At 37.3% G+C, this 120,200-nt stretch overlaps 2 protein-coding genes across 3 annotated transcripts; one reads left to right on the top strand and one right to left on the bottom strand.

The window, feature by feature from the left end:
• Positions 1-6,184: 6,184 nt before the first annotated feature.
• On the bottom strand, positions 6,185-8,131 carry LOC144436558 (uncharacterized). Its single transcript, XM_078125376.1, has one exon. It carries the CDS (start codon positions 7,996-7,998, stop codon positions 6,301-6,303), a length of 1,698 nt encoding a protein of 565 aa, XP_077981502.1. The 5' UTR covers positions 7,999-8,131; the 3' UTR covers positions 6,185-6,300.
• A 27,766-nt stretch (positions 8,132-35,897) lies between these two features.
• On the top strand, positions 35,898-109,943 carry LOC144436373 (cilia- and flagella-associated protein 337-like). Of its 2 annotated transcripts, XM_078125160.1 has the most exons (29): positions 35,898-36,031; positions 37,233-37,335; positions 40,360-40,455; positions 41,731-41,784; positions 46,911-46,976; positions 48,534-48,568; positions 50,504-50,627; positions 53,026-53,128; positions 56,886-56,973; positions 57,400-57,530; positions 58,823-58,921; positions 61,057-61,159; positions 62,766-62,830; positions 63,469-63,533; positions 63,865-63,948; positions 67,633-67,866; positions 69,622-69,786; positions 70,930-71,045; positions 73,958-74,030; positions 74,450-74,626; positions 74,865-75,092; positions 79,304-79,601; positions 80,170-80,321; positions 81,153-81,215; positions 83,290-83,355; positions 91,811-91,928; positions 94,593-94,711; positions 98,436-98,568; positions 109,118-109,943. In XM_078125160.1, exons 1-29 carry the CDS (start codon positions 35,919-35,921, stop codon positions 109,378-109,380), a joined length of 3,534 nt encoding a protein of 1,177 aa, XP_077981286.1. In that variant the 5' UTR covers positions 35,898-35,918; the 3' UTR covers positions 109,381-109,943. The 2 variants fall into 2 exon arrangements, with proteins under 2 accessions (XP_077981286.1, XP_077981287.1); XM_078125161.1 differs by lacking the exon at positions 83,290-83,355.
• The last annotated feature ends 10,257 nt before the right edge of the window (positions 109,944-120,200 follow it).

Genomic DNA, 120,200 nt, shown 5'->3' with positions numbered 1-120,200 from the left:
TACTGGTAATATCGTACACAGTGAACAGTATTGCATCACCTGTGTTAGGTACAATAACTTACTGGTAATATCGTACACAGTGAGGAGTATTGCATCACCTATGTTAGGTACAATAACATACTGGTAATATCGTACACAGTGAACAGTATTGCATAACCTGTGTTAGGTACAATAACTTACTGGTAATATCGTACACTGTGAGGAGTATTGCATCACCTTTGTTAGGTACAATAACTTACTGGTAATATCGTACACAGTGAACAGTATTGCATCACCTATGTTAGGTACAATAACTTACTGGTAAGTTCTCGTACACAGTGAACAGTATTGCATCACCTATGTTAGGTACAATAACTTACTGGTAATATCGTACACAGTGAACAGTATTGCATCACCTATGTTAGGTACAATAACTTACTGGTAATATCGTACACAGTGAACAGTATTGCATCACCTATGTTAGGTACAATAACTTACTGGTAATATCGTACACAGTGAACAGTATTGCATCACCTATGTTAGGTACAATAACTTACTGGTAATATCGTACACAGTGAACAGTATTGCATCACCTATGTTAGGTACAATAACTTACTGGTAATATCGTACACAGTGAACAGTATTGCATCACCTATGTTAGGTACAGTAACTTACTGGTAATATCGTACACAGTGAACAGTATTGCATCACCTATGTTAGGTACAGTAACTTACTGGTAATATCGTACACAGTGAACAGTATTGCATCACCTATGTTAGGTACAGTAACTTACTGGTAATATCGTACACAGTGAACAGTATTGCATCACCTATGTTAGGTACAGTAACTTACTGGTAATATCGTACACAGTGAACAGTATTGCATCACCTATGTTAGGTACAGTAACTTACTGGTAATATCGTACACAGTGAACAGTATTGCATCACCTATGTTAGGTACAGTAACTTACTGGTAATATCGTACACAGTGAACAGTATTGCATCACCTATGTTAGGTACAGTAACTTACTGGTAATATCGTACACAGTGAACAGTATTGCATCACCTATGTTAGGTACAGTAACTTACTGGTAATATCGTACACAGTGAACAGTATTGCATCACCTATGTTAGGTACAGTAACTTACTGGTAATATCGTACACAGTGAACAGTATTGCATCACCTATGTTAGGTACAGTAACTTACTGGTAATATCGTACACAGTGAACAGTATTGCATCACCTATGTTAGGTACAGTAACTTACTGGTAATATCGTACACAGTGAACAGTATTGCATCACCTATGTTAGGTACAGTAACTTACTGGTAATATCGTACACAGTGAACAGTATTGCATCACCTATGTTAGGTACAGTAACTTACTGGTAATATCGTACACAGTGAACAGTATTGCATCACCTATGTTAGGTACAGTAACTTACTGGTAATATCGTACACAGTGAACAGTATTGCATCACCTATGTTAGGTACAGTAACTTACTGGTAATATCGTACACAGTGAACAGTATTGCATCACCTATGTTAGGTACAGTAACTTACTGGTAATATCGTACACAGTGAACAGTATTGCATCACCTATGTTAGGTACAGTAACTTACTGGTAATATCGTACACAGTGAACAGTATTACATCACCTGTGAGTAAATGTATTTTTTGTAGCTGTATACACGATAAATAAAATCAAATTTGATTTGGGTCCGCACCCAAAAATCAGTCTCTTAGATGACGATTTACTGGATACTGGTAATTATTCGTGCTGGCAGTATTCCGACCATTCATCCCTAGGCCTCGCTTAGACTTTTTCTGTCGCAATTTCTGGTTGGTAAAGTTGGAATACCCAATCTAAAATAAGGTGTATTTTTTCTCGGCTAAATGTTTTGATATTATGTTTGCTTCTACAAGGACGAAATTGGGTTACATCATTATTTTGTATTGTTAGAACCTCTGACATGTTTGCGTTCGTCAACTGTTTGTACACTGAGACTGGTACCAACTACATAGAGTTGTATTGTTATCCAAATAAAGCAATATGTATAATCCCCTGATAGATAACGTTCAATTAGTTTACACTACTAAATAGACAACCAAGTCATTGTAAACATTCAGTGGGATGTAAACAACAGACTGGATCTCTTCCTTGTTTGTTTGTACACCTAGAGGGGAGGGACATACCTAGATCTAATTGGAGAGGAAGGGCATACCGATATCTGGTTAGAGAGGAGGGGAATACCCACACATGGGTAAAGAGGAGGGGAATACTGACATCTGGGTAGAGAGGAGGGGAATACTGACATCTGGTTAGAGAGGAGGGGAATACTGACATCTGGTTAGAGAGGAGGGGAATACTGACATTTGGGTAGAGAGGAGGGGAATACTGACATCTGGGTAGAGAGGAGGGGAATACTGACATCTGGGTAGAGAGGAGGGGAATACTGACATCTGGGTAGAGAGGAGAGGAATACTGACATCTGGGTAGAGAGGAGGGGAATACTGACATCTGGTTAGAGAGGAGGGGAATAATGACATCTGGTTAGAGAGGAGGGGAATACTGACATTTGGGTAGAGAGGAGGGGAATACTGACATCTGGGTAGAGAGGAGGGGAATACTGACATCTGGGTAGAGAGGAGGGGAATACTGACATCTGGGTAGAGAGGGGGGAATACTGACATCTGGTTAGAGAGGAGGGGAATACTGACATCTGGTTAGAGAGGAGGGGAATACTGACATCTGGTTAGAGAGGGGGGGAATACTGACATCTGGGTAGAGAGGGGGGGAATACTGACATCTGGTTAGAGAGGAGGGGAATAATGACATCTGGTTAGAGAGGAGGGGAATACTGACATCTGGTTAGAGAGGAGGGGAATACTGACATCTGGTTAGAGAGGAGGGGAATAATGACATCTGGTTAGAGAGGAGGGGAATACTGACATCTGGGTAGAGAGGAGGGGAATAATGACATCTGGGTAGAGAGGAGGGGAATACTGACATCTGGGTAGAGAGGAGGGGAATACTGACATCTGGGTAGAGAGGAGGGGAATAATGACATCTGGGTAGAGAGGAGGGGAATAATGACATCTGGGTAGAGAGGAGGGGAATACTGACATCTGGGTAGAGAGGAGGGGAATACTGACATCTGGGTAGAGAGGAGGGGAAAACTGACATCTGGGTAGAGAGGGGGGGAATAATGACATCTGGTTAGAGAGGAGGGGAATAATGACATCTGGGTAGAGAGGAGAGGAATACTGACATCTGGGTAGAGAGGAGGGGAATACTGACATCTGGTTAGAGAGGGGGGGAATACTGACATCTGGGTAGAGAGGAGAGGAATACTGACATCTGGGTAGAGAGGAGGGGAATACTGACATCTGGTTAGAGAGGGGGGGAATACTGACATCTGGTTAGAGAGGAGGGGAATACTGACATCTGGTTAGAGAGGAGGGGAATACTGACATCTGGTTAGAGAGGAGGGGAATACTGACATCTGGTTAGAGAGGAGGGGAATACTGACATCTGGTTAGAGAGGAGGGGAAAACTGACATCTGGTTAGAGAGGAGGGGAATACTGACATCTGGTTAGAGAGGGGGGGAATAATGACATCTGGTTAGAGAGGGGGGGAATACTGACATCTGGTTAGAGAGGAGGGGAATACTGACATCTGGTTAGAGAGGAGGGGAATACTGACATCTGGTTAGAGAGGAGGGGAATACTGACATCTGGTTAGAGAGGAGGGGAATACTGACATCTGGTTAGAGAGGGGGGGAATAATGACATCTGGTTAGAGAGGGGGGGAATACTGACATCTGGTTAGAGAGGAGGGGAATACTGACATCTGGTTAGAGAGGAGGGGAATAATGACATCTGGTTAGAGAGGAGGGGAATACTGACATCTGGTTAGAGAGGAGGGGAATACTGACATCTGGGTAGAGAGGAGGGGAATAATGACATCTGGTTAGAGAGGAGGGGAATACTGACATCTGGTTAGAGAGGAGGGGAATACTGACATCTGGGTAGAGAGGAGGGGAATACTGACATCTGGTTAGAGAGGAGGGGAATACTGACATCTGGTTAGAGAGGAGGGGAATACTGACATCTGGTTAGAGAGGAGGGGAATACTGACATCTGGTTAGAGAGGGGGGAATAATGACATCTGGTTAGAGAGGAGGGGAATACTGACATCTGGTTAGAGAGGAGGGGAATACTGACATCTGGGTAGAGAGGAGGGGAATACTGACATCTGGGTAGAGAGGAGGGGAATACTGACATCTGGGTAGAGAGGAGGGGAATAATGACATCTGGGTAGAGAGGAGGGGAATAATGACATCTGGTTAGAGAGGAGGGGAATACTGACATCTGGTTAGAGAGGAGGGGAATACTGACATCTGGTTAGAGAGGGGGGAATAATGACATCTGGTTAGAGAGGAGGGGAATACTGACATCTGGGTAGAGAGGAGGGGAATACCACCATATGGGTAGAGAGGAGGGGAATACTGACATCTGGTTAGAGAGGAGGGGAATACTGACATCTGGTTAGAGAGGAGGGGAATACTGACATCTGGGTAGAGAGGAGGGGAATACTGACATCTGGGTAGAGAGGAGGGGAATACTGACATCTGGTTAGAGAGGAGGGGAATACTGACATCTGGTTAGAGAGGAGGGGAATACTGACATCTGGGTAGAGAGGAGGGGAATACCACCATATGGGTAGAGAGGAGGGGAATACTGACATCTGGTTAGAGAGGAGGGGAATACTGACATCTGGGTAGAGAGGAGGGGAATACTGACATCTGGGTAGAGAGGAGGGGAATACTGACATCTGGGTAGAGAGGAGGGGAATACTGACATCTGGGTAGAGAGGAGGGGAATACTGACATCTGGGTAGAGAGGGGGGGAATACTGACATCTGGTTAGAGAGGAGGGGAATACTGACATCTGGTTAGAGAGGGGGGGGAATAATGACATCTGGTTAGAGAGGAGGGGAATACTGACATCTGGTTAGAGAGGAGGGGAATACTGACATCTGGTTAGAGAGGGGGGAATAATGACATCTGGGTAGAGAGGAGGGGAATACTGACATCTGGGTAGAGAGGAGGGGAATACCACCATATGGGTAGAGAGGAGGGGAATAATGACATCTGGGTAGAGAGGAGGGGAATACTGACATCTGGTTTGAGAGGAAAGGCGTATCTCCATCTGCTTAGAGATGAGGGATATGCCTAGAGAGTAGGGGCGTACCTACATCTAATCGGAGAGGTAGGGCATATATTTACATATGATTTGGTTGGAGAGGAACAACATGGGATTCCATATATGGTATATTGATATAAAGGTTTTAATATTAAAGAATATGACAAACAAAAACATTTTGTGGAAATCAACTGAAAATGACAAAATCATACTATTCAATAAATACACACATCTGTGGAAAATTGCTTCAGTGTCCGAAGTGAACCGTAACAATATAAATAACTAAGGCATTGGATTAACCGTACACAGACCGCGTCATCTCTATATGTCTGTTGGTCTGCCTATCCATCCATTTGTCTGTCTGTCTGTCTGTCTGTCTGTCTGTGTCTGGCTGGCTGGCTGTCTGTCTGTATGCATGCATGCATGCATGCATGTATGTATGTATGTATGTATGTATGTATGTGTATATGCATGCATGCATGTATGTATGTATGTATGTATGTATGTATGTATGTATGTATGTGTGTGTATGTATGTATGTATGTATGTATGTATGTATGTATGTATGTATGTGTGTATGTAGGTATGTATGTGTATGTAGGTATGTATGTGTCTGTCTGTCTGTTTATATATATTTATATGTGTCTGTTGTTTGTATATCTATCTATCTATCTATCTATCTATCTATCTATCTATCTATCTATCTATCTATCTATCTATCTATCCATCTATATATATAATACTCTGTCAGTAGTCGAGTTAATTATATAACTCGTAGTACGGGTATACGTAGTGATATTTATAATAAAGTTAATATATGCACGGTCACGTTACTAAATTAAGTGGTCATTTAAAAAATCATTTTCCCCCCAAATTAGTTTGCTCATTTCATCAAAAATTACTTCGTTTCGTGTGTCATACACACTCACACAAACACACACACACACACACATACGCACGCACGCACGCACGCACGCACGCACGCACACTCGTTCGTTCGTTCACTTTACTATCCCCTCTATTACTGTTAAATTGGGTTGAACAAAATAATACTATCAAAATAATTCATGTTCATTGCTTTGTTGGACTTTGTCTACTTGATCGACAATCTATATCTATACACGGTTCGTTGATAGTTTTTCGTACTTTGGATTCGTTGATTTTGGCTTGGCCTGAATCTTCACGTCGCCGTGCATTGGGGAGTAAGTCACCGAAGTCGACCTAACATCACCCTTTGCCGTATTCCGTTCCTTTCGTCGATTTCGACATATGAAATAAATGACCAGAATTACTATTACAACAACAACAACAAATACAAAACTGCATGTGATAACAATGACAGTTCCAATGCTATGTTTCTCGGCAAAATTTAATTCGTTAGTGGTGTTCAAGTGATTACCAGTTGTGACATTGTATGTCACTGTTACCATGACAGCAGCTTCTGAAGTTTCCGAAGAGTCGGGTTCATTAAACTGTGTTGTTATGAGAGGTGGTGCACTGGTTGTTGTCTTCAAAGGCAAAGAAACTGTTATATGTGCCTCATCGTACAGGTCAGTCCCCAAGGCAACACAGGTATAGATTCCGGCATCTTCTTTACTTTTCATTTCAATGTGCAAACACTCGTCGTCGGTAGACATGTCATTGGTACCCGGATCGAACCACATTATATGGATATCATCTCTATCGCTATGGCAGCAAATTGTGAAATTAGAGCCTACATCGATAATAACGTCATCTGTCGGTTGGATAAGGTCAGCGTGGCACCGCAAATCAGATGACGTCACTTCCTGCAATGATGTATCGGTCAGGAGCGTTGGCGTGAGACAATTTCCTACCACGTCAACATATGTTGTATTGACCCATTGAATAAAACCTGACATCTCACAGTCGCACACGAGTGGGTTGCCTGTTATCACCAATTTCGAAGATGCCTCGCCACTTAGTGACCGAAAAACATCATGGAAAATTTGCTCAGCGATGTGATCTAAATTGTTGTGGGCAATATTAAGCAGAGTGAGAGACAATCCGGTGAAGGCGTCTTCGCTAATTGTGTTAATTCTGTTGTTATCCAAACGGAGGGTGCTAAGATTTCTCAAAGGAATTATGTTGAGATCGTGGCCATTAAGTCGTGTTATCTTATTGCCATTTAACCGGAGAGTCTGCAGTGTATGACCAGGTAGTGAGTTCAATGCCCCATTTGGGACTTCCTCCAGGGTGTTATCGTTAATCATTAAACTAGTTATACTGAATAGTCCATCAAATACTCCACTGTCAACAACTGATAATTTGTTTCCACTCAAACGCAAGTCTTGAAGTCTCTCCAAATCGCTAAATATTCCTTGTGGTAGATGTTGGATGACGTTGTTGTCAAGTTCTAATGAAACCAAATGTCTCAGTCCGTCAAAAACGCCCTTCTCAATTACAGATATTTCGTTGTTGGTAAGGTCCAATTCTCGCAGAGACGTCAGTCCGTTGAAAGCTCCGATTTCAATTGTCGTTAACTTTACTTCACGTATTTCTAAAAGAGTCAAATTTGTCAGTTCAAAAAACGAATGTTCTTTTAAACTTGTGATGTTATCCAGGTCTATGTAAATGTTTGCCGTGTTGGAAGGGATGTCGTCTGGTATTTTCCCTAGATCGGCATTGTGACATTGGATATACAGGTTATGTTCATAGTTCCTACACATACACATACTAAGTGAGTGCAAAGTGCAAACCTCTTGTGTACTGTCGGAGGCCTGTACTAAAATGGCGCAACAATTGAGACAAAATAATACGTACAATGAAAGCAGAAGTTGACGATAACTAGCCATGTTGTACTCAATCCAGCACTGAAGTATTATAAAAGGAAGACGGTCATACGTGTCAGACCATTGAATACGTTGTCGGCAACTATCTAAGACATACACGTATGTTCTGTGAACGGATCCTGTATGCCGCACCTACAGCCCATTTATAGATTTGAATACATAATACTCTGTTAAGGGGTCATAATTGTACATATGTACATGTAAGGCCCCACATGCACCCCCAGATTACCCACATATTTGTATCTTATCGCATGATCTGCCGAAGTATGTGACATTTAACCAAATAAAGACTGTAAAAACCACAAACACGTCGATCCAGAGATCCAGATCTGCGTCTATCGGTCGTAATTTTGTTTACCTATGTGAAGGTGAAGTTGCAATATATGTTATAACTAAAGGTCTTCTTGAGATTGTAGCTAAACTACATACGTTTATAAAATAACCAGATTTAAACTGGATGCCTTCCGTAAGGGCAAAGTCTTTTAGATTTTCGGTCCTACACAATATAATATTATTGCTGGAATGCAACAGAACACATGCTATTAGTTATGTTTAATGTTTGTAATGAATTGAATTGAGTTGAATTTGAAGAGTATATAGCATAATTCTGAAAATCGATAATTATGCAAATGACTCACTAAAACTAAAAGCTACATCAACAAGTTTATCAGAACATGTGCGATAAGTTATGTTTGATGTATATACCAAATTACAACCAATAACACTGAAGTAAATCACTTTCTCTATGTGCTACACTCATTTATAACAATCACATCTAGTGTAAAAGTGTACTGTTTCAAATGGCTTATTTACAAGCTCAGTATATGGCCTTTCAAAGACTAGTGTGGTCAATTAGCAAATGAAAAAGTGTACTTTAGGATATGGATGCTATAAACGATTGTGGTATATAAGAAAATGCTTTACTTTGGTGTTATGGGTTGTATATTGAATTTGAAGTATGTATTTTGAATATATAGCCTAATTACTGAAAATCATTAATTTTGCAAATGAGTCCATAAAACTATTACATCACAAAGCTTTTTTTAGAAGCTGTACAATTCGCTTTGGTTGAAATATGTAGTAAATTATAATTTGTTGAATTTGAAACATGCATTCTTAAGATTTAGCCTAATTACTGAAAATCATTAATTATACATATAATTCATTAACATTAAATGTTACATCAACGGTATTATGAATTATATAGAACTTGAAGCTTGCACCCTTCACATATAGCCCACTTACTAAAAAACAATAATTATGCAAATTACTCATTAAAACTAAAAGCTACATCAGTACATATGCCTTTTGTTTTGTTTGAAGTATGTACCAAATTATATTCAATTTGAAATGTGCGTTCTTAACATATAGCCTAATTACTGAAAATCATAAATTATTCAAATGAGTCATTAAAACTACAAGCTATATTATTAAACTTTCTATGGCATATGCACTTTGTTCTCAATGTATGTACCAAATTATAATTAAATTTTAGTGTGCATTCTTAAGATGTTGCCTTATTATTGAAAATGATTAATTATGCAAAGGACTCATTAATATCCATGGTGCTTTTCAAATCCTAATTAGTTCTAGCCCATGTACCTAAAGAACATGTGCACCAAATTTCGTTTGAATTGAGCCAGCTGTTTTTGAGAAAACGATGACACAGACAGACAGACAGACAGACAGACAGACAGACAGACAGACAGACAGACAGACAGACAATAACATAGACAGCCAGACACATATGCAGAAAGACACATACATACATACATACATACATACATACATACATACATACATACATACATACATACATACATACATACACACACACACACACACACACACACACACACACACACACACTCGTTTCATCCCTATATATAGCCTTCCCTGACGGAAGGTAAAAATGACAAATAACGTTGTTGTATACCTCATACTTGAAATAGTCACGATGCATAGTTGTACATCATCATAACTTCTACATTCTGTAATGTACATTACTAAGATGTTAACTTTGGTTAAATCCCGAACCACATTCCAAGTACAACTGCGACTAGACCGTAACTTTGACAACAGACGTTGATGGAGTGACTTTCCTGTGAAGTATGCCGTTACCACGGAGACGTTAATGTTAAAAGTACATAATTAAACAAGGACTTGTTTTATCATACAGTCATTCACAACACAACAAATATTTACAGACTGACTCGGAGTAGATGATATTTATAACAAAAAAAAAATCTTTGTATTAGTCAATTACAAATAACTTCGGCAACATTTCCTGTAAAGAGGAACTGTGTTTAGACCTACGGCTTTCTCAGTCGAATCACAGTCCCTCTATCACACTGTGATCGAATATAGAGCCCCTGAGGGGGAGGGGTGTGAGGGTTACGAATTTGTGCTTAAGTTTTACGATAAAACATATAGTCTATCGTACCTGGACTATTCACATTGAGTGTTAGCACTGAAAGCTATCACCATATGACAGCTATAGTCTATCGTACCTGGACTATTCACATTGAGTGTTAGCACTGAAAGCTATCACCATATGACAGATATAGTCTATCGTACCTGGACTATTCACATTGAGTGTTAGTACTGAAAGCTATCACCATATGACAGCTATAGTCTATCGTACCTAGACTATTCACATTGAGTGTTAGCACTGAAAGCTATCACCATATGACAGCTATAGTCTATCGTACCTGGACTATTCACATTGAGTGTTAGTACTGAAAGCTATCACCATATGACAGCTATAGTCTATCGTACCTGGACTATTCACATTGAGTGTTAGTACTGAAAGCTATCACCATATGACAGCTATAGTCTATCGTACCTGGACTATTCACATTGAGTGTTAGTACTGAAAGCTATCACCATATGACAGCTATAGTCTATCGTACCTGGACTATTCACATTGAGTGTTAGCACTGAAAGCTATCACCATATGACAGTCGTTAGTCGTATGATGTATTTCCACAAGTTAATGCTTTCATTGATAATTTATATTATTTTGTTCATTTAATAGTGTACTACAAGGGTCTGTATTACTAGTAAGGCTGGGGTCAGAATTTACGGCGGGGTTGGGGAAAAGAAATTATCTTGGTCAAACAAAAATTCGTAGCCTACCCCTCCCTGCTACACGTATTTTAAAAATGTGTAATTATACAGTACCCCCCCCCTCCCTGTACTTTAAGATACTTAGCCAGCAGGGTTTTATCTTTCAATCTTGATTCTGGGTAGAAACAGCACCCCCTCCCCCCATGATAGCTAGTGGGGAGAATAAAGTATAAAATAGAGGTATTCGTGTTGCTGTACACATAATATGGTACACAAACCCAATCAAACTGATTTTTGGGTCCGCACCCTAAATCAGCGACCGCAACGAGATGATCACAATTTCATCTGTAAGTTATGGCTGTACTACGTATGGATAAAAATCAACCTCTATTATTCGATACAGAATATCTAGTTATTGGTATGTTTACAATTTTCATTGAGTTGTCTGATCAAAAAAAATAACACTCCAGTTGCAAGTCGTGTAACTGTCAGCGTCAGAAGAGTAGTATTCATAGAAATGTAATACAAATTTGACTTTATTCAAGTGACTTTATTATATAATTATTCCAAGTGCTGCAGATATCAAATAAATAGATCGGTAAAAATTGAACTCACTGTTCTTTGCACAACTTATACATGGAGACTTGTTATTATTCATTCGTTAGTTACAAGTAAGATGCATGGCTAGGTTGGTATTTACAAACCATCCTTTCGAGTTCAGTGATCGTCATACACCACAGCCTCTTTTACGGCACCGTTGTGGAAGAAATAACAGCTCTGGTTTGCGACAATGAGTTCAGTTGAAATACTTCAAACAGCTGATGTTTGTGAACTAGATGTGTCTTTTGTAGCGAGACATCGGTGAATCTCAGCGGTATCATTTGTCATTTCAAGTGAATCCTCATTAACGAGAGGTGCTGCCATCGACTCCGTTATGAGTCTTTGACTAATAACATCTCGCCCCCTCCCCCTCGCCCTCCCCCTCTGACTTTGACGACGACATAGAAGTAAATATATTATGGCTAACGCTATTAATGCGACAGATCCCGTCGACAATATGATGGCAATGATGATAAGCATATTACGATGACGACGAACATTCCAATACCCAATTGTTCTATTTGTTGCCATGGCACCCAATGGCGTTTGGTCCGAGGTTGTACTAGCAGTGGGCATGGGTTTGTTATTGTTAGGTTGAACAACAATCACGATTGCCACCTCGTCAAATTCAAATTGAGTCGTAGCTACACACGTATAAACACCTGCATCGTCAAGTGATATATGAGTCTTCGTCAAGCAGTTCGTTCTTTCGCGCTTCAGACGACCGCCGCCAACATACCATGACATCGTGACGTCGTCGCCGTAACTTTCTGTATTACAACACAGTGTGGCCCTGTTACCCACTCGAAATGTTATGTTACCGGAATGGTGTTGTTTTATTAAGGGATGTTTACATCGAAAATCTGACAGTCGTAGATTCATCATCACATGGCTCCTCAGATAAACTGGTTCATCACAGAGACCAGAAACGCCAAACAAGTCAATTTCGGCATATGTAGCAAACTCCAATAGGTGACAGTCACAGACAAGGGGATTGTCATCGAGTGCAAGAAAATGTAAGTTTTTCAATGACATAAACTGCTGACTACGTGGTGAATGTAGGTTATTATGTCGAAGGTACAATGATGATAGATTGAACAATCCGACGAATGCTTTCGTGTCAATATCGTCAGGTAAGAGCGCCAAATCATTTAAATACAGCCTACCTGTCAGCCTACCACTCCCTTCGTTATCGAAACTATAAGCCTCTAGTCTCTTAATTGGGTTGCTACTTAGATCAAGTGAATAGAAGTCAGTAGATTGTATGAATTGTATTGCATTGGAAGGAACTGATGTGAAATTATTCCCATTCAAATTCAAAACATGTAGGTTGGGCAAACCTTTGAATACAAAGTCATCAATTTGGCGGAGTTTATTTCGGGTCAATGAAATCACCCTCAAGTTTTTCATTTGTTGAAATATACCGAAGGTTAAAGAGTATATATCGTTGTTGTCAAGGACGAGATGTTGCAACATAGGTAGATCGAGCCACACGTCTGGCAATCCTATGTCTGTCAGCTTATTACTGTTCATGTCTAACACTAGGAGTTGCGATAGGCCGAGAAAATCACCATTGTGTAGGCCGTCTATACAATTGGCACTAAGGTTCAGTGTCTTTAATTGTCGCAATCCGTCAAAGGCCCCTCGCTGAATTTCCTCTATGCCAATGTTGTCAATTTCCATAATCTCCAATGGCGGCCCATCAAGAAATGTATCTGATATCAGCCTAGGAATCATCGACGATTTCACCGTCAGATTCGATGTAATATTTGGCAAATGGTGCATAATGTTCACCAAATTATTGACGTTTTCACAGTATGCGTTGACGCCTTTATCATTCGATGTTTCACATATACATTTTGACGTACAGGTAACACGTTCAGTGTGCACAACTGTTCGGCAAATGGCAACTGCCCACACGAATATCTTCACTAATTCCATATTTTGAAACCTGAAAATTATATCGTAATGTAACCAACTAATTGTACATTAACATTTCAAAGGCATAATTCAGTATTCACAGTTTTAGTACAAAAATAATCACCATGGTTATGATCTAACGACAATGTACCTGTCACAAGCTTAGAAGAAAGTGTTCTTCGACGACGCGACGCTAGCAGTCTTGAACGCCGATCCCTGTTCTAATTAAAACACAGGTCGAGTGTACATTTAGTTGACATCTCTATAGCATAAACGTTGCAAGTGTTGATGAAACCATTAAAATAGTTCCTGTCTTTCAGACCTGTGTACGAGCATAGACATGTAGAGTATCCATACAGTAACGCTCCCACGTAATAGTCTCATTTCCAATGCAAATGACACTATTCATAATTATAATACCAAACTATCAAAGCAGTATCACTTTATACTTGGTGTATTCTTCTGCTTTTGTCAATTATCGTTGTTATTGTATGTACATGTAGCACAGTTTTTCTGTAAAAACGATCCCCATTCCATGACTATGTATTGGTTAATTAGTCTGCCGTTGATGAGATGTATACCTCACGTTTACATCGATCACTTCCATGATATCCCGATGATTTGATTTTCACAAAAAGAAACACAGATCGGCTAACAATTGTGACAGCGATAGCATGCAGCGTACATTGAATTATGGACGAGAGTTAACAACACTCCTTGCTTGTGTCAAGGTCGTTTGCATGTAATGATTCAACGAGTCAATTCCTCACGGAGATCGCTGTGGGTAGAACGTAGAATTGTATTTTCATATATTAGCGACAATTGAAGACATTCGGTGAACACGTAAAAACGTAAAAATTGGTAAAAACAAAAACAAAAAACCGCTACGAGTGACAGCACACTTGAATATATAATCATAGCCTGCCTTATTACCTTGTAGTCGCTGCATATAGATGACATTGCCCTGGGGCATATTATAAATTGTTCAAGACTATACGAAAATTTCTCGTATTATGCGAGAAAAATTTCTTTTTCGCATATGTACAGTTTTCGTAAAGACTGTGATTTTTATTCAAAACATGATTTCTATAAATTCCTTTGAAACACTTTGGTCTGTTTGGTTTAAGATAATATTAATAACAATACACGTAGTTATCACAGTCATTATGGATATTGGGTCACGTGACAAACGTGAACATTTTATCAATGTGATGTGCTAACATAATTTATCATAGAATTACAATTTAGAACGGAAAAAATGAAACTCTGATGTAGATGTGTGATTTTCTTTATTTTAGGGTATCACGTTGTCTCTGTAGACAATGTCGTTTTGTTTGAATGAGGACGTTCACTGCAGTATTAAATTCTACGATTAGAAAAAGAGCAGTTAGAGAAAGGTGTGTGTTATCTGTCAGTGGGAATGCCACATCGTATGTATTCAAATCAAATGTGCACGTGAGCAAGTAGATTTTATTTTCGACAATTTTCTTGAAACAATATATTGCTTTCGTCGAAAAGTACCGGTTGGAAGAAAAAATCTGGTAAATCACCAAAACTTTCAACAATAATGAAAACTTATCTGAATAAAATAATGTTAACATGAAATAGAAAATGGTATTGATACATAAATACTCGTATTGACATAAATTATTTTCTAAAATATGTTCTCCCTCAATCTAGACCCGAGTCGTAAAACTGACACCCCCCCCCCATCCCCCGGTCCTAGTTGCAATTAGTAAAGACTCCCTAACCTATATGATGGGTCGACAAGCCCATACTTCTTAACACCCCTGTGAACAAAATCTTGATATATGTCCTTCAAAAGACAATTTATGTTGAAAAATTAGTGAAAAAACTTATAATATTAAAACGAGAGACTTGACTTCCAGCACATACAAAATAGGGTCCAAGGATTAATTGGTTATTAAAAATACAAACAAACACATATGACAACAAACAAACAAATATAAAACAAAAAGGAAACTGTATATCAACACAGACAAATATGGCAGAAATAAAAAATAATTTGACAGTAATTATAAAGTAGATATATCCACATTAACTTGTGACGTAACTTTGCAATAAAAATTAACATAAAGACAGTCACATCCACAATAAGCTACTTTGTTGCCAGTGTCTGTTAATTTTACCAGTAACGATCTTTGTCTTTGTTGTTAGCTTGTTTGTTTGTTTGTTTGTTTGTTTGTTTGTTTGTTTGTTTTTCATGAACATTTTTAATTAAGTCAGCGCCCCTATGGATTCTTGAAAAACGACATGTAAAGTCATCCTAATACTACATTATATTCAAAGGTGTGGAATTTGTCAATTGTGACCTATAGTCCAACACTTTACATCCAGAGTACGACTCGGAATCTCAGAACTGTTAAATCAAATGTATCCATTTATTGATACATGTCCGTCAATCAAAAAATATGAATAATTATGCCACTCTAGATTTTTAAAACCATGACGACGTTTTATAGATAACCTAGCTAGTTTAAAGGTATCATACAACTCAAAGGTCGCCGCTGTTAGTAGATTTATTTGTGTTATATTACGATTATATATGTTCAAATATTTTAACAGTTTATGGGTTTAAGATACTGTCAGAAATGAAAAAGGACATATAATAGGTATGCGACAAAATGGTAATGACTATCCCACCGCTGCCACCACTTCGGTAGTTTTAACGGCGTTGGATGTTTCCAAATTTCTACCATAATAGTTAACATGTGTGAAATCCCTTTGCTTGGATCTAATTGAATTAATTTACAGAGCTGCAGACTAGATTCCCAAAACCAGCACAGGTGCTCTACCAATGTAGGCTGGATCCAAGCTCCAAGCATGTCTTAGTACATTGCACTGTTCCATCTTAATTCTCTTCTGTGAGATCCAACCCTCTCCTTACATCACAACTAACAATTGCAGTGGTGGCAGTGGTGGATGCTAAAAAAAATCATAAAAGAAATGCAAAGAATAGATAATAGAAGATTGGTCATAGCAAATTTGACCCTCTCCTAAATCGATTTCACAAAACAATATACCCCCAACCAAATCTCCCCCCCCCCTTCCCCTGCCGGCCAAAACCCCACAAGTGTTACTGAAAAGAATACTATTTTTGACCTGTACGGCTTGGCACGGAGGAGTGGCTTGCAATTTTAGTGATAGAGATTTAAATGAAAGACAACAGACATCACAAATATCTGAATTGATAAATCTAACTTCACAATTCGTTGCGTTTGTATTTTCACAAGAATTTACATGTAATCTTTATCGACGAGTGTGGGCGCTGTTCAATGTATGTTGAACGCTCATAACCTGTGCACCGGGCCCGCATGGGAGACGTACGATTAGTGATTTCCTAAATGACACGAATCCTGCTACTAGTACTACAGATGTATATATATACGCTCTATACTAGAAGACAATTATAAAGGTAGGGGAAATATATTCAAAACAAAAAGTTGTAATATTGAGCCTGTAGTCAAGGAAAACAACAATTACGAAAGTATACTACGCGGACATGAGCACACCGTGACGACTGCCCGATCGCCGAACACATTTTATTAGTGTTCAAAGATCTTTTGAAATAGACAAATGCCATGCCTGGACTGGACTGGCGTACTCTTTTCGAAGATGCCAGGCTGTTTCTTCAGGGTGAGACCCCGGGACTGCAATCCATGGATACATATTCTTCCATATCCAATGAAAAATGTAGCACAGTCACTTGTGAACTAATATTCCATTCCAGGATGGTGATATTCTATAGTCCAGGATTATCACATAATACAAAATAATGCTGTTATTATTTACGATATTCAAGGAAAGGCCGTTACCCGTGCCCGGGTACGTACCGGTGACTGTTCCGGAGACTGTTCCGGAGAAGAGACTTCCGAAACAGTCACCGTAACAGCATTCTAGACTAGAATATCACCATCCTGGAATGGAATATTAGTTCACAACAAGTGACTGTGAAATGTAGCTATAAACTCCAGATAACAGTACCTCGTCAGGCAGCAATGGATACAATTCTTTGAAAATATATACTTATCTATGTTTGATTCTCGCCTCTTTACAGGAGACCAGGTGACATTGAACATTCCGTTCAGTCAACTGAAATGCACGATTGACTACGTAAGAGACCCAGGTCTATTTTATTTGAAGATGTCGTCTGCGAAACCAGAAGTTGAAATTGATTATTGTGGCAACAGCAATGTATAGTTCCATAGAAATGGATACAGAAACATTTTTTAATGTGTCTATGAGATTAAAGCTACCATTTGTGGCTATTTATACAGTAACACGACAAGTTTTTGAAAGAAAAAGTAAGTAGTAAGTAAGCAAGCAAGTAAATGAACTATAGATACACACACACACATCCATCCATCCATCCATCCATCCATCCATACACACACACACACACACACACACACACACACACATACACACACATACATACATACATACATACATATACATACACATACACAGACATACATACACAGACATACATACATATACATACATACTTCACCCCAATTTCAACTCACCCCAACCCTTTACAATATAATTTACCTGTGCATATATGAATTCTAAGCTGTAGTAGTACTCAGTTTGGAGGGTCTGTGGTATCTCGTATTCCACTAATGATCGAAGTACCACTTGCGATGTAAACACATACTGCAATACTTAGTTGCGTTGACTAGGGAGAGGAGACACATCTCCAAAACCCATACGTGCGGAAGTCGTAAGCGTGTCAGTCACTGATATTCTCCCTGGTTGTTGTTATTATTATTATTATTTCTTATTTGGGTTGTAAATATTAAGTCCTAATGTGAAAAGTGATATTCCATGACTGAGGAAAGTTGTGCTAGCATAAGTTCTAGATCTAGCAAACACTTAGCCAAAACCCACCCCACTCTCTGCTACAAAATGTTACATTTGCTATGCTTCAACTGGCCATGTAGGTAAAATCATGTAAATTTTTCTGTCCCCGTACTTCGAGTCCATGTATTGTTTAGATTTACAAATATTTACTAGTGTTGTTGGGGAGAGTTGAAAATGGGACAAGTTGAAATTGGGACAAAGTGAATCGCAATCCATACATACATACATACATACATACATACATACATACATACATACATACATACATTATGACATACATACATACACACACACACACACACACACACACACATACATACATACATACATACACACACACACACACACACACACACACATACATACATACATAAACAAATGAACAAACAAACAGACAAACAATGCATGGGGAAATGATATATTTTAAACTCATGGATAACTATAAATGTATATATGTGTATGCAGGCCTGTATATTATGCTATTGAAATAATATACTATGTTTCTATATACTTTCTGTACAAACACCATTATAGATGGTATATTATGTCAATGACGAAACCACTTAGAACCAGTTTTTGGATTTCAATGAATAAAAAGAAGTAAAAAAGAAGCTTTTACAAGTGACCATAATTCATCATTCTCAGTAGGTCAAAGGTCAACTGAATTACAAAGGTTAACATTTTAGCATTGAACTTTTCATCTCTCCTGGTTGTCGTTGGTGATCCTCATCTGAATGACTATTTCCACAGTTGTAGTTGACCTCTAGGTGGCAGTATGATCACTGCAGCCAATTTCGACCAAGTCCACTCCTTCCAAACCAACTCCTTCCAGTTTCGACTTTTCGCAGATGGCACTAACTAATATTCAAATCTATCGAAGGAAACAATATTAATCATACCCACATAAATGTAGATTTTCAGGTTTGTGATTGGTGTCGAGCAAACAAACTATATTAAACAGTCAATGTTGAAAAAGTTAATTACATGGTCATTAAAACACCCTGTAATCCTGTGAACATAGAGGGCAGTCTGGGAATCAATGGAAGTGAATTGAACAACGTCTCCTTGACAACGTATCATGGAGTTTTTCTTGACATCAATTTTAACTGAAGTCCCACATCCAAAAAGTTGTCAAATCTGTTGCCCCAAAGGTCAGACTTACAGGGGTGAACAAATCCACTGGTCCTGGGTCCGGGACTAGTGATTTTATGGGTGGACCGCTCAAATTTTACCTTGTCTGGGCCGTCGTACCAGTACCTTATTGTTAATAACTACGTTAAAAAGTCATCTGAATATACAGATTCATAGGTAAGATTTAATGTTTCACATTAGTGGGGCCTGGGACCACTAATTCTTTCAGCAGGACCACTGGATTTTTTAAGGCACTGGTCCGATGACCCCCAGTTCACAAAATGATTTGTTCACCCCTGACTTATATCACTACTCTGACACTTTATTCCAAAATCTATTCTTCTGTATATTTATTTGTCCATGTCAGGGTCACAGACTAGACTAGTTCAGATCAAACTATTTCTGTGGCCCTCACCAGATATATTATCCCATCAACCTCCTTTTTGAAATATACATAAAAATGTTCTTCCGTTTTTGTATCTGGTGAATAAACAATTCAATTCAATTATAGCTTGAATTGAAACACCCTTCTTTTGTTACTGTGTGCCAATATCTCTGTTTGATCTTGATTTGGGATTACAGTGTCAGATGTTGACATCCTCTGTTACCTTTCTTATACATGCCAGAATGTGTCAATGAATGGAAACTGAGTCCCAGTCAATGTTATGCTTGTATAGTATTGAGTGTTTAGCTAAAGGAATATCACATACACTATGTGAGTGTAACATGATTATTAAAGTGGCACAGGCTGAGTATCATACATGTCTGTAAACATGAAAATACTTACAAAACCTTCAATTTACTTATTCTAGTATAATGTTAATGTTGATGTATATCTTCTATGACATCACAATTTGTGTTCTGGCATTCTTAGAACTGTTGATTACATATAATATGGAGTTCCTGTACATAATAAATTATGTCATTGGATCATTTATAAGTAATTGGCAGGTTTAAGTTCAGGCAATTACAAGTAATTGCTATATAAAATGCTGGGAAAAAATAAATCCCAAAAACATAAATTCAGCTTGTGCCCCTTTAATGATTCAGGATTCTGGGGTTTCGTCGTCGTCGTCGTCGTCGTCGTCGTCGTCGTTGTTGTTGTTGTGTTTCTTTTTTTCTGTGGTTTCCATGTTACCAATTTCCAATTTTCTTTTTTACATATATATGTATGTATATGTGTGTGTCTCTGTGTATGTCTCTCTGTGTATATGTATGTACGTGTTTTATATAAAAGCATAAACAAAGAAGATAATTCTTAGTCATAATTTGGCTGTACTTTCATCTTTCAACAAAACTTTGTCCTAACTTTATTTAAATTACAGCCCAGTTGTTGAAAAGCTAACATTTTAAAGGCTGCACTGGCTGTAGTTGGAACGTTTTTAAAAAAATGTTATTTTAGGTACAATAACTTACATTTATTTATACTAACATAATATTGTATGCTGTGAACAGTATCACATCACTTGTGGATCAATGTATTTTGTAGCTATATAAACAATAAATCAAATTAAATTGATTTCTGGGTATATCCAATAAGATATAATAAATCTGGAATCCTCAAAATTTAAAAATACATACAATACACAACAACAACAACAACAACAACAACAACAATAATAACAACAACAAATAAGTAAATACATCCGATTTAAACTACCAAATTAACTGACTGTAGATAAAAAAAAATAGTTTGGTTCCAGTTACCCGACCCCCACCTAGCTTTCCATATGAAAAAAAAAATCACAAAAATTGTGAAGTCTTATGAGAAATAGTGGATGAAGAAACTGTAATTTGTTCTTCCAATCTGTAACGGCTGTACATCTGATGGGAAGAAATAAACAATATTTACCCCAGCTCAAATTATAAATCTTTGTTTGAGTCAAAGCAACTTGTGCCTTTGTGGCGGGAATATTTTACATAGATTCATCACTTTACAAAGTACCATTTCTGATGTTTGTTGAATCAGGAGATAAATTAATGACAGAGAGCTACTTTTTACTGTTTGGGATCAAATGACAGAATAAAATGGTATTTTAAAATTCCATCATTCACAATGAAGTGTGGTAACCACAATACCGGGTGCTAGTATTCAATTCCCACATTTCTTGCAGTAGTACTATTACCGGGTGCTAGTATTCAATTCCCACATTTCTTGCAGTAGTGCTATTACCAGGTGCGAGTATTCAATTCCTACATTTACCGGGTGCTAGTATTCAATTCCCACATTTCTTGTAGTAGTGCTTAGTTATCGGGTACGAGTATTCAATTCCCACATTTACCGGGTGCTAGTATTCAATTCCCACATTTCTTGCAGTAGTGCTATTACTGGGTGCTTGTATTCAATTCCCACATTTCTTGTAGTAGTGCTATTACCGGGTGCGAGTATTCAATTCCTACATTTACCGAGTGCTAGTATTCAATTCCCACATTTCTTGTAGTAGTGCTATTATCGAGTGCTAGTATTCAATTCCTACATTTACCAGGTGCTAGTATTCAATTCCCACATTTCTTGTAGTAGTGCTTAGTTATCGGGTACGAGTATTCAATTCCCACATTTACTGGGTGCTAGTATTCAATTCCTACATTTACCAGGTGCTAGTATTCAATTCCCACATTTCTTGTAGTAGTGCTATTATCGAGTGCTAGTATTCAATTCCTACATTTACCGGGTGCTAGTATTCAATTCCCACATTTCTTGTAGTAGTGCTATTATCGAGTGCTAGTATTCAATTCCCACATTTACTGAGTGCTAGTATTCAATTCCCACATTTCTTGCAGTAGTGCTATTACCGGATGCGAGTATTCAATTCCCACATTTACCAGGTGCTAGTATTCAATTCCCACATTTCTTGTAGTAGTGCTTAGTTATCGGGTACGAGTATTCAATTCCCACATTTACTGGGTGCTAGTATTCAATTCCTACATTTACCAGGTGCTAGTATTCAATTCCCACATTTCTTGTAGTAGTGCTATTATCGAGTGCTAGTATTCAATTCCTACATTTACCGGGTGCTAGTATTCAATTCCCACATTTCTTGTAGTAGTGCTATTATCGAGTGCTAGTATTCAATTCCCACATTTACCGGGTGCTAGTATTCAATTCCCACATTTCTTGTAGTAGTGCTATTATCGAGTGCTAGTATTCAATTCCCACATTTACTGAGTGCTAGTATTCAATTCCCACATTTCTTGCAGTAGTGCTATTACCGGATGCGAGTATTCAATTCCCACATTTACCAGGTGCTAGTATTCAATTCCCACATTTCTTGCAATAGTGCTATTACTGGGTGCTAGTCAATAGGACTAGATTGTCTAGGGGGTCACTCTGTTTTTGAAATTGGCAGTGGGGGGGGGGTCATGCTGTTTTGAAAAATGTGGATGGGGGGGGGGGGGTCTTTGTGGTTTGGATTGTGATGGAAGAAAATTTCTACAATGGCATATAGCCTTGTCTGAAATGTGGTACGTGTAAAATATTTGTTCTTGTCCCTGTTTCTTACACCAATTCTTTAATATTACTTCACGTAACTATATATATTATTGGTTCAAGAAATAAACTCAATTCTACCTCACATTATTTATATGCATATACATGTATAGCTATCACACCAGTTACAGGACATGTCATGTAAATGCTTGGCTGTTTCATAATCAATGCTTCACATATAATACACTTTGGGGCAAAAGTGAACATGAAGGTTTCTTAATGGTTATCTTCAATCTAAATTGTTCTACTCATCAGTATGAACTTGTCAGAAGGGATTAGTACTTTCTATTTTTGACACTACGTGTTATCGACACGACAAATCACCACATCCCCATCAGATTCCTGATGTAAAATTCCACCGACTCCCAGGCTAGAGAAAATAACCGATCCCTTATTCTGTTGATGCGATACATAAGCATGAGGGATGTTTCCTATGTTATCGACCCATGATTAGGGAAATTTTAGAGAAAAAGTTGACCCATGTTTTTGGAATTTTGTTCATGAAAAAAAAGTGACCCATTTGGAGGGCACATACCCATACCATGGCGGATCTTTTTGCATTAGCGGTTCAAGTGCAACTTTCCCGACTTGGTGAGCCAGCAAGTCGGGTGTCATAAAAATTGTTTGCATCTCTAAAGCTATTTGCAATGTCACTGATAATGGGTCTGTACAACTGATAACAGCTGATATGACATTAGGGGCTTCACAAGAAAGATAAGAAACCCCACTTCCTTAGTTAATGGCTTGATTCTGTAATGCACCTTTCTATGCCCCCCCCCCCCCCCCCCCATTCTGTGCACTAACTCAGACTGTACTGGTAGCACATAGAAATCTAAATTAAGTGACTTAACCCATGTTTAAATACTTATAATGAGGTCTTGAAACCTTGACATTGCTTTTTTGTTGGTGACCTTTGCAATAATGATAAAATATTGATCATATTTGTCATAAAAATTCAGCATATTAATTAGCTAGTATTAGTTGAAATACTGGAGACTGTCTTTGATGAAGACTTATGAGAATTTGTCAGTTTATCAATAACTTTCAGATGAATATTTGAGGTTCATCATTTTTCATCTGCGTTATTGACATTACAAATGAACAACAAAAAGTTAGTAAAGAATTTATAGATGACACTTACCTTTCATAGCTGTTAGGTGTAGGTGATGTATATTTGATATTCTGCAGACATACTGTGTAATCAATATTGCCTTGAAATATACAGCCAGATGCGACAATACTTTCTCTTGGTTATTATGCCAACAATTATTTAGACTGAGAATGTAGTCATACTTGTATGGTAATTCTGGCAGTATGGTCCCCTGGATTTGAGAGTGTAATTTTTAATTAAATTAATTTTTTGCACATTTTGACCTCTGATGATAAACTTCGATCCTCTTGGAAAATTTCTTGTCGATGTAAAAAGTATTGAAATCACTTTATTTCTGTATGTTATTTTGGTATGCTTTACCATGCTTGCTATGGAATGTTGTCATGCGATAAAGATTGATTGATTGATATGATCGATAATTTTTTAACGTTTGTAGTGAAATTGATGAAGTGATTGATAGCTCTATGAGCTCGGTTGAATTTGGGCGGCATTCAAAATTGATTACTCTAAAATCCATATTATCTAGTCGATGCTAGGGGTATCATTGCAGCCACGCAATTCATTGTCTCCAATTCGACTTGCCATACAAGAGGACATCTGATTCAATGTTTTTCTTTATTTTCATGGGGAGGGGTAACACACATGCACATAATGCTTGAATGCAAATTATGAATAGAGTTATAATGGAATGTGCCATTATAACTCTAAACCATACAAACATACAGAAAGTTAAAAGGGATGGGGACTTGATTGTATTGGTGTAATGTAACTGTTGAATGTGTACGCGCAACGAATATCAGAGACACGGCGGAAATTGAGACGGCGGCAAAACTGGAAGTTTGTGAGGTGTATGTGTGCGTTTGTTATGAGAGAAAGACAAGTGAAAAATATAACCAACAAAAGGACTAACCAACAAAACCATTGCCAACCAAACAACCAACAAACCATTGCCAACCAAACAACCAACCAACAAACCATTGCCAACCAAACAACCAACAAAACCATTGCCAACCAAACAACCAACAAACCATTGCCAACCAAACAACCAACCAACAAACCATTGCAAACCAACCAACCAACCAATGAACCATTGCCAACCAACCAACCGACCAACCAACCAACCAACCAACCAACCAACCGACAAACTAATCAACCATAGAGACCCATATCTAGTCAGAGAAAACCAAAAACCACAGTAACAAACCAGACATACTTAAATGGGATAAAAGAAAATCAATGGGGTGCTGTATGCGTATGTCAATATGTAATATGTGATCACGCGCAGCGACAGCGACAACGGACCGAGATGCGAGGTAGATGATGACGTGAATATGATGATTGGCGCCGGAGATGCAAAAAGTAGTGTTTTTAATGTATGTATGTTGGTGGGGTGGGTGGGGTGGGGGTGAGTTAAAAGAGCAATCATTCATGCAGGCATACATACTTAAAAAAACTAAACTTACTTGGTGCTGATGTCTGAAACAGTTTTTCTGTTCTTCTAAACTCCTCCAACCTCCAGTTCTACTAATAAAATAACTTGAAAATACAATTTGATATATAAATTACATTTCAATAGATAACATAACTGTAAAATACACCTCAGTATCGTAATAATCAAATACATCAATCAGTCTTGGGTCTTCTTATCAACACAGGCTGAAAGAAAGAAATTTAAGAAATAGTATAAGACTTTAAGTATTCACTCACAGTGCAATAATATCTTTTGAACTTATTTTATGTTGCAGACATGACAATCAAAATAGAAATAAAGTTTCTAACTTTCAATGTATACATATATTAAATATTAGAAAGAAAGTTTTTGACTTACATTTTCTATTTTTGTTCAAAATTTCAATTGATAAATATTGAATCAAACTTTTATGATAGCAATACTTTTCCAGTTACCTTTCTAATTACCTTTGTTATAATGGAATAATTTGCTAAATTCAGTTTTAATTTAGCAAATCCAATTGCAACCTACAGGAGCATTTTGGTTTACACCAGTTGTATTTTTACAGCTTTTATTTTTATTTATTTTTTTATGGAGCTTAATGAGGGAGACAGGAGTAGTTTTCTGATTGTTTTAAAACTACTCCCATGGTAAAAAAACTACTAATGGTCCTTGTTCAGTGTTCAGGGATCATCGTGTTATAGACCTTTTGTAATTAAACTTTTAGTTTTAAATAGTCTTTTTAGCCCTAATTTGCATATCACTGATGAGATCATCATATCAAGAATACATCTTAATCTAATGATAGACTTTTGATGAAAAACAGACATTATTAGGCCCTAATTTGCATATCACTGATGGGATCATCGTGTTGTAGACTTTTTGTAATTATCGACTTTTAGTTTTAGTCTTTTTAGCCCTAATTTGCATTTCACTGATGAGATCATATCAAGAATATATCTTAATCTAATTATAGACAGTTGACCAAAAAGACACATTTTTAGATTGTAATTTGCATAACACTGATGGGATCATCATATTATAGAACTTTTGTAATTAGACTTTCAGTTTTAGTCTTTTCAGCCCTAATTTGCATATCACTGATGAGATCATCATATCAAGAATACACTTAATCTAATGATAGACTTTTGATGAAAAACAGACATTATAATGCCCTAATTTGCATATCACTGTCGGGATCATCGTGTTATAGACTTTTTGGAATTATAGACTTTTAGTTTTAGTCTTTTTAGCCCTAATTTGCATATCACTGGTGGGATCATCATGTTATGAACAATTCGTAAACTAAACACCCCTAAAATGGTCCAACCAAATTTCAGTCAAATCTGCTCTGTAGTTTTGGAATTAAAGATTTTTGACCAAATGAGGTGGGCAACTCTTTGTGAAATGACATAGGGAGGCTATGTTGAAACCCCCAAAACCCAAACTGTTGTCATACTACACACCCTAAAAAAGGGTCTGACCCTTTCTTATACCAACTGTATCACACAAAATAGATACTATACAGGTCTATAATACATGCAGGCAGTAATTCATATGATGTAATACCTAAAAACTGATCAAAAGAATTATTTTTTGGAGAAATGAAATCTTACTTTTAGCAATTGTAAGAATTATTTTGAAAATTATATAATCATTTTGAGCTACAATTAAAATAAAATCTACCAGTTTAGATGGGTAGGGTTTTCCAAAATCTTCTGGCTCAGAAAAGTATATACCCTATGTCATACCTTATGACATACAGACTTTCCAGCAGACCCTCCCCATATGGTTCATGGGAGTTGCCCCAGCTATGTATTCAGGAATGGTAATATTTGTAATTGCTCAAGGTCAGGTTTCAAAAGAAAGCTAGTTTTTTAATTAATTGTGCAGTAAATATTGATTTTTGATTACAAATATGGCCACCATTTTCCATATGACATGTCACCTTTGTGCCAGTTTTGAAAGAAATCAGATATTACAAGTCTGAGAAATGACATATTACAGACAGATGGAAGTCCATTGTAATAGTCACATACACTTTTGGGGACTAAAAGTGCTTTTGCTGGATGAATTCTATTCCCTTTGCTTGAGAGAGAAACACAAGGTAAACCATAATATTTTTGTTCAAAATTTCAATTGATAAATATTGAATCAAACTTTTATGATAGCAATACTTTTCCAGTTACCTTTCTAATTACCTTTGTTATAATGGAATAATTTGCTAAATTCAGTTTTAATTTAGCAAATCCAATTGCAACCTACAGGAGCATTTTGGTTTACACCAGTTGTATTTTTACAGCTTTTATTTTTATTCATTTTTTTATGGAGCTTAATGAGGGAGACAGGAGTAGTTTTCTGATTGTTTTAAAACTACTCCCATGGTAAAAAACTACTAATGGTCCTTGTTCAGTGTTCAGGGATCATCGTGTTATAGACCTTTTGTAATTAAACTTTTAGTTTTAAATAGTCTTTTTAGCCCTAATTTGCATATCACTGATGAGATCATATCAAGAATATATCTTAATCTAATTATAGACAGTTGACCAAAAAGACACATTTTTAGATTGTAATTTGCATAACACTGATGGGATCATCATATTATAGAACTTTTGTAATTAGACTTTCAGTTTTAGTCTTTTCAGCCCTAATTTGCATATCACTGATGAGATCATCATATCAAGAATACACTTAATCTAATGATAGACTTTTGATGAAAAACATACATTATAATGCCCTAATTTGCATATCACTGTCGGGATCATGGTGTTATAGACTTTTTGGAATTATAGACTTTTAGTTTTAATCTTTTTAGCCCTAATTTGCATTTCACTGATGAGATCATCATGTTATGAACAATTCGTAAACTAAACACCCCTAAAATGGTCCAACCAAATTTCAGTCAAATCTGCTCTGTAGTTTTGGAATTAAAGATTTTTGACCAAAAAGACACTTTTTTAGCCCTAATTTGCATATTACTGATGGAATCATCGTGTTATAGAAACCTTTTGTAATTAGACTTAGTTTTAGTCTTTTTAGCCCTAATTTGCATATCACTGATGAGATCATATCAAGAATATATCTTAATCTAATTATAGACTGTTGACCAAAAAAGACACATTTTTAGATTGTAATTTGCATATCACTGATGGGATCATCATATTATAGAACTTTTGTAATTAGACTTTTAGTTTTAGTCTTTTTTGGCCCTAATTTGCATATTAATGATGGGATAATCATGTTATAGTCTTTTTGGAATTATAGACTTTTAATTTTAGTCTTTTTAGCCCTAATTTGCATATTATCCCATGGTAGGAAAAAATACTCCTCCTTAATCTAATGATAGACTTTTGACGAAAAACAGACATTATTAGGCCCTAATTTGCATATCACTTGGGATCATCGTGTTATAGACTTTTTGTAATGATAGATTTTTAGTTTTAGTCTTTTTAGCCCTAATTTGCATATCACTGGTGGGATCATCGTGTCATGAACAATTTGTAAGCTAAACACCCCTACAAATGTTTCAACCAAATTTCAGTCGAATCTGTTCTGTAGTTTTGGAATTACAGATTTTTGACCAAAAAGACACAATTTTTAGCCTTAATTTGCATATTAATGATGGGATCATCATGTTATAGACTTTTTGGAATTACATGTATAGACTTTTAATTTTAGTCTTTTTAACCCTAATTTGCATATTATCCCATGGTAGGAAAAAATACTCCTAATTCTTAATCTAATGATAGACTTTTGATGAAAAACAGACATTATTAGGCCCTAATTTGCATATCACTGTCGGGATCATGGGGATAAAAAACTACTATTGTAAACAAAAAACAATTCCTATAGTAAAAAAAAATATTCCCATGAAATAAAAACTACTCCCATGGTAAAAGAAACTACTCCCATGGTTAAATAAGTACTCATATGGTAAAAAACATTCCCATGAGACAAAAATTATTCCCATGGTAAAAAAAGAAATTGTGTGCTATTTTTATAGTTTGTTTTTCGTGTGGGTATTTTGTAAGTTTTTGGGTTTTATTTTTGTTTCTATTTTCTTCAGTTCAGGAATTTGTGTTTGGATTTTCATAACAATGATACTTTTGTAGATGAAAGACCCCTTCCCCCAAAAAAAGCAACAACAAAAAACAAACAACAACATTTTAATCCCAATTTTTCATCTGCCCACCCAATGCTATACTTGTGTCTACTTCTTAACAATGGAAATGGCCAAACTGTCTTCCACTGTTCCCTAAACCAAACCCATATAAAGTATCCACATACAAAAGAAAAAAACAACACGTCACTTATCCCAACACAACAACAGGTAGACATCACTTCAAGCATTCAAGTCCATCTTCGCAAGTCATCCATGGCAGTCCTTATATTCATCTTCCATTCGTGTAGTAAACGTATAAAGCGGCAGACAATGACATGTAGTACAGACAGCAAATACACCCAGAAATACATAACCATCTTCTCTTCTAGCTTTCTTCCGACCAAACCTCTCAAACTGCAACAAACCACTTCGACCAAACCAAGTATACTCCCAGAAAACCGTCCATCCGTTCTTCTTTCTCTCACCAGGTCACGTACGTAGCATAGAACTAAGTAATACAGTGTCAGCAGGCAAAGGCATCGGGCATCCATCTTTTTTGTAGCATTAGCTGCGGTCAAAGACGGCTTTCACAACGGGATAACTCTCTATATATACACAACTCCAGGTGTTAAATTTGAATTGACAATGAGAGCCAATCAAAATAAGGACATCCCAAACCACCAGCTTTGAATTGACATTTTGGCGGGAAACCATTGTCTATTATATCCACTAATAGTGACCCGAAGGTATTGCACCTGTTATATTGAGAGACAGCCAATCAGAGTGCACAGTACTAATACTTTTCTTTTCTGTGAATTTACAAGTGTTTCAAAAACATCCTTGCATAACATACACGGGTGGTTCACACTATACACTAAGAACTTGTATGTGTCGAAATGCAGATAGGAAAATTTGGCAATGCTTGTGCTGGTGCTCAGAATGCAGAAGTCAGGATGTGTTTTCCCCTTTTGAATTACATACCTTAGGTATAACGGGGAATGTCATAGCCAACAAATGTAAATAAGATCAGTACGATTTCACCGGTACCTGCAGCATCGAACGTGCATTTATTGGCGATACAATTCAGTATCACCGGTACCTCCGTTGACCTGCAATGAAAGGATTTTTAAAATCAGTTATAATCTATATTCTGTTTTCTTTTACTACTTTTACTACTTTTACAAAATGTACTGATAAACTATTGTATTATATTAGTTTCGGTCTTTTCAGTTTATTTATAAATGAGCTCACTTCTTACATGAACAAGAGTAATAGTGGATGATTTTTTGTCAATAATGATTTCAATAATCTAGGCATTATTATGTATGCTGATGACGTCACTGATGTTGCAGACTTGCCTATACATTTGCAAAGGAAAATGAATCAACTTGAATTGTTCTGTAATCATTGGGGTATGTCAGTAAATTTAGACGAGTCAAAATTATGTTTTTTAGAAATGGGGGTATTCTTAAAAAGTATGAAAAGTGGTTTTATAGGGGATCGCCGGTAAATGTTGTCTAATTATCTTGGAATACTCTTTTCTTCAAGGCTTCCTTGGTCACCTGCCAAGGAGAACATGTCTTCTAAAGGAAATAAGGCTTTTATCAAATTCAAGTTGTTATAAAAAAAAAAAATAGGTGGTCTTTCCCTAATCCAGGCGTTTAAGCTTTTTGACATGTGTGTTGTACCAGTGTTCTGCTATGGAGCTGAAATTTGGGGATATGAATATGCCCCGGTCACTGAACGTGTACAATTGAAATTGTAGATTTCTTCTAGGTGTGAACTCTACTGTCAACTCAGAAGTACTTCTGGGTGAGTGTGGTAGATTGCCACTATCTTGTGTATATATGAAGCGGTGTATCTCTTACTGGCTGAAACTTGTACAAATGGACAATTCTCGATACCCAAAGGCGTGTTACGAAATGTTAAAATATCTAGACTCTGCTGGTAGGATCACATGGGCAACAAAGATAAGAGAATTACTATTCAGATATGTTTTCGGGGTTGTTTGGATTGAACATCAGGTGGGGGACTCAAAAACCTTTTAAAAATGTATTTTGTGAAAGACTACAGGATTGTTACAGACAAGAATGGCCAGCCTCACCAAGGACAACTAACTAGTTAGTTGTCTGTTGCCTCACTAAATGACTCGACGCATGCGTAGTTATGTAAATTCTAAGTCAATGCTTGAACCTGAATTGTACCTCTCATGTGTTAAAATCATAAAATTTAAATTTAATCTTGCTAAGCTCAGATGTTCTAGTCACAATTTAGCAATTGAAGTGGGACGTCATTGTAGTCCACCTATTCCTGTTGTACTTAGAGTGTGTCCATATTGTAAAAGACGAGGTTTTACAGTTGTTGAGGACGAGTGTCATTTTATATTGTTTTGCCCTTTATATAACGACCGTAGACTAGATTTCATTCCTCAAAGATTTAGAGTTCACCCCACGAAAGAAAAATGTTTTTCCTTACTGGCATGTAAGAATGAAGTAGTTCAGTACAAATTATCAGTTTTTGTTCATAAAGCTTTCAACACTCATACTAGTTTTGTTCAGCAAACATAGATGTACAGTAGATGTTATCCCCTGTTTTACTTTTTCATTTCAATTATTTTTTCCGTAAATTATTAGTAGAATGATATTCATTTCCTTGTTCTTTTTCTTCTCTACTGTATAAAATGTTTTGTGCGATGGGCTGAGGCCTTAGCATCTGAAATAAATAACACTGTTTATAAATTGGCAAGATGTCATCTAATTGTTTATGCATCATAACCAAATATTGGGCTTGCGTTATGAATACCAAGAAATGGTTAAGTTTCCTTGGTAGTATATATAATACTGTAAGTACCATTTACATGTAATATGCAAGGAAACGTCTAAAAACGCAGATAGTGATCGTTTAAAAGAGTTATACCTTATAATATAATAATAATGTCACTATTTATTTCGCGATTGAGTGCACAATTTAACGCTTTGATTGATAATTCACGTTTATCAACTAAGGGAAAAGTCACTCTTTAGTATAGTTTGGTTTTCTTTGAATAAAGTTCAAATGTCTTATTTATTTTTCATTGAGCGATCTAAGATTGAAAATCGCCCAAGTTGCTATTGAACCGTAAGCAATTGTTATCACATCGCCACCTAGCGGCAGCCTCAAACACAAAATTAGCTATTCCGAATATATCACTTTTTTGTGGTCCTATAGACACTCAACACATTCCTTCTTATTTCGGCTTGATTTGATAACACTTTATTTTTTTATTTATATACAATTTTGACCTTTACCAACTGTCAAGGTAAAGTCTAAGTGAAAAATGTAACAAGTCGTCATACATTGCCAGTGTTTTCTCAGAACCAAAGTGGGAAAATTATCTTTCGGCTAGTTTTTCTTAGCGCGAAAATGTATATGTCTGTGTTCACACATTAGTATATATCTGTGTAAGCTACACAGACTTAGGAGACGGGGCAGGTCACCGACACCTTGGGCACTAATTGGGGTCAAAACAAATGTTATAATAAATTAGAATAGACTCTGAATATATGAAATATATGAAATGACAGTGTATTCTCACTTGTCAACATATTATAAACTGTTGATACAAAACAACCATTCAATACAAAAGCAAACATGAATTGACTTTCAAAAACACCACCGGATCAATTTCAAATAATTTAAATGAATACAGTACGTTATTCTAAAATGAAATTACGTCTCTTATTATCAAATACAAAATATGAACAGGCGATTTAAATCGACGGATACAAAATGGGACGACTTTGTCTCAGCGATAAATATTATTGGCAAGTTTAGATAGAGTATAACATATGTTAAGACTAAAATGCTAACTATAATAAAACTGCCGTACACTAGAGAAAAGAAAGTTCACATAGACAGAATAAACCGGATAGCTCCAGACAAAAATACCACAATTCACAAATACTTGTTCAAATAAAAGTCACTATAACTAAACAAATAGTTGAACTTGATAATTCCCGGAAAGTACCGTGTAATCTCGTCCGTATTCAGCAATGAATTCACAATTGAACTTAGAAATCCGTCGAAGGAGAGTATTGTCTCTCGACGGACAAAGCTGTGTCACTCCTCACAATTCCGGCATACAAAAACACGAAGTTCGAGAGCAACGAATCGAAAGTTTTCAATGTAAATAGAACGTGGAAATGTTGGCTGTTTTAGCAGTGATAGCAAACTTATGGGTCGTATATTATCCACTTATATTACTTTGAAAATTATTTCTCAAGACAAGCTTCTTTGTCAATGTTAACAACATGTACTCAAGGCAAGATGGAAATTCTTTTCTTGTCAAATAAGATATCCAAAGGTATATGTTTTCAATACTTAATTCGCTGTTTTTATTATTGATATATTACAATATTGAGGTGAATGCAAAGATTGTCTTCAAATGTCAAGAACTAGAAAGCTAAATTGAAACATGTCATAATAAAGATTTTCAGTTTCCACTTATTCTCCCAAAACTCTCAAATAGAAAATATGAAAATGTCTATACTGTAGCCTAGAATTGAACCAATACATACATACATACATACATACATACATACATACATACATACATGCATACATATCAAATTCTTTTATTTCCAACTTACATGAAAATAGCATGTACAGGTAAAGTATTTACATAATTCCTTTACAGAATACACACACAATACCTTGCAGGAAATCATACTGACTAGTGAACGAGTTTCTCTTGGTCATACATACATACATACATACATACATACATACATACATACATACATACATACATACATACATACATACATACATACATACATAGAAATGCATATGGAACTTGTGAGACAGTCCGAATAAATAAATGTAAAATCCGACGTTTCGAATAAAAATTCTTTATCAAGGTATTTATAGGCAAACTTTAGACATATTAGGTAAACACCTGAATATATCTGAATGTCATGGAACAGCACGACAACCGCGCGTGATTAACGGTTATACGTGTGAAAAGTTCTAATATTTGCACGAACCAAATAGAACCCAATATTCAGTACAGATGTACATGGTCTAGACTTTCTCGCTGGATAGGAACTTCTTATTATGTACGCTTATCAGGTAGTGGTCTGGATCACGGACATTATCATTGTGCTAAAGGGGTATCGAAGTCCAGTCACGGTTCAATCCAATCTTACAATCGAAGGAATTGATAATTAAGTGTACACAAAAATTGTTACAGCAATGTGGAATTCATTTATTCACCCATGCAATTATTTGATTATATCAATTATGTTGTTTCTTGAAAATATGGTATTCTTGAAAATTTAAAACATTTGAGCTATTGTCACCGTTGTGTGTTGTAATTGTCGGCATTTCTGTTTTTTTTTTATTAATTATTTTTGTAAGACTTTGAGTTCTATAAAATCGGTTTAGTCCACCTATAATTGCACATTTGTACGTGCAATCAGACTAACGTGGGTGCAAAGCCTGTGTAAATCCTATACCCGGTATACCCTATCACGAATAAAAGTACGCTGTCCCTTGTCGCTTAGCAACACTGCATACTCATTTGCATATGTAGTGTTAGGAAATGGCCGCCACAGATTGAAAACTGATATATTATTTATATCGTAATAAGTAGGCAATTTCTTGCTTCAATTGGCAGCTGTAAGACCTCTGCCTAAGGGAAAGGCTTGCAGAGATTGAATATTGGTGTTAAACGGATGTCTTTTGGAGTTTTGAATACATTCAACAGTGGATCTCAGATCTGTCTCTCAACCACTGAACCAGTGTGCAAAACTTGTGCTATATACTACAGGAGTCGGACTACTGCTTGTGCTTGTGAAAAATAGCCCCACACTTGGGTGTTTATGGTCGTAAAGTAAGTAGCCACACTGGTCGAGTTGCCATGCACACCTAGTATTTGACCAGTACAGTCTCTTGTACATTCGTTGACATTTTACACTCAAATTGTACCTTGCATTGGTAACGTCGTCAAAGCATTCGTTGCAAGACATTGGAGAACAGTCGACGATAAAATACACACTGTACAGTGTACGCACGTATGTCAATTGTCATGTGGGAAGTTCAGGCAAAACACCGTTGTTGAGGTGACAGTGTGGAGGGGTGACCACAGATCGTAACGACAAATAGACCCATTTCACAGCAGATAAACATGACGTCATCAGCAACCAGTATGAAAGCGAGTCATTCCAGGGCTAGCATACTTGCCAAAGACAGGGAATCAAGAAATGAAGAAAAAGAGAAGAAACAAGCCGATGGCATGAAGTAAGTGGTGCTGGTATAAATAACAGTACAAGTGTAGTTGTAATTTAAAATATATATGGCAAACACAGACCCTCCACCAACGTACCTATTTCAGTAGAACTACATACTAGTATATGAACAGGTAGAAAGAAAGACAGTGGTGAGGAACACAGTAAGGGTCACACATTGTAATCGTTCAGCTAGTTAATGTATGTATACTATTTCTGTGATTAAGAGTACATGTATTAGTAAATGGACAGTTATAATAAAGTATTCCCTCCCCCACCTGGAATTAAGTTTGATAGAGGAGGATGTTTCATGAAATTCACAATTGTTTTTAAAAATGTGAACAAAATTAGTGGGAAAAACAAAAGAAATAAAAATCAGAGTGAAAATGAACCATAATAAATAAACAAGTAGGTAATGTGTGGTCTATGGTGATATTTAGTGCTATATTTGATTTAAGTACATCCATAATGACAAATCAAAATTATGTATTGTTAAAAAACAAAGAAAAACTACTGCAATCACCAATTTCTTAGAATCTACTAGCAGTACAACTGTCAACCAACCAACCAACCAGTCAATCAATCAATCAATCAATCAATCAATCAATCAATCAATCAATCAATCAATCAATCAATCAATCAATCAACCAACCAACCAACCAGCCAGCCAACCAACCAGCCAACCAGCCAACCAACCAACAATTAATTTGAAAACATGACAAATATTAGATATGTTTGTAAAAAGATTGCAACATTCTCTAATGACTTTTTAACAATGTAACATTACCCAACTATAATAAGTTAGTCAATTACAATGTAACATTACCCAACTACAAGTTAGTCAATTACAATGTCATACCTTGATGTACATACATTGTTTTACTCCCCTCTAGTGAATTATATTACATGTATTACTGTAGCCAGTGTAGGCCAAATTAATGCTTCACTAGCAAATTATTACTTCTAATGATAATAACATTTTTTTATGCCAAGAAATATTTTAAGACTGGTGTTTTTCACAATCACAGCAAAGAAAGTGAAAGGAATTTAACAGTAATGTACATCAATTTGTAATAGACCCACATCATGTCATTTCAATAACAGAATAGAAATCAATCAAAAATACCACACTGATACAGTAAGGTAGTTTTTCAGTACATCATATGTACTGTTAGTAAAATAAATAGTTGTTTTTTCCTTGTATTAATTCACAGAAAAGGTGGTAATACTGGTACAGGGTCTGTCATGACCTTTAACCTGAAGCTAGAAAATCGACTAAATATGAAAGACTTGCAGGAATTACACAATGCCTTTATGGTAAGTGTTTATCATTGTTTATAGTGTACATATATCCACTCATAGAACCATAGACCCTACACCAAGGGTCTATGATAGAACCCAGCAATGTGCCCATTAAGCCAATTTCACGTGCCACTGATGCACAAAATAGCTAGTGACACACCAAAATTTCTAGTGTTGAAGTTCCCCTATCTCTTACTATGTAATGACTCACAAGAAATCCCTGTTTTTATCATTTTGACTAATAACAACAAAATTTGGCTATCATTAGAGGGAACTCAGTATGAACTGTAATCTACTGTGTGTAGTTTGTAAGATACATTTAATGCCATGTTGGGGTGCCCTCATGAATTGTACATTTGTAAACTCAAAACTTGATGGTGGAGCAACACAACATATCATACAGAGTACCATTATTAAAATTTTCAGTCGTGTAGCATTGAGCAGATGTCTGTAACATCATGAAAATAAGAAATGGATAAAATGTCATTTCTAGTCTATATTAACACAATGTACCAGGCTCAATAATGTGCACAAATTCAGTCTTTGGGAATCAGTTTGACTAACTGTTATGCCACAGATCTCATACAATATATGTACAGGTCATTTGTAATTTAGCATGATAAACACATGTTTCAGTGTACATGTACATAAAATGTCACAGAAGTCTTCAATTCTTTAACTATTTAATAGTAAAAGAACTTGAAGACTTCTGTGACATTTCATTTACATGTACACTGAAACATACATGTATGTTTATCATGCTAAATTACAACTGACTTGCTATATTGTATAAGATCTGTGGCATAACAGTTAGTCAAACTAAATCTAATGATACAATGACATTGAAGTTTGACCCTGTTTCTTTAAGATGTTAAGATTTGTCAGACATCATGGAAAATATGTAAATTTACAGTGTAATGCTAATAGTCTATTGTGACCTTGAATGACACCTCTTTCAAAAAGTTAGAAATCAGAATATGTCTTGTACAGTATTTATAGTGAAATGTGATCATTCTGTAAGTACTATTAAAAAACATGCTCTATGACTGATTTCATACAGTTGTTGATTTAGTCCTGGTGACTTATATGCTATTTACCACCATCATCAGTATTTGCATGTAGTGCGTTCTAAACCTACATATAAATCTAATAGTAAACAAGTACATGTAATAGCAGGTACTGGTACCACTAAACAAGTACATGTAATACCAGGTACTGGTACCACTAAACAAGTACATGTAATACCAGGTACTGGTACCACTAAACAAGTACATGTAATACCAGGTACTGGTACCACTAAACAAGTACATGTAATACCAGGTACTGGTACCACTAAACAAGTACATGTAATACCAGGTACTGGTACCACTAAACAAGTACATGTAATACCGGTTACTGGTACCACTAAACAAGTACATGTAATACCAGGTACTGGTACCACTAAACAAGTACATGTAATACCAGGTACTGGTACCACTAAACAAGTTCATGTAATACCAGGTACTGGTACCACTAAACAAGTACATGTAATACTAGGTACTGGTACTACTAAACAAGTACATGTAATACCAGGTACTGGTACCACTAAACAAGTACATGTAATACCAGGTACTGGTACCACTAAACAAGTACATGTAATACCGGGTACTGGTACCACTAAACAAGTACATGTAATACCGGGTACTGGTACCACTAAACAAGTACATTTGTACATGTAATACTGGGTACTGGTACCATTAAACAAGTACATGTAATACCAGGTACTGGTACCACTAAACAAGTACATGTAATACCAGGTACTGGTACTACTAAACAAGTACATGTAATACCAGGTACTGGTACCACTAAACAAGTACATGTAATACCGGGTACTGGTACCACTAAACAAGTACATGTAATACCAGGTACTGGTACCACTAAACAAGTACATGTAATACCGGGTACTGGTACCACTAAACAAGTACATGTAATACCAGGTACTGGTACTACTAAACAAGTACATGTAATACCAGGTACTGGTACCACTAAACAAGTACATGTAATACCAGGTACTGGTACCACTAAACAAGTACATGTAATACCGGGTACTGGTACTACTAAACAAGTACATGTAATACCAGGTACTGGTACCACTAAACAAGTACATGTAATACCAGGTACTGGTACCACTAAACAAGTACATGTAATACCAGGTACTGGTACCACTAAACAAGTACATGTAATACCAGGTACTGGTACCACTAAACAAGTACATGTAATACCAGGTACTGGTACCACTAAACAAGTACATATAATACCAGGTACTGGTACCACTAAACAAGTACATATAATACCGGGTACTGGTACCACTAAACAAGTACATGTAATACCGGGTACTGGTACCACTAATTAAATTTGAATATTAGAGAAACAACAAAGTTTATTTGAGAGACTTTTGTCATTGTCAACAGTCAAGCCAAATCTCTATCTGGCTTGACAATTTCATTGTCAAGTCAGATAGCCAAGTCTCTAGGCTAGATAGAGTCATTGTCAAGTCAGATAGCCAAGTCTCTAGGCTAGACAAAGTCATTGTCAAGTCAGATAGCCAAGTCTCTAGGCTAGACAAAGTCATTGTCAAGTCAGATAGCCAAGTCTCTAGGCTAGACATAGTCATTGTCAAGTCAGATAGCCTAGTCTCTAGGCTAGACAAAGTCATTGTCAAGTCAGATAGCCAAGTCTCTAGGCTAGACAAAGTCATTGTCAAGTCAGATAGCCAAGTCTCTAGGCTAGACAAAGTCATTGTCAAGTCAGATTGCCAAGTCTCTAGGCAAAGTTCAGCAATATCAAATGAATATAGATACAGTATGGTCATAACTATTTCTATATTCACTAACAGTTTGTCTTTTGTTGGCTTAGTTGTAGTCATAGATCTTAGGAATGGGCATTCATTCCAGGGTGTGGTACAGTTGGTAACAATTTGAGTTTTGTGGGTTCAGTGCAATGATTACTATTGTAATATTTGTTTATAATTTTACAAATGATTTGTGTTTTACATTACAGGCTGAGGGTGATGGCTATGATAATAAACTATCTCTGGATAAAGATCAATTTGTGGAGGCATTGTCTGTTATCTTGTCCAAAGGATCCAAAGATGAAGTAAGTAAGGGTTACATTAACACAACAATCATTGATGTAGTCACCGTAGCTTGGTGACAAAGATATACGCATCCTATTTTAGATCAAATCATTTCCTGCCACAAAGGTGAAATTTGGTAGAGGCTATTTCTAGGGGTGTGTAAGATGAAATGATTTTAGTCCCCAACAGGCACTGCCCTAAGGTAGCTATTACATTTGGTTCTGTTCATCTGTTCATGCATTCTTGTGTGCATGCATTCACCCTCATATCTCTTGCATGCACCAACTGATTTCAACTAAACCTGACACAAAGGTGACATGCTATGTGAGACATATAGTATACACTTCACTTTGTATTGTGACCAAATCAAATATGGCTGAATGGGCAGCCATATAATTTGTTGTTAAATTTCGAATATGCATCATTACTTTGTTGGTGTTATTACGTAGTGACTACATCAAGTGTCTAAACCCATATTGTCAAATACAACATTTCTTGAAAGACCTTGACTTTTGATCTTGAAAGTCTTCCTTAATGTCAAATAGCCATATTTTGGTTATCTTCATAGCTTTGTCAATAAAAGATTGCAAGTGATGATATTTTAATACATGTAATGACTTTGGTTTGACTATTGTGAGGCATTTACATGCATGCAAGTTACTTAATTTTGTGACCTTGACCTGTATAGCAAAATGATGGCAATATTTTATTTGTAATAGAAAAAGCTCATTTTGCCTGTTATCTCCAAACATTTTATACATATGGACACCATTCAAGTGTCTACTGTCAAGTTATCAATGATGAGCTTTCAAGTGAGACCATGATCTTTGACCTTGACACATCTGTTCAAGGTGAAATGATCAAATTTCTTTTTTCTGTTAACTCAAGAAGTTGAATGCACAAAGACTACATGTATACATGCATGTCCATGCCCCAAAGATCAGCTGTCTTTTTATACGTTTGACCTCCATATTCAAGGTCAAATAGCAAATTGGTCAATGAATTATGGAGTGTTGTATCTAGAGACACCATTATAATTTGCACAATAATTTTGCCGTAAAACAGACAAGTTGGGGACTCTGTCTTTGATTAAAGGCCTGTTTTGGTTTAGGATGATCAGATCACTAAGTGAGTAAAAGTACCATAGCAGTAGTATAAATAATAATGTTTTTATAAATATTAAGTTTAAAATATGACATACAATATACATGTAGTACAATTTATTGGGATCATTATTAAGTACATTTTTTATGTCATGACTTTATTTGATCTATGATTTTTCATTCTGTATCTAGTTTACAGAATTGTTTGACAAAATAGATGTGACCAAAGAAGGTACAGTTGACTGGGTAAGTCTATGAGTGAATACAAGCAAGTAGGACAACTGCCCCCTTCCCCTCTAAGTAAGGACAACTGTCCCTTCCCCTCTCAGTAAGGACAACTGCCCCCTTCCCCTCTCAGTAAGGACAACTGCCCCCTTCCCCTCTAAGTAAGGACTACTGTCCCTTCCCCTCCAAGTAAGGACAACTGCCCCCTTCCCCTCTCAGTAAGGACAACTGCCCCCTTCCCCTCCAAGTAAGGACAACTGCCCCCTTCCCCTCTAAGTAAGGACTATTGTCCCTTCCCCTCCAAGTAAGGACAACTGCCCCCTTCCCCTCTAAGTAAGGACAACTACCCCCTTCCCCTCCAAGTAAGGACAACTGCCCCCTTCCCCTCCAAGTAAGGACAACTGCCCCCTTCCCCTCCAAGTAAGGACAACTGCCCCCTTCCCCTCTAAGTAAGGACTACTGTCCCTTCCCCTCCAAGTAAGGACAACTACCCCCTTCCCCTCCAAGTAAGGACAACTGCCCCCTTCCCCTCCAAGTAAGGACTACTGTCCCTTCCCCTCCAAGTAAGGACAACTGCCCCCTTCCCCTCTAAGTAAGGACAACTACCCCCTTCCCCTCTCAGTAAGGACAACTGCCCCCTTCCCCTCTAAGTAAGGACAACTACCCCCTTCCCCTCTCAGTAAGGACAACTGCCCCCTTCCCCTCCAAGTAAGGACTACTGTCCCTTCCCCTCTAAGTAAGGACAACTGCCCCCTTCCCCTCTAAGTAAGGACAACTGCCCCCTTCCCCTCCAAGTAAGGACAACTGCCCCCTTCCCCTCCAAGTAAGGACTACTGTCCCTTCCCCTCTAAGTAAGGACAACTACCCCCTTCCCCTCCAAGTAAGGACTACTGCCCCCTTCCCCTCCAAGTAAGGACAACTGCCCCCTTCCCCTCCAAGTAAGGACTACTGTCCCTTCCCCTCTAAGTAAGGACAACTACCCCCTTCCCCTCTCAGTAAGGACAACTGCCCCCTTCCCCTCTCAGTAAGGACAACTGCCCCCTTCCCCTCCAAGTAAGGACTACTGTCCCTTCCCCTCTAAGTAAGGACAACTGCCCCCTTCCCCTCCAAGTAAGGACAACTGCCCCCTTCCCCTCCAAGTAAGGACAACTGCCCCCTTCCCCTCCAAGTAAGGACAACTGCCCCCTTCCCCTCCAAGTAAGGACTACTGTCCCTTCCCCTCTAAGTAAGGACAACTACCCCCTTCCCCTCTCAGTAAGGACAACTGCCCCCTTCCCCTCTAAGTAAGGACAACTGCCCCCTTCCCCTCCAAGTAAGGACTACTGTCCCTTCCCCTCTCAGTAAGGACAACTACCCCCTTCCCCTCTAAGTAAGGACTACTGCCCCCTTCCCCTCTAAGTAAGGACAACTGTCCCTTCCCCTCCAAGTAAGGACAACTGTCCCTTCCCCTCCAAGTAAGGACAACTGTCCCTTCCCCTCTAAGTAAGGACAACTGCCCCCTTCCCCTCTAAGTAAGGACTATTGTCCCTTCCCCTCTAAGTAAGGACAACTGCCCCCTTCCCCTCTAAGTAAGGACAACTGCCCCCTTCCCCTCCAAGTAAGGACAACTGCCCCCTTCCCCTCCAAGTAAGGACTATTGTCCCTTCCCCTCTAAGTAAGGACAACTGCCCCCTTCCCCTCTAAGTAAGGACAACTGCCCCCTTCCCCTCCAAGTAAGGACAACTGCCCCCTTCCCCTCCAAGTAAGGACTATTGTCCCTTCCCCTCTAAGTAAGGACAACTGCCCCCTTCCCCTCTAAGTAAGGACTATTGTCCCTTCCCCTCTAAGTAAGGACAACTGCCCCCTTCCCCTCTAAGTTAGGACAACTGCCCCCTTCCCCTCTAAGTAAGGACAACTACCCCCTTCCCCTCCAAGTAAGGACAACTGCCCCCTTCCCCTCCAAGTAAGGACAACTACCCCCTTCCCCTCCAAGTAAGGACAACTGCCCCCTTCCCCTCTAAGTAAGGACTACTGTCCCTTCCCCTCCAAGTAAGGACAACTGCCCCCTTCCCCTCTCAGTAAGGACAACTGCCCCCTTCCCCTCCAAGTAAGGACTACTGTCCCTTCCCCTCTAAGTAAGGACAACTACCCCCTTCCCCTCCAAGTAAGGACAACTGCCCCCTTCCCCTCTAAGTAAGGACTACTGTCCCTTCCCCTCTCAGTAAGGACAACTGCCCCCTTCCCCTCTAAGTAAGGACTACTGCCCCCTTCCCCTCTAAGTTAGGACAACTGCCCCCTTCCCCTCCAAGTAAGGACAACTGCCCCCTTCCCCTCTAAGTAAGGACTACTGCCCCCTTCCCCTCTAAGTTAGGACAACTGCCCCCTTCCCCTCCAAGTAAGGACTACTGTCCCTTCCCCTCTAAGTAAGGACAACTGCCCCCTTCCCCTCCAAGTAAGGACAACTGCCCCCTTCCCCTCTAAGTAAGGACTACTGCCCCCTTCCCCTCTAAGTTAGGACAACTGCCCCCTTCCCCTCCAAGTAAGGACTACTGTCCCTTCCCCTCTAAGTAAGGACAACTGCCCCCTTCCCCTCTCAGTAAGGACAACTGCCCCCTTCCCCTCTAAGTTAGGACAACTGCCCCCTTCCCCTCCAAGTAAGGACTACTGTCCCTTCCCCTCTAAGTAAGGACAACTGCCCCCTTCCCCTTTAAGTAAGGACAACTGCCCCCTTCCCCTCTAAGTAAGGACAACTGCCCCCTTCCCCTCTAAGTTAGGACAACTGCCCCCTTCCCCTCCAAGTAAGGACTACTGTCCCTTCCCCTCTAAGTAAGGACAACTGCCCCCTTCCCCTTTAAGTAAGGACAACTACCCCCTTCCCCTTTAAGTAAGGACTACTGCCCCCTTCCCCTCTAAGTTAGGACAACTGCCCCCTTCCCCTCTAAGTAAGGACTACTGTCCCTTCCCCTCTAAGTAAGGACAACTACCCCCTTCCCCTCTAAGTAAGGACAACTACCCCCTTCCCCTCTAAGTAAGGACAACTGCCCCCTTCCCCTCCAAGTAAGGACAACTGCCCCCTTCCCCTCTCAGTAAGGACAACTGCCCCCTTCCCCTCTAAGTTAGGACAACTGCCCCCTTCCCCTCTAAGTAAGGACAACTGCCCCCTTCCCCTCTCAGTAAGGACAACTGCCCCCTTCCCCTCTAAGTTAGGACAACTGCCCCCTTCCCCTCTAAGTAAGGACAACTGCCCCCTTCCCCTCTAAGTAAGGACTACTGTCCCTTCCCCTCTAAGTAAGGACAACTGCCCCCTTCCCCTCTCAGTAAGGACAACTGCCCCCTTCCCCTCTAAGTTAGGACAACTGCCCCCTTCCCCTCTAAGTAAGGACAACTGCCCCCTTCCCCTCTAAGTAAGGACTACTGTCCCTTCCCCTCTAAGTAAGGACTACTGCCCCCTTCCCCTCTAAGTTAGGACAACTGCCCCCTTCCCCTCCAAGTAAGGACAACTGCCCCCTTCCCCTCTAAGTAAGGACAACTACCCCCTTCCCCTCCAAGTAAGGACAACTGCCCCCTTCCCCTCTAAGTAAGGACTACTGTCCCTTCCCCTCTCAGTAAGGACAACTGCCCCCTTCCCCTCTAAGTAAGGACAACTGCCCCCTTCCCCTCTAAGTAAGGACTACTGTCCCTTCCCCTCTCAGTAAGGACAACTGCCCCCTTCCCCTCTAAGTAAGGACAACTGCCCCCTTCCCCTCTAAGTAAGGACAACTGCCCCCTTCCCCTCCAAGTAAGGACTACTGTCCCTTCCCCTCTCAGTAAGGACAACTGCCCCCTTCCCCTCTAAGTAAGGACAACTGCCCCCTTCCCCTCCAAGTAAGGACAACTGCCCCCTTCCCCTCCAAGTATGGACAACTGCCCCCTTCCCCTCTCAGTAAGGACAACTGCCCCCTTCCCCTCCAAGTAAGGACTACTGTCCCTTCCCCTCTAAGTAAGGACAACTACCCCCTTCCCCTCCAAGTAAGGACAACTGCCCCCTTCCCCTCCAAGTAAGGACAACTGCCCCCTTCCCCTCTAAGTAAGGACTACTGTCCCTTCCCCTCTAAGTAAGGACAACTACCCCCTTCCCCTCCAAGTAAGGACAACTGCCCCCTTCCCCTCTAAGTAAGGACTACTGTCCCTTCCCCTCCAAGTAAGGACAACTGTCCCTTCCCCTCTCAGTAAGGACAACTGCCCCCTTCCCCTCCAAGTAAGGACAACTGCCCCCTTCCCCTCCAAGTAAGGACAACTACCCCCTTCCCCTCCAAGTAAGGACAACTGCCCCCTTCCCCTCTAAGTTAGGACAACTGCCCCCTTCCCCTCCAAGTAAGGACTATTGTCCCTTCCCCTCCAAGTAAGGACAACTGCCCCCTTCCCCTCCAAGTAAGGACTACTGCCCCCTTCCCCTCTAAGTAAGGACAACTGCCCCCTTCCCCTCCAAGTAAGGACAACTACCCCCTTCCCCTCCAAGTAAGGACTACTGTCCCTTCCCCTCCAAGTAAGGACAACTGCCCCCTTCCCCTCTAAGTAAGGACAACTGCCCCCTTCCCCTCTAAGTAAGGACAACTGCCCCCTTCCCCTCTAAGTTAGGACAACTGCCCCTTCCCTTCCAAGTAAGGACTATTGTCCCTTCCCCTCCAAGTAAGGACAACTGCCCCCTTCCCCTCTAAGTAAGGACAACTGCCCCCTCCCCCTCTAAGTAAGGACAACTGCCCCCTTCCCCTCTAAGTAAGGACAACTGCCCCCTTCCCCTCCAAGTAAGAAGGACAACTGAAGGTGAAACTGACTTCTTACAAGTGAGTGTCATTCTATTTCTATTGTGTCTAGTACCTAAACTGAGAATACATAGGATGGGAGAGGTCATTGCAGGGATACTTAATGCATTCCTTTTAATAAAGATATTGTATAGTTGACATAGTTGGAAGAATAATAGTTGACATAGTTGGTGTTGTTGTCTCCCTACATGTATACTCAAGCTTTCTGTGGTTTTTAACTTTTAAGGTAGTACAGTATACCATCATGAGTCTTTGAGTTATGGAAGTGTTATGGAAGACCACTAATATTAAGGTTTCTGTACACTTTATCTGCAACATCTTACCTCAAGTGCTGTGATTTGTTTTATTTTTTGTTGTTGTTGACAGGACAAGTTTGCATCACATTTGTTGCTAGAGTACCATGAGAAAGATGACAGAGTGAAATCTACTCAGGTAAGTGATATCATTGTCCACACACTTCACAATAACTAAACTACAGCTAACAGTTACATATTATTCAACAATATATTTCTTCATTCAGCCAAACAAAATATGAGTGATCTTAGGGGCTTGTTACTAGGTAGGAGTTGAAGATTAAACTGAAAGAAGAAAACTATACCAAATGATTATATTATTTATACTTGTGCAAACCTAATTTATGAAAAATTAAAGTGGCCACATGGATGAGAATTGGCTATTTATTTTGGATTTTTGATTTATAAAATAACTTTATCATGGCGTCCTACTTGAAAAATCAATGTAAAACAACATAGACCAAGTCCTTGTTTGTGACTCAATGACCAAGTCCTTGTTTGTGACTCAATGACCAAGTCCTTGTTTGTGACTCAATGACCAAGTCCTTGTTTGTAACTTAATAAATTGCAAAAGACTGATAAATATGTGAAGTGTTTGTTATTCAGTATTTTTTTAAGACCGGAAAGCCAGTAAATGTAACCAGGGTTCTCCAAGCAATTTACTGGCATTCCCCACGGGTTTAGCCATGATCTAATTTAAATGACGGAAAAACATATGAAACATATAAAATGCTTTGAAAATGGTGTTTTAACTAATAAAGAAGTTAGTTTCATAAAATATCTTCAGTGTGATGGTAATCTATTTGGAAAACAATGTTAGTCTGATTGTATGTTTTGCTTTCCAGCATAGTACTGAGAGTTGATTGTTTTCATTTCAATACATAGCATGTATCCCTGTCGCAGTCAATGTAAAAAGACACAATACTAATGTTGTAATTTTGTTGCCATTGTTGTGTCTACCTAGACAATTACTGCATCATTCCAAACACAGCTGCACAGGTTCATATGGACACAGCACAGTACATACAACACGTCACACTCCCACATCAAAAAACTCACACTGCACTGTAAGACATGTCTAGCCATAGTTCTCTTCAGCATGTTCAGATTTTTTTACAAAAAATTAAGTAGTTGGAGATGATGCGGCACCACGATAGGGCTTGAGTGAACATGGGTAGTTTTTTGAAAGAAGACGAAACTGCTTCATGTCACTGTGTGGATGGCAATGAACCCAATCAAAAGAAAATGAAATAAAGCGAGTAAATAAATTTGTCATTGTTTCCGAATTTAGTTAAATACTTCTCCGGATTTGTGTGATTTGTATGTTTTTGTTTTGTTTTGTTTTGTTTTGTTTTGCTTTGTTGTTGTTGTTGTTGTTTTTTTCTCTGAGGACAAAACTCGATTAGTTGTTTCGTCAACTATTTTTGCCCTCATTAAAATAAAGTATTATTAAATAGGTTTCAAGAGGGATAGTTATCCGACAAAACTGTCTGCTACGACGACTTCATTAGATTTTGAAAGGTCATAGATTGTACTGTCACACTATAACATTAAAGGGAAGGGATAGAGGGGGAACTTAGCATTCAATACTGACATACATGTAGCCATGGAAAATTTGACTTCCGTGTTTTTTCTTAAGCAAATCATAGATAAAAAAATTGATAACTATATATCAAACTTTTGATGATTATTTTAGGTTCCACAATGGAATGATATAAAGTATCTACCAAGGTATGTATTTCTTATTATCTACCAAGGTATATATTTCTTATTATCTACCAAGGTATGTATTTCTTATTATCTACCAAGGTATATATTTCTTATTATCTACCAAGGTATATATTTCTTATTATCTACCAAGGTATGTATTTCTTATTATCTACCAAGGTATGTATTTCTTATTATCTACCAAGGTATATATTTCTTATTATCTACCAAGGTATGTATTTCTTATTATCTATCAAGGTATATATTTCTTATTATCTACCAAGGTATGTATTTCTTATTATCTACCAAGGTATATATTTCTTATTATCTATCAAGGTATATATTTCTTATTATCTACCAAGGTATGTATTTCTTATTATCTACCAAGGTATGTATTTCTTATTATCTACCAAGGTATGTATTTCTTATTATCTACCAAGGTATGTATTTCTTATTATCTACCAAGGTATATATTTCTTATTATCTACCAAGGTATATATTTCTTATTATCTATCAAGGTATGTATTTCTTATTATCTACCAAGGTATATATTTCTTATTATCTATCAAGGTATGTATTTCTTATTATCTACCAAGGTATATATTTCTTATTATCTACCAAGGTATATATTTCTTATTATCTATCAAGGTATGTATTTCTTATTATCTACCAAGGTATGTATTTCTTATTATCTACCAAGGTATGTATTTCTTATTATCTACCAAGGTATGTATTTCTTATTATCTACCAAGGTATATATTTCTTATTATCTACCAAGGTATGTATTTCTTATTATCTACCAAGGTATGTATTTCTTATTATCTACCAAGGTATGTATTTCTTATTATCTACCAAGGTATGTATTTCTTATTATCTACCAAGGTATATATTTCTTATTATCTACCAAGGTATATATTTCTTATTATCTATCAAGGTATGTATTTCTTATTATCTACCAAGGTATATATTTCTTATTATCTATCAAGGTATGTATTTCTTATTATCTACCAAGGTATATATTTCTTATTATCTACCAAGGTATATATTTCTTATTATCTACCAAGGTATATATTTCTTATTATCTACCAAGGTATATATTTCTTATTATCTACCAAGGTATGTATTTCTTATTATCTACCAAGGTATATATTTCTTATTATCTACCAAGGTATGTATTTCTTATTATCTACCAAGGTATATATTTCTTATTATCTACCAAGGTATGTATTTCTTATTATCTACCAAGGTATATATTTCTTATTATCTACCAAGGTATGTATTTCTTATTATCTACCAAGGTATATATTTCTTATTATCTACCAAGGTATGTATTTCTTATTATCTACCAAGGTATATATTTCTTATTATCTACCAAGGTATATATTTCTTATTATCTACCAAGGTATATATTTCTTATTATCTACCAAGGTATATATTTCTTATTATTAAAGGGAAACAAAGGCAAGGCTGACTTTATCTTTCAGCATTTCTTTATAGTAAGGGCCCAGAAAAGTCTTTTTCACCAATTGTGCATTTCACAACCTCTCTAAAATAGAATTGTAAAAAAAGTGTAAAATCTGGCTTAGAAGAGGTCTGTCATGATGCAAGGCATTGTGGGAAACCAGCAAAGTGAATTTAAATAATAGTCTCAGTATTGTTTGGGCAAAGGTTAAAGAGAGTATTAAAAGTTCCTAGCTTTATTTCCCAGACTGCCTCACCCAAGTATGCAGAAGACCTATTTCAAGTCAGATTTGTCTTTGTTATGGCCATTATGGGTAATAAGTAGTTACGCAAGTTGCCCAGTCACTTTACTATATAATATATGGGAAATGCTGCCAGGTGGAAATGATTTCATCCCCCACTTTTATACATGTTCCCTATCTTAGCAAAGACACTGTGTTATGTTTGTGGTTATTTAGTATCTAATGTAAAATATTGATATGTTGTATATTGTGCTAGTCCCCACAAGGATGTTATCCAAAGAATTGCATACTTGAAGAACACAAACCGTTACATTGCTATCAGCAAGGAAGGAGGTGTGTCTACTTGGGACCAACATCTAAGACTGCAAAAAACTATCAAGGTAAACATGATATTTTAGTTGTCTTTTTAGAGTTGTGAGCTGTGTAACATTATAACTTGTATATCTATGCAATAACTAGTGGATTACAGTCAGTCACGTATGCTGCCACCAGTATTCTTTCATTGTGTAATTTGAAAGCAAATATATGTCCTCAAGTTTTGCGTGAGTTTTTAAATTGTGTGTGGTTTTTAGCACTGTTAGACGACCTGTTAAACAATACACCAAAGTTTTAACCATTGCAAGGGAGGGGTGCTGTTGACTAGTGTTACATCTACCTATGTTGACTAGTGTTACATTTACCTACATTATACAGACTATTGACTAGTGTTACATTTACCTATGTTATATAGACTATTGACGAGTGTTACATCTACCTATGTTGACTAGTGTTACATCTATATATGTTAAGTAGTGTTACATCTACCTATGTTATACAGACTATTGACTAGTGTTACAGTTACCTACGTTATACAGACTATTGACTAGTGTTACATCTACCTATGTTATACAGACTATTGACTAGTGTTACAGTTACCTACGTTATACAGACTATTGACTAGTGTTACATCTACCTACGTTATACAGACTATTGACTAGTGTTATATCTACCTATGTTGACTAGTGTTACATCTACCTATGTTGACTAGTGTTACATCTACCTATGTTATACAGACTATTGACTAGTGTTAGTTACCTACGTTATACAGACTATTGACTAGTGTTACATCTACCTATGTTATACAGACTATTGACTAGTGTTACAGTTACCTACATTATACATACTAGTGTTACAGTTCCCTACATTATATAGACTATTGGCTAGTGTTACATTTACCTACATTATACAGACTATTGACTAGTGTTACATTTACCTATGTTATATAGACTATTGACTAGTGTTACATCTACCTATGTTATACAGACTATTGACTAGTGTTCCAGTGACCTATGTTGACTAGTGTTACATCTACCTAAGTTATACAGACTATTGACTAGTGCTACAGTTACCTACATTATGCAGACTATTGACTAGTGTTACAGTTCCCTATGTTATATAGACTATTGACTAGTGTTACATTTACCTACATTATACAGACTATTGACTAGTGTTACAGTTACCTATGTTGACTAGTGTTACATTTACCTGTTATACAGACTATTGACTAGTGTTACATCTACCTATGTTGACTAGTGTTACATCTACCTAAGTTATACAGACTATTGACTAGTGTTCCAGTTACCTATGTTGACTAGTGTTACATCGACCTATGTTATACAGACTATTGACTAGTGTTACATTTACCTATGTTATACAGACTATTGACTAGTGTTACATCTACCTATGTTGACTAGTGTTACATCTACCTAAGTTATACAGACTATTGACTAGTGTTACAGTTACCTATGTTGACTAGTGTTACATCGACCTATGTTATACAGACTATTGACTAGTGTTACATTTACCTACATTATACAGACTATTGACTAGTGTTATAGTTACCTATGTTGACTAGTGTTACATTTACCTATGTTATACAGACTATTGACTAGTGTTACATCTACCTATGTTGACTAGTGTTACATCTACCTAAGTTATACAGACTATTGACTAGTGTTACAGTTACCTATGTTGACTAGTGTTACATCTACCTATGTTATACAGACTATTGACTAGTGTTACAGTTACCAACATTATATAGACTATTGACTAGTGTTACAGTTACCTATGTTATACAGACTATTGACTAGTGTTACATTTACCTATGTTATACAGACTATTGACTAGTGTTACATCTACCTATGTTGACTAGTGTTACATCGACCTATGTTATACAGACTATTGACTAGTGTTACATTTACCTACATTATACAGACTATTGACTAGTGTTATAGTTACCTATGTTGACTAGTGTTACATTTACCTATGTTATACAGACTATTGACTAGTGTTACATCTACCTATGTTGACTAGTGTTACATCTACCTAAGTTATACAGACTATTGACTAGTGTTACAGTTACCTATGTTGACTAGTGTTACATCTACCTATGTTATACAGACTATTGACTAGTGTTACATCTACCTATGTTATACAGACTATTGACTAGTGTTACATCTACCTAAGTTATACAGACTATTGACTAGTGTTACAGTTACCAACATTATATAGACTATTGACTAGTGTTACATTTACCTACATTATACAGACTATTGACTAGTGTTACATTTACCTATGTTATATAGACTATTGACTAGTGTTACATTTACCTATGTTATATAGACTATTGACTAGTGTTACATCTACCTATGTTATACAGACTATTGACTAGTGTTACATCTACCTATGTTATACAAACTATTGTATTGACTACTTGCTGTTATTTTTTATTGTCTACAGTTAAACAATGAGAGTGTCAAGCCACGTGATCTGTGGGTGACAAACTTTGTTATTCTACAGAATATTAACAAGATTGCTATCTCCTTCACTAGTAAAGAAATAGGTATGTCAACAGTTATGCCAGAAGATTGTGAGTGACTTTACCCAAAAAGTCTTTTAAAGGACTGTTTACAAAAGAAATATTTTTTGCAGTCAATGGCAGATTTTAGGATTTGAATTTAAGTCAGAAAAGCTTGTCTGACAGCGATATAAATAATAGAAGTAGTTGGTATGGAACACAATGTTTCTATCTAACCCACACATCTATATATACTATATGTATATTCAACACATCTATGTATACCACATGTATATTCAACACATCTATATATACTATATTCAATACATCTATATATACTATATTCAACACATCTATATATACTATATTCAACACATCTACATATACTATATTCAACACATCTATATATACTATATTCAACACATCTATGTATACTATATTCAACACATCTATATATACTATATTCAACACATCTATGTATACTATATTCAACACATCTATATATACTATATTCAACACATCTATATATACTATATTCAACACATCTATGTATACTATATTCAACACATCTATATATACTATATTCAACACATCTATATATACTATATTCAACACATCTATATATACTATATTCAACACATCTATATATACTATATTCAACACATCTATGTATACTATATTCAACACATCTATATATGCTATATTCAACACATCTATATATACTATATTCAACACATCTATGTATACTATATTCAACACATCTATGTATACTATATTCAACACATCTATGTATACTATATTCAACACATCTATGTATACTATATTCAACACATCTATATATACTATATTCAACACATCTATGTATACTATATTCAACACATCTATGTATACTATATTCAACACATCTATGTATACTATATTCAACACATCTATATATACTATATTCAACACATCTATATATACTATATTCAACACATCTATATATACTATATTCAACACATCTATATATACTATATTCAACACATCTATGTATACTATATTCAACACATCTATATATGCTATATTCAACATATCTATATATACTATATTCAACACATCTATGTATACTATATTCAACACATCTATGTATACTATATTCAACACATCTATGTATACTATATTCAACACATCTATGTATACTATATTCAACACATCTATATATACTATATTCAACACATCTATGTATACTATATTCAACACATCTATGTATACTATATTCAACACATCTATGTATACTATATTCAACACATCTATGTATACTATATTCAACACATCTATATATACTATATTCAACACATCTACATATACTATATTCAACACATCTACATATACTATATTCAACACATCTATATATACTATATTCAACACATCTATATATACTATATTCAAGACATCTATATATACTATATTCAACACATCTATATATACTATATTCAACACATCTACATATACTATATTCAACACATCTATATATATTATATTCAACACATCTATGTATACTATATTCAACACATCTATATATACTATATTCAACACATCTATGTATACTATATTCAACACATCTATATATACTATATTCAACACATCTATATATACTATATTCAACACATCTACATATACTATATTCAACACATCTATATATACTATATTCAACACATCTATATATACTATATTCAACACATCTATATATACTATATTCAACACATCTATATATACTATATTCAACACATCTATATATACTACAGTATCTTCAACACATCTATATATACTATATTCAACACATCTATATATACTATATTCAACACATCTATGTATACTATATTCAACACATCTATATATACTATATTCAACACATCTATATATACTATATTCAACACATCTATGTATACTATATTCAACACATCTATATATACTATATTCAACACATCTATGTATACTATATTCAACACATCTATATATACTATATTCAACACATCTATGTATACTATATTCAACACATCTATATATACTATATTCAACACATCTATGTATACTATATTCAACACATCTATGTATACTATATTCAACACATCCATATATACTATATTCAACACATCTATGTATACTATATTCAACACATCTATGTATACTATATTCAACACATCCATATATACTATATTCAACACATCTATATATACTATATTCAACACATCTATATATACTATATTCAACACATCTATATATACTATATTCAACACATCTATATATACTATATTCAACACATCTATATATACTATATTCAATACATCTATATATGCTATATTCAACACATCTATATATACTATATTCAACACATCTATATATGCTATATTCAACACATCTATGTATACTATATTCAACACATCTACATATACTATATTCAATACATCTATATATACTATATTCAACACATCTATATATGCTATATTCAACACATCTATATATGCTATATTCAACACATCTACATATACTATATTCAACACATCTATGTATACTATATTCAACACATCTATATATACTATATTCAACACATCTACATATACTATATTCAACACATCTATGTATACTATATTCAACACATCTATGTATACTATATTCAACACATCTACATATACTATATTCAATACATCTATATATACTATATTCAACACATCTATATATGCTATATTCAACACATCTATATATACTATATTCAACACATCTATATATACTATATTCAATACATCTATATATGCTATATTCAACACATCTATATATACTATATTCAACACATCTATATATGCTATATTCAACACATCTATATATACACTATATTCAATACATCTATATATACTATATTCAACACATCTATATATACTATATTCAACACATCTATATATGCTATATTCAACACATCTATATATGCTATATTCAACACATCTATATATACTATATTCAACACATCTATATATACTATATTCAACACATCTATATATACACTATATTCAATACATCTATATATACTATATTCAACACATCTATATATACTATATTCAACACATCTATATATGCTATATTCAACACATCTATATATGCTATATTCAACACATCTACATATACTATATTCAACACATCTATGTATACTATATTCAACACATCTATATATACTATATTCAACACATCTACATATACTATATTCAACACATCTATGTATACTATATTCAATACATCTATATATACTATATTCAACACATCTATATATACTATATTCAACACATCTATATATACTATATTCAACACATCTACATATACTATATTCAACACATCTACATATACTATATTCAACACATCTATATATACTATATTCAACACATCTATGTATACTATATTCAATACATCTATATATACTATATTCAACATATCTATATATACTATATTCAACACATCTACATATACTACAGTATATTCAACACATCTACATATACTACAGTATATTCAACACATCTATATATACTATATTCAACACATCTATGTATACTATATTCAACACATCTATATATACTATATTCAACACATCTATGTATACTATATTCAACACATCTATGTATACTATATTCAACACATCTATATATACTATATTCATACTCAAAATTCAATCCTTGAATATGATGTGATTTGGTAATCAAAATATTGATTATTAAGTTAATTACAAATAAGTATTATTTAATTCATTTATTGACTTGTTTCTCTATCTCTATTTTGATAGCAATATATGACCTGAGTTCTAAATTAGAATTCAATTGTCAGTATAAAGTGTTTGGATTGGACCATACCCCTCTATGTATGGACTACTGGTAAGTATAAAGTGTTTGGATTGGACCACACCCCTCTATGTATGGACTACTGGTAAGGATTACTAGTATCTTATAACACACCCTTGTGTGGATTTCCAGCAAGGTTCTATGGGAAAACATCTGGTGATGACATCACAAATACTCAAATTTCTGTGTCTTAACAAATATAAAAGTGTCATGATAAAGACCAATGTCAGGGAATAAGACAGTTAATACCTGTGGTGTACTTTATGATAATCTTGAAGAAATAATGGCAATTTTGAACTTTTTCACTGAATGATATATTTCTTGTAGAGTAGAACAATTTGATGTACGGTAACAGTAGTTCTAAAACTACCAGGGTACTTGTATATCAAAATCCTGTACATTCTGTTTGCGCCTGTACAACTCGACTTTCTCTTGATGCATATCTGTTCTATTGCATAGGAATAACCCAGATAACAGTAACGAGGCCATACTGGTGTTTGGTGATACTGGAGGATATGTGAATGCATTTATGTTTGTATCGGCCAACATTGCATTGTTTGATAGACCACCACAGCCAGCTGGTGAACAAGGTAAGAATCACTTCACACAACTATTGAACAATGTAAGAGTTACAACAGACAGCTAGTGAACAAGGTAAGAATCACAACAGACAACTAGTGAACAAGGTAAGAATCACTTCACACAACTAGTGAACAATGTAAGAGTTACAACAGACAGCTAGTGAACAAGGTAAGAATCACAACAGACAGCTAGTGAACAAGGTAAGAATCACAACAGACAGCTAGTGAACAAGGTAAGAATCACTTCACACAACTATTGAACAATGTAAGAGTTACAACAGACAGCTAGTGAACAAGGTAAGAATCACAACAGACAGCTAGTGAACAAGGTAAGAATCACTTCATACAACTATTGAACAATGTAAGAGTTACAACAGACAGCTAGTGAACAAGGTAAGAATCACAACAGACAGCTAGTGAACAAGGTAAGAATCACAACAGACAGCTAGTGAACAAGGTGAGAGTCATGACTGAACAATATGTTTAAATGATGACAAAGGTATAAGGGTTGGGGTGGGGTATGTTTCTAGGGAACAAAGGTAAGGGCAGTGGTGGGTGTGTTTCTAGGGAACAAAGGTAAGGGCAGTGGTGGGTGTGTTTCTAGGGAACAAAGGTAAGGGCAGTGGTGGGTGTGTTTCTAGGGAACAAAGGTAAGGGCAGTGGTGGGTGTGTTTCTAGGGAACAAAGGTAAGGGCAGTGGTGGGTGTGTTTCTAGGGGACAAAGGTAAGGGCAGTGGTGGGTGTGTTTCTAGGGAACAAAGGTAAGGGCGGTGGTGGGTGTGTTTCTAGGGAACAAAGGTAAGGGCAGTGGTGGGTGTGTTTCTAGGGAACAAAGGTAAGGGCGGTGGTGGGTGTGTTTCTAGGGAACAAAGGTAAGGGCAGTGGTGGGTGTGTTAATTTCTAGGAAACAGGTAAGGGCAGTGGTGGGTGTGTTTCTAGGGAACAAAGGTAAGGGCAGTGGTGGATGTGTTTCTAGGGAACAAAGGTAAGGGCGGTGGTTGTTGTGTTTCTAGGGGATATCTGGATGAATTGAAGTAGATATAATCATTTATGGTGCAACAATGTCATTGGTGCTATATGTGCTATAAGTTTATGATTGGAACATTCCATTTCCATTATTTAGACTAATAGATAGACACAGGGAAGGGCAAAGATCTCGACAGTTGGATAGCTATTGAAAAATGTTGAGTTTTGCCTTGGACAGAACAAATACATAGTGCCTGTCTTATAGCAGTCTGGTCAAGGCATTTAATTAGACACAAGGGTAACTACAAACTCATTTCTGTTTATTTCCTTCTCAGAACAAACAACTTTTGTGGACTTTAAGAAGTTACTGAAAGGACGCTTCAAGACATGCAGATTGGTTCGCCATGATGGCCATTCAGAATGGGCTAGACAAGGTAACTGATTTATATTCATATATGTATATAGTATAAGTCTATGATAGTGGTTGTATGTTATAAGTCTATGATAGTGGTTGTATATTATAAGTCTATGATAGTGGTTGTATGTTATAAGTCTATGATAGTGGTTGTATATTATAAGTCTATGATAGTGGTTGTATACTATAAGTCTATGATAGTGGTTGTATACTATAAGTCTATGATAGTGGTTGTATACTATAAGTCTATGATAGTGGTTGTATACTATAAGTCTATGATAGTGGTTGTATACTATATGATAGTGGTTGTATACTATAAGTCTATGATAGTGGTTGTATACTATATGATAGTAGTTGTATACTATAAGTCTATGATAGTGGTTGTATACTATAAGTATATGATAGTAGTTGTATACTATAAGTCTATGATAGTGGTTGTATACTATAAGTCTATGATAGTGGTTGTATACTATAAGTCTATGATAGTGGTTGTATACTATAAGTATATGATAGTGGTTGTATACTATAAGTCTATGATAGTGGTTGTATACTATATGATAGTGGTTGTATACTATAAGTCTATGATAGTGGTTGTATACTATAAGTATATGATAGTAGTTGTATACTATAAGTCTATGATAGTGGTTGTATATACTATATTATAAGTCTATGATAGTGGTTGTATACTATAAGTCTATGATAGTGGTTGTATACTATAAGTCTATGATAGTGGTTGTATACTATAAGTCTATGATAGTGGTTGTATACTATATGATAGTAGTTGTATACTATAAGTCTATGATAGTGGTTGTATAGTATAAGTCTATGATAGTGGTTGTATACTATAAGTCTATGATAGTGGTTGTATACTATAAGTCTATGATAGTGGTTGTATATTATAAGTCTATGATAGTGGTTGTATACTATAAGTCTATGATAGTGGTTGTATACTATAAGTCTATGATAGTGGTTGTATACTATAAGTCTATGATAGTGGTTGTATACTATAAGTCTATGATAGTGGTTGTATACTATAAGTCTATGATAGTGGTTGTATAGTATAAGTCTATGATAGTGGTTGTATACTATAAGTCTATGATAGTGGTTGTATGTTATAAGTCTATGATAGTGGTTGTATATTATAAGTCTATGATAGTGGTTGTATATTATAAGTCTGATAGTGGTTGTATACTATAAGTCTATGATAGTGGTTGTATACTATAAGTCTATGATAGTGGTTGTATACTATAAGTCTATGATAGTGGTTGTATAGTATAAGTCTATGATAGTGGTTGTATACTATAAGTCTATGATAGTGGTTATATACTATAAGTCTATGATAGTGGTTGTATACTATAAGTATATGATAGTGGTTGTATACTATAAGTCTATGATAGTGGTTGTATACTATAAGTCTATGATAGTGGTTGTATACTATAAGTATATGATAGTGGTTGTATACTATAAGTCTATGATAGTGGTTGTATACTATAAGTCTATGATAGTGGTTGTATACTATAAGTCTATGATAGTGGTTGTATACTATAAGTATATGATAGTGGTTGTATACTATAAGTATATGATAGTGGTTGTATAGTATAAGTCTATGATAGTGGTTATATACTATAAGTCTATGATAGTGGTTGTATACTATAAGTCTATGATAGTGGTTATATGTTATAAGTCTATGATAGTGGTTGTATACTATAAGTCTATGATAGTGGTTGTATGTTATAAGTCTATGATAGTGGTTGTATACTATAAGTCTATGATAGTGGTTATATACTATAAGTCTATGATAGTGGTTGTATACTATAAGTCTATGATAGTGGTTGTATACTATAAGTCTATGATAGTGGTTGTATACTATAAGTCTATGATAGTGGTTGTATATTATAAGTCTATGATAGTGGTTGTATATTATAAGTATATGATAGTGGTTGTATACTATAAGTATATGATAGTTGTATGATGTATGATGGTTGTATGCTGCGGCTCTGCTGTGACCTCAAACCAAAACAATCATACATACCACAAACCCAGAAGAGGAGACCTTTTCTTACACCATATGAGCACAAAAAACCCCACTCCTTTCCAGTGGAGCTGCCCTATATGGAGTTACCATCTAAACGTTTTACAATGTTTTGTTTTCAGTCAAGTATGCTGAACACTTAGAGTGCTTTATATCGTGTGCTACAAGTTATGAAGGTGCCATGGTGTTAGGATGGGTGGAAAAAACAAAGGCTAAAATGAGAATGTAAGTTATCAATTGATTCACTGTTTACTTAGAATATAAGTTATCAATTGATTCACTGTTTACTTAGAATACAAGTTATCAATTGATTCACTGTTTACTTAGAATATAAGTTATCAATTGATTCACTGGTTACTTAGAATATAAGTTATCAATTGATTCACTGTTTACTTAGAATATAAGTTATCAATTGATTCACTGTTTACTTAGAATGTAAGTTATCAATTGATTCACTGTTTACTTAGAATATAAGTTATCACTTGATTCACTGTTTACTTAGAATAGAAGTTATCAATTGATTCACTGTTTACTTAGAATGTAAGTTATCAATTGATTCACTGTTTACTTAGAATAGAAGTTATCAATTGATTCACTGTTTACTTAGAATATAAGTTATCAATTGATTCACTGGTTACTTAGAATATAAGTTATCAATTGATTCACTGTTTACTTAGAATATAAGTTATCAATTGATTCACTGTTTACTTAGAATATAAGTTATCAATTGATTCACTGTTTACTTAGAATATAAGTTATCAATTGATTCACTGTTTACTTAGAATAGAATATAAGTTATCATGTTAGGATGGCTTCAACCTAAAAAGCTACAACACATACCCGGTACAATTTGATGTTCTAACATGAAGTTAGATAATATGGTCATGCAGAGACTACAGTTGAAATGTGCAATAATTAGTAATTGCATTGGTGTATTAATATGAGGATAACTTGTACACAGACAATATACTAGTATCATTTCTTTGTTACTCCATAAAACTATTTTCCAATGATTATAATATCATTTATTTTTACTACATTATCATATGTTAAGATTACAAAGTTGAAGAATTGATAACTTCAGCCTTCCTGACTATCTCTCCATAACTTCAGCTTTCCTGGCTATCTCTCCATAACTTCAGCCTTCCTGGCTATCTCTCCATAACTTCAGCCTTCCTGGCTATCTCTCCATAACTTCAGCCTTCCTGACTATCTCTCCATAACTTCAGCCTTCCTGACTATCTCTCCATAACTTCAGCCTTCCTGGCTATCTCTCCATAACTTCAGCCTTCCTGGCTATCTCTCCATAACTTCAGCCTTCCTGGCTATCTCTCCATAACTTCAGCCTTCCTGGCTATCTCTCCATGACTTAATTCAGCCTTCCTGGCTATCTCTCCATAACTTCAGTCTTCCTGGCTATCTTTCCACAACTTCAGCCTTCCTGGCTATCTCTCCATAACTTCAGCCTTCCTGGCTATCTCTCCATAACTTCAGCCTTCCTGGCTATCTCTCCATAACTTCAGCCTTCCTGGCTATCTCTCCATAACTTCAACCTTCCTGGCTATCTCTCCATATCTTACCATATATTCATCTAAGTGCAACAATTGTGTCTGTTGCAAGTTTCCCTTTCTGTCCTGAATTTTTCTGCATTCCTTTTGTACCACCTCTGATATGAGACTAAACCCCACAGTATACAATTATGATAAGTTACATGCAATGGATTCATTTAACTATGTTTGTACTGCACTTGTGATATATTGGTACAGTGACATAGCTGTTACATTTACATCACAAATAACTATTACAATGTATATTTTATTGATAATTACAGAAATAGTTTCAACATTCAACAAGGTGTACATGCATTTGACTACCATGAACATCTTAATCTGATTGGTAAGTTGTGTATATACTTAGTGTTGTAATGTGTACATTATTGGTAAGTTGTGTATATACTTACTGGTGTTGTAATGTGTACCAATCAATATACCGTGTGGATAGACTTTAATACCATCTTGTTTGAATCAAATCAAATTTCTCAACAACCCTGTAATTTACATAGAAAACACAATAATGGACAAGTCTGAAATATATTGTGTTTGTATGTATTGCAGCTGAACTGGATGGATGAGTCTGTATTGTATTTGATAGGATATGTCCATACAGGTGTCTAAATTAAAAATGTTTGTGAAATATAAATAACATACCACAGTGGGCATTTAATGTTGGCAGCTGTGACTTAGCCCACCAAGTCATTAATGAATGTATGTCTACATATATGATGCAAACAGACACAGATATACACAAACAGCCAGCCAACCACATAGACAGACAGACAGACACACAGACAGACAGACAGACAGACAGACAGACAGACAGATAGATAGATAGACAGACAGACAGACAGACAGACAGATAGATAGATAGACACAGTCATCCCAATTAGTGGAGGTTTATGCCTGCCAGTTCATATCATAACTGGAATTATCACCTGAGTTGTTAACAGTATTTTGTGTTTTGTTTTGTTGTTATAGCAACAGCTGGTGTCAACCATCATGTTTGTCTTTGGAATCCATATGTAATTTCAAAACCTGTTGGGGTAAGTTGAATAATTGAAGCTAATATCAAACACACAGCAGAGTTGTAATTGAGAAGATCTAGTTGAATTCATGTAAACAATACTTTCTCCTTGATTCTTATTTACCGGGCCCCCGTTTTAGTTATGCTAGTATCTAGCAACTAAAACTCACCTTATCTTGCCAAATGATTAGCTTTGATACATTAATCCGAAGAACTCTCCATTTTTACACAGTACTGTTTATTTACAATGTAGGTTTATCTGCTACAATTCTGGAGATGGTGACATACCAACACACATAATTTGTTTGGTTGGTAGATGTTGGAAATTGTGTTTTCTGTTTTCTCCACAGTTGTTGCGTGGACATATGGCACCAGTGGTACAAGTTCAATTCAACTATCTAAGGGGACAACTCATCAGCTTTTCCAAAGATAAGGTAATAGTAATAGTAACTCTTTCAAATTGACAGTGGTGTGAACTGACTGACTGTAGTAGTTCTAAATATGTGTTGTGCCGTGACTTGTTTTCTGCTGTACTTTCACTGGCAAAGTGCAGTCACAGAGAACTCAGAATTATTGAATGATGCAAATACCCTGAGCACACAACACCTGCCCTCATTGGGTGGTGTTGTATTGCTCCCTGACTTCAACATCTGCCCTCATTGGGTGGTGTTGTATTGCTCCCTGACTTCAACACCTGCCCTCATTGGATGGTGTTGTATTGCTCCCTGACTTCATCGCCTGCCCTCATTGGGTGGTGTTGTATTGCTCCCTGACTTCATCGCCTGCCCTCATTGGGTGGTGTTGTATTGCTCCCTGACTTCATCGCCTGCCCTCATTGGGTGGTGTTGTATTGCTCCCTGACTTCATCACCTGCCCTCATTGGGTAGTGTTGTATTGCTCCCTGACTTCATCACCTGCCCTCATTGGGTGGTGTTGTATTGCCCCCTGACTTCATCACCTGCCCTCATTGGGTAGTGTTGTATTGCTCCTTGACTTCAACACCTGCCTTCATTGGGTGGTGTTGTATTGCTCCCTGACTTCATCGCCTGCCCTCATTGGGTGGTGTTGTATTGCTCCCTGACTTCAACGCCTGCCCTCATTGGGTGGTGTTGTATTGCTCCCTGACTTCATCGCCTGCCCTCATTGGGTGGTGTTGTATTGCTCCCTGACTTCATCGCCTGCCCTCATTGGGTGGTGTTGTATTGCTCCCTGACTTCATCACCTGCCTTCATTGGGTGGTGTTGTATTGCTCCCTGACTTCAACACCTGCCCTCATTGGGTGGTGTTGTATTGCTCCCTGACTTCAACACCTGCCCTCATTGGGTGGTGTTGTATTGCTCCCTGACTTCAACACCTGCCCTCATTGGGTGGTGTTGTATTGCTCCCTGACTTCAACACCTGCCTTCATTGGGTGGTGTTGTATTGCTCCCTGACTTCAACACCTGCCCTCATTGGGTGGTGTTGTATTGCTCCCTGACTTCAACACCTGCCTTCATTGGGTGGTGTTGTATTGCTCCCTGACTTCAACACCTGCCCTCATTGGGTGGTGTTATATTGCTCCCTGACTTCAACACCTGCCCTCATTGGGTGGTGTTGTATTGCTCCCTGACTTCAACACCTGCCCTCATTGGGTGGTGTTGTATTGCTCCCTGACTTCATCACCTGCCTTCATTGGGTGGTGTTGTATTGCTCCCTGACTTCAACACCTGCCCTCATTGGGTGGTGTTGTATTGCTCCCTGACTTCAACACCTGCCTTCATTGGGTGGTGTTGTATTGCTCCCTGACTTCATCACCTGTCCTCATTGGGTGGTGTTGTATTGCTCCCTGACTTCAACACCTGCCTTCATTGGGTGGTGTTGTATTGCTCCCTGACTTCAACACCTGCCTTCATTGGGTGGTGTTGTATTGCTCCCTGACTTCAACACCTGCCCTCATTGGGTGATGTTGTATTGCTCCCTGACTTCAACACCTGCCCTCATTGGGTGGTGTTGTATTGCTCCCTGACTTCATCACCTGCCTTCATTGGGTGGTGTTGTATTGCTCCCTGACTTCATCACCTGCCCTCATTGTGTGATGTTGTATTGCTCCCTGACTTCATCACCTGCCCTCATTGTGTGATGTTGTATTGCTCCCTGACTTCAACACCTGCCTTCATTGGGTGGTGTTGTATTGCTCCCTGACTTCAACACCTGCCTTCATTGGGTGGTGTTGTATTGCTCCCTGACTTCAACACCTGCCCTCATTGGGTGATGTTGTATTGCTCCCTGACTTCAACACCTGCCCTCATTGGGTGGTGTTGTATTGCTCCCTGACTTCATCACCTGCCCTCATTGGGTGGTGTTGTATTGCTCCCTGACTTCAACACCTGCCCTCATTGTGTGATGTTGTATTGCTCCCTGACTTCATCACCTGCCTTCATTGGGTGGTGTTGTATTGCTCCCTGACTTCATCACCTGCCTTCATTGGGTGGTGTTGTATTGCTCCCTGACTTCAACACCTGCCTTCATTGGGTGGTGTTGTATTGCTCCCTGACTTCAACACCTGCTCTCATTGGGTGGTGTTGTATTGCTCCCTGACTTCAACACCTGCCCTCATTGGATGGTGTTGTATTGCTCCCTGACTTCAACACCTGCTCTCATTGGATGGTGTTGTATTGCTCCCTGACTTCAACACCTGCTCTCATTGGGTGGTGTTGTATTGCTCCCTGACTTCAACACCTGCCTTCATTGGGTGGTGTTGTATTGCTCCCTGACTTCATCGCCTGCCCTCATTGGGTGGTGTTGTATTGCTCCCTGACTTCATCGCCTGCCCTCATTGGGTGGTGTTGTATTGCTCCCTGACTTCAACACCTGCCTTCATTGGGTGGTGTTGTATTGCTCCCTGACTTCATCACCTGCCCTCATTGGGTGGTGTTGTATTGCTCCCTGACTTCATCGCCTGCCCTCATTGGATGGTGTTGTATTGCTCCCTGACTTCATCGCCTGCCCTCATTGGGTGGTGTTGTATTGCCCCCTGACTTCAACACCTGCCCTCATTGGGTGGTGTTGTATTGCTCCTTGACTTCAACACCTGCCCTCATTGGGTGGTGTTGTATTGCTCCCTGACTTCAACACCTGCTCTCATTGGGTGGTGTTGTATTGCTCCCTGACTTCAACACCTGTCCTCATTGGGTGGTGTTGTATTGCTCCCTGACTTCAACACCTGCCCTCATTGGGTGGTGTTGTATTGCTCCCTGACTTCAACACCTGCCCTCATTGGGTGGTGTTGTATTGCTCCCTGACTTCAACACCTGCTCTCATTGGGTGGTGTTGTATTGCTCCCTGACTTCAACACCTGTCCTCATTGGGTGGTGTTGTATTGCTCCCTGACTTCAACACCTGCCATCATTGGGTGGTGTTGTATTGCTCCCTGACTTCAACACCTGCTCTCATTGGGTGGTGTTGTATTGCTCCCTGACTTCAACACCTGTCCTCATTGGGTGGTGTTGTATTGCTCCTTGACTTCAACACCTGCCTTCATTGGGTGGTGTTGTATTGCTCCCTGACTTCAACACCTGCCCTCATTGGGTGATGTTGTATTGCTCCCTGACTTCATCACCTGCTCTCATTGGGTGGTGTTGTATTGCTCCCTGACTTCAACACCTGTCCTCATTGGGTGGTGTTGTATTGCTCCTTGACTTCAACACCTGCCTTCATTGGGTGGTGTTGTATTGCTCCCTGACTTCAACACCTGCCCTCATTGGGTGGTGTTATATTGCTCCCTGACTTCAACACCTGTCCTCATTGGGTGGTGTTGTATTGCTCCCTGACTTCAACACCTGCCTTCATTGGGTGGTGTTGTATTGCTCCCTGACTTCATCACCTGCCCTCATTGGGTGGTGTTGTATTGCTCCCTGACTTCAACACCTGCCTTCATTGGGTGGTGTTGTATTGCTCCCTGACTTCATCACCTGCCCTCATTGGGTGGTGTTGTATTGCTCCCTGACTTCATCACCTGTCCTCATTGGGTGGTGTTGTATTGCTCCCTGACTTCATAATTTACCTTGAGTAATTTGAAAGGTTAGCAACCTTGTTCAACTACTCCTAATTGTGCTGTCTGTCTGTGTAATGTATTATAGGTACTCAGAATCTGGGATGTACAGCTGCAAGTGTGTTTACAGAGGATGGCTGGAATGTTTCCTAAGGGACCTGATGTCTACAGTAGTTTGTTTTTCCATGAAGACAGGTCAAGACTATTTACTACATTTAACTATCAACTGACAGTGTTAGAAATGAAAGCAGAGGTCAAAGATCGGGTCATGAGCCATGAAAAGCCAGTCACTTCTGTGGTCTATAGTCATACATACAACCATGTAAGTTATACAAAGTCACTTCTATGGTCTATAGTCATACATACAACCATGTAAGTTATACAAAGTCACTTCTGTGGTCTATAGTCATACATAGAACCATGTAAGTTATACAAAGTCACTTCTATGGTCTGTAGTCATACATACAACCATGTAAATTATACAAAGTCACTTCTATGGTCTATAGTCATACATACAACCATGTAAGTTATACAAAGTCACTTCTGTGGTCTATAGTCATACATACAACCATGTAAGTTATACAAAGTCACTTCTATGGTCTGTAGTCATACATACAACCATGTAAGTTATACAAAGTCACTTCTATGGTCTATAGTCATACATACAACCATGTAAGTTATACAAAGTCACTTCTATGGTCTATAGTCATACATACAACCATGTAAGTTATACAAAGTCACTTCTATGGTCTATAGTCATACATACAACCATGTAAGTTGTACAAAGTCACTTCTGTGGTCTTTAGCTATACATACAACCATGTAAGTTGTACAAAGTCACTTCTGTGGTCTTTAGCTATACATACAACCATGTAAGTTATACAAAGTCACTTCTATGGTCTATAGTCATACATACAACCATGTAAGTTGTACAAAGTCACTTCTGTGGTCTATAGTCATACATACAACCATGTAAGTTATACAAAGTCACTTCTATGGTCTATAGTCATACATACAACCATGTAAGTTATACAAAGTCACTTCTATGGTCTATAGTCATACATACAACCATGTAAGTTATACAAAGTCACTTCTGTGGTCTATAGTCATACATACAACCATGTAAGTTATACAAAGTCACTTCTATGGTCTATAGTCATACATACAACCATGTAAGTTATACAAAGTCACTTCTATGGTCTATAGTCATACATACAACCATGTAAGTTATACAAAGTCACTTCTATGGTCTATAGTCATACATACAACCATGTAAGTTGTACAAAGTCACTTCTGTGGTCTTTAGCTATACATACAACCATGTAAGTTGTACAAAGTCACTTCTGTGGTCTTTAGCTATACATACAACCATGTAAGTTATACAAAGTCACTTCTATGGTCTATAGTCATACATACAACCATGTAAGTTGTACAAAGTCACTTCTGTGGTCTTTAGCTATACATACAACCATGTAAGTTGTACAAAGTCACTTCTATGGTCTATAGTCATACATACAACCATGTAAGTTATACAAAGTCACTTCTATGGTCTATAGTCATACATAGAACCATGTAAGTTGTACAAAGTCACTTCTATGGTCTTTAGCCATACATACAACCATGTAAGTTATACAAAGTCACTTCTGTGGTCTTTAGCTATACATACAACCATGTAAGTTATACAAAGTCACTTCTATGGTCTATAGTCATACATACAACCATGTAAGTTATACAAAGTCACTTCTGTGGTCTTTAGCCATACATACAACCATGTAAGTTATACAAAGTCACTTCTGTGGTCTTTAGCCATACATACAACCATGTAAGTTGTACAAAGTCACTTCTGTGGTCTTTAGCCATACATACAACCATGTAAGTTGTACAAAGTCACTTCTGTGGTCTTTAGCCATACATACAACCATGTAAGTTGTACAAAGTCACTTCTGTGGTCTATAGTCATACATACAACCATGTAAGTTGTACAAAGTCACTTCTATGGTCTATGGTCATACATACATGTACAACCATGTAAGTTGTGATCTATAAAATAGTGATCTATACTATGTCATGTTTACAGGTGGTCAGTGCTTGTACAGCCTCTACTGTAATTGTATGGCTAATGGACACTGGACAAAAACTCAAGCAGTTCATAAATTGTCATGGCAATGCGGAAATCACAGCTCTAGCCTTAGATCAGAATGAATCCCGATTATTCACTGGTAGTACAGATGGTACTTTGAAGGTAAGTATATGTCAGTCTTTCATATTCTGATAAGTTGATTTACATCATATTAATTATTTGCACACTACATTAGTTATCTTACATATCTCAATCGACAGTAATTTATTTGAAATGAATGAATTATAGAAATACCAAAGAAACAATGACTGATAAATACAATTTAATTTCCCACTGAAAATACATTTTGCTGAGATAGTACAATGTTTGCTAACGTGAATAAATTCCTTGTCAGTTGAGTTTGCTCACCCGGTGTCTTGATGTCACACTCAGGTCACAGCTACAGTAAATGGGAAGTGGATTTCCTGGACAGAAATATGCTACCCAATGAAATGCAAACATCATAAATCTAGCCAATTTGTTGTGCAATAACATGCCTTATATATGTATATAATTTAATAGGTGATACAAATTCTGGTCTGACCAGGTACTAAGTATACTATTTATAATAGTAACTTCATTATTAAAGTTCCAGATCATGTCACAGTACAGGTTTACAATTTGATTAAAACTTATGAGATCATGTTTACAGAGCACACAGACATTGGGAAATTCTAAATAAGTGGGCAATATGTAACAACGTGATTTTTATGCAACACGTCCAAATTTCCTTTGAAATCACTTGGTTTCAACATGAACCTATAATTATATAAATATATGGTGTAAAGTGGTCCCAAATAAACTCAAATGCTACTTGAACCACTTTTTCTTTAGATAATTCAGTTTGCAGTTGAAATTTACACAATACTGGATGTCTCTGTGGATCAGTTATAATGGTGAAAATGATTTACTATCGTGCTGAAAATGTTTAATACATCCGTAATATTTACACCTTGGCATGTTTGTCAATGATGAACAGTCCTAGATGTAGATGCCAGTGGATGTTTAGGATGATGTAACGTCACAAACATGCAGTTTTCCCAGCATCCTTTGCAGCAAATTTTCAAAAAATGCGGCACACAGTGAGGCTCAACACAGCAGAATTTTGACATTTTAAAGTCACATAACTTTAATATGTTTCATTTTATCTCTGAAATTCACATACATATCAATTAAATACACAAAGTTGAGCTATCTGAAAGTGCAAATGTATTTGACCGTCCCTTTAACCCTCTATCAATTTCTATATCAAATTATGTATGATAGGTTTGGGATTTTAATGGACACTGTCATCATACATTGAATGTTGGAAGAGGAAGTCCTGCAGATATAAGTACCATACTGGTATTGAAGCGTATACTACTTGTAATGGGCTGGGATAGGTAAGTCACTGGAATGGGCAGGGATAGGTAAGTCACTGGAATGGGCAGGGATAGGTAAGTCACTGGACTGGGCAGGGATAGGTAAGTCACTGGAATGGGCAGGATAGGTAAGTCACTGGAATTGGCTGGGATAGGTAAGTCACTGGACTGGGCAGGGATAGGTAAGTCACTGGAATGGGCAGGGATAGGTAAGTCACTGGAATGGGCAGGATAGGTAAGTCACTGGAATTGGCTGGGATAGGTAAGTCAATTGGACTGGGCAGGGATAGGAAAGTCACTGGAGTGGGCTTGGCTAGGTAAGTCACTGGAATGGGCAGGATAGGAAAGTCACTGGAGTGGGCAGGGATAGGTAAGTCACTGGAGTGGGCAGGGATAGGTAAGTCACTGGACTGGGCAGGGATAGGAAAGTCACTGGAGTGGGCTTGGCTAGGTAAGTCACTGGAATGGGCAGGATAGGAAAGTCACTGGAGTGGGCAGGGATAGGAAAGTCACTGGAGTGGGCTTGGATAGGTAAGTCACTGGACTGGGCAGGGATAGGAAAGTCACTGGAGTGGGCAGGATAGGAAAGTCACTGGAGTGGGCAGGGATAGGTAAGTCACTGGACTGGGCAGGGATAGGTAAGTCACTGGACTGGGCAGGGATAGGTAAGTCACTGGACTGGGCAGGGATAGGTAAGTCACTGGACTGGGCAGGGATAGGTAAGTCACTGGACTGGGCAGGGATAGGTAAGTCACTGGACTGGGCAGGGATAGGTAAGTCACTGGACTGGGCAGGGATAGGTAAGTCACTGGACTGGGCAGGGATAGGAAAGTCACTGGAGTGGGCAGGGATAGGTAAGTCACTGGACTGGGCAGGGATAGGTAAGTCACTGGACTGGGCAGGGATAGGTAAGTCACTGGACTGGGCAGGGATAGGTAAGTCACTGGACTGGGCAGGGATAGGAAAGTCACTGGACTGGGCAGGGATAGGTAAGTCACTGGACTGGGCAGGGATAGGTAAGTCACTGGACTGGGCAGGGATAGGAAAGTCACTGGAGTGGGCAGGGATAGGTAAGTCACTGGACTGGGCAGGGATAGGTAAGTCACTGGACTGGGCAGGGATAGGTAAGTCACTGGACTGGGCAGGGATAGGTAAGTCACTGGACTGGGCAGGGATAGGAAAGTCACTGGAGTGGGCTTGGCTAGGTAAGTCACTGGAATGGGCAGGATAGGAAAGTCACTGGAGTGGGCAGGATAGGAAAGTCACTGGAATTGGCTGGGATAGGTAAGTCACTGGACTGGGCAGGGATAGGAAAGTCACTGGAGTGGGCAGGATAGGAAAGTCACTGGAGTGGGCAGGGATAGGAAAGTCACTGGAGTGGGCAGGATAGGAAAGTCACTGGAGTGGGCTTGGCTAGGTAAGTCACTGCAATTGGCTTTGGTAGGTATAGGTCACTAATGGGTTGGGATGGGTAAGTCACTGGACTGGGCAGGGATAGGTAAGTCACTGGACTGGGCAGGGATAGGTAAGTCACTGGACTGGGCAGGGATAGGTAAGTCACTGGACTGGGCAGGGATAGGTAAGTCACTGGACTGGGCAGGGATAGGTAAGTCACTGGACTGGGCAGGGATAGGTAAGTCACTGGACTGGGCAGGGATAGGTAAGTCACTGGACTGGGCAGGGATAGGTAAGTCACTGGACTGGGCAGGGATAGGTAAGTCACTGGAGTTGGCAGGGATAGGTAAGTCACTGGACTGGGCAGGGATAGGTAAGTCACTGGACTGGGCAGGGATAGGTAAGTCACGAGTGGGCAGGGATAGGTAAGTCACTGGAGTGGGCAGGGATAGGTAAGTCACTGGACTGGGCAGGGATGGGTATGGAATGGACCATTCACCAAGTATACAGTACATATAACATATATTGTCTAAGATTCCATTCACCAAGTATACAGTAAATATAACATATATTGTCTTAAGATTCCATTCACCTAGTATACAGTACATATAACATATATTGTCTAAGATTCCATTCACCTAGTATACAGTACATGTAACATATATTGTCTTAAGATTCCATTCACCAAGTATACAGTACATATTGTCTTAAGCTTCCATTCACCTAGTATACAGTACATATAGCATATATTGTCTAAGCTTCCATTCACCAAGTATACAGTACATGTAACATATATTGTCTAAGCTTCCATTCACCAAGTATACAGTACATATAGCATATATTGTCTAAGATTCCATTCACCTGGTATACAGTACATATAGCATATATTGTCTAAGATTCCATTCACCTAGTATACAGTACATGTAACATATATTGTCTAAGATTCCATTCACCTAGTATACAGTACATGTAACATATATTGTCTAAGATTCCATTCACCTAGTATACAGTACATATAGCATATATTGTCTAAGATTCCATTCACCTAGTATACAGTACATGTAACATATATTGTCTAAGATTCCATTCACCAAGTATACAGTACATATAGCATATATTGTCTAAGCTTCCATTCACCTAGTATACAGTACATATAACATATATTGTCTAAGATTCCATTCACCTAGTATACAGTACATATAACATATATTGTCTAAGATTCCATTCACCAAGTATACAGTACATATAGCATATATTGTCTAAGCTTCCATTCACCTAGTATACAGTACATATAGCATATATTGTCTAAGCTTCCATTCACCAAGTATACAGTACATATAGCATATATTGTCTAAGCTTCCATTCACCAAGTATACAGTACATGTAACATATATTGTCTAAGATTCCATTCACCAAGTATACAGTACATATAACATATATTGTCTAAGATTCCATACATTCCAAACATTCAGTTTTATAAACCTGTAAAAGTTTGCGAAACTTTCTGTAATAATTGTGACTATTTCATTTCTTGTCAGATTTCTTACCGTTTTTCGAGACACTCAATTTACACAGTATCACATTGAGCCTTCAGAGTGGAAAGGAGGTCAGGTAAGGTATGGTTATAAGTACTTTAGTCCAGTCAAAATAAATCGGAAATTTTACCATTACACTTTTGACAAGGTACCAGTTGCTATGCTACTATTACCATGGAGACGGCTATGTTCTATCCTCCATGCTATTACCGTAGTCTGTACAAGATACCAGTTGCTATGGTACTATGTTACTATGGTACTATTACCGTAGTCTGTACAAGATACCAGTTGCTATGGTACTATGTTACTATGGTACTATTACTGTAGTCTGTACAAGATACCAGTTGCTATATGTTACTATGTTACTATGGTACTATTACCGTAGTCTGTACAAGAAGGATTATAACAACCATACATGTATGAGTTTGTTAAAAATAATTAAAATATGCTGCAATAACATATTGGCCTGTAATTTTGATGTGTGTTTGTTTTCAGGAACATCAAGATGACATTCTAGCAGCAGCATTTATTTCTCCAAATACATTAGCTACGTGTAGTTATGATGGTGAAATTGTTATCTGGAATACTAACTCTGAAGTGGCCTCCAGACATCTCAGACAACGATTTGTACGAAAGAGTCTAAAGTCACGAGAAAGAACACAAACTAGAGCTGTAAGTATCTATCACTGCCTGTATCTTGTTTATGTAATATTTCACATGTGTGCACACTATCACTGCCTGTATCTTGTTTATGTCATTCAAACTTGTCTGAGAAGTAACAAAGATCTTGGCACCAAAATGAAATAGTCTTCCTGGTTCGGTATTATTAGGTTTCAGTTTTGTTACATACTTGTTGTCATAGTAAACTGGGTATTTAGTAGATATAAAATATGTGCTTAAATTGTTACAGGGAGGTGAATCAAGTTTTGCCAAGCAACCCACACAGGCTGTTAAAAGTGGTCGACTCACCACACAAGGTAGGGTGTCAGTTGTTCAGCCACCAATGACAGGGAGGGTGTCGGTGGTCCAAGCACCGTACACTGGTAGGACATCAGTGGTACAACCACCAACAAGATCAACTACATTGGTTAGCAGCATATCAAGAGAACCAACCAGACTATCTGAACATGATGAAGAGGTAAAGGAACTCTCACGCTATACTTATCACAACTTCAGTTACATTTAAAGGTTTCCACCATGTGTTGGTGTATTTTCATCAAATAATGAGATAAAATAATGTGGAACAGGATAAACATTTTTTCAAAGCACATAAACTGTACAGTTGTGCTACATGCCATTGGCGCCTTTTTTTCAAAATGAAATGACACAATACCAGACTGAATTTGTAATGTACATAATACAAAATCTCATGTAAGTCTTGTCATCAACAAAAGAAATTTACACCTTGTTCCCTCACAAATCACAGAAATGCACTGTTTTACGTCTTACCAAACAATGAATTGAAATCATTTCATAGCATTATGGTTTAGAGGGGATTGGACTCACAATCTTGTTGCTACCTAAGTTCTTGGGGTTCTAGTCTTCTACAAGGTTTATTAAAAACAATGCATGGAAATACATAATCAGAGCACAATAGTGTTTGGTTGACAGTAAATGTATTATGAGAAAGTGAAAAATAAACACTTTTTAGCTCCGCTGTCAGCGAAAGCTGAAAGCGTAGCTTTAGGTATAGGTTGTATTAAGGTATATGTATAGGTGGAATCATTGGTGTCTTTCAACTTTTTATATTTTCATCATCTTCTCCGAAAGTGACAGTCAGAATACTTCGATATTTGGTGTGCATGTTCCCTGGGGGAGGCTATTCAGATTTGTTCATGCCAAGTTGATCTGTGCCATTTTCAATTTTTTATGATTTTTTTTCAAAAAATGATATTTTCATCATCTCCTCAAATACTACTAGTCAGATTGCTTTGATATATGGTGTGTTGATGCGCAGGGGTAGCTTACTCAGATTTGTTAATTTCAAGTCGGCACATCTTTTATATTTGTTATGATTTTTTTTTTGTAATTTAACAAAAAAATGAATATGTTAATGAGCATTATGACCGACGCCATATTGGAAATCAGTCGACAAGACTTTAAGTAAACTGCCACTTTTCAAAAGACACTATTGACGTCAAACAAGCAATGTAATATGTGCTATAGTCATAATTCTACGCATTGGGCGCTCAAATGACAAGCGTTTGTTCGAAACAGGGTTGTAAACTTCAAATCCAAATTCTGTACCCCTTCTACATAATCAGCCAGTCCGCAATACCCTCATTTGCATGCAATCTATCCTCCAGCTAGACAGCGACACTTTGAATGGCTGCTCACAGGCCTTATTTTTCAGTATTTTTAACTCGCCGTAACTTTCACTAGAGTCCACCATTTTAGATACTGTAAACGCCTAAACCTCAACTGACATCTCTTCTTTCGTGCCAGCAAAATAAATTTTGGCATTACATTTAGAAATACCGATTTTCCGACGAATTCGGGGCGCATACTTGAGGCCCTGAAATTTTGACCCGGTTTTTCTCACATAGTTTCCTCAATACGGACCGGAAAGTTTACAAATTTCACAAAAAGGTGGATTTTTATGTGTTTTAAATAACCATGGCAAGTAAATTTAGTAGGATCGTTGTGTAACGGTCCGGACTGTTTAAGAATTTTCGTTAGAAAATGACTGATTTGAACCGGAAGTTGAAGCTGGCCTTGTTCGAACGGGCGATTTTCCACAGCCAGTTAACGTGGGAGTTCTTGGTACTCACTAAGATCACACTTCAGACCCACTATAAAAGTTTGATGTTTTCAGGTAACATGTAACTTGTGATTAATTCTATATTGTCGTGTAATTTGGAGTGACAGTGAACTAGAATGAAGACAACTCGCGTAAGCAAGGCGAGGCATGCCTCGGCCATAAAGGCGTGCGGGTGAAGTTATATGACAGAACCCCATGGCCTCGCAATGGACGGTAGGGCATACAGAAGTTATTTTCACAAGTGATTCGGTTTATTCTGCCACGTATTTTCACTCGCTATCGCTCGTGAAAATACAGCAGAATAAACTGTGTGTTTGAAAACATTCCGCATAACTGTGGGAATTGATTGACTGCATTCTGGCTGGTTGATGGTCCTGAGGAATGTGTTGCACGATCTCCCATCGGCTGCATTTGTTGGGTGTTGTTGATGTGTACGCGTACGATTACATCGGTGGTCGTAGTCGCTGGCGCGGGCCTCGAGTCAGATTTATTTTGTTGTTGATCATAATAAAATTCACTCTCAGAAAGTTCAAAATAATTCAAATTAAACAAATCGTTATGTTCAGAATCCGCCGAAGTATCTTCTATATAACAATATTACATGTAAAGTAGTGGTCGCCGGCAATATTTACAAACATAAAGTAGTTCGAAAGGTTGTTTACTCATTTGCATATAAATCAACAGTGAAAATACCTTGTTAATTTGCATAGTTATTTGATAGGTAAGGCACTAATTTGCAGAGTTATTTGATACCTCAGAACTTGCAATGGTCGAGAAAAATAGTGAAATACCCTAGGAACCAACAATTGTTCAAAAACTGTGTAACGACAGGAAAGACACGTATGTGCATTAAAAAAAATGCATTTATTTGCTTATTTTCATCAGGAATTGGTTTTACTTTTGGATCTATTTTATCTCAATTTATCTCATTTGCATAGCCACCAGTGAAAATACCAGTTTTATTCTTGACTGTACATCAACGTACACAATGATACATATGTAATAAAGAGCAGTACGTACAGTGAATCGACCGTACCAAACTGTGTTTATTAGCCAACAGTTTACATGTAAACACAGATAACTAGTGTTAGTTATCTGTGATGTATCGACATGAACGTGTCTTGTTATTTCCAAAATGCAAATATTTGGCAAGTAAAAATACTTAAAATAATTACAACTTTAATTTGGCTTCAGACTTTGCATTATGTTTTGCGTATCTTTCCCCTTTTTACATGTAAATCTGAAAAGGTTCTCTCTAGTCATGTCAGTGACCATACCGCGGCTGCTTTGAGTACGAGCGAAGTGAGGCATGTTGAGGTATTTTGTTGAGAATTAGAAATATTGCGAAATGTCAAGTACAAGGTTAAATACAATGGAATGATGAAAAAAAATTGGCCGAGTCTGCTGACAGGCGCCGTAAATTAAAATATCAGACGATGTATGTATTAATCGCCATCTTAGTGTCCGTACGGTGACAATCCCAAGTACCCGGATGCACGAGGGACTAACCCGGAAGCAAGTTGTTGTCAGCCATACGTAACAGTGGTAACATTGTCCGAGAAATCACTGCGTTCAGAGTGTCATTATTCACAGAATTGTTGTTTTCGAGTGAAAACCCGTCTTGAATTGTATAACTCTAACAAATGAAGACATGTCAAGTTATATTTTGAAAGTTGTATCGCTAGTTTCAGACGATTTTCTCACATACTAATAGTACTATCGATAATCGAGGCTTACTTGGACTTGGACCTTACTCCAGTTCATCGGGAAGTTTAGCCAGTCCGATAATTCTTTCTGGTTTAGTTTACAACACTTTTGATCACGCAGATTTTGTTGTTGTGATGAAAAGAAATAAAAAAAAAGATCACTTCAACCATTTCGTTGTGTTTTCTTTATGAAAGGTAATCGAACATGAACGAGTGTTACCACTGTAACGTATGGCTGAGAATGACACTCTCTTCCGGGTACTTGGGATTGTCGCCGTACGGAAACTAAGATGGCGATTAATACATTTCTTCCCTATATATATCTACTACAACTAGTACAAGTTGAATGTTGTTGACTTGGTAAATTTGTTAGAAAATTGAAATTCAAATTGCCTCAAAATTATTTTAGATCCCTAGTTTATTTCATTCATCATTAAAATTTTCCAGGGTTAAAGCTGTAAGACACTGGAATTATTTATAGCCAACCTCAAAATCCTCTTTTTTTTCTTTTTCTTGTGTGCATATCCCAGTCATTTTTTTTTCTCAGATTTTGTGCAATTTTTCATAACAGTAGATTTTTGTTATAAAATGGTGACTATGGTATAAAAGTACAATACATTACCAACTTCTGTGTAAAATGTGTTTTATAGTGAGACATCATATGAAACCACTAACCACTTTATTACATCGCTAAAACAAAACTGCATAGTGAAGAGCTGAAGAACTGAACCACTTCTACATGTCACCAAAATAAAAAATAAAATTAAAAAAAAAACCCAGCGGAGCTATTCTGACCGATAGGTCGCTTGTCTTGTCATTGTTCTATCAAGACACTTTTCCACATAACATCCATGAGATTATTTGTTGGTTAATTGATTGTAGGACTATGGACATGCTATCACAAGAGTTGTATTCTTGGAGGCAAGGAGACACAGCTCAGCTGCAGCTGGTGCTAACCTGGTCACATGTGGAGGCAATGGCTGGGTTCGTTTCTGGAATTCTACTAAGAATGAATTATTGGCAGAGTTTGTAGCTCACCAACAAGTCAGCAGTGTTATCATGGCGGTTGATGAAGATAGCCACTACCTTGTGACTGGTGATACAGAAGGACATGTTAAAGTATGGGATATCCAGGAATACTGTGTACGCCATCCAGACCAACTCATAACACAACCTCCAGGTATTAACAACAATCTACATATAAGTTAGAGGTTTTTAGCACCCAAAGGAGAGACTATTACATTGCACTCTGTCTGTCCATTTAATCTGTGCATGCATCCATAATATGTCATTTCTTAGACATGTAATAACATATTTCTTTTAAACTTGGCACAAAGGTGATGTGTAACAGAGAACATCTAATTTTGGTCTGTGTCATATGCAAATTTTACCAAATGGTGGCCATATTTATGGTAAAAAATCAATATTTACTGTTTAACTCAAAATCTGTTTTGTAAACATAGATTAGCATAATCATGTCCTGACAACGTGAGTGTTAAAGTGAGATGGTATGACTCAAACACATTGCTAGTTAGAAAAATGTGCAAAAGTTTGTGTGGTATTGACAGCTAGTTGGCAGCCACATGTAGATACAATTAACTTACACTGTGTTTGATTTGTAGCAATGACAGCTAGTTGGCAGCCACATGTAGATACAATTAACTCACAATGTGTTTGATTTGTAGCAATGACAGCTAGTTGGCAGCCACATGTAGATACAATTAACTTACAATGTGTTTGATTTGTAGCAATGACAGCTAGTTGGCAGCCACATGTAGATACAATTAACTCCTTGGTACTGTGTTCAAGAAATGACAGGCTTCTCATCATATCAGCATCTACTGATTGCAGTGTTGCATTGTGGGATATTTATGGCAACCACATTGGCATATTTGGACAGGTAAGACAACTTGTAATTCAGTGATATCTAATGTCATATTATCATCATAGGAAATGTTGGAGTAAGAAATGAGAATGTATGATTAGTACAACTGAATTGAGGTTGTAAAAATTAATGACTCGTGTCAAATTTACACTCCAAAACACCCCAATCCATGCAGATTATACTAGATTTGTTAAACTCCAAAACACCCCAATCCATGCAGATTATACTAGATTTGTTAAACTCCAAAACACCCCAATCCATGCAGATTATACTAGATTTGTTAAACTCCAAAACACCCCAATCCATGCAGATTATACTAGATTTGTTAAACTCCAAAACATCCCAATCCATGCAGATTATACTAGATTTATTAAACTCCAAAACACCCCAATCCATGCAGATTATACAAGATTTGTTAAACTCCAAAACACCCCAATCCATGCAGATTATACTAGATTTATTAAACTCCAAAACACCCCAATCCATGCAGATTATACTAGATTTATTAAACTCCAAAACACCCCAATCCATGCAGATTATACTAGATTTATTAAACTCCAAAACACCCCAATCCATGCAGATTATACTAGATTTATTAAACTCCAAAACACCCCAATCCATGCAGATTGTACTAGATTTGTTAGAGATGTTTTTGGGGATGAGTAAGTGTAGAACTTTTGATGACATCCCATTGTTGACTTGCAAATTCAGCCAAAAAGTGTGATCTCTTCAAATCTTGTGAATTCTAATTTGGTGGAGATGTTTGTTGGGGTGTATAGATCAAAACTTGTAACTGTATTTCTCATTAAATGAATGTATTTTCAAATTGATGTTTTTTGTTTACAGGAAGATCACTGGAAAATTCTTCCTTACCAGCCACCACAAGAAGATAGTGAAGAAGACATTGAGGTAAGCATACAGACAAGTTTTCCTATATTGTCAGGTTAGAAAGTTTTCCTATATTGTCAGGTTAGAAAGCTTTCCTATATTGTCAGGTTAGAAAGCTTTCCTATATTGTCAGGTTAGAAAGCTTTCCTATATTGTCAGGTTAGAAAGCTTTCCTATATTGTCAGGTTAGAAAGCTTTCCTATATTGTCAGGTTAGAAAGTTTTCCTATATTGTCAGATTAGAAAGCTTTCCTATATTGTCAGATTAGAAAGCTTTCCTATATTGTCAGATTAGAAAGCTTTCCTATATTGTCAGGTTAGAAAGCTTTCCTATATTGTCAGGTTAGAAAGCTTTCCTATATTGTCAGATTAGAAAGTTTTCCTATATTGTCAGATTAGAAAGCTTTCCTATATTGTCAGATTAGAAAGCTTTCCTATATTGTCAGATTAGAAAGCTTTCCTATATTGTCAGATTAGAAAGCTTTCCTATATTGTCAGGTTAGAAAGCTTTCCTATATTGTCAGGTTAGAAAGCTTTCCTATATTGTCAGGTTAGAAAGCTTTCCTATATTGTCAGGTTAGAAAGCTTTCCTATATTGTCAGATTAGAAAGTTTTCCTATATTGTCAGGTTAGAAAGCTTTCCTATATTGTCAGGTTAGAAAGCTTTCCTATATTGTCAGGTTAGAAAGCTTTCCTATATTGTCAGGTTAGAAAGCTTTACATTTATAAGTCACAACTATAGCTATGATAGCAATGATTTCAAGTTACTTGCCTTGAAGTCAGACCAAATTAATATACCCCTACTATACTGCAATGATTTCAAGTTACTTGCCTTGAAGTCAGACCAAATTAATATACCCCTACTATACTGCAATGATTTCAAGTTACTTGCCTTGAGGTCAGACCAAATTAATATACCCCTACTTCACAGCAATGATTTCAAGTTACTTGCCTTGAGGTCAGACCAAATTAATATACCCCTACTTCACAGCAATGATTTCAAGTTACTTGCCTTGAAGTCAGACCAAATTAATATACCCCTACTTCACAGCAATGATTTCAAGTTATTTGCCTTGAGGTCAGATTACACTTTGTCACCCACAATTGTGTGTACACTTACCATCCTATTTTGATTGGCAGTCAAGACCTTTCCACACTTTGTTGATGGTATTTACCATCTTTTCAAAAATTAAAATGGTTTCACTGAATTTCACAATCAATATCGTCAGCTTTAAGATCTATTGGTAATGAGATAAGTTAAGAGCATTAAAATAATGTGTAAAGAAAAGTAAGAGAATAATGTATTATGCTTGCACCTAGTATTCAGGCAGTTTTGATTGCAAAGAGTTTGATTAGAAGTGTACTTTTAGGAAATGTGTACACTCAGAACAAAGATTGTATTTCAAGCTTAGGGATGCCTGCAGCCAGTCAGAATAAAGATGACATTTCAAGTACATTAAATAATAATCAAATCAGAACAAATAAAACATTACAATTCAAGAAAAGTCCAATCAGAACAAAGGTGTGATTTCAAATGTAGGAAATGTCCAATCAGAACAAAGGTGTGATTTCAAATGTAGGAAATGTCCAATCAGAACAAAGGTGTGATTTCAAATGTAGGAAATGTCCAATCAGAACAAAGGTTAGATTTCAATCATAGAAAATGTCCAATCAGAACATAGACTGTATTCACTGTTTAAATCACATAAGGGATATCCAGTAATCTTATAACCTTCCTTGATTCATATACAGTCTTCCCTCTAGTCAATGATAACACATCTTTTATGTTGTAATTTAAAAGTCTAATATTGTACTACCTGTTATTGATAATCATAACATATCTCTCCCTCTCCCTAATATGTAACATTATTTTAATTTTGTCCTTTTATTATCATAAATCCAAGAATTCCCCCACTCTAATTACAGATATATCAACTTTATGTAATCATACACCTAACTGTGCTGTATTTTCTCCCAAGGTAGTCTCTGTCCTCATTTATGTATTATCTTGATTAACATCTAGTCTATGTGATTGACATCTTAACTATCTCTTCATGTCTTCATCTTTATCTATACTGGTCTCATCTTCATAACAGTTTGAAAGGTCTCCATCACTTGAAGTTGATGCCACGGTTCTTCCTCAACTGATAAAGACAACTCAGGTACACCTATACATTGAGCAATCTTTGACAAACCCATTTTGCAATGTTTGTTTGCAATTATTTGGACATTAAAAGCAGATGCTCCAAATGCAGAATCACCAAAACTTTGAAAAATGTTGTACACAGTATAACCATAGACCATCACACAGTGTACCCATAGACAACCACACAGTGTAACCATAGACTACCACAGAGTAATCATAGACCACCATATAGTGCAATTATCGACCATCACAGTGTAATTATAGACCACCATATAGCATAATTATAGACCACCATATAGTGCAATTATAGACCACCATATAGTGCAATTATAGACCATCACATTGTAATTATAGACCACCATATAGACTAGTATAGACCATCACTTAGCATAATTATAGACCACCATATAGTGCAATTATAGACCATCACATTGTAATTATAGACCACCATATAGCATAATTATAGACCACCACATAATGTAATTATAGACCACCACAGTGTAATTATAGACCACCATACATTTATAGTGCAATTATAGACCACCACATAGTGTAATTATAGACCACCACATAGTGTAATTATAGACCAACACTTAATCATAGACCACCATATACTGTAATTATATGGCACCACCTAATCATAGACCACCACATAGTGTAATTATAGACCACCACATAGTGTAATTATAGACCACCACATAGTGTAATTATAGACCACCACATAGTGTAATTATAGACCACCACATAGTGTAATTATACGGTACCACCTAATCATAGACCACACCATATAGTGTAATTATAGACAACCACATAGTGTAATTATAGACCACCACATAATGTAACCATAGACCACCACATAATGTAACCATAGACCGCCACATAATGTAACCATAGACCGCCACATAATGTAACCATAGACCACCACATAATGTAACCATAGACCACCACATAATGTAACCATAGACCGCCACATAATGTAATTGTAGACCACTTTACATGTTGTAACCTTAGACCACCACATAATGTAATTGTAGACCACTTTACATGTTGTAACCTTAGACCAATACTCTTAGTGTAATTATCATAGTCTCATAGTATTAATTTATAGACCACCATACAAAGTGGTACTGTAGTCAGTTGCTTCCAGTATATAACCATAGACGACCAAATACCACAGTTAGGCAGGCATTTGTAAATACACAGTGCTAAACTTTTGTCTATTTGCATTGGCCTTTGTGCAATTATAAGATATAACATTTTTAGATTGAGTCAAATGACAGATTGGTATAATGGCATTGTTGATGTACTGAATAAGACTACAATATTAGACCAGCTGAATTGTTGATGTACTGAATAAGACTACAATATTAGACCAGCTGAATTGTTGATGTACTGAATAAGACTACAATATTAGACCAGCTGAATTGTTGATGTACTGAATAAGACTGCAATATTAGACCAGCAGAATTGTTGATGTACTGAATAAGACTGCAATATTAAACCAGCTGAATTGTTGATGTACTGAATAAGACTACAATATTAGACCAACAGAATTGTTGATGTACTGAATAAGACTGCAATATTAAACCAGCTGAATTGTTGATGTACTGAATAAGACTGCAATATTAGACCAGCAGAATTGTTGATGTACTGAATAAGACTGCAATATTAGACCAGCTGAATTGTTGATGTACTGAATAAGACTGCAATAGTAGACCAACTGAATTGTTGATGTACTGAATAAGACTACAATATTAGACCAACTGAATTGTAGATGTACTGAATAAGACTACAATATTAGACCAACTGAATTGTAGATGTACTGAATAAGACTACAATATTAGACCAACTGAATTGTAGATGTACTGAATAAGACTACAATATTAGACCAGCTGAATTGTTGATGTACTGAATAAGACTGCAATATTAGACCAACTGAATTGTTGATGTACTGAATAAGACTGCAATATTAGACCAGCTGAATTGTTGATGTACTGAATAAGACTACAATATTAGACCAGCTGAATTGTTGATGTACTGAATAAGACTGCAATATTAGACCAGCTGAATTGTTGATGTACTGAATAAGACTACAATATTAGACCAACTGAATTGTTGATGTACTGAATAAGACTGCAATATTAGACCAGCTGAATTGTTGATGTACTGAATAAGACTGCAATATTAGACCAGCTGAATTGTTGATGTACTGAATAAGACTACAATATTAGACCAACTGAATTGTTGATGTACTGAATAAGACTACAATATTAGACCAACTGAATTGTTGATGTACTGAATAAGACTACAATATTAGACCAGCTGAATTGTTGATGTACTGAATAAGACTGCAATATTAGACCAGCTGAATTGTTGATGTACTGAATAAGACTACAATATTAGACCAACTGAATTGTAGATGTACTGAATAAGACTACAATATTAGACCAACTGAATTGTAGATGTACTGAATAAGACTACAATATTAGACCAGCTGAATTGTTGATGTACTGAATAAGACTGCAATATTAGACCAGCTGAATTGTTGATGTACTGAATAAGACTACAATATTAGACCAACTGAATTGTTGATGTACTGAATAAGACTGCAATATTAGACCAGCTGAATTGTTGATGTACTGAATAAGACTGCAATATTAGACCAGCTGAATTGTTGATGTACTGAATAAGACTACAATATTAGACCAACTGAATTGTTGATGTACTGAATAAGACTACAATATTAGACCAGCTGAATTGTTGATGTACTGAATAAGACTACAATATTAGACCAGCTGAATTGTTGATGTACTGAATAAGACTACAATATTAGACCAGCTGAATTGTTGATGTACTGAATAAGACTACAATATTAGACCAACTGAATTGTTGATGTACTGAATAAGACTACAATATTAGACCAGCTGAATTGTTGATGTACTGAATAAGACTACAATATTAGACCAGCTGAATTGTTGATGTACTGAATAAGACTACAATATTAGACCAGCTGAATTGTTGATGTACTGAATAAGACTACAATATTAGACCAGCTGAATTGTTGATGTACTGAATAAGACTGCAATATTAGACCAGCTGAATTGTTGATGTACTGAATAAGACTACAATATTAGACCAGCTGAATTGTTGATGTACTGAATAAGACTACAATATTAGACCAGCTGAATTGTTGATGTACTGAATAAGACTGCAATATTAGACCAGCTGAATTGTTGATGTACTGAATAAGACTACAATATTAGACCAGCTGAATTGTTGATGTACTGAATAAGACTGCAATATTAGACCAGCTGAATTGTTGATGTACTGAATAAGACTGCAATATTAAACCAGCTGAATTGTTGATGTACTGAATAAGACTGCAATATTAAACCAGCTGAATTGTTGATGTACTGAATAAGACTGCAATATTAGACCAACTGAATTGTAGATGTACTGAATAAGACTGCAATATTAGACCAACTGAATTGTTGATGTACTGAATAAGACTGCAATATTAGACCAACTGAATTGTTGATGTACTGAATAAGACTGCAATATTAGACCAGCTGAATTGTTGATGTACTGAATAAGACTACAATATTAGACCAGCTGAATTGTTGATGTACTGAATAAGACTGCAATATTAGACCAGCTGAATTGTTGATGTACTGAATAAGACTACAATATTAGACCAGCTGAATTGTTGATGTACTGAATAAGACTACAATATTAGACCAACTGAATTGTTGATGTACTGAATAAGACTGCAATATTAGACCAGCTGAATTGTTGATGTACTGAATAAGACTGCAATATTAGACCAGCTGAATTGTTGATGTACTGAATAAGACTGTAATATTAGACCAACTGAATTGTTGATGTACTGAATAAGACTGCAATATTAGACCAGCTGAATTGTTGATGTACTGAATAAGACTGCAATATTAGACCAGCTGAATTGTTGATGTACTGAATAAGACTACAATATTAGACCAGCTGAATTGTTGATGTACTGAATAAGACTACAATATTAGACCAGCTGAATTGTTGATGTACTGAATAAGACTACAATATTAGACCAGCTGAATTGTTGATGTACTGAATAAGACTACAATATTAGACCAGCTGAATTGTTGATGTACTGAATAAGACTACAATATTAGACCAACTGAATTGTTGATGTACTGAATAAGACTGCAATATTAGACCAGCTGAATTGTTGATGTACTGAATAAGACTACAATATTAGACCAGCTGAATTGTTGATGTACTGAATAAGACTGCAATATTAGACCAGCTGAATTGTTGATGTACTGAATAAGACTGCAATATTAGACCAGCTGAATTGTTGATGTACTGAATAAGACTACAATATTAGACCAGCTGAATTGTTGATGTACTGAATAAGACTACAATATTAGACCAACTGAATTGTTGATGTACTGAATAAGACTGCAATATTAGACCAGCTGAATTGTTGATGTACTGAATAAGACTACAATATTAGACCAGCTGAATTGTTGATGTACTGAATAAGACTGCAATATTAGACCAGCTGAATTGTTGATGTACTGAATAAGACTGCAATATTAGACCAGCTGAATTGTTGATGTACTGAATAAGACTGCAATATTAAACCAGCTGAATTGTTGATGTACTGAATAAGACTACAATATTAGACCAACTGAATTGTTGATGTACTGAATAAGACTGCAATATTAGACCAGCTGAATTGTTGATGTACTGAATAAGACTACAATATTAGACCAGCTGAATTGTTGATGTACTGAATAAGACTGCAATATTAGACCAGCTGAATTGTTGATGTACTGAATAAGACTGCAATATTAGACCAGCTGAATTGTTGATGTACTGAATAAGACTACAATATTAGACCAGCTGAATTGTTGATGTACTGAATAAGACTACAATATTAGACCAACTGAATTGTTGATGTACTGAATAAGACTGCAATATTAGACCAGCTGAATTGTTGATGTACTGAATAAGACTACAATATTAGACCAGCTGAATTGTTGATGTACTGAATAAGACTGCAATATTAGACCAGCTGAATTGTTGATGTACTGAATAAGACTGCAATATTAGACCAGCTGAATTGTTGATGTACTGAATAAGACTGCAATATTAAACCAGCTGAATTGTTGATGTACTGAATAAGACTACAATATTAGACCAGCTGAATTGTTGATGTACTGAATAAGACTGCAATATTAGACCAGCTGAATTGTTGATGTACTGAATAAGACTACAATATTAGACCAGCTGAATTGTTGATGTACTGAATAAGACTGCAATATTAGACCAGCTGAATTGTTGATGTACTGAATAAGACTACAATATTAGACCAACTGAATTGTTGATGTACTGAATAAGACTACAATATTAGACCAACTGAATTGTTGATGTACTGAATAAGACTACAATATTAGACCAACTGAATTGTTGATGTACTGAATAAGACTACAATATTAGACCAACTGAATTGTTGATGTACTGAATAAGACTGCAATATTAGACCAGCTGAATTGTTGATGTACTGAATAAGACTACAATATTAGACCAGCTGAATTGTTGATGTACTGAATAAGACTACAATATTAGACCAACTGAATTGTTGATGTACTGAATAAGACTGCAATATTAGACCAGCTGAATTGTTGATGTACTGAATAAGACTGCAATATTAGACCAGCTGAATTGTTGATGTACTGAATAAGACTACAATATTAGACCAGCTGAATTGTTGATGTACTGAATAAGACTACAATATTAGACCAGCTGAATTGTTGATGTACTGAATAAGACTGCAATATTAGACCAGCTGAATTGTTGATGTACTGAATAAGACTACAATATTAGACCAGCTGAATTGTTGATGTACTGAATAAGACTACAATATTAAACCAGCTGAATTGTTGATGTACTGAATAAGACTACAATATTAGACCAACTGAATTGTAGATGTACTGAATAAGACTGCAATATTAGACCAACTGAATTGTTGATGTACTGAATAAGACTGCAATATTAGACCAGCTGAATTGTTGATGTTCTGAATAAGACTGCAATATTAGACCAACTGAATTGTTGATGTACTGAATAAGACTACAATATTAGACCAGCTGAATTGTTGATGTACTGAATAAGACTGCAATATTAGACCAGCTGAATTGTTGATGTACTGAATAAGACTGCAATATTAGACCAGCTGAATTGTTGATGTACTGAATAAGACTACAATATTAGACCAGCTGAATTGTTGATGTACTGAATAAGACTGCAATATTAGACCAACTGAATTGTTGATGTACTGAATAAGACTGCAATATTAGACCAGCTGAATTGTTGATGTACTGAATAAGACTGCAATATTAGACCAACTGAATTGTTGATGTACTGAATAAGACTACAATATTAGACCAGCTGAATTGTTGATGTACTGAATAAGACTACAATATTAGACCAGCTGAATTGTTGATGTACTGAATAAGACTACAATATTAGACCAACTGAATTGTTGATGTACTGAATAAGACTGCAATATTAGACCAACTGAATTGTTGATGTACTGAATAAGACTACAATATTAGACCAACTGAATTGTTGATGTACTGAATAAGACTACAATATTAGACCAGCTGAATTGTTGATGTACTGAATAAGACTACAATATTAGACCAACTGAATTGTTGATGTACTGAATAAGACTACAATATTAGACCAACTGAATTGTTGATGTACTGAATAAGACTACAATATTAGACCAACTGAATTGTAGATGTACTGAATAAGACTGCAATATTAGACCAGCTGAATTGTTGATGTACTGAATAAGACTGCAATATTAGACCAGCTGAATTGTTGATGTACTGAATAAGACTACAATATTAGACCAACTGAATTGTTGATGTACTGAATAAGACTGCAATATTAGACCAACTGAATTGTTGATGTACTGAATAAGACTACAATATTAGACCAGCTGAATTGTTGATGTACTGAATAAGACTACAATATTAGACCAGCTGAATTGTTGATGTACTGAATAAGACTACAATATTAGACCAACTGAATTGTTGATGTACTGAATAAGACTACAATATTAGACCAGCTGAATTGTTGATGTACTGAATAAGACTACAATATTAGACCAACTGAATTGTTGATGTACTGAATAAGACTACAATATTAGACCAACTGAATTGTTGATGTACTGAATAAGACTGCAATATTAGACCAGCTGAATTGTTGATGTACTGAATAAGACTGCAATATTAGACCAGCTGAATTGTTGATGTACTGAATAAGACTGCAATATTAGACCAGCTGAATTGTTGATGTACTGAATAAGACTACAATATTAGACCAGCTGAATTGTTGATGTACTGAATAAGACTACAATATTAGACCAGCTGAATTGTTGATGTACTGAATAAGACTACAATATTAGACCAACTGAATTGTTGATGTACTGAATAAGACTACAATATTAGACCAGCTGAATTGTTGATGTACTGAATAAGACTACAATATTAGACCAACTGAATTGTTGATGTACTGAATAAGACTACAATATTAGACCAACTGAATTGTTGATGTACTGAATAAGACTACAATATTAGACCAACTGAATTGTTGATGTACTGAATAAGACTGCAACAGCTAAATTGCATATATTGCAAAGACAACAACAGGGTTGTATAGGCAACATGATAATCATTCAGCAAATGAACACCTATACCTAGCATGGATCAGCAAGTGGATAAACATATTTTTGATAACTGTAGATTTGTGCTATACACGTCATTATGCTATTTTGATAAACCACATTCTGACAATGTGCTCAAAGTGCAAATTACAACTACTGTACTACTCCAGGCACGGATCTATAGTGGCATGATGGCCCTTTATACTTCCTCAACTCTCTAGGGAGCCTTTATAAGTGCATAGGATTAAAGCATTCACATTGCAACCTCTATCCTTCCAGGTCCCCAATTATACAGCTGGGTTGACTGTGGCTCATGTATGGTTCAAATCATGCACAAGAGCTTTAGCCATTCTGAAACAAATGGCTGCAGTAAGGCTTGAACCTGCAACCTGCAGATTCCAAGCTGGCCATTTTAAAAATTAGACCATCACGACTCCACCAGGCTTACCCTAACAATTGGTAGGGATAACCCTTGTTTAATCTCAATAAAGAATTGTTGACAGTACGATGATCAGTTCATGATGTTTAAATTAGATCTATAAGCAATGTGATGTTTGACTAGATGGTTATAGATAAATACTGCACCCTTGGTAGATGTCAGTGGTAAACTAATTATTTGAATTTGGTCAAAAGACTTAAAATTAAAAAGAGCTGGGTTGAATATCATATTATTTGTTGTGGATATTGCTTGATTTACCTTGTTTATGTATAATCTAAACTTTGATGTGTAATTCAGGATGAAGCTGAGTATGAGTTATCAGATACAGATAGCTATACTACAGAAGACAGTGGATGGGAACCTGGTGAATATGAAGCTGAATACAAAACCAATACCTGGGAAATTACTAGATTAGGTGAGTTGGATTGTCATGGTGATGGCTTTTGATTCAAAATTTATCCTTTTTCAGTATACAACTACATAACAGTTTGCAGTACATTTCATCATTTTGAACACAACCACATGACAGTTCCTAGTACGATCATCATTTTGAACACAACCACATGACAGTTCCTAGTACAATCTCATCATTTTGAACACAACCACATGACAGTTCCTAGTACATCTCATCATTTTGAACACAACCACATGACAGTTCCTAGTACATCTCATCATTTTGAACACAACCACATGACAGTTCCTAGTACATCTCATCATTTTGAACACAACCACATGACAGTTCCTAGTACATCTCATCATTTTGAACACAACCACATGACAGTTCCTAGTACATCTCATCATTTTGAACACAACCACATGACAGTTCCTAGTACATCTCATCATTTTGAACACAACCACATGACAGTTCCTAGTACATCTCATCATTTTGAACACAACCACATGACAGTTCCTAGTACATCTCATCATTTTGAACACAACTACATGACAGTTCCTAGTACATCTCATCATTTTGAACACAACCACATGACAGTTCCTAGTACATCTCATCATTTTGAACACAACCACATGACAGTTCCTAGTACATCTCAACATTTTGAACACAACCACATGACAGTTCCTAGTACATCTCAACATTTTGAACACAACCACATGACAGTTCCTAGTACATCTCATCATTTTGAACACAACCACATGACAGTTCCTAGTACATCTCAACATTTTGAACACAACCACATGACAGTTCCTAGTACATCTCATCATTTTGAACACAACCACATGACAGTTCCTAGTACATCTCAACATTTTGAACACAACCACATGACAGTTCCTAGTACATCTCATCATTTTGAACACAACCACATGACAGTTCCTAGTACATCTCATCATTTTGAACACAACCACATGACAGTTCCTAGTACATCTCAACATTTTGAACACAACCACATGACAGTTCCTAGTACATCTCATCATTTTGAACACAACCACATGACAGTTCCTAGTACATCTCAACATTTTGAACACAACCACATGACAGTTCCTAGTACATCTCATCATTTTGAACACAACCACATGACAGTTCCTAGTACATCTCATCATTTTGAACACAACCACATGACAGTTCCTAGTACATCTCATCATTTTGAACACAACCACATGACAGTTCCTAGTACATCTCATCATTTTGAACACAACCACATGACAGTTCCTAGTACATCTCATCATTTTGAACACAACCACATGACAGTTCCTAGTACATCTCATCATTTTGAACACAACTACATGACAGTTCCTAGTACATCTCATCATTTTGAACACAACCACATGACAGTTCCTAGTACATCTCATCATTTTGAACACAACCACATGACAGTTCCTAGTACATCTCAACATTTTGAACACAACTACATGACAGTTCCTAGTACATCTCATCATTTTGAACACAACCACATGACAGTTCCTAGTACATCTCATCATTTTGAACACAACCACATGACAGTTCCTAGTACATCTCAACATTTTGAACACAACCACATGACAGTTCCTAGTACATCTCAACATTTTGAACACAACCACATGACAGTTCCTAGTACATCTCATCATTTTGAACACAACCACATGACAGTTCCTAGTACACCTCAACATTTTGAACACAACCACATGACAGTTCCTAGTACATCTCATCATTTTGAGAAATTGAACACAACCACATGACAGTTCCTAGTACATCTCATCATTTTGAACACAACCACATGACAGTTCCTAGTACATGTCATCATTTTGAACACAACCACATGATAGTTCCTAGTACATCTGATCATTTTGAATACAACCACATGACAGTTCCTAATACATCTCATCATTTTGAACACAACCACATGACAGTTCCTAGTACATCTCATCATTTTGAATACAACCACATGACAGTTCCTAGTACATCTCAACATTTTGAACACAACCACATGACAGTTCCTAGTACATCTCATCATTTTGAACACAACCACATGACAGTTCCTAGTACATCTCATCATTTTGAACACAACCACATGACAGTTCCTAGTACATCTCATCATTTTGAACACAACCACATGACAGTTCCTAGTACATCTCATCATTTTGAACACAACCACATGACAGTTCCTAGTACATTTCATCATTTTGAACACAACCACATGACAGTTCCTAGTACATCTCATCATTTTGAACACAACCACATGACAGTTCCTAGTACATCTCATCATTTTGAACACAACCACATGACAGTTCCTAGTACATCTCATCATTTTGAACACAACCACATGACAGTTCCTAGTACATCTCAACATTTTGAACACAACCACATGACAGTTCTTAGTACATCTCATCATTTTGAATGACAGTTCCCATATCTATCTATCATATCTCCTAAGATATTATATATCATATGAACACAACTACATGACAGTTCCCCAGAAATTCAGATTAATTGTACAGGTTCAAGAAGTCATAACCCCACCCCACCCCTACCACAACCCCACCCCCATAAATATTGACTGCTCTGTATATACACATAGGGAGTGTTGTTAAACTAGTCATTGGTATATCAATAACCAATGTTTATACCAATATACTGCCTTTGTAGGTAAAGAATACCAGGAAAGCAGAGTTACAAAGCGAGAACGTCGACAGCCAGGAGTCATTCCAAATTTGCCGTACCTTCACTGGGAAAGTACAGGTCAACCACCAGCTGGTCCCTATGCTGTAAGTAGTATACTAAGATACAATGATATTTGATGAATGGTGTATGGAATCTGAAATTACATAACTCTGTAGTCTTATAGGATCTAGTTATTGTATAATGTATAATAATTATACTTTATGTTGACTTTGAATTACAACATATCAAGTACATTTGTAGTATAGACATGATATATATTCCTTCATTTTGAAGACATGTTGCCTCCATACAATTGACTGTTTTGTTGCATTAAATTCCTGACAACTTTCTCTTGCAAGCTTCGGGACAAACAAGCACCATTATTATGGACACAGGTTTGTAAGTTGATTGACATAGGTGTCAGTTTGTTTGTACAGTGTTTTCTTTTTACTTGTCAGTGTAGTAGTATTTGGTAGATAATGGTGTTGGTTAGTCAGTTTAGTTAGCTCTCGATCTATTTATGCATTTCAGGTAATTAACATACATGTATGGTAGCCAAGCTATCAGTGCAATACATGTATGTACTATGTTACCATGGTAGCCATGCTATCAACACAATACATGTGTGTATGTTACCATGGTAGCCATGCTATCAACACAATACATGTATGTATGTTACCATGGTAGCCATGCTATCAACACAATACATGTATGTATGTTACCATGGTAGCCATGCTATCAACACAATACATGTATGTATGTTACCATGGTAGCCATGCTATCAACACAATACATGTATGTATGTTACCATGGTAGCCATGCTATCAACACAATACATGTGTGTATGTTACCATGGTAGCCATGCTATCAACACAATACATGTATGTATGTTACCATGGTAGCCATGCTATCAACACAATACATGTATGTATGTTACCATGGTAGCCATGCTATCAACACAATACATGTATGTATGTTACCATGGTAGCCATGCTATCAACACAATACATGTATGTATGTTACCATGGTAGCCATGCTATCAATACAATACATGTATGTATGTTACCATGGTAGCCATGCTATCAACACAATACATGTATGTATGTTACCATGGTAGCCATGCTATCAACACAATACATGTATGTATGTTACCATGGTAGCCATGCTATCAATACAATACATGTATGTATGTTACCATGGTAGCCATGCTATCAATATGATAAGTGTATGTATGTTACCATGGTAGCTGTGCTATCAACATAATTTATGTATGTTACCATGGTAGCCATACTATCAACACAATACATGTTGTATGTATCAATCTGATTAAAATCCGATGTAGATGTCGGCTAATCGTTCATTGCTATTTTACCTTCGTTATTTTGCCTGAATTGACCTTCGTAGTACATGTTTACGTTTTTATCGTGATCGCCTCCTCTACATCTGAACTGTCACCCATGCCCACGCCGTTCTGCTCAGTGAACCACACAGCCAATCAGATTGCATCTAACTGAAGACAGTTTATAATGTATGCAACGCAATGCAATGCGAAGTGACTGAAATTTTCACAATAAGGACGTTTTTTAGAAATTATTTCTTAAATTTCCCCTTTTCTGAGTTCATATAACACAACTGTGGCAAATATTTCTGTGAATCGTACAATACTTCATGACTACTTTACGTTCCAGGAGAAGCGTACTAGAGAGAACGTGTACGCGATAAACATGAACACTACCCGGGAAACGCGTTCCAATGTAGCTAACATAAGACGAAATGCATAGAGGTACATCTAAACAAGAATTCTTTATTTACCGTAAATATATAGCAATACAATCACTGAATGTTTTTACAGTTGAAATACTTCGTACGTTGTCAGTTGCCTGTGTGCACAAGTAACACCATGTTGTTTGTTGATATTCAATGCGTATGTCCATGACAAGTAAGACGCAACCTGATTGGCTGTGTGGCTCACTGAGCAGAATGGCGTGGGCATGGGCGCACCAGTTCAGATGTAGAGGAGGTAAGGCGGTCAGGATAAAAACGTAAACATGTACCAAGAAGGTCAATTCAGACAAAATAACGAAGGTAAAATAGCAATGAATGATTAGCCGACATCTACATCGGATTTTAATCAGATTGTATGTATGTAACACTTTTCACTTTCTTAGTAATGTATGTTATCCAGTTGTGTTAAAAAATTGATGTTGACCAGAATCATAGAATAGATAGATAGTATGAAGTGATTGAAAGTCTTGTTCTCTTCTAAGTCACCATAACTTATATGAGTTTAGACAAACTCCCACACACTCCATATTATTATTATTATTAATATAATAACTAGGCAAAGCCCATAAGCTCGCGCAGGGTAGATTCATTTGTGACCGGCTGCCTGGGCCAGGGTTGATACATTTGATTTGGGTCATTTTCCAGGTTTATACCATCAAAATTTATTTTATTGAATGACAACTAATTCTCTGACATGGACGCGAGAAGTAAAGCAAGTCAATACTCTATGCAGTTGTTGGTTTCAAAAACCATCATAGCCATTAGATTAATATTGTTCTTTCAATCAGCCAACTTCTCAATAGACCCTCCACCAACGTACATTGGTCTTTGGACAATTCAACTCGATGATTTAGGAATGTTACTGTACCAACAAACATAGGAAAGTAGATATTCTTTTTAAAACATGTAAAAAAAACAATTATCGACAATATAAATATCAAAACCACACTTCCACAACCCGGAAATTAAACTGCGCTATGTCATCAGTGGTCCGTATCGCGTACCGCCGTGCATCAAACTTCCAAATAGTGTAACAATTTCTCCTTGAGGTACAGTGATGCCTCGATACTCGTTACAATGTTACGATAATCGTGCCAACAGGCCTACTGTTACAATATTGCAATGCATGGTGATGTTATGTCGCCTATGATATACGATGATACGGTAGCGCGTGGAGAATGCACGTAGTATATGGAAGGCGCATGCATAGTCAGTGCGCGCCGCAATGCATCATTGGGAGAACCACCAAATTTTTTCGCATAGTATATACGACGCGCATGCGTACTAGTCATTGAGCCGCTTCACGGCAGCTTTATTTATTTATTTATTTATTTATTGGTCCTCAAGGAGTTTAGACACACAACCCACACACTTCATATAGGTTTGGCCACAACCTACACACTCCACATGAGTTTAGACAGATATCTCACTTACTTTATGTAAGTTTAGACACACACTCCATATGAGTTTTGACACACCCCACATACTTCATATCAATTTAGACACACACCCCACATACATCATATGGGTTTATAAGTTTAGACACACACCTCACACACTCCATATGAGTTTAGACACACCCCACATACTTCATATCAATTTAGACACACACCCCACATACATCATATGGGTTTAGAAGTTTAGACACACACCTCACACACTCCATATGAGTTTAGACACACCCCACATACTTCATATCAATTTAGACACGCACCCCACATACATCATATGGGTTTAGAAGTTTAGACACACACCTCACACACTCCATATGAGTTTAGACAGACACCCACATACTTCATACTTCAAAATCTGGCCATATCCTGCACATCACAGGCACTTTATAGTATTTATTTAATTTTGGTTTATAAATCATGTCATTATTCAGTCACAAAGAACTAAAGTATTCAAGGTGACCGTGACTGAAGACTTGTTTAATTCTAAGGTGTGTCAACCCTTTTTTTGTCAAGCACTGTTATGACATTTAAATGCTAACATTTGCCTCTATGTAGTATCTTTCTTTATTAATCTATATTTCTCATGTAGGCTCTTGGAACATCAGAATTAAATGATGTAGGGTCACTAAAGAAACCAGACTTTGTCATCAATCCACACAAATACTTCAGTGATCCTGATGACCCAACTTTTAAAGTTGAGAGGTTACCAAATATTGCAGACGGTAAGTCAGACATGTACATAAATCTCACCATACCATAGTCAGACATGTACATATATCTCACCATACCATAGTCAGACATGTACATATATATGTGGCCATACCATAGTCAGACATGTACATATATCTCACCATACCATAGTCATACATGTACATATATCTCACCATACCATAGTCAGACATGTACATATATCTCACCATACCATAGTCAGACATGTACATATATCTCACCATACCATAGTCAGACATGTACATATATATGGGGTCATACCATAGTCAGACATGTACATATATCTCACCATACCATAGTCAGACATGTACATATATCTCACCATACCATAGTCAGACATGTACATATATCTCACCATACCATAGTCAGACATGTACATATATATGGGGTCATACCATAGTCAGACATGTACATATATATGGGGTCATACCATAGTCAGACATGTACATAAATCTCACCATACCATAGTCAGACATGTACATATATCTCACCATACCATAGTCAGTCATGTACATATATATGGGGTCATACCATAGTCAGACATGTACATAAATCTCACCATACCATAGTCAGACATGTACATATATCTCACCATACCATAGTCAGACATGTACATATATCTCACCATACCATAGTCAGACATGTACATATATCTCACCATACCATAGTCAGTCATGTACATAAATCTCACCATACCATAGTCAGACATGTACATATATATGGGGTCATACCATAGTCAGACATGTACATAAATCTCACCATACCATAGTCAGACATGTACATAAATCTCACCATACCATAGTCAGTCATGTACATAAATCTCACCATACCATAGTCAGACATGTACATATATCTCACCATACCATAGTCAGACATGTACATATATCTCACCATACCATAGTCAGACATGTACATATATCTCACCATACCATAGTCAGACATGTACATATATATGGGGTCATACCATAGTCAGTCATGTACATATATATGTGGCCATACCATAGTCAGACATGTACATATATCTCACCATACCATAGTCAGACATGTACATATATCTCACCATACCATAGTCAGACATGTACATATATCTCACCATACCATAGTCAGACATGTACATATATATGTGGCCATACCATAGTCAGACATGTACATATATCTCACCATACCATAGTCAGACATGTACATATATCTCACCATACACCTTGTTGAACTTTAACATATATTTATAGAATGACTGCAAAGTGAGAGTCAGTTCAAGTGTTCTATATGTAGATATTAAATAAATTATTAAACATCGTATGTACATTCCTGATTAAAGTGTGTAATGTAATTACCCTTGTGTGTATATACCCAAGCATGCTAATTTGTGTATATATTGTAATGTGTGTTATTTATTCCTCTAATTTTTATGTGACACTGTTTGTTGTCTTGTTTTGTATAACATGTGTAGTGTGTGATTTCATGTGTACATTATATTTTTTAAAAACCTATTAGTTATGTTTTGTGTATAGCTGTGAAATCATGCATGCACAGATGAACTTGTATCAAGTGTTAAATTAAATATTTGAGAGATTAAACTGACTGTGCTTTCAAAGAATGTGAACATTAGTTGTTTAGAAGTTTGGCTTCTCTGCAAATCACAGTGATTTGACAATCCTTATCATGCTACATGAGTCTGTTTAGTAATACATAATTACTTTGTGAGCTCTTGTTGTCATGACAATAACTTAATACATAAACAACTGAATATGCTAGTACTTGTGTATAGTCAGTTCTTATATTACCCATGAATAGTGTTCAAATGGAAACAAATAGGATTACAAAGTTGTCCAACAATGAAAACTGTCAATGTTAACCATGGGCCAGTATTATGCAAAAGATCTTATTATCTAGTCTTTGGTGTTTTTACTGCTATATCAACTTTCAGTGTTTTGTGTGTTTGATCATCTGCATTTAAGTTTTGTGTGTATTTGTGTGTCGTGCATAATAAGTTTTATATCCAAATTCCTCTCTGTAGTTTAAGAATTTCCTTCCCTATGTGTATGTTATAAGCACAACTGAACTGAGATAATGTTGTGCTGTAGTCATGGTAAAGTCTTGTCTGTTCAGTCATTGTCTGTCATACGTCTGTGCATGCATGTGGGTGTGCATATGTGTGTGTGTGGAGAGAGAGAGAGAGAGAGAGAGAGAGAGAGAGAGAGAGAGAGAGAGAGAGAGAGAGAGAGAGAGAGAGAGAGAGAGAGAGAGAGAGAGAGAGAGAGAGCGAGAGCGAGAGAGCGAGCGAGCGAGTATGTGTGTCAAAAACTGCTAGAGCAATTACATTGATGAAGGTATTATTTTTAGTGTTGCTTTGAGAGTTTGATCTAGGCAAGTCTTTTGACCAATGACACATAAGCTGTAAAACGTTTCTTGTTTGGAATTGGTCTAAAAATTGATGGAGGTATGGCTTGGTCTTCATGTAAGACAAGATGATCCCAATTTTATATGTATATCAGGTCTAAAACACAAAATATGTATTTGGCAACAGCCAATTACTAGAAAAAAAGTAGTGAGGGGTAGTTCAGTGAATGAGCATTCAAAATTAAATACAGTTGTTCATAGCAGCCATGGACATGCCCATAGCAACAATCAAACAACATGTAGATGTCCGACTATTTATACCTTCCAAAGATTGCATTGCATATCTTGAATCCTTGCATAAAGTATGCAGTTGTGCTACAATGTCATTGCCATTAATTGTATATATATATTTATAGTGTGTGATTTGTTCCTTGCATGCTGAATATTATTGTTGTATCCTTGTTTGCATTTTAATAAATCAATGTGTGCTGTATATTTGTAGGTGAACCATAAGCATATGGTATGTAAGTTAAAACTTCACATATTCACTTTAAGCACAGTGTGGTGTGAATTCATGAATTGGTTTGCTAGTTCACCTTATTATTTTTGTTTGTTTATATTTCATTGATGTCATGACAACCATTGATGGTCAATCCAGGGGAAGAAGGTAGATAGTTAGTAAGATTTTATGTGTTGAACTTTCAACTAGTTCACTGCCACAGGTCACAGAGTGTGTATAACTAACAGTTTAACAAAGACAGTAAATCTAGTTAGTGTTGACAAACCACTAGACTGTAAACACTCACAACTCACAATGGACCAATCTTGTTAAATTTTATGTTATATATAATTTGTACATCAAACAGAAAAAATGGCACTTATATAAAGGTCAAGTTTCAATAAGAATTAAAATAGTTTGACAAGCAGTTGTTGGCAGAGCTATAGAAAAGGTTGTTGGTCCAGAGTAAACTAATCTAATCAGTTGATTTATAAGATGCAAGAACTGATGCAAGAGACCTTGGACTGAATCCTTGGCCTTTAAGTTTCAATCATGTAACTCTCATCCATGACCATAGAAGATAAACATCCATCCATTTCAGTCATGTCACTAATCAATATATACTAGACTGAGTATTTCTACTCTGTGACTTGTATACGGTAATGAAAACTAGTTTTGATGTCAAATGTTGTCATGTATCCTTTTGTCTCGTTAACATTGTATTTCTCTGTAGTCATGCCAACAAATTTAGATTGTTGTGATATAGTGACTTTATGATGTATCAGTGTTTTAGGTTTGACAGTAAAGAATACTTTCATTGTCTTTCTTCGTGTGTGTGTGTGTGTTGTATGTGAACTTTGATAGTACAAAGGGGAACACCACCATTGAAATAAATTCAACCAATTTTAGTGTGAAATGAGTCTTACAGATTGATTTATCATTTTGTTTCAAGGTAAGGGGAGAGATGTCAAATTCAAAACCATCAATAGATTTTTATTATACTTTGCATACCTAAGCATTGATATCTGAATATGTCAAAATGCAGAGAAATTACTATATCACCACATTTGTTTTCCTGATAATGACCGTTTCTTGTATTTACACATATTTAGTGGTCAAAATAAGTAGATTTACAACAATTTACTACAACATGATTTTTGACAGTTAAAGATTAGTCCCAGTACACCTAATGAACTTATACTTTTAAGTATGGTAGGTCCAGACTTATTTTTTTTTAAACTATGCGTAGTCCAGCGATTTTATGTTTTGCTTAAACCCACACTGACAAATCCGGTCGCCTGTAAATTATATTCAGGAGAGTATTTTCAACAACCTAAGGTGTGAATGGATTATTTACCTGAACCTGCTTTGGTTGAAATGAATTTGCCATGTTTCCAGACTGGCGATATAGGGAGTGTGGGTGATGATACATTTTATCAAGTCTAATATTTGTAAGTCAGACCCTCTTTAACGAGCAACAAGTAATGTTAGTATATCTAATTTTCTTTGCAAGGATTCTGAAACTCAGTTATATGAAATTACCTTCCGTTCACCCCTAAATCTCAAAGAGTATGTACAGCGCTTGAAACACATCTAACACTTCACCTCACTTCCAAACACTTTCGGGTTTGTTTTGTATTCGATTGTTGACAAGTGTGTCTGTTCCAATCTGCGCCAAGAGTTGTGTTGTTGGCATAATTCAAATTTGACACCTCCTACCTTAACATTGATGTGCAATTTCAAAGAAATATGCCGTGGAAACAACTGTTTTATTAACACAATAGCTGTGACAGATTCAAAAATAGTTGTCTTTAATTCCACTGTTGTGTTCCCCTTTAAGTAAAATGTGTGAATGTTCCTTAAATTGTATATTAACTAGTAACTGTTGTATCTAACATCAGCATTGTGTATTTTTAAAGAAGTCACTTATTTTACACATGTTTTATATTCACATTTGCTGGCCTGGTTATTTACACTGTGTGAACAGGGCAAAGGCTAGTCAGGCTTTTACAAATATATTGGGTAGTGATGCGTGCAACTAGAGTGTGATGACCAAAATGTCACTTAGAGCATAGACCCTCCACCCACAGGATACGCAACTGTGGTAAACATCAAAGGATCTCTAAATGTTTATTGTACGATGTTTGTTTGCATACACTAAGCTAAATAAGCATTTCCTGTCCGTTTCTGAGTTGTTTACACTCACTGTGACTCAGTGATAGTTGCTAGCTATCCGACAGGTTTTTGACTAAATTTTCCGACCATTCCGAAGTTTACAACTGGTTGAAGACCAATAGCAGTGATCAGTCCTCATACCAATAGCAGACAGTGATCAGTCCTCATACCAATAGCAGTGATCAGTCCTCATACCAATAGCAGTGATCAGTCCTCATACCAATAGCAGACAGTGATCAGTCCTCATACCAATAGCAGTGATCTGTCCTCATATCAATAGCAGACAGTGATCAGTCCTCATACCAATAGCAGAGGGTGATCTGTCCTCATACCAATAGCAGACAGTGATCAGTCCTCATACCAATAGCAGACAGTGATCAGTCCTCATACCAATAGCAGTGATCAGTCCTCATACCAATAGCAGAGAGTGATCTGTCCTCATACCAATAGCAGTGATCAGTCCTCATACCAATAGCAGACAGTGATCAGTCCTCATACCAATAGCAGACAGTGATCAGTCCTCATACCAATAGCAGACATAGTCTTGCTGCTAGACGTTCGGGCTTTCTTTCGATGCTATAACTATGTGAGGGCTTGCCCGAACAGTCTAGCGAATGTCATTTTCAGACCGGACATTCCATTGAGATTACGATAAGCGGTGGGTTGGGCCATATATGCATATATATACTTTAATATATTCAATCTCTGCATGCAGGTGTTGACAAACACATTTATGTCATTACAATGTCTTATCAGTTCATGGTAATTGTGTTTGATGAGTGTGTAGACGTTGTCATTCACACATTTTAGTTAACGCATTGGTGGTTATTTTTACAAGCCCCTCCTTAAGATGAATATGCATGAAAATTTAGCTATTGTCCTCTGTTTGTGCTTGTCGCTAATACGGTTCTCTGATTGGCAGTTATTTATATCCTAATGACATTCGCTAGACCCCGGATGTTCCATCCTCGATAGCGTTGTTCGGCTGTGTGTCGTATTTTATCGGAAGAACATCCGAGGGCTAGCTGATAGACTATAGCAGACAATAATCAGTCCTCATACCAATAGCAGTGATCAGTCCTCATACCAATAGCAGACAGTGATCAGTCCTCATACCAATAGCAGTGATCAGTCCTCATACCAATAGCAGAGAGTGATCAGTCCTCATACCAATAGCAGACAGTGATCAGTCCTCATACCAATAGCAGGCAGTGATCAGTCCTCATACCAATAGCAGTGATCAGTCCTCATACCAATAGCAGACAGTGATCAGTCCTCATACCAATAGCAGACAGTGATCAGTCCTCATACCAATAGCAGACAGTGATCAGTCCTCATACCAATAGCAGTGATCAGTCCTCATACCAATAGGAGAGAGTGATCAGTCCTCATACCAATAGCAGACAGTGATCAGTCCTCGTACCAATAGCAGTGATCAGTCCTCATACCAATAGCAGACAGTGATCAGTCCTCATACCAATAGCAGACAGTGATCAGTCCTCATACCAATAGCAGTGATCAGTCCTCATACCAATAGCAGTGATCAGTCCTCATACCAATAGCAGACAGTGATCAGTCCTCATACCAATAGCAGTGATCAGTCCTCATACCAATAGCAGTGATCAGTCCTCATACCAATAGCAGACAGTGATCAGTCCTCATACCAATAGCAGTGATCAGTCCTCATACCAATAGCAGACAGTGATCAGTCCTCATACCAATAGCAGACAGTGATCAGTCCTCATACCAATAGCAGACAGTGATCAGTCCTCATACCAATAGGAGAGAGTGATCAGTCCTCATACCAATAGCAGACAGTGATCAGTCCTCATACCAATAGCAGACAGTGATCAGTCCTCATACCAATAGCAGTGATCAGTCCTCATACCAATAGCAGTGATCAGTCCTCATACCAATAGCAGTGATCAGTCCTCATACCAATAGCAGACAGTGATCAGTCCTCATACCAATAGCAGTGATCAGTCCTCATACCAATAGCAGTGATCAGTCCTCATACCAATAGCAGACAGTGATCAGTCCTCATACCAATAGCAGTGATCAGTCCTCATACCAATAGCAGTGATCAGTTCTCATACCAATAGCAGACAGTGATCAGTCCTCATACCAATAGCAGTGATCAGTCATCATACCAATAGCAGACAGTGATCAGTCCTCATACCAATAGCAGTGATCAGTCCTCATACCAATAGCAGTGATCAGTCCTCATACCAATAGCAGTGATCAGTCCTCATACCAATAGCAGACAGTGATCAGTCCTCATACCAATAGCAGTGATCAGTCCTCATACCAATAGCAGTGATCAGTCCTCATACCAATAGCAGTGATCAGTCATCATACCAATAGCAGACAGTGATCAGTCCTCATACCAATAGCAGTGACCAGCCCCTCATACCAATAGCAGTGATCAGTCCTCATACCAATAGCAGTGATCAGTCCTCATACCAATAGCACAGAGTGATCAGTCCTCATACCAATAGCAGACAGTGATCAGTCCTCATACCAATAGCAGTGATCAGTTCTCATACCAATAGCAGACAGTGATCAGTCCTCATACCAATAGCAGACAGTGATCAGTCCTCATACCAATAGCAGTGATCAGTCCTCATACCAATAGCAGACAGTGATCAGTCCTCATACCAATAGCAGTGATCAGTCCTCATACCAATAGCAGTGATCAGTTCTCATACCAATAGCAGACAGTGATCAGTCCTCATACCAATGGCAGACAGTGATCAGTCCTCATACCAATAGCAGGCAGTGATCAGTCCTCATACCAATAGCAGTGGTCAGTCCTCATACCAATGGCAGTGATCTGTCCTCATACCAATAGCAGACAGTGATCAGTCCTCGTACCAATAGCAGACAGTGATCAGTCCTCATACCAATAGCAGTGATGAGTCCTCATACCAATAGCAGAGAGTGACCAGTCCTCGTACCAATAGCAGACAGTGATCAGTCCTCGTACCAATAGCAGACAGTGATCAGTCCTCATACCAATAGCAGTGATCAGTCCTCATACCAATAGCACAGAGTGATCAGTCCTCATACCAATAGCAGACAGTGATCAGTCCTCATACCAATAGCAGTGACCAGCCCCTCATACCAATAGCAGTGATCTGTCCTCATACCAATAGCAGTGATCAGTCCTCAAACCAATAGCAGACAGTGATCAGTCCTCATACAAATAGCAGACAGTGATCAGTCCTCATACCAATAGCAGACAGTGATCAGTCCTCATACCAATAGCAGTGATCAGTCCTCATACCAATAGCAGTGATCAGTCCTCATACCAATAGCAGTGATCAGTCCTCATACCAATAGCAGACAGTGATCAGTCCTCATACCAATAGCAGTGATCAGTCCTCATACCAATAGCAGTGATGAGTCCTCATACCAATAGCAGTGATCAGTCATCATACCAATAGCAGACAGTGATCAGTCCTCATACCAATAGCAGTGACCAGCCCCTCATACCAATAGCAGTGATCAGTCCTCATACCAATAGCAGTGATCAGTCCTCATACCAATAGCACAGAGTGATCAGTCCTCATACCAATAGCAGACAGTGATCAGTCCTCATACCAATAGCAGTGATCAGTTCTCATACCAATAGCAGACAGTGATCAGTCCTCATACCAATAGCAGACAGTGATCAGTCCTCATACCAATAGCAGTGATCAGTCCTCATACCAATAGCAGACAGTGATCAGTCCTCATACCAATAGCAGTGATCAGTCCTCATACCAATAGCAGTGATCAGTTCTCATACCAATAGCAGACAGTGATCAGTCCTCATACCAATAGCAGTGATCAGTCCTCATACCAATAGCAGACAGTGATCAGTCCTCATACCAATAGCAGTGATCAGTTCTCATACCAATAGCAGACAGTGATCAGTCCTCATACCAATAGCAGTGATCAGTCCTCATACCAATAGCAGACAGTGATCAGTCCTCATACCAATAGCAGTGATCAGTCCTCATACCAATAGCAGACAGTGATCAGTCCTCATACCAATGGCAGACAGTGATCAGTCCTCATACCAATAGCAGTGATCAGTCCTCATACCAATAGCAGTGGTCAGTCCTCATACCAATGGCAGTGATCTGTCCTCATACCAATAGCAGACAGTGATCAGTCCTCGTACCAATAGCAGACAGTGATCAGTCCTCATACCAATGGCAGTGATCAGTCCTCATACCAATAGCAGACAGTGATCAGTCCTCATACCAATAGCAGTGATGAGTCCTCATACCAATAGCAGAGAGTGACCAGTCCTCGTACCAATAGCAGACAGTGATCAGTCCTCGTACCAATAGCAGACAGTGATCAGTCCTCATACCAATAGCAGTGATCAGTCCTCATACCAATAGCACAGAGTGATCAGTCCTCATACCAATAGCAGACAGTGATCAGTCCTCATACCAATAGCAGTGACCAGCCCCTCATACCAATAGCAGTGATCTGTCCTCATACCAATAGCAGTGATCAGTCCTCAAACCAATAGCAGACAGTGATCAGTCCTCATACAAATAGCAGACAGTGATCAGTCCTCATACCAATAGCAGACAGTGATCAGTCCTCATACCAATAGCAGACAGTGATCAGTCCTCATACCAATAGCAGTGATCAGTCCTCATACCAATAGCAGTGATCAGTCCTCATACCAACAGCAGAGAGTGGTCAGTCCTCATACTAATAGCAGTGATCAGTCCTCATACCAATAGCAGTGATCAGTCCTCATACCAACAGCAGAGAGTGATCAGTCCTCATACCAATAGCAGACAGTGATCTGTCCTCATACCAATAGCAGAGAGTGATCAGTCCTCATACCAATAGCAGAGAGTGATCAGTCCTCATACCAATAGCAGAGAGTGATCAGTCCTCATACCAACAGCAGAGAGTGATCAGTCCTCATACCAATAGCAGACAGTGATCTGTCCTCATACCAATAGCAGAGAGTGATCAGTCCTCATACCAAATGCAAACGGTGACCTAGTCTTAGACTGTTGACAGTCGCTTGCGCCTTTTTTCCCTACGTTTTATCAAAACTTAAGTCGTTGCCGCGCTCCGATCCGGCGCAATACTACTATAATCGCATACTGATATCGAGGGTCGAAGGCTTGGGCCTTCGGCCCTCGATCACTCGGGCCTTCAACCCTCGATATCAGTTTGCGATTAGACCAGTGTTGCATCGGATCGGAGTTTGAATAAGACGTAGGAAAAAAAGGCGCGAGCGACTGTCAAAGTCTAACCTAGTCTTTGAAACCTACAAAACTCATGGATAGCTAAAACATTTATTTGTGTATCACTGGATAGATTGGATTTGATTACTTTGAAATGTACTTGTTAATCATATAATCACTGTTACTTTGTTTGTTTGTTTGTTAATCATATGATCACTGTTACTTTCTTTGTTTGCTTGTTTGTTTTTTTGTCTGTTTGTTTGTTTGTTTGTTTGTTAATCATACAATCACTTTTACTTTGTTTGTTTGTATATTTGTCAGGGCTGAAAGCTGTCTTTGATGAGAAGAGTCTCTTCCCAAAATCCATCCTTGAATTTGAAGCGAAGATGAAACTCAAACACAAAGATGAATTACAAGCAGCAAAACAAAAACCAAAGAGGGGTGTCCTCAAGGGTTGGAGTTCAGTGTCTGATGCTAATAATGTCATGGCTCACATGAGAAGAGTAAGTGTTGTAGATAAACCATTAGCACCAATCAGTGAAAGTAAAAAAGTCACCATCAAACTAAACAACAAAGATAAATAGAGAGAGATCTTTCGGTAGATAACAGTAAGATAACTGAGTGAGAGCCAAATAGCTGCTAGCTATCAAAGCAACTAGAGAGATTAAGCAGAGCTTACCAGAATGAGACAACAACAAGAAACAGCTTGTCAGCACATTCTCATTATGGCAAAGTGATTGAGCAACACTTCCAAGACATGTGACTTTGATTACTATTTTCAAGTGAGGAATTTGGCAAATTTAGTATGTAGTCATTTCTCTTTTATTGATGTGTAATTAACTTCCCCTTTTCCATAAACAAGTAATTCAGACAAAGGAATAAACATGAAAAGGAGCACAAAAAAAAGCCATCCCACAGATGGTCTAGCAAACAAACAACCATCCCATAGACTGTCTTAGCATACAAACAAGATGGTCTAACATACAAACAACCATCCCACAGATGGTCTAACATACAAATAACCATCCCACAGATGGTCTAGCATACAAACAGCAGTCCCATAGATGGTCTAGCATACAAACAGCCATCCCACAGATGGTCTAGCATACAAACAGCAGTCTCATAGATGGTCTAGCATACAAACAGGAGTCCCGTAGATGGTCTAGCATACAGACAACCATCCCACAGATGGTCTAGTATACAAACAACCATCCCATAGATGGTCTAGCATACAAACAAAAGTACCACAGATGGTCTAGCATACAAACAGCAGTCTCATAGATGGTCTAGCATACAAACAGCAGTCCCATAGATGGTCTAGCATACAAACAGCAGTCTCATAGATGGTCTAGCATACAAACAGCAGTCCCATAGATGGTCTAGCATACAAACAAAAGTACCACAGATGGTCTAGCATACAAACAGCAGTCTCATAGATGGTCTAGCATACAAACAGCAGTCTCATAGATGGTCTAGCATACAAACAACCATCCCACAGATGGTCTAGCATACAAACAGCAGTCCCATAGATGGTCTAGCATACAAACAGGAGTCCCATAGATGGTCTAGCATACAAACAACCATCCCACAGATGGTCTAGCATACAAACAGCAGTCCCATAGATGGTCTAGCATACAAACAGCAGTCTCATAGATGGTCTAGCATACAAACAGCAGTCTCATAGATGGTCTAGCATACAAACAACCATCCCACAGATGGTCTAGCATACAAACAGCAGTCCCATAGATGGTCTAGCATACAAACAGCAGTCTCATAGATGGTCTAGCATACAAACAGCAGTCTCATAGATGGTCTAGCATACAAACAGCAGTCCCATAGATGGTCTAGCATACAAACAACCATCCCACAGATGGTCTATCATACAAACAGCAGTCCCATAGATGGTCTAGCATACAAACAGCAGTCTCATAGATGGTCTAGCATACAAACAGCAGTCCCATAGATGGTCTAGCATACAAACAGCAGTCTCATAGATGGTCTAGCATACAAACAGCAGTCCCATAGATGGTCTAGCATACAAACAACCATCCCACAGATGGTCTAGCATACAAACAGCAGTCCCATAGATGGTCTAGCATACAAACAGCAGTCTCATAGACTGTCTGAGCATACAAACAGCAGTCTCAAAGATGGGCTAGCATACAAACAGCCATCCCCCAGATGGTCTAACATACAAACAGCAGTCCCATAGATGGTCTAGCATACAAACAGCAGTCCCATAGATGGTCTAGCATACAAACAGCAGTCCCATAGATGGTCTAGCATACAAACAGCAGTCCCACAGATGGTCTAGCATACAAACAGCAGTCCCACAGATGGTCTAGCATACAAACAGCCATCTCACAGATGGTCTAGCATACAAACAGCAGTCCCATAGATTGTCTAACATACAAACAGCAGTCTCATAGATGGTCTAGCATACAAACAGCAGTGTCAAAGATGGGCTAGCATACAAACAGCCATCCCATAGATGGTCTAGCATACAAACAGCAGTCCCATAGATTGTCTAACATACAAACAGCAGTCTCATAGATGGTCTAGCATACAAACAGCAGTGTCAAAGATGGGCTAGCATACAAACAGCAGTCCCACAGATGGTCTAGCATACAAACAGCAGTCCCACAGATGGTCTAGCATACAAACAGCAGTCCCATAGATGGTCTAGCATACAAACAGCAGTCCCATAGATGGTCTAGCATACACACAGCAGTCCCATAGATGGGCTAGCATACAAACAGCAGTCCCATAGATGGGCTAGCATACAAACAGCCATCCCACAGATGGTCTAGCATACAAACAGCAGTGTCAAAGATCGGCTAGCATACAAACAGCAGTCCCACAGATGGTCTAACATACAAACAGCAGTCCCATAGATGGTCTAGCATACAAACAGCAGTCCCATAGATTGTCTAACATACAAACAGCAGTCTCATAGATGGTCTAGCATACAAACAGCAGTCCCATAGATGGGCTAGCATACAAACAGCAGTCCCATAGATTGTCTAACATACAAACAGCAGTCCCATAGATGGTCTAACATACAAACAGCAGTCCCACAGATGGTCTAACATACAAACAGCAGTCCCACAGATGGTCTAACATACAAACAGCAGTCCCACAGATGGTCTAACATACAAACAGCAGTCCCATAGATGGTCTAACATACAAACAGCAGTCCCACAGATGGTCTAACATACAAACAGCAGTCCCAGAGATGGTCGAACATACAAACAGCAGTCCCACAGATGGTCTAACATACAAACAGCAGTCCCACAGATGGTCTAACATACAAACAGCAGTCCCACAGATGGTCTAACATACAAACAGCAGTCCCACAGATGGTCTAACATACAAACAGCAGTCCCACAGATGGTCTAACATACAAACAGCAGTCCCACAGATGGTCTAACATACAAACAGCAGTCCCATAGATGGTCTAACATACAAACAGCAGTCCCACAGATGGTCTAACATACAAACAGCAGTCCCACAGATGGTCTAACATACAAACAGCAGTCTCATAGATGGTCTAGCATACAAACAGCAGTCCCATAGATTGTCTAACATACAAACAGCAGTCCCATAGATGGGCTAGCATACAAACAGCAGTCCCATAGATGGGCTAGCATACAAACAGCAGTCCCATAGATTGTCTAACATACAAACAGCCATCCCACAGATGGTCTATCATACAAACAGCAGTCCCATAGATGGTCTAGCATACAAACAGCAGTCCCATAGATGGGCTAGCATACAAACAGCAGTCCCATAGATGGTCTAGCAAGGTAATCCAATTTGTACCTTGAATGCACCACATGTTGTGTATGTACATGTGCCAGATATTGTAAGAAAATTCATAAAATATTGCAATTTTGTGTTTTCAAAAATTAACTATCTTAAATCTGAATGGAACCTGTGAAAATTAAGATGCAAGCTAGGAGCATAGAATGTTTATGTGGCCTGCTGAAGACAATAAGGAATAATGTGTTATCTGCCATACCACAGGTATTTCAGATGTACATTTTTAGTAGATCCTTGTGGAATCATAAATAGCTCTTTACAAATCAGTCAAAGTATATTTTGAAATTATTCTGTGTGAAATTTGACAGCAACAGGTGGGTAATTACGTCAAATTATGCTCCCATATTCACTTATGAAAAACTTACTGGTTTCTTGATAAAAACGACTCACTGATGAGAATTGAAAATCTTTAATACATGTGCAAGTTTTGATAACACATGCCACAACATGATGAAGTTGTCATTGTTGTATCGGTCTCCAAAGCTCTGTTTAATCTCTCTATTGTCTAACATGTTAAGTGTATTGATTAACTTATATATACAATGACTAAAGTCCATGTGGACAACTAAAGATATATACATTTACAGATTGAAACAACTCACTATTATTAACATTTGATAACATTACAGTTATTAAATTACACTTATATTGATTTACTGCAAGTTTTGTACTATGAATAGACATATTAGGAACATTCTTTTAACAGATTCTATCTGTCCGTCCGTCCGTCCGTCCGTCCGTCTGACTGTCTGTCCATGTAAATGTACAGCCATTTCTCTGACATGCAATAACATATTTCATTCAAACCTGACGCAATGGAGACATGTAAGGGCCATATGCACAGCACTTTGTTTTATGCTAATGTCAAATATTATCAGTGTGCAGGCATATTTGTTTGATAAAATCACTGGTTACCTAATAATACAAAAACTTTAATGTATTCAAGTGTCTATCCACAAATTATCAGATGCAGGCTTTGACCTCTGACCTTGACTTTCACAGTCAATTGCCAAAAATAAGCTATTTCTATAGTTGGTATGCATGTAGGTTAGCATTGATTCAGATTATTTCTGAAGGAATATGATGTCTGTTATCTTCCATTTTTAAACAAATATGTCAGTATTTTTGATAACAAAATAATATTTTTGATTAAGTTTGGTTTGCATTGATATTTTAACGTCACATTCCTTGCAGTACGTGTGTTGAAATAATTTCATTGGAAGATGATGTCTGTCATTTGTAGTAGTTAGTGAATGTTGTGTTTTGTGACTATATTCTCTGCCATTTGTCAATTTGTTTTGATGTATGTATATCTAGACATGAATAGTATTCAAATCTTTTAGTGGGAAGGTAATATCTCTTGTTTGTAGAACAGCTGACCAAGAGATCAAGTAACCATTAGTGTCATAGGCATGCTAGTACAAGTCTTCATAATGTGTGTATTGTGGATGTTTGTGTAGAATACTTAAAGTTAAAAGTCACAAACTATTGAGTCCATTGCCTTGAAAGTTGGTGGAGTATTTCTAGTTTTTGGATTGTTCAGGGCAATGAAATTGGTTTACACAATTCACAAAAATTAGAGTTATTTCCGTATAAACATGTGTCTGTCATCCCTAGCTGTTATGATATATGCAACTAAACTGAAAACTAAGCTCTTTACAGTGTGGCATACACCATGTGTTGGTTATCAGAAAAACAAAGGATTGTATAGTTTGGCCACTAGAGGCAGTATTTAAAAACAGGCCTAGATTATTGAATACGATGCAGTATTTCCCATTTTTTCACAGCAGAAAGGCATTCTCAACAAGACTTTTTTGTTCAAACAGATCTCATACCAAACAGTATTTGGTGGTCTGAGAATATGTGTTGTTCTGCTTTTAGTATATTTTCAATGATGTAACTTTTATGGAAATCATCAAGTTCTTTTAGGTGCATTGTATTGAGTGTGTCATGTGATTGATGTTGTCAACTGTCCATTACAGTAACCCTTATAAATTAAACCCATTCTCCCTAGACAACTGTAATCATAGTAGACACTTCATCAAAAAATGGCTGCAAAGTATGTAATACAAATATGGCAGATTGATTGCAAGTTTTTTTGTACAGCCAATTATGCTACTAAGCTATTGGCATGACTTTTAATATGTTCCTGTAGCATGTCAATATATATGCTGATGATTCAAGAACAAATGGATTTATATGGTGTAGAATTACACCAAGTTATGAATATATTATTGTATACATTGATGTGTTTTATAGTGTGAATGGACAATGCTATTGTTTTGGTATTTTGTCAGACTGTGTTACAATCTTGTGTTTTGATTTGCCAGTCTCATAATTTTGTTTGTATAATAAATTTTGTATAATTCACATTGTACTTTCAGACTATGCATTCAGTTTGTAAACTGGGGGTGACTGGCTTTAGGGTTGGGGATGAGACGATGTTATCGCTTTTGTCCTTATTTAATGGAGAACAAAAGAGAGGTCGATTTCATTTCAGTTGCATTACTTCTCCCCTAACCCTGCTACATGCAACCATAGAACAGTGAAGTGTGTATCTTACTCAGAAGAGCTCTGTGTTACATTCAGATGAGGCATTATGAGTAAATGTTAGGTGCATCACTTGAAATCTGATCCAGACAATGAACAGAGTTGACCGATGTGTGAGGGCGCCCTGTCATGGTGTACCTTATAGACGACATCATGATTCTACCATGTATATCTATTTACTCATGAAACACACTTCACGACATCGAATAGGTTTTGTTTCTGAAGACTTATTTGTTCACCAAAGCATACGGTGTGCTTCAGCCATTCAGTGCGACTTAACAGAGCATTGCTCTGGAATCGGCTATAGAAATTTGATAATTTGATTGATTGATTGATTGATTGATTGATTGATTGATTGCTCGATTGCTCAATTTATTGATTGATTTATTATTTGGTTGAATGATTGACCGATTGAATGATTAATTGTCGTGAAATAAAACTTATTTTGTGTGTGATATTGATGAATTGACTCATTGTATTTACTTTTGAATGCTCATTCACTGAACTACCCCTCACTACTTTTTTTCTAGTAATTGGCTGTTGCTAAATAAATATTTTATGTTTTAGACCTGATTTACATATAAAATTGGGATCATCTTGTCTTAGACGTAGACCAATCCATACCTCCATCAATTTTCAGACCATTTCCAAACAAAAAAACTTTTTACAGCTAATATCTAATATGTATGTCATTGGTCCAAAGCCTTTGCCTAGATCAAACTCTCAACTCAACATTAAAAATAATACCTTCATCAATGTAATTGGTCTTGCCATTTTGACACACACACACACACACACACACACACACACTCTCTCTCTCTCTCCCTCCCTCCCTCTCTCTCTCTCTCCCCCCCCCCTCTCTCTCTCTCTCTCTCTCTCTCTCTCTCTCTCTCTCTCTCTCTCTCTCTCTCTCTCTCTCTCTCTCTCTCTCTCTCTCTCTCTCTCTCTCTCTCTCTCCACCAGCTGTCGTGGGGATGCTGTGTCTGCCCAGAATCAAGATTGAAAGATAAAATCCTGCTAAGTACCTCCAAGTACAGCCCAATGTGAGACCTTTTTCGCAAAGCCCACATATATATGTAAAGAAATCTTGTAAAGAAAAGTTTATTTCCAGTTAGTTTAATGTAGTGTACCATATTGTACATCTCTGAAGTGGAGCGAGAGGGGAGGGGGGTTTAATACTGTATAATTACACATTAAAACACATTAAAATATGTGTAGCCGGGAGGGGGCGGGCTACAAAAAATCTTGGTTTCATGGGTAGGGGGGGGGGGGGCGCATGAATTTTTGAGAGCGCGAAGGGAGGGGGGCTACGAAAATGTTTTGACCACAATAATTTCTCCCCAACCCCTCCCCACGTCGTGAATTCTGACCCAAGCCAAACGAAATTCGCCTTACCAACAGAATCTCAGTCACTATGTGTTACATATATATGTGGCCAATTTAGAGCCAAGAGGTTCAAATTGTCATGTTGAGTTGAGTGTGTGAAGGATCGATTCGGAGGCATCGCAATCACATGGAGCATCCAGTAACAAGTCAACGAATGATTAGCCCTTATAATACAGTCGATGAGGTTCCACAGTACAAGGACATTAAAGTACAATTATGGGGTAGATATCAGTACATATAAAACAGCTACAACAATGTTCGACCAACTGTACCTCTAAACCTGTCTCAAGCTGTGTTAAAACATAGGGTCTATGGTTAAAACTACCTACTAACAACAAGTTTCTCTATTGATCTCAGTCTAATCTTTCACTCCTGATGTTTAATTGTCAACAAATTGTTGACAAGACCAAGGCTGGCTAGTCACTACACAGTTAATATGACACACATACACTCACTCACTTCACTCGGAAGGTAACCAAACAACTCCGACGTTTTGATGTTAAATTAGCAACTAGAACAGAGAAAGAGAGAGGTGAACAGGTCACAGGTGAGAGAGTTAATCCTCAGACACTATAGTGGTCTGAGATTAGTCATAGTACTAGTGCGCATACGTCAGATCTCGACTCCCCCATTGATGGCATTGTTGTGTTGTCAGTCGACGTCCGTGGTGAAGTATACTTCAAAAGCAATCCTGGTCCAACCTGGTTGGACGTTTGTATTGGTTTTTACACTCATGTATTTCAAAATATTTGTACTTTGTATTGTTACGTTTTAGGAGACGATCAAAGTAGTATCTGATATATAGCTATTCATTCATTATTGACTGCATGTTAATTTTACATCCCCGTCATCAAATCCAACGAATAACGACATGGTGGCTACAAAGAATTTTGTAACACGTATGTTATTATGTCAGTCTCGGAGAGTAATTGACTTCATCAAGGTTCGTAGTAGACAGCTGGAAATGTCGCAATCGTTTCCAGTTTACTGACAGTCCATATTGTTCCATAGTAACTATTTCACTGTACTTTATTGACAAAAGTTAAAAATTCTCAAAATGTAAATATTCGTGCAGACGGCGCTATGGAGTACATGTACGGATGGTTAGGTCGGTCACTTTTCTTACCGGACGAGTATTAATAACACTGTAAGGTGTGGTGTTCAGTCTCAGATACAATTTTTTTTGAATAATAAAGTAAACAGGACACAACAATGCCTCTAGATTGTATATTTATTCACGATGAAAACATAAAACAAACCTGGAAACTAGCTACCTGACATGTGGTGATGGTTGTCTGAGTTTGAAACAATCTCTCTATAAAAGTCTATGGTTTTAAAACTGAAAACTAGCACACACCACAGACATTCCAACAATTTGTGCACAACTATAATTAACAACATCCTACTATAAACAGATGTAGTGTTCAGTCTCAGATACAATTATATTGCCTCCCAACATAAATAGGACACACAATTTGAAATACACCTAGACGTCGACATTGTAAGCGTAAGAAGCAAAACTATATCTTCTTTATACGTCAGACCTCAATACGTTGTCGTTGGTCGTTTGAGTTTTCACTGAGAACTAGCTATCTGACGATGTATTGCATATTCAATATGAATGGCGCCCACAACCTTCAAATCTATATAAACATATATATGTATGTATGTATGTATGTATGTATGTATGTATGTATGTATGTATGTATGTAATAGGTTATGTATGTATGTATGTATGTATGTATGTATGTATGTATGTATGTATGTATGTATTATACTAGGTATGTAATAATCTGGACGGCTGATGTTGGAATCATTTGCCATGTGGAAAGTTATGTTTCCATCCAAGTGACAATAAGGGTATATAAAATATATATTAACATACTCTAATGTGAACTATTGCCTAAATACTTTACAGGCTCATGATTCAATCCCTGGTTTTCGCATTAAAGTAACACATCATCCAATTAAGGAAATCGAGTGTCCATTCTTTTGTTCAGCACCAACACATTTCTATTTTTGTTCTCACCCAAATCTTTATCCAAATTCAGCATGTGCTTTTCGTGCCACTGATTGGTTGATAACATTCTTGTTACTATAGTGATATGTTTTTGTTTACAGTTATATATATATATATTAGTACAGTCATTAAGATAGAGATGGTTTGAATATACTTGTTTTTAAAATCAGTTGTTTTCTATATTGACCGTTATCTTTCTCAGCTATATTACGGTTGTGTGGATCACGGCAGAGACTTTTTCTCGTCAGTCTGGCCTTTGTTCTCTGTGTCAGTTGTAAAAGCAGTGTTATTATAGCCTCCCTGTGTTGCCAAAGGTGGGTCAGTGACGGACATACCACCATAACCGACAGCAGTATTGTAAGCTGGTGGGTAGGCTGAGACAGGTGCTGTCATTCCATAAGGTGTTGCCACAGGATACATCGAATCTGAAGGGTGGTGCGTTGCTGGGGAAGCATTATCATAGACATGGATGGTAATCCCAGGTTGACCAGTGGTTTGAGGTTGATGCTTCTGTAAGTATTCTGCCAGGAGAGATTCATTGACGGTGCTGACCAAACATGGCAGACGAATCATATCTATCAACCAACCGACACCAAATACACCCAGGGTGAAGAAGTAAAGACAACCCCACCCGGGTCTTCCCAAGTAAAATTGATGAAGTCCTAGAAATAAAACAGAAAAATTGGAAATTAATTATGGAAATATAATAAAGAGTTCAGAGTTCATGATATATTCAAATTAGTGTTGGAGTAGTCTTTATTTTCCAAACTCCATATATCTTCAAAGTTAATTCTCTAGTTAATATAATTTTGACAAGACCGTAAGCTTATCTCTCATCTTCTACCAAACTATAATACTAAACTCGACCCACAAAAACCTGAGTGTTTTGTTTTCTGTATTGATTTTAATCCATCGACAATATTTTTTTATCAGTCGTTCCTCAAATAAAACAATAGCCCAATGGCTTTGTAGCACAACTGTATTTGGTTATTGCCATGGGCGTGGTCTTGTTGCTAGGCATATTTGCATACATTTTTGGAATCTTTATTCACTTGCCTACCCTTCCCAGTTTTCAACTCTAAACCATCATTTGGATGATGTAATGGGCATGGTCTTGTTGCTAGGCATATTAACAAACATTGTTGATTCTTTATTCACTTAGCCACCTGTCTCTGCTGTTATCATAGTAATATGCATTATCACTTCACTGTTGCTAAGGGCATGGCCATGATTGCTAGGACCAATTGTGAGTTGTGTCAAAATGTTTTGAACATAAACTACAAATAACACACCCAGAAACATCCCTACAAAGTTTCAGCCCCAGTTACCATGTAGATTCCAAGATATAAGTTTTCGACCAAGATTGAGATTTTTAGACCTACTTTGCATATTGCTGATTAGATGGGGTGATCATGCATATTGTGACTACAACTTAATGTACACATCCCTATAGGCATCGACATTAAATTTCACCCTAATCTGCTAATTATCTGATAATCACCCTAATTACAGATTTTTGACCAAAAAGACACATTTTAGCCCTAATTTGCATATCACTGATAGGATCATCACATCATACTAACAACCCCTAAGAACTCTCCCACCAAATTTCAGTCATCATCATCA

The sequence above is a fragment of the Glandiceps talaboti genome, chromosome 6 (assembly GCF_964340395.1).
Source record: "Glandiceps talaboti chromosome 6, keGlaTala1.1, whole genome shotgun sequence".
Lineage (NCBI taxonomy): Eukaryota > Metazoa > Hemichordata > Enteropneusta > Spengelidae > Glandiceps > Glandiceps talaboti.
The sequence above is the reverse complement of the archived record's forward strand: the minus strand, read 5'-3'. Positions and strand labels throughout refer to the sequence as shown.

What these genes read in the sequence shown, in the direction of transcription:
- LOC144436558 (XM_078125376.1), bottom strand. Translation starts at nt 7,998, where the DNA reads ATGGCTAGTTATCGTCAACTTCTGCTTTCATTGTACGTATTATTTTGT.
- LOC144436373 (XM_078125160.1), top strand. Translation starts at nt 35,919, where the DNA reads ATGACGTCATCAGCAACCAGTATGAAAGCGAGTCATTCCAGGGCTAGC. An exon ending in ACTCATAACACAACCTCCAG is followed by an intron (nt 79,602 to 80,169) that starts GTATTAACAACA and finishes TTTGATTTGTAG; the next exon opens with CAATGACAGCTAGTTGGCAG. An exon ending in ATAGTGAAGAAGACATTGAG is followed by an intron (nt 81,216 to 83,289) that starts GTAAGCATACAG and finishes TCTTCATAACAG; the next exon opens with TTTGAAAGGTCTCCATCACT.